The 127435-nt window shown below is 57.4% G+C and overlaps 19 protein-coding genes and 1 pseudogene across 36 annotated transcripts in view; 11 read left to right on the forward strand and 9 right to left on the reverse strand.

Annotated features, from left to right (window-relative positions):
* Positions 1-10633: 10633 nt before the first annotated feature.
* On the forward strand, positions 10634-11833 carry LOC122185953 (proto-oncogene Mas-like). The gene is given in 2 exon segments (XM_042882181.1): positions 10634-10647; positions 10649-11833. Coding segments are annotated over 2 exon segments (1020 nt in total). The 3' UTR covers positions 11655-11833.
* A 5967-nt stretch (positions 11834-17800) lies between these two features.
* Positions 17801-18863, reverse strand: LOC122185899 (annotated as a pseudogene).
* A 2949-nt stretch (positions 18864-21812) lies between these two features.
* Positions 21813-24077, reverse strand: LOC122185900 (mas-related G-protein coupled receptor member B4-like). Its single transcript, XM_042882095.1, has 2 exons — positions 23869-24077; positions 21813-23330 (listed from the first exon to the last, which is right to left on the reverse strand). Exon 2 carries the CDS (start codon positions 23292-23294, stop codon positions 22305-22307), a length of 990 nt encoding a protein of 329 aa, XP_042738029.1. The 5' UTR covers positions 23295-23330; positions 23869-24077; the 3' UTR covers positions 21813-22304.
* A 3426-nt stretch (positions 24078-27503) lies between these two features.
* Positions 27504-28988, forward strand: LOC122185917 (mas-related G-protein coupled receptor member H-like). The gene is made up of 2 exons (XM_042882127.1): positions 27504-27792; positions 27997-28988. The coding sequence occupies exons 1-2, from the start codon at positions 27718-27720 to the stop codon at positions 28966-28968; spliced, it is 1047 nt and encodes a 348-aa protein (XP_042738061.1). The 5' UTR covers positions 27504-27717; the 3' UTR covers positions 28969-28988.
* Positions 28989-30276: 1288 nt separating this feature from the next.
* LOC122185877 (mas-related G-protein coupled receptor member H-like) lies at positions 30277-31218 on the reverse strand. The gene has a single exon (XM_042882057.1). It carries the CDS (start codon positions 31192-31194, stop codon positions 30277-30279), a length of 918 nt encoding a protein of 305 aa, XP_042737991.1. The 5' UTR covers positions 31195-31218.
* Positions 31219-31324: 106 nt separating this feature from the next.
* Positions 31325-33279, forward strand: RHOD (ras homolog family member D). Its single transcript, XM_042882058.1, has 5 exons — positions 31325-32331; positions 32417-32504; positions 32630-32739; positions 32934-33038; positions 33112-33279. Exons 1-5 carry the CDS (start codon positions 32188-32190, stop codon positions 33277-33279), a joined length of 615 nt encoding a protein of 204 aa, XP_042737992.1. The 5' UTR covers positions 31325-32187.
* A 555-nt stretch (positions 33280-33834) lies between these two features.
* On the forward strand, positions 33835-66669 carry KDM2A (lysine demethylase 2A). Of its 2 annotated transcripts, XM_042881900.1 has the most exons (23): positions 33835-33919; positions 34248-34275; positions 34919-35023; positions 44343-44481; positions 45598-45676; positions 46970-47016; positions 47385-47563; positions 48920-49026; positions 49644-49737; positions 52181-52334; positions 53741-53856; positions 54645-54771; positions 56006-56421; positions 60778-60861; positions 61310-61576; positions 61772-61903; positions 61989-62078; positions 62339-62539; positions 62892-63604; positions 64577-64740; positions 65030-65188; positions 65305-65520; positions 65612-66669. In XM_042881900.1, the coding sequence occupies exons 1-23, from the start codon at positions 33900-33902 to the stop codon at positions 65791-65793; spliced, it is 3819 nt and encodes a 1272-aa protein (XP_042737834.1). In that variant the 5' UTR covers positions 33835-33899; the 3' UTR covers positions 65794-66669. The 2 variants fall into 2 exon arrangements, with proteins under 2 accessions (XP_042737834.1, XP_042737835.1); XM_042881901.1 differs by lacking the exon at positions 62339-62539 and having other exon boundaries at positions 33900-33917; positions 34225-34275; positions 65612-66668.
* A 1072-nt stretch (positions 66670-67741) lies between these two features.
* On the forward strand, positions 67742-72576 carry GRK2 (G protein-coupled receptor kinase 2). 3 transcript variants are annotated; one of them, XM_042882028.1, is made up of 21 exons: positions 67742-67902; positions 68069-68145; positions 68412-68485; positions 68683-68784; positions 68883-68957; positions 69134-69195; positions 69439-69490; positions 69639-69730; positions 69968-70067; positions 70152-70230; positions 70328-70458; positions 70703-70797; positions 70873-70980; positions 71056-71122; positions 71204-71304; positions 71390-71456; positions 71528-71623; positions 71697-71859; positions 71969-72105; positions 72171-72284; positions 72387-72576. In XM_042882028.1, the coding sequence occupies exons 1-21, from the start codon at positions 67790-67792 to the stop codon at positions 72546-72548; spliced, it is 2067 nt and encodes a 688-aa protein (XP_042737962.1). In that variant the 5' UTR covers positions 67742-67789; the 3' UTR covers positions 72549-72576. The 3 variants fall into 3 exon arrangements, with proteins under 3 accessions (XP_042737962.1, XP_042737963.1, XP_042737964.1); XM_042882029.1 differs by having other exon boundaries at positions 72174-72284; XM_042882030.1 differs by lacking the exons at positions 71056-71122; positions 71204-71304.
* A 906-nt stretch (positions 72577-73482) lies between these two features.
* ANKRD13D (ankyrin repeat domain 13D) lies at positions 73483-77868 on the forward strand. 4 transcript variants are annotated; one of them, XM_042881951.1, is made up of 15 exons: positions 73483-73638; positions 74048-74183; positions 74238-74377; positions 74757-74802; positions 74903-75046; positions 75169-75391; positions 75468-75548; positions 75837-75918; positions 76002-76063; positions 76138-76260; positions 76337-76494; positions 76561-76692; positions 77031-77194; positions 77361-77440; positions 77536-77868. In XM_042881951.1, exons 1-15 carry the CDS (start codon positions 73549-73551, stop codon positions 77741-77743), a joined length of 1869 nt encoding a protein of 622 aa, XP_042737885.1. In that variant the 5' UTR covers positions 73483-73548; the 3' UTR covers positions 77744-77868. The 4 variants fall into 4 exon arrangements, with proteins under 4 accessions (XP_042737885.1, XP_042737887.1, XP_042737888.1 ...); XM_042881953.1 differs by having other exon boundaries at positions 73488-73638; positions 75468-75534; positions 76138-76268; XM_042881954.1 differs by having other exon boundaries at positions 73490-73638; positions 75202-75391; positions 75468-75534; positions 76138-76268.
* A 255-nt stretch (positions 77869-78123) lies between these two features.
* SSH3 (slingshot protein phosphatase 3) lies at positions 78124-82017 on the forward strand. 6 transcript variants are annotated; one of them, XM_042882177.1, is made up of 13 exons: positions 78124-78177; positions 78460-78497; positions 78571-78724; positions 79190-79308; positions 79373-79444; positions 79534-79599; positions 79821-80088; positions 80163-80291; positions 80359-80405; positions 80482-80628; positions 80924-81124; positions 81288-81531; positions 81637-82017. In XM_042882177.1, the coding sequence occupies exons 1-13, from the start codon at positions 78124-78126 to the stop codon at positions 81829-81831; spliced, it is 1734 nt and encodes a 577-aa protein (XP_042738111.1). In that variant the 3' UTR covers positions 81832-82017. The 6 variants fall into 6 exon arrangements, with proteins under 6 accessions (XP_042738111.1, XP_042738107.1, XP_042738110.1 ...); XM_042882173.1 differs by lacking the exon at positions 78124-78177 and having other exon boundaries at positions 78452-78724; positions 81621-82017; XM_042882176.1 differs by lacking the exon at positions 78124-78177 and having other exon boundaries at positions 78452-78724.
* Positions 82018-82300: 283 nt separating this feature from the next.
* Positions 82301-83112, reverse strand: POLD4 (DNA polymerase delta 4, accessory subunit). The gene is made up of 4 exons (XM_042882172.1): positions 83041-83112; positions 82684-82957; positions 82499-82610; positions 82301-82428 (listed from the first exon to the last, which is right to left on the reverse strand). The coding sequence occupies exons 2-4, from the start codon at positions 82952-82954 to the stop codon at positions 82404-82406; spliced, it is 408 nt and encodes a 135-aa protein (XP_042738106.1). The 5' UTR covers positions 82955-82957; positions 83041-83112; the 3' UTR covers positions 82301-82403.
* Positions 83113-83169: 57 nt separating this feature from the next.
* On the reverse strand, positions 83170-85395 carry GLYATL3 (glycine-N-acyltransferase like 3). Its single transcript, XM_042882170.1, has 6 exons — positions 85318-85395; positions 85169-85250; positions 84855-84962; positions 84663-84783; positions 84387-84507; positions 83170-83894 (listed from the first exon to the last, which is right to left on the reverse strand). Exons 2-6 carry the CDS (start codon positions 85244-85246, stop codon positions 83474-83476), a joined length of 849 nt encoding a protein of 282 aa, XP_042738104.1. The 5' UTR covers positions 85247-85250; positions 85318-85395; the 3' UTR covers positions 83170-83473.
* An 827-nt stretch (positions 85396-86222) lies between these two features.
* CLCF1 (cardiotrophin like cytokine factor 1) lies at positions 86223-94050 on the reverse strand. Its single transcript, XM_042882171.1, has 3 exons — positions 93755-94050; positions 88967-89133; positions 86223-87816 (listed from the first exon to the last, which is right to left on the reverse strand). The coding sequence occupies exons 1-3, from the start codon at positions 93780-93782 to the stop codon at positions 87325-87327; spliced, it is 687 nt and encodes a 228-aa protein (XP_042738105.1). The 5' UTR covers positions 93783-94050; the 3' UTR covers positions 86223-87324.
* A 2597-nt stretch (positions 94051-96647) lies between these two features.
* On the forward strand, positions 96648-98848 carry RAD9A (RAD9 checkpoint clamp component A). Of its 3 annotated transcripts, none has more exons than XM_042881946.1 (11): positions 96648-96750; positions 96823-96893; positions 96970-97089; positions 97166-97280; positions 97350-97449; positions 97517-97626; positions 97695-97801; positions 97875-97939; positions 98019-98123; positions 98234-98438; positions 98521-98848. In XM_042881946.1, exons 1-11 carry the CDS (start codon positions 96717-96719, stop codon positions 98617-98619), a joined length of 1131 nt encoding a protein of 376 aa, XP_042737880.1. In that variant the 5' UTR covers positions 96648-96716; the 3' UTR covers positions 98620-98848. The 3 variants fall into 3 exon arrangements, with proteins under 3 accessions (XP_042737880.1, XP_042737881.1, XP_042737882.1); XM_042881947.1 differs by having other exon boundaries at positions 98237-98438; XM_042881948.1 differs by having other exon boundaries at positions 96970-97077.
* Positions 98693-101028, reverse strand: PPP1CA (protein phosphatase 1 catalytic subunit alpha). Its single transcript, XM_042881949.1, has 7 exons — positions 100935-101028; positions 100389-100520; positions 100076-100306; positions 99681-99785; positions 99380-99603; positions 99073-99207; positions 98693-98993 (listed from the first exon to the last, which is right to left on the reverse strand). Exons 1-7 carry the CDS (start codon positions 100987-100989, stop codon positions 98883-98885), a joined length of 993 nt encoding a protein of 330 aa, XP_042737883.1. The 5' UTR covers positions 100990-101028; the 3' UTR covers positions 98693-98882.
* Positions 101029-101981: 953 nt separating this feature from the next.
* On the forward strand, positions 101982-108802 carry CARNS1 (carnosine synthase 1). Its single transcript, XM_042881932.1, has 10 exons — positions 101982-102063; positions 102428-102448; positions 102729-102960; positions 103669-103758; positions 103849-104327; positions 104573-104753; positions 105019-105104; positions 105365-105596; positions 105678-105949; positions 106480-108802. The coding sequence occupies exons 2-10, from the start codon at positions 102446-102448 to the stop codon at positions 107695-107697; spliced, it is 2793 nt and encodes a 930-aa protein (XP_042737866.1). The 5' UTR covers positions 101982-102063; positions 102428-102445; the 3' UTR covers positions 107698-108802.
* Positions 108803-109055: 253 nt separating this feature from the next.
* RPS6KB2 (ribosomal protein S6 kinase B2) lies at positions 109056-112168 on the forward strand. 5 transcript variants are annotated; one of them, XM_042881936.1, is made up of 15 exons: positions 109056-109214; positions 109734-109768; positions 109848-109968; positions 110053-110121; positions 110214-110361; positions 110429-110486; positions 110598-110698; positions 110769-110859; positions 110934-111024; positions 111102-111209; positions 111293-111355; positions 111431-111508; positions 111589-111693; positions 111767-111882; positions 111955-112168. In XM_042881936.1, exons 1-15 carry the CDS (start codon positions 109143-109145, stop codon positions 112103-112105), a joined length of 1407 nt encoding a protein of 468 aa, XP_042737870.1. In that variant the 5' UTR covers positions 109056-109142; the 3' UTR covers positions 112106-112168. The 5 variants fall into 5 exon arrangements, with proteins under 5 accessions (XP_042737870.1, XP_042737868.1, XP_042737871.1 ...); XM_042881934.1 differs by having other exon boundaries at positions 109057-109214; positions 111586-111693; XM_042881937.1 differs by having other exon boundaries at positions 109057-109214; positions 111586-111693; positions 111767-111832.
* Positions 112169-113535: 1367 nt separating this feature from the next.
* CORO1B (coronin 1B) lies at positions 113536-118930 on the reverse strand. The gene is made up of 11 exons (XM_042881933.1): positions 118890-118930; positions 117690-117892; positions 117205-117327; positions 117002-117131; positions 116744-116925; positions 115721-115840; positions 115546-115650; positions 115334-115479; positions 115186-115243; positions 114341-114628; positions 113536-114136 (listed from the first exon to the last, which is right to left on the reverse strand). The coding sequence occupies exons 2-11, from the start codon at positions 117888-117890 to the stop codon at positions 114011-114013; spliced, it is 1479 nt and encodes a 492-aa protein (XP_042737867.1). The 5' UTR covers positions 117891-117892; positions 118890-118930; the 3' UTR covers positions 113536-114010.
* A 1870-nt stretch (positions 118931-120800) lies between these two features.
* On the forward strand, positions 120801-123205 carry CABP4 (calcium binding protein 4). Its single transcript, XM_042882138.1, has 6 exons — positions 120801-121043; positions 121566-121596; positions 122229-122372; positions 122468-122577; positions 122918-123065; positions 123156-123205. The coding sequence occupies exons 1-6, from the start codon at positions 120801-120803 to the stop codon at positions 123182-123184; spliced, it is 705 nt and encodes a 234-aa protein (XP_042738072.1). The 3' UTR covers positions 123185-123205.
* A 600-nt stretch (positions 123206-123805) lies between these two features.
* The window catches only part of LOC122185770 (oxysterol binding protein), a 6221-nt gene continuing 2591 nt past the window's right edge, over positions 123806-127435 (reverse strand). Inside the window, exons 3-14 of the mRNA XM_042881848.1 lie at positions 127067-127314; positions 126794-126992; positions 126469-126571; positions 126342-126396; positions 126120-126251; positions 125794-126039; positions 125599-125719; positions 125422-125525; positions 125231-125326; positions 124976-125157; positions 124677-124897; positions 123806-124608 (exon numbers count right to left, since the gene is read on the reverse strand). Of these exons, the coding sequence (XP_042737782.1) occupies positions 124466-124608; positions 124677-124897; positions 124976-125157; positions 125231-125326; positions 125422-125525; positions 125599-125719; positions 125794-126039; positions 126120-126251; positions 126342-126396; positions 126469-126571; positions 126794-126992; positions 127067-127314 (1850 nt within the window). The 3' untranslated portion in view covers positions 123806-124465. The remainder of the gene's footprint in view (positions 124609-124676; positions 124898-124975; positions 125158-125230; positions 125327-125421; positions 125526-125598; positions 125720-125793; positions 126040-126119; positions 126252-126341; positions 126397-126468; positions 126572-126793; positions 126993-127066; positions 127315-127435) is intronic.

Below are 127435 nucleotides of genomic sequence, written 5' to 3' on the forward strand. Positions count from 1 at the left end.
ACTTATGAGCCTGGTCCTCCTGCCTTCTTTTTGGGGGTGCAAAGAAGAATGCTCTAAATGGCATCAGAAGCCACAACTATAATTGGAAAGCTCTGTGAATAGCAACACGCTTAAAAATACCTCATCTGTCTTGCAGACTAAGGGGACCTAAAGCACATGATGCAGACAGGGGTACCAATGAAACCAATGAAGAAATGAAGGTTAGGTAAACTAGTGAACTGGATCTAAACATCATCTGCATTTTAGGTATTGCCCATGTTGGATTTCAGCTCTGTTTCCATGCCTTGGCCTGCCAGCAGTCTGTAGGAAGGCAACCCCATGCATCCTGCAAACCCAGCTTATCTCAGGAGAATCTGCAGCCCTGCCACAGCTTCCACATGGATTCCTTCTCCTCTTTGTTACTCAGGGTGTAGGTGAGTGAATTCACGACTGGGCAGATGACAGTGAAGGCAATGCAGATCACACCAACATGCTGGTTGGAGGAGAAGCAAGAGAAGGAGAAGGTTGGGAAGCTGGACATGAGCTGGCACTGTCCCCACAGTCTTGTGAATAGCTGGAAATATACAGCCATGCTTTCCATTCTGTTGGAGTAATTTGAGAAGGGGTTTCAAGATTGTTTAAAAAATAAATAAATAAATAAATAAAATCATTTTGGGGGGTATATTTGTGATTCTGTTTTCAGTGGACATAAATAAATTACCTGTGAACTCTCAAATGTAGTACTGAGCTGCAATCAGGTTATTCAACTCAGAAAAAAAATCTGCTCATGTCTTTTTGCTTGCTTGTTTCTGGAGACCAAATTGTAGATGTCAGCACAGTGGATGGTGCATTTCAGCAGTGGATGTGGTGATAGATTTTGGTGCAGATTTTAAGGAGTGTGGCCTGAAGCAAAAGAAAATTTGCTGGCAAAAATGCATACATAATGATGGTGAGTACAACGAAAAACAGTGTTTTGTAGCTGAGAACATGCTTTATTAAACAGGGCTATTGTGCTCCTTGTACCTGTTGTAGTTTCCATGGAAATAAACAGAAGGCATTATTTTTACTGCAACAAATGTATATGCAGCCCAAAAAACAATTCTTATTCACTCAGTGTGGCTCAGGCAAGCCTAAAGATTGGCAAGACCTGCATCAGTGAATGCACAAAGCCTCCCATCCAAGAAGCTGTCAGTAGCCAGCCACAGCCATGTTTATTCATAACACTGGTGTAGTGAAGAGAATTGTCTGTAGCAATGCAACTGTCACAAGCCATCACTGTGACAAGGAAGAACTTGGTGGAGCCAAAGAAATGGCCAGTAAACAACTGAGCAATGCAACCCATAAGGTATGGTCTTCTTATCAAGAACATGGCATATATGAATTGAGAGCTATTATAGTAGAATAATTTACGTCTCTAAAAGACAAGTAGTTTCAGAAGTACATGGGAGAATGCAGCTGGTCTTTCTGGTGATGATAGGCATGTTTCCAGAATGGTAGTGGAATAGAAGGCTAGGAAGAACAAGAAGTACACTTCTGTTAGTGTCTTATTTTGTGTGAGTCACCACTCCGTTGTGTTGTTTTTGTTCTCCACAGATACCAAGCAGACAGGACCTGAAGCAATGAAAAGAGCTGCCAGCTGTGGCACTGGGTATGGAATGTTATCTGTACCCATTAATACTCATCACTAGTATTCTAAATATTAATCATATTTCCTTTCAGGGGGGAGGAGGCGAGCATTTTCCCTTTTAAATCAGTCCTTCACTTCAGGAGCAGCAGCAGCTATCCAACTCAAAATGTGTTATTGAAGTGTATCATAAAAAGCTCCAATTCTTGGCAATGCCAGGCCAAACATTCCCAGGTAAGCCAATAGTCACATACAGAAAGAGGAATGGAACTCACTCACCTGGTGAAGGGGCTCTCTGGCTGTGCAGCACTCCTTCACGGGAAGCAGCACAGGTCCAAGAGATGCCCTCCCTTCGGTAGCTGGCCTCATGTGAGCACAGGATGGCTCTGCGTGGGGCCAGCCCTTCTGGTCACTTGGGGACCACAGATGCAAACAGTGTGGCCCTGGGCCATCCACGGCCCTTCACCAGGTGCTCCATCACCACTTCCAGCTGTGACCAAACAGTTCTCCTACTTAAAGGCCTTTTTCCAGTTAATAAAATGGGCCTCACAAATGTCAAGTGACACAATACCTGTTTTTGAAGGTGGCACAGAACAAAATAACAACATTAGGAAACTTAACACGATTTATCAGTCTTCAAGAGTTCACCTGCTGCTGCTCCTCCAATGACCTCCTCTGACCACTTGAGGTGTTTTCATCTAAATAGCCCAGCTGCAAGTTACTGCTCAGATGTCAAGGGAGCAGTCCACCTCTCTGCCAATTTTAAAGACTGTGGTGGCTAAAATGAACAACCTGACTCTATCTGTATTTCTCCTTCTGCAAGAACCAACTTGAAGGAGCATCTGCAAGAACAACTTTCTATCACAAATGGGGAAATTGTAGCAGAAATAAGTAAATCACAAAGGAGAAGAACAAGGCTAGCAGGAATAATGAGGTCCTAGAGGCATATGAAGATTTTCAGAAGTCATCAGTGGACAAGGAGCTAAAAATCGTCCAGTGGATTGCTATTAGAGCAGTCTGTGGTGGGTGATATTGGAGTGATCATCCAGACTATGTTGCACTGTGCATGCGTTGGACTCCTGGCTTTTTTTGGGGGTGGGCTTTTAGTGCTGTTCAGGTAGAAAGATTTTATTTAGTGAATGTCTTCTGGAAGCATTTCTGATTCAAAGTTGATTTCTGATTCACAGTTGGCCATTTACAAGAATTTTATTCACCCTAACTTTTCCATCAAATGCTCCTGAAGTAAAGTGGTGTCTTCTTCATGACATGAGTTAAAATTTCTTATTTCTTACTAACTTACCATTGCATATTGACAGTACAAATAAGTGTCACAACTGTGCTGTGGACTGTTATCCCTTAGGCATCTGGTCTGTACAAATTTGTAAGGACAAAAAAAAAAGAAGCAAAGCGGGAAATCATTTCAGAATTTTAGAAAGGCTTGTGGTAAGTCCTCTCTTCTTAGCAAGTGTTTTTGCTCAGACAGTGCAAAACACACACAGGAGCTGCTGTTTAGCCCCTTAGATTCTTATAAGAGTCTTATCAGTGTGTAGAGGAGTCTAGTTCCATTTTCAGTGACACTTCCTGCAAGGTACAAACTTTTGTCCAAAAGGACCCGAAAGTGAAATATCCAGAGAAATCCTGGTGTCCGTCCCAAAGCATACGAAAAGAAATGTTTATTATAAGCCCTAGTTTGGGCTAGGAATACTTTGTAACCTTAAATCTTACTTATGTCATGTTAAGATGCTACGTTGTTATAGCTCATCACTTTGTGACAGCCTTGACTGGTCCTGTGCTGGTTTGGTCTTTCATCCTGACATTTCTTCTCTCCCCTCCTGTAGTAGTAGATTTGCCAGCTGTTCCTCTGCACAATATGCTTCTTCCCTTGCAGAGGTGTGCAAACGTGGCCCTGCTGGGGTAACAAGTATCTTGTCTATGGGAATAGCTTCCAAACTCCATTTTCCACTGCCATATTACGTTGTGTCTCCAATGCCTTCCTCGGTGGCTACTTCATTTGTAGTTCGTACTGCTGACGTGTCTTCCACTGGATCTGTGGCTCTGTATCTGTCTATACATTAAGATAAAGAATCTGACCTAGAGCTGAAGGGCAGAAGTGATGGTTGGAAGGATGGCATCAGAGGTACACGAGGTACAGCAGAAAAGACTTGTTGCACTGCAGAGGAAGAGAAAAAGCCTTCCTTCTGATTATCTGCCTCAGTAAATGACCCAGCTGGCACCCAGTATAAGGGTATTCATTGATAACCCATGGATTCAAGATCCCACAGTGTGATTCTTATAAAAAGATTGTGGGCAGTGGGATTGCTGTGAGCAGAAAGGGGCCTCCTTCAGTGTGACTCCTCCTAGCGGCAGATCACGGAGTTGCAGAATTGTAGGGATTGGAAGGGAGCTCTGTTGGTCACAGAGTCCAACTGCCCTGCTAAAGCATGTTCCTGAGTAGGTCACACAGGCCATATGGATCTGGGCTATGTCCAGAGGAAGAGACTCCACAGCCCCTGTGGGCAGCGTGTTCCAGCGCTGTCAGTGACCTCCATTCTCTATTCCCCAGCTGAATGACTGACAGAGGAGGTGGGATGTCTGCCTGGGAGAGCTCTAACAGATGGGATGTTCAACCTGGACGGCATTTTCAGTATTTTTGATAGTGTTTATTTATTTGCTGGTGTTTCAGTTGGTGCTCGGGAGCCCTAGGCTGGGGCCTCTGCTCATTGACAAGAGAACAGGAAGGAAATGTCAACTTGTCAGGAATTTACAATGTCCTTCAAATCAAAAGATGAACCTTCAGTGTGAGCTAACAACAAGCTTTTACATGAAAGTCATTTTGGGGGGTAATTCTTAGAAAATAAATTACGGTGAGAGTTGCTTGATTTTCTCTGATCCTTTGGAAACCACAGTTCTATACCCTTCCCTTTTCACTTCCCACTTTTCCACTCCACAGCTTTCTCATGGCACTTTTTACTCATTGCTTCTCATTAGGAATGAATTCCTTTGCACTGCTTGCATTCCCCACGCTCATCAGTTGGGTAGCCATATGAAAAGCACCGCCTGTGTGCATGGCATAATAAAGATGCATGATTCATCACTGATGTCATTAATGATAATGAATTCTATACCAGAAGTGCACGCAGGCTATGAAATATATGGGATTGCTATTAAGCTACAAAGTGATTGCTTTCCAATATATATTTTTTTTCCCTAGGTATTTAATCCTCCTTGAAGGAAACTTCATTTAGAGTAACTGTAAGTGTATTGAGACAGGAGTGCTCTGTGCTCCCTTTCTCCATCCTGGCCCTCCAGGATTTTGAAGGACTATGATTGTTGTGCTGAAGCAAGGCCAGTGTGCTCATCTCAGTCACAACCAGGACACAGAATGGATCATGCATTCTCTCATACCTTCTCTCACTTTAGACCAAGTGAATACAGTACGTGCCAAAATAGCATCTTCAAGAGTACTTGGAAATATTACTTGGAATGCTGATTTATTTTATAGTTACAAATAATCTTTGAATTGATGTTTAGAGGGGAAATTAAACTGCTCCAGGGAAAAAAAAAGTCTCTCTTATGTGTATACATCTTGAAAAAAATTGCAGTGTCATGGGCTAAATAATGGTGTCAGGGAAGCTGTTTGCCATGGAGAAAACAGCAAACAATTTGTTTAGTCATGTATGAGTTCAGTATTTATCTTGTGTTAAATCTCAGCAGTGCTACCTGGTGAGGAAGGAAGAATGAAGGGATCATTTCAAGGAGTCTGTTCCAGCACGGTGTGAAGTGTTTCACGGTGTGAAATGCTTTCTTATGCACTCTGGAGGATATTACCACATGTTCACACCTGCTGGATGAAACTTATCTGGATGGTTGTCAGTATAGAACTCCCTATGAGCAGGAAGGCTAAATTGGAGGCCTTCACAGCACCCTTTCTTTTTCCACTGCCCAGAAAGCAGTACATCTTCACAGTATTTAACCAAAAGTAGGCACTCTTAAAAGTAAATTATCAGTTATGTAGGATGCATTTTAGTTTGATGACGTTCTCAGGTCAACTGTTGTTAATATTCACCATTGCAAGTCTTGGCCAATGAATCCAACATCAGTTCTCCCTGATGTTGTGCAGGTGATCTCTGAGCAGAGAATGATGTGAAATTATACAGCTTATTCAAATTCTGTAGCACGTACTTAAAGTTACAGCATAACCAGAAACTCCTGTGTGGGCCAAAAACAACCACCATCAGAGATCAAGCATCCCCAGGAAACACTGAAATGGAGAAAACCCAAGATTACTCTCAAACCCACAAACAAGAGAGGAAGTGGGGAAAGTAAGGGACTTTTCTTGTGCCTACAGTTGTACTAACAGTAGGAGAAAAATATTCAAGAGGAGTAAAATTTGCATGGATACTTCTTTTTCTAGTGTATATCTAGGGGAAAAAAAAAGATCACTAAGAACAACATGAAATTGATTTCTAATCAAATTGTTATATCTCCCTTCCTGCTTCTCTCCTTCTCTCTTCTTTTAACTTCTCACTCACATGGGTTTTCTACAGAAAACAGGACAAAAACAGTGCAACAGGCTGCCCTGTATGCAGTGGAAAAGAAACAAATGGACTTCATCCAAGCCAGAGCAGAACTGGAAACAAACACCACCAGTCCCACTGGCAAAGCAATGAATGATTCAGAAGAGAGCGAGCAAAAGGAAAACTAACGAGGAAAACACTGTGTGTTCTGTTGAAATGTCTTGAGCGCTAAGAAGCATGAGATGAGGAAGAGATCGTGATGGTGAGCAGGGGGAAACTGTGAAACAAGAAACAGAAGGCATGAGGTTGGAGTCTGTGCAATCAGAAGTGCCTGAGGGGCGGTGAAGGACTGAGCCAAAAGACAGAGGTGGCAGGTAATACCGTGGAGTTTGAAGCTGCATGTGAGGAGTTGGTGACATCGGGAGCAGGTTTTGAGTGCTAAGGGCATCACTCCAGAGAGTCTGCCACTGTGGTTCTGAAGGTGTGGTGAGGCTATGGAGGTCGGATGGACCCTCCTCCAGGAGAGGCTGTGTGAAGCAGCAGGGACCAAACTAGAGGCTGGGGGTCAGAAGAGTGATGGGTGTGTTAATGAAAATGTGATGTTTGACAGTGTGCCCTTGGAGAATGACAAGCTGTGCAGGGGGAAGTTGTGAAATGAGCAGCAGGCGTTATAGAAGGTGACTGACAATTTCTCAACCTGTGTTCCCCAGAGCAGTAGTAAGGCGTTTGCTGCACGGACTGAAAGTGCAGTATTTTGAGGATTCAAATGGGAAATGAAGCACTGGTGCATAAGGCTAAGTATGATTTTGGACAGACAGTTCTTGCTTTCATAGTTTGTCAGACTCGATGGAGAAGGGAGAAGTGGTAAAAAAAAAATCATTTCCAAAGCCATGACAGTGACAGGTTCCGTGCAGAGGGAAAGGGGAAGAAGTTCATATCTAAGTGACCACACACAACTAACAAGATGTTTCCCCAAGAGAATGATTGGCTGGTTCTCAGCATGTTGAACAGACACGGCTTTTTAGGCAGTGTTCAAATAGCCCAGTGCTGCAGTGCAGACATGAGCAGTAACACGAGTGTTGTATCTGGACCACACGGCATAGAATTCAGGTTGTAATTTTCCCTGGCACCAGGGAATTTTCCCACCCCAGGTGGCTGCTGCAAACCAGTCACCGAAGTTCCAAAGAATCCACAAAAAGGTGAGAAATTCCTAAATTTCTCCTGTGCCCTTGTCTAAATTTGTCTTTGTCCTTGCGCTCTGTCTGATGCTTTTTATCATGCTTCTGGAGAAGTGGTAATGAGAAGGGAGGGGAAAAAAATGGCAGAGAGGAAATCAAATGTTTCCCCTCTTCTGCTGGTTAGAAACTGACTGTAGGTGTGTGATTGTCTTCGTTATTTTCACAATGGAATAAGCCTCATTCTGGGAACACCTTTCCATGAACAAGTGCTATCATATTGCTATAAATGCATCTCTGTAAAAGAAGAGGCTCTATTCAAAGACATTAGCAGCTTTCATCTTAGATGATCACTTGAGATTAGCAGAGAAAACACAAGTGCATAACTTTGTGTTCTTGGTCTTTGCGGTATCCTTCCTGACTGACATCTGCCACAAGACCTGCGTGCTGCTCAGCACGTAAACCACAGGCAGGATGCTTAATCCCAAGAAAGAAAAAGGTCACCTAGACTCTGCTAGCTGTTGTTTGATTCAGGCTTCCATTAACAAATTACACAGAATAGAATAGAGATGTGAGAACTGTAAGTGACTTTTTGGATGTTCTTTCCCACAGTCAAAGAAGGATGTCTTAATTGTCTTAAGGCTGCCCAGGGAGGTGGTGGAGTCTCCTTCTCTGGAGATGTTCAAGACCTGCCTGGATGCCGACCTGTGCGACCTGCTGTAGGGAACCTGCTTTGGCAGGGGGGTTGGACTCGAAGATCTCTGGAGGTCCCTTCCAACCCCTACGATTCTGTGATTCTGTGAATTTCCATAACAGCAGAGTGCAAAATTACTGATGTTTTTTCATCTGGAGATAGAAAGGAAATCCACGATGTTAGGAGGCCACATCTTTTCCATTTGCATGCTATGGATGACCGGGGAGGGGGCAGCTTTGGTAGTGCTGCTGGTCAGGCAGTTTGTGCCCTCTCCAGGTAAGGAAAGCAGATTTCTTTCTCAGGGGTGTTCCACACGGGGCTGACAGACCTGCTGCAAAACGCACTGTGCTAAAACAGAGGTTCTGTGCTTTAGATTGTGCTTTTTGTTTTCCACAACCCCTTTCAGTACATACTTAAACTCTTTCTTCAGAGACCATGGATCTCTGAAGTCCTCCCACTGGAAGCACAGGATGTCGTACACATAGATGAGGATGGCAATATCCAGCGTCCTGCAGAAGAATACTGTGCAGTGCCTGCTTCCCTGCTTCCAGAAAGCACTAAAGGTTTAAAATCCTGCAAGCTGTGGCAAAGATCAGCCCCCTTTGGCTGTCTTGTGCACACACTGAGCCCCTCATTGAAGGTGGCACTCTGCGTTTGCTGTCAGCAAAGATAGGCAGCTGACTGCATGACTCCCCAAGACACCTATCTTGAGACTACATACATGACTCCTGGAGGTGTTTATCAACCTCAATTAATTCAAATGGAAAATTTAGGGGTTGTTTTAAATGAGATATTTGTATTTCTAATAGAGAATGCTAGTGTAATGGCCCCAGCAGAAATCCCAACCAAGCATTGCTGGTGTTTGTGCCTGCTACAGAATAATGCAGCGAGATTGTGTCCACTACCCAGGCCATCAGCTGGGTGAAGAATCCTTCTGCAGCATGCATTTATCTCACCTCTGTCCTCCACACAGTACTGAAGGCAATGTGTCTGGAGTGGTAAGATGAAACGAAAATGATTTTGTTCATCAATCACACTTTGCCTGTGTAGGTAGTGTGCAAGGTGGCATTTTACAAAGAGGGAAGAGGCCATTTGTGACAGTCCAATGATTCACTTTTTCCCGAACCTCGCCACTTTGACTTGTTCCTCTCTTGCTGCTGTCTTTCAATGCACTTCTCCACCTTCCTGTGTCTGATTTAAGAGCTGGTGGAGATAAAGAAAAAAAGCTGCAATATTTGGGTTGGGGGTTGGTTGGTTTGGTTTGTTGGTTTTGGTGCTTTTGGTGTTTTGCAAGATTTTCATTCAGATCCCAGTATCATGGGGGAAGGAGTAGGGTGAACAGCCCCAAGGAATGGGGTGAAATAAATTGTTAAGCCATAATCTCAATTTGAGCTGGCACAGAAAACCTACGACCTCCTGGGATGCATCAAAATCAGCATGCCCTGCAGGGGGAGGGATTCTCCCTCTCTGCTCTGCTGCCAGGGCACTGTGTTCAGCACTGGGCCCTCAGCTGGACCAAGGTCTTGGGCCAAGTCCAGAGGAGGGCCACGAGGATGCTCAGAGTGCTGGAGCACCTATCCTATGGAGACAGGCTGAGGAAGAGCAGGGCTTGTTCAACCTGAAGAGAAGACTCCGGGGAGACCTTGCTGCTGCCTTCCAGTACTTCAGAGTAGCTTATAAGCAGGAGAAGGACTGACTTTTCACATGGGCAGATGGTGACAGAACAAAGGGGAATTGTTCTAAACTAAAAGATAGGAAATTTATGTTAGATGTGAGAAATCCTTAGCACAGAGGGTGGTGAGGCCCTGGCACAGAATGCACAGAGAGATTGTGTATGCCCCATCCCTGGAGGTGCCCAAGGCCAGGCTGGATGGTGCCCTGCACAGCCTAAGCTGGTGGGGTGCAGCCAGCCCATGGGCAGGGGTTGCGGCTGGGGGGGCTTTGAGGTCCCTTCCAACCCAACCATTCTGTGGTTCTGTGATTCTACGAATTCCTGTGAGTGTCACAGTGTCCTGTGAGGGTCAGGTGCTTTGTCCCATGTATGGTTCTTACCATTTCTCTAAGAAAATTAAAGGCTGACTCTGTCAGGCCGAACTGCTGATTGTTGATACCCACAGCCCAAGGGATCAAACCTGTTACAATGAACTACACCTTGTTAAAATCAAAATCAGTCATCTACAATATAGTAGTCTCTACCATGTTTTCTGTGCATTATGCATAGGGCAAACCTCAATGAGCTGTAACACTGCTTAAAGTTGTATATAGACTGCCTGCAACTTTTACACGCTTCTGACAAAACTTATCTCACCTAATCCTACCAGCATGATGCTAAGACACTTGTGCCATATTTGTGAACACTGGGTTCTTCTTTTACTCAGGCAACAAAAAGAGGTACTTTTCAGGCACGATTAACCTGAGATGCTCTTGCTCTTTTTAAAAATGCATGTTTTCCACTGTAAAAAGGCCTCAGAAGTGAATTAAAACAAAGGAGTGACAAACATGTGGTTTAAATTTTCCTACGTGCTGTATAGAATTTGGCCAGAAATACAACATTTTGAGAAGTAAAACTCTGCCCTCTCTCCCTCTGCCATCTAGCTCTGGCTACAGAGAACTGGGATGAATCCAGAAACACCATTGGGTTATCATGAGGGAAACTCACGAGTTACCACCTCTTTCCTCTCTGCCCGCAGGTGTGTGCAAAGTCACCCAACATGAGTACTTTGACTCCACCATTCTTCCTCCCAGACACAGACAACCAGGTCCAAGGAGCTAATCACAGCAGCGCTGCAGGAAAGCCAGAGCCATCATATGCCGTTCTCAAGTTCATGGAGAGCTTCTGCCTCATCAGTGCCACCTGTGGGATGGTGGGAAATGGCGTGGTTCTATGGTACCTTGGCTTCTGCATCCGCAGAAACCACTTCACTGTCTACATCCTAAACCTGGCTGCCGCTGACTTTGGCTATCTCCTCTGCATCGCCATCGAGAGCATCCAGTATCTGATGCAGTTCAACGTAGGAGTGCAGTTTGGGATATTCCTCTTCCTGGATCTTTTCATGTACGGGACCGGCTTGTATCTCCTGACAGCCATCAGCATCGAAAGGTGCCTCTCCGTCCTCTGCCCAATCTGGTGCCGAAGCCACCGCCCAAAGCACTTGTCTGCCATCATCTCCGGCTCGCTCTGGGGCCTTTCTCTTCTACTGAACACGGCTGGCTATATTCTGTGCTCCATCCGCCCCTCCGGCAGCTGCTGGATGCTGCTCATTGCCATTGGCGTCTTGGATTTCCTGGTCTGCACACCCCTCATGGTGTTCTTCAGCCTGACCCTCTTCCTCAGAGTCAAGTGCAGCTCCCAGAACTTCCGAACAGGACGGCTCTTCACCGTCATCATGCTCACCGTGCTCTTCTTCCTCATTTTTGCCGTGCCTCTCAGCGTCCTCATCCTCTTTGACTTCTTGGGCTACAAATTCCTCTATTCCCCCGAGATCGGCTTTGTGCTGTCCTGTGTGAACAGCACTCTCAACCCTGTCATTTACTTCCTTGTGGGGAGCTACAGGGACCGGAGGATCAAGTTCACCCTCAGGCTGGCGTTCCAGAGGGCCTTTGAAGATTCGGCAGATGACAAAGAGGAACGGGATACCCGAGACACAATAACTATGTCCTCCTAACACCCTTCTGTGCCCACTCAGCACTAGTGCTCTGGAGATGAGAGGTGATTGCTCACAGGGCTGAAGAACTCTGAGGTACTGCTGGAGGTCCGTCCCACCCAACCTTAGCAGTCCCCGTTCTGAACACCTGCCCTCTCACTAGTTACTTGAGGCTCTGCCCACATTAGGACTGCATTTCTTCTCAGCAGCTATTAAATGATAAGGCAAAATGCCTTGGTGGCTGCGTCTCATCACAGGAATCCTGCTCAGTTTACCACTCAATATTAAGTTCTGTTTTTCAGAGCATTAATATTCAGTCACTTTTTTTTACACAGATCTCTGAAGATGAGGGCGGATCTATGACCTTCCTGTTGAAATCAGATAAGAGATTCCCAGAAGAGAGTCCAGCTCCATTAATTTTAACTATTTGCACATCAGCAACATATGCAATCTTTGTGGCTTGTACAGTGAATTATTCTTTGCTTTCTAATGTGAGCATTTCAAATAGTGAAATGCTTCATGTTCTGGAAGTCTCTGTTAATTAGTTAATAGTTATTAGTTAATAGGAGCGTTTCACACTGTGGGTGTAATGTAGTAGAAAAGAGCTCCATCCCCTTCCAATTTGCCTTGCAACTCCATGCACTGTGTTGCATGCACTGTTTTCTTGCATTTCAAGTAAATACAGAGTCAGAGTTGTGTATCATTTTAGCTTTCTCCAACACAGCACAAAAGTACCTGCATTTAACTGCAGCAAGAATTTGTTATTTCTTCCCTTCCCAGACGATAAGAACATGGCATCCAACACATCTTGACTTACTGGAAGAAATAAGTTCAAAGAAAAGAAAAAGAATAATAAAACAGAAAAGGGAAGATAAGTACATATCAGAAATTTGCAAGAAATTCTTTTCAGCCCCAATGACTGGACACATAAGATGTGATTGTTTGAAATGTTAGACTATTACTCCACACAAGATTTGCTCTTTTAACCTAACTCAATAGAATAAGATAATACAAGACATTTTCTATGAGAAAGCTTGCTGATTTCCTCTTCGTACTCTCATCTGCAATTAGTTTCTTAAGGGAAGCTGCATTCTTCTACTGTCTATTCCCTTTTCTCTGTTCATTTGCCTTTTTTTTAAATACTGAAAAAATACCACTTAAAAACAGTGGTCACCCCAGCATCTGTGGTTGCTTTTTACTTCCTCTTTACAGTTTTTGAAAGCCGAAAAATTGAGTCTCATTTCTATTATTATTTAATTTTTAATGAGATTTTTCTGCATCATACACACGGTTGATTCAGACCAGGCCTATGTCATCAGTTGTTTTTTAGTGAGATTTTCTTTGCTTCTGGCTTCTACTGATGGGGGGAAGAGACCGTCCATTTATCTGAAAGCATGTTAAAATGTATTCTTTTTAATATCTGTAATGATTTTATCACTGGGAGAGAAGAGGCTCAGCTCATTTCCTTTATTATTAAAAATGTTTCAAGGCTTTTTTTTTTTTTTTTTTTAATGGAAAACAAGCTCTATTAAAAACTAAATGTTTATCTTCTCAGAAGAAGCCATCAACTGATGAAAACCTATGGAACGTACGCTGTGAAAAACTTTCCATCCTGGTTGTCCCTACATGTACCCATCATGAAGACAAGCGCCGTTCAGAGCAAACACACCTTCTGGCTTTTCCCTTGGATGTTTAAAAGGTGACACTTGTATGTAAATGACAACTGCAGGCACCCATGCGTGGTGTGAGACAGGCATTCTCAGAGGTGGCATCTGCAGATATTTGCAGTGCTTTCTTGTGGTCCAGAAGTCAGCAATGAAATGGACATCCTTGGCAGGATTTTCCACCCTGAACTAGCACAGTGGAAAGCATAACAGTGCCACAGGAAGGAAGGGGAAGCAGGCAGGGAGAAGGCTGTGTTGTCCTGTTGGAAGGAGGAGAGTCAGAATCAGCTAACTGGGAGTGGGAGGAGAGGCAATACCTCTAGACAGTTTTCTTTTGCACTATTTAGGGGTTTCATAAGCTCACAGCTAAGTGATGTCTCACAACCCACAGAGCAACTTGGGATCAGATGAAGAGGAGAGCAGGGGAGGTAAAACAGCGCAAACAGGCTTGCTGGTGAGAACATTTCAAAAACCCCACCTCAGGCCCTATAAGTTGAATGCTTTAAAAGCTTGACATGGTCACTCAGCCCTACCCAGACTGGAGACAGCATTTCAAAGTGTCTGCAGGCAAGAAGTCATGTATAAAAGAATTGTCAGCTTGACACCAAACTCTGCTTGATTTTAACTAATAGAGATGACAAAGTCAAGTAATGACATCACAAAATGTGGGTCAGATCTGCTCAAAGGCAATTCTGGAATGTGAAAGAGGAGGAAGACCATTGCTTCCTCGTAGTATGGCACCTGGAGGGTGACCTGTCCCTCTGGGGCCAACACCTATCCATCCCACAACTTGCACAGACACGTTGTTAGAACTCTCTCTTCTTCACCCCATCGGGATGAGCCATTGGTTTTTGTGGGGTGCAGTGGAATTACTGGGTCAAACCCTGAACCAGTGGTTGAGCACCAGGTGAAAAGGCCTGGCTAAGCCAGGGAGCTCAGGTGCAAACAATGCACCTGAGTGACTGGGGGACTGAGAGCCTGGATCCACCCCTCCTCACCTTCATTTAAGGGCTGGCAGTGGAGGGAGTAGCATCTCTCTGCACAGAGATTGTATTTCTCTTGAGCTATCACTGGTTGTTGGAAGGGGACCTGTTATTGCTCTGTGGTGCCTGTGTCTCATTTGAAGGCACTGTCATCACCTTCTTTTGCTGTACATAGTGTCAGTGACAGTATGTGGGGTGGGACGCTGCACTGGAAGTGCATTTTGGAGGAGAAGTTGGGAAAATGTATACTTTCTCTTAGATAATCTAATCCCTGTCAAATCTGATTTCAGAAGAAAGACAAAATGAAACAAATTCCATTCCTCTGAGAATTTCTTCTATCTCTTCTTGGCTGCTTGTTTATACATCCCTAGCTTAAGAGCATTTGGCCCTAGTACAAGTGCATAAAAAGCCTTCCAAAGATTCAAGATGTATACCAGCACAGCGCTAGTGATGGAATTTCTGGGAGGTGATTTGCTCCCCGCCTGATCTAAGAGCAACCAGAGCAGAAATGTGGCTTTGCCTCATGACATAGAAGAACCCCTTTCTCAGTTGCTGCTGACTTCACCCCATCCTATTCCACGCAGTAAACACATTCCTTCCTGTCAGAACCTGCTCTGCTGTGCTGGTACTAAAGAACACACATTGAAACCTGAAGATAGGAACATCTTCACCTTCCCAAAAATCCAATGGGATAAATTAGAAACTAAGTGAAAGACAGCCTGAAGCAAATTACAGATGCCAGATTCTTTGAGAGCTCAATTCAGCTGCGCAGGTGAGCACTTGAGGGCTAAGTTGACCAATTCCTCACCATCTACATGGCACCATCTACATCACCATCTGGTGCTCTGTCTCCCTGTTGTACCATTTTCTGTCCCCTCTCATAGGCATACATGCACGCAGTCACTGTGCAGCCACGCCTGCCCATCTCCTATCATTCTAAGTAGCAACATTCCACTTACTTTTCTTTTTCTGTTAGGTTGTTTTATTCATTTTCCTCTGCACTTATTCCACACTTGGCTGATTCACATCTCTCCAAATTCTTGCATGATTTTGTCCTCTCCTCAGCATCTTATGTCATGCTAGCTGTTAAGTATATGCCCCTCAAACGCCAGCTGTCCAAGGCCATGAAGCCTGGGAATGACCAACATGCCCAGCTTCTTCATGCCCTCTTCTTAGATGAGTCTGCTGCCTTCCTGAGGGTCAGATGAGGAACATCACCAGGAAACTACCTAGCCTGGTAAAGCCAGCAGACCACGTCCCCTTACTGCTTTTCCATATAGGGAGAGATGTGGATCAAGGGCTATCAAAAGGGACTTCATGGCCTTGGAATGACAGCTGAAGGAGTTTAATGCGTAGATCATCCATTCTTCTCTGCCTCCTGTGTTGGGTAAGGAAATGGAAACCAATTGAAGGATCTTATCTTTAAATTCCTGGTTTCATGGCTGGTGCCATCATAAGAACTCTGGTATTATTGATAACCAAATGGCCTATGTGGCACCAGGAATGCTCAACATTGCACAACATGTGGGAGAGGAAATAACATGTAAATGACTGTCAAAGGCAGCACTAAGGATAAGGCAAATCGTAATGAGAAGACACAAAGGGAAGAATGAAAACAAGAGATGGAGACTGAGCCAGGTGAATTATTTTTTTATATTAGATACAGGAAAAACCTTCAAGTCACTGTGGGGTGAAAAATGTCAGAAAAGTGAATTTTCTTCTATAGCAGCTGATTCCAGCTGTGTTAGTCTAGTATTTAATAGCTGTTCTTGCTCTCTGGAGTGAATAATACAAGGTCCAGAGATACTTTCTCTTTATACCTAGATCCAATTAGGCAGATATAGATGCTCCCAGAGAACCACAAACACTTATTTATTGACCAAAGGGAACAAGAATTTATTATACTGGGATGAGGGGATGGGGATCCTCCATCTGCTTGCAAGGGTTCAACATCTCCAGGCCCTGCTGCTCCTATCCGACCCCTGCCTGGGCATTTCTGCTCTCCAGTACATGGCATCTGCATCACTGGAAGTCTTTGTAGGAGCCTGAGATGGTGGCCACAAAGCTGTGTGTGTCACCATAGACAGATGTTGGGTAAAAATTACTGCAAATAGAAGTTAAGTAGGTGGAAAAGCCCTGAGCACCCACCACATGATGCCTGACAAGTTATTGTGGTGGTGGCATCGGTATAGACTTAGAAGAGCACAGAAAAACATCACTCCACACTGCTTTCAGGAGATACACGCTGCTAAAGGGACAAAAGAGAAGCGTGAGATGAACTGTAGTGAAAATCAAATCTGGGAAGTTCAAACAAACAAAAAATCTCGCACTACAAATGGAAAGCAAAACAAAAGAGCATCGGATCAAAGGCAGCGATGGCCAGAGTCAGGATACAGACAGTGAAGGTGCTGTTCTTTGCATGAAAGATCAGGAGCCACACAGCCATCAAATGCATCACCAAGCCACAGAGCCAAGCACCCCACCTGAACAGAGACAAGTCAACCAGCAAAGCTTGTCATTCATCAGAAGAGCTGCTCCCTACCCCTGTCCCTCACAGCATCCAAGGAATCAGTGAAAAGAGAGGAGTCTGTTGAGGTGGTCTCTGCCATGGGGAAGCTGCTGCTCTCGTTGGCTGTTCCATCCCATTCCCACTGCCTCCTATGAGAAACAAGGAAGAAAAGACAGATGAGGGGTATTGGTGGTCCCAACACTTGCCATCTCTGCCCACAGCTCCTCAGTATCACTCCTTCCGTTTTCTTTCCCCTACCCACAGCTTTGCCTTGCTGGGTTCTACTGCCTGTACCTGGTGCTGGACCAGGAGATCCCCCACACTGAGAACAGCAGCACGTGGATGTATGACAGCATCAGGGTTTCACCCACTGCCTCTTATCAAATGGCCCAGGCAGGTCACTTCACAGATTGCATCTGAAGGTTGGAAAGGGCTGAAAATGGGGTTTTACCTATTAGAGATTCTTGTCTCACCAAATCTTATTCATCTGTACCATGGGTACAATTCACTGGGGTTTTTTTCTCCTTTCACATGCTCTCTTTCTCCCTCTCTTCTTCCTCATCTCTCTCTCTCCTTCTCTCTCCCTCCCTTCCATCCCCTAAATTGTTATCCCATGTCTTCTTCTCTACCCCGCTTCTCTACCCTTGTTTCCCACTCTGATCCATTGATTTGCCCATTTGTGCAATCCTTTTCGAAGAACCCTTCCTTGCTTGAATAGCAGAGATGTCCTGCGATCCCCCAGGGATTACATGCCATACTCTCCCTCAGCGGATTATCGCAAAGACCATGAAACTCACTTGCTGACCACAAGGAATCAGAGTTTATTCACAGGACCAGGGCAAGAAGAGTCATTCCCTCGGGGAACACAGCCCATACACAGCAGAGCCTGGCTGGGCAGCACTGGCAGCACCGTGCCACACACCCTCCCATCAAGCTCCAGCTGTGTCACCCCAGCAGCCCACAGACTGCCAGTGAGGCTCTGCATCTCCAGGCCTCCTCACCAGCAGTGTTTCACACCATGGTCTCAGCCACTCTGTCCTCAGGTGCAGGGCTCCCCTCCTCGCTGGTCGCTTTCTCTTCAAACACTCTGCACAGGGCAGCGGTCACTGAGCACGGGGAGCAACGCTGCCAGCAGCGCCCCACCAGGAAGTAAATGACAGGATTGATGCTGCTGTTCAGCATCGCCAGCAGCAGAGAGGTGCCTTTGGGAAACAATTGCAGTCTATCTGCAAGGTTCCACACTGAAAGGAATAATGAAAACGAAGAAAAAGATCACGTTGGTCAGGACAGCAGTATAGAGTTTCCCTGGGTGCCGTCTCCGAAAATTGCACTGGAGTTTGATGAACAGGGACAGGTTGGAAATCAACATCATCAATGAAAAAGCCACACATATTGCAACAGATACAGCTCCAAACGTTTTCACATGTTCTTCACCAAAGTTAAAGCCAAGATACGTGAAGGAAACCAAAGACCCAGTGAAAGACCACAGCAGCCCACTCACGATGCCTGCCAAGTGCTTTGGCTGATGGCATTGATACCAAATGGGGAAGAGGTCAGAGACACACCGCTCCACACTGATGGCAGTAAGGAGACCCAGGCTGCCGAGATCAAAGTGGCATGAAAATCCAACTGCAATGTAAATTTTCATATAGGAAAAAAATGTTGTAAAAGAGAGAACAGATGGTTAAGCTCAAAGGTAACAACACGAAGAGAGCAAAGAGGAGGAGCAGAGAGAAGTCAGCAATGGCCAGGTTTAGGGTGTAAACAGTGGGTTCTTCTTCACGTGAAAGAACAGGAGTCGCATGACTATCGTGTTATCCACAAGTCCACAGAAAGAGATCTCCATACAGACACCTAAATTGACCTTATATTCATAATTCAGCGTGAAGCATTCTGACATGGTGTTTTCACAAGAGTCTGTGTACCCAGAAATGGTGTAGTTCAGCACAAAGTGTGCTGAGGTGGTCTCTGCCGTGGTGAAGCTCCTGCTCTGGGGCATGCCTCATCCCTCTCCCGCCACCTCCTATGGAAGACGAGAAAGGGGAGGCAAGTGAGGGGCATCAGAGCTCCCAACACTTGCCATCTCTGCCCACGTTCCTTCATCAGCCCCAGGCCAGGCTGGGCAGGACCCCAACCCCCGCCATGCCTTGGACAGCCTCCAACTCCATCCCTGGCCAGGCAGCATCTCCCACCTGCCCGAGCCCAGCCTCCAACTCACGGCTCATCACAGGGCCAGGCCTGCCAGGCGATAAGAGCTGCCAGAACACCCCACTTTACTTCATCCTGCAGAGCAGACCTGTGCCGAGAGGCTATGTCAGGAGGCTCACCCACCTCACAAACTTGTCACACTGCTGTCACCCCCTTCCTTTTCCTCTTCCCATCCACAGCTTTGCCTTGTCATGTGGGGATTGCTGGTTGTTGGTGTGTGCACCCACTGGTGGAAGACTTTCTCCTGCTTTCTTGGGGGCAGAGTTTTGGCATACTTTCTGGTGTGTACTGCAGTTAGATATAGTCACAAAACAACAGAAGAAAAGTCCTGCTGAGCCAAGGGCAAGCAGAGTCTTCTGATTGGAGGTTAAGGAAGAGGAGCATAGTGCCAAGGACAGACAATGCAGGCTGGGCTGTCCGAGCAGAGAGTGAGAGGTCTGTGAAAGACACGTCCCAGCCCAGGAAGATCTAGGGCCAGATGCCAGAACAGTGGACTATGTGAACATCACAGCACATTAACTTGTCCAATTTGAGGCCCTCTGATTCCCCCTTCCATGGTCCTGAAGGCAGCAGCTGGCCTTTATCCTGACCCCTTCCATTCACCCCGACTACAGGGCCATGAGCTTCAGATAGTGTTAGGTCAGAGTACCCAGGCTTTGGCTGAGCTGTGAAAGAGCTGTACCTGCCTGAATCCCCACCTCCACCTCCATTCACTGTCTTGCTCTAGCCTCGTTTCAAGTCTACCTGTGGTCTCAGGACCGGCTCTCCTCGGAGAGACTCTGGACCAGGTTCCTTATTGTGTGTTCAGTATGTGAAATCAGAAGATCCCCTTGGAGGATCTCACTACTGGGGATGACAAACAGGCAATAACTCAAAAAAAAAAGGATTCAGAAGATGGAAAATGCATGAGAGAGAATATAAGCCATGAGGACGACAATGCGAAAGGATGAAACTGTGAGAGAGGAACCATTTAAATGAATAAAAGCACAGTTGCAGCACGGTGTACCCAACAAAACGTAATCTCATGCATGTTAAGAGCGCAACTAGATGCATGGGCAAAGCCCCGGTGCTGTTATGTATTTGAACACTGGTGATTTCTCAAAGCAAGCTGAGACAAGAGCAGGCCTCTGCCTGCTTGGCTGCTGCTGAGAAGGTTCTGCTGGCATCCCAGGTGCAGGGTGTGGGTGTGATGGAGCCTGGGGGCCAGGAAAAGGGCTGGCATGGCTGGGAGTGGTTCCACACCTGTGGAACGATGAGTAGAAGGAGCATTATGGCCACAGGATGCTAGAGACTTCTGAGGGCTTTCTGCTATTTTGCCCCTGCTGTTAATGATTCCTTGCTCAGCTCACTTTCACCGTTCCACCTTCCTCTTGCCAGGCCTCACCCCCACCATCCCCTTGGCGAAACAGGCTGTAAAGCTATAGCAAAGTAGCAGATGAGAGCTGGGGATTTCTTCCATCACCACCTGTGCACAGCAGAACACTGAATGCCACAGGAAGATGAAGGTGGAGGACATAATGGGATTGCTGGAGGTGCCCAAGGCTAGGCTGGACGGGGCCCTGGGCAGCCTGAGCTGGTGGGGGGCAACCAGTGCATGGCAGGAGTTGGGGTTGGAGGGCAGCTTGTCGCAGTTTTCTCTGTTGACAACCAGGTTTCATAAGAAGCAACCTAAATCATTATCTGACTTGAAATGAACTTCTATCAGAACTCTGGCTATCTGCTTTCTTTATGGCATCCTTAACAGCCTTTGTTTTGTAGCATTAAAGTAATGTTCTTTCAGTACACCTTATAATTCCCATGGTTTTGTTCCTAAAGTAAGGCAAAGGGAATACACAAGTAACTCAGCCATGATTTCAGTGCCACATTGAAAGATCCCATGGAGAAGTCACTTTAGCAGCCTTCATGCCCCAGGCTGGGCAGAGTTGTGTCCCTCTTAGGCATTAGGAAGGGTGCTGCTGGATGCCATTCCCAGAGGGAAGAGATATGTCAGCGTTCCTGCTGTGACACAGTGCCTGCTTCTCCTCCCCTGCCTCTGTCATTACAAATAAACCTCCATCAACTGTAGGCACAGCTCCTTGCCCTGACAGCAAAAAAAGCTGTGTACCTTTACCAGAACATAGAACAAGGTGACAGTAATCAGTCAGAAGTGTGTATATATACTTATATATATATATGTATATATACAGATATATATCTATATATATGTAGCTTTTTGCCTAAGGTGCCTACTAGTGGGAAAAAGAATAAATAAAAATGGGAGACATCGTTCAGAAAGTTTTGAATGCAGCTAAACAGGTTTGATTTGCAAATCAAAAATCCTGCTGGCCTTTCCCAGAGTCGTTTTGCATGGATAACATTTTTTAAATCATGATTTCTGTATGAGTTGCTCAAAAAAGCCCTGGTGTTTCCAGATATTTTCAGGCAGTCAGGTGTGGAGATAAGGCATTGTGCTCCAGGAGTGGTTACCTGCCTGGCAGGGTTCCTCGGGGCTGGCAGCAGAGATTGTGTCCCTGTGATGGGAAGAGGGCTCTGCTGCAGAGGGGCACCTGTTTCACTTGGCCTGTCTTTGGATGAGACAAGCCACGTCCTCAAACACTCATATCTGCATAGCTTGGGGTCTACAGGTCTTATTCACATGCACAGAGCTTCACAGCTGGTGGCTGCATAAAGAAAGCTTTACTTTGCTCCTGAGCCTCTGCCTGGAGAAGACACAGGATCTGCTCTGATGGACCGGGCTTCCCCAGGCATGTGCAACGCACCCCAGCAAACCAATGACATTTTACAAACAGCAAATGCTGTGCAAGTATGTCCCATAAGTAATTTAATGTAATTCAGTAGTGTGGAGTAGGTAATGTAAGTATGTTACATTCTTTTCATGCTCTTGGCTGCGAGGAGAGTGTCTTTGCAGGAAAGCAGCTCCAAGGATTTTAAGACATGTTTCTCTTTTCAGCATGTCCACAAAAGCTTTGTCCAAAGAGCTGGAAACATCCCAAAGGAGCCTTCATACTGCTGGTGTAGAGGTTCTTTTGCCTCACTTGTCTGTTCAAGAGCTGAATGGGAGGTCTCCACACCGTCTTTGCACACACGATGGAGATGCAAGCAGAAGAGTTTTGACCCTCATACCCAGCAGCACTCAAGCCTTCAGCAGAAGCCCCAAGGCAAAGCACCATGAGGAACTGAGAGCCTCTGTGGCTCTGCTTTAGTAGCCCACAGAGTAGCGCAAGCTCCTTTTGAAACAGAGACAGCTCAGCCCTGCTGGATAGGCCAGATTCAAAGCAAAAGATTCCAAGCAAAAGGTTCAAATGGATTAAACATCCATTTCCACTGTGCTTTCTTGGGAAGCTTCACCTACGTTTTCTGGCTCCATTACCTCTTCAAAAGCTCTCTGGCAAGCAACCCTCATGGAGACTGTGAACTTCTTCATACAGCACCCAGCAAGAAAGTAAAGGACAGGTTTAATACTGCTGTTCATACATGCGAATAGGAGAGAGGTGCCAAAAGCAAGAGCCGAAAAATCAAACAGCCTTAGCAACAGCCAGTAAGCAAAGTCAGCAGTGAAGAAGGGGAAGGAGATGACAGCAAGCAAGACTGCAATGCAGAGCTTCCTCGGCGGATATTGACATGAGCAGCAGAAGAGCTTAGCAAAGAGGGCTAAACCAGAAAGAATTAGGATAAGCACCGACAAGAGGTAGCTGAAGACAAAGGCAATTAGCATCAGTGGGGAGAAATAGAGGGTCACAGTGAGCAAGAGGGCAAGGGCCCAGAGCAGGGCACACAGGAGTGCTGGCAAGCACCAGGAGCTCTGGCAAGGGCAGAGGGGCTGTGGGAGGGCAGGCAGGCAGGTCCTGGCACCCAGGGCTGCCGTGAGGTAGACACCGGAGATGAAAGCAAAGGTGATGGCCATGTTCAACACTGTCATCACGTCCTGTGAGCCCAGACTGTGACAAAAGCTCTGTGGGCCATAAAATATTATGAGGGCAATGATGATGGAGAACAGGAAGGTGAAGTCGGCCACGGCCAGGTTGAAGATGTAGATGGTGATGAAGTTCCTGCGGACGCGGGTTCTGAGTAGCCAGAGGATGGCCCCATTGCCCACCAGCCCAGAGAGGCAGATGAGCACTGTGACAGGGACTGTGCTCAAAGCACTGGCTTCACAGTGGGTCCAGTCATAGTCGTCCTCATAGGAGCCAGCTTGCCTCAGCAGCCCGTGGTGCCAAGCTCTGCTGTAAGCTATCGTGCTGGGCTGGCTCCAGCAAGCAGGGCTGGCTCTTCCTGCGGTGGGGAGCGGCATGCTCATTGTGAAACCGTGCTGCTCCAGCTTCCTCTCACACAGCTGGAGGGATGAGAGACAGAGGTGTGTTAGAAAATCTGATGACCCCCTGTAGAAGGATTTTCAGCTCGTTGTAACTGTGCCCTACCTTTCACATGGAGGAGCACAAAGAGAAATGAGAGACAGAAGGGGCGGAAGGGGGTTGAGAGGAGCTGATATGACATTCCTTGCACAGGAGTGCATATGAGGCGAGGAGTGAAAGCAAGGGAGATGCCTTCTTCCTAGCTCTGGATGAGACAGGTCTGAAGGAGGGCAATAACAAGATGATGGGATTGTCCCTGGAGATGTCAAAGAGAGAGGGGGTTTGGGGGTGGATCTGATATGGACTCTCAGGTGCATGATGTTACAATTGATAATACTCAGTTGCTGGGTTCCTTCAGTAAGTCAACCATGTCTGTATTCCCCTACCACCTTTTACCACCAGATTTGTAGCTCCCAATATCCTTCTCCATTCACAAATGATGCAAATTGATCAACCTATTCAAAACCAACGAAGGGAGACACTGATTAGGCTGAAAAAAGTAATCCAGAGAAGTCTGACCTTTCCTGTCGCAGCCTGGAGATCTTCACAGGAGCAGATGTGCTGCAGACTCAGATCATCTTGCCAGCTGTTACACCCACAATGGGATCTTCACACGAGGTTTCCCCAAACTCTCATTTGGAAACTGGACACAAGCACGTCCTGGAGAGCCTGTGCAGCACCCATCAGCATTTTTCTTAGGTCCTTCCACAAAGCATATTTGTCACATTCTCAGGGATTCTCAAAAAAAAGGATAAAAAAGAAAACTATTTCATTGTATTTAATGGCATCAGGGTTCTGGTAATAATCGTCATACAGGAAATGACTAATAGATCTCAGAAGCCAGACCTATGGGAAAAGCGGATTGTCTCTCCATCAGGTTCCTCTTTCATTTCACTTTAAAGCAACCCTGTTCCTAAAATGGCCATATCTTTGAACTGGAGGAGCCTGTTCAGGAGGTGATCTTTAGGATCCTGTGCTACAATCTTGGCATTGCTGCAGAACTTCTGTCTGATTCCAAACTAGGTGTGCCACAACTTCACAGTGACATTTGGCACTTCCCAACAGCATTCTGCTGTGTGCACAGGAGCTAACCAAAGCTTCCCAGGACAGCAAAGTTCAGTGAGATGAGCCCTGCTCAGGATGGCTGCAATGCCTGTGAAATTCAGAGAGTTCCTGCTGCACTGGAGAGCGTGCATGGCTTTCTGCTGACATCTCTCCCTCTCTCCCTCCTGGGTGCTGCCTTTGCCTCCCCAGCTACAGAACTCCCTTGCCAAGTAGATCCTTTCAAGTGCAAGCAGATGATCAGAAGGCAGGCTCCAAGGAAAGCCTGCATAATGCTGTGCACATCCTGCTCACTGCCCTATATACACACGTGTTCTGCCAAAGAGCAGACTGTCAGCCTTTCTGTCTGTCTGTCCTCCGTCCAGCTGACACAGTGCTGATCACAGGCACTTGTTTCTTTGCCTGTCCCCTCTTGCCTCCCCAGATAAACCCTGTGACAGTATAAAGATTTGGTTGCTGAATGATGCTGCCAGCTCTGGTCAGGCTGAGGGAGATGGGCATCCTCTGCCAGTGGTGCAGGCAGACACCAAGCCAGATGGAGCTGAAAATGTCCCTTATGTCCCTCTCCGTCCTTTCCTCTGGAATTGTGGGGATGAAGGCAGCGGATGCTCTGCTTCTGTAGTTCCTAACCAGCACGTAAAGAGCTGAATTGATGCTGCTGTTGATGGAGGCCAGCAGCAGGCAGATGTCAAATATGAAATCAGTGTAGACAAAGAAGTTGAGGAAGAAGTGTACACGAAGTGGGATGGCAAAGAGTAGGAGGAAGAAAACAGTGAGGAAGATCACAGAATAGAATCATAGAATAGCTTGGGTTAGAAGGGACCTCAAAGATCATCTTGTTCTAACTTCCATGATAGGTCAGGGTGAAAGCTGAGAAGCCAAAGGATGGCCCACACAGGCTGAAGAGCAGTGTGATGCTAGCGGTGACATTTGGGGAAAATGGGCTGGAATGCATCTGATTCCATTGGATCCCAATGTATCCATCCCCACAGTCCCTGTAAGTGGTGAGGCCGTGGTGTTAGGATGTGGGTCCCTCCTACTCTTGCAGTCTCCTCATCTGGGGAAAGGGAAGAGATGAAAGGGAAAGCAGTGACTCCCAGTGCTGTGCTCCTCTGGTTATTCAGTCTGTGGGGTTGTGGGGTCTTCAAAAGCCACCAAAACCTGGGCCTGAGCCCCTGCCCTGGCTGGCCCTGCTGGGACAGGAGCTGGGGCAGGTGACCTAGAGGTGTCTCTAGCCTCAGCTGGAGATTCTGTGATCCTTCTCCTCACTGCTCCACATCCCCAAGGTTCACTGAGGGTCCCCTCCCTATGAACATCCCAAGAGAAGGACCAAGAATGAGGTGCCTGCGCCCCTGCAGGGCTGGTGGGAAAGGCTTGGTGGAGTCACTGTCCCTGGAGGTATTCAAGAAGTGTGGAAATGTGGCACAGAGGGACATGGTGTAGTGGCTATGGCAGGGATGGGTTGGGGTTGGACCTGGGGATGGCAGTGGTCTTTTCTGGCCATAGTAATTCTATGATTCTATGAGTTGTGGGGATGGGTTAACAATTGGATATGATGACCTTAGAGGTCTTTTCCAGCATTAATGGTTCTATGATTCCATGATTATATGTCTACCCTGTAGGACTCCAGGTTTGCTTTGCTTCCTTGTTTATAGCAACATGTCCCTGCATCAGAAAGCTCCCAGCCCAGCAGTACCATCGGGCACCTTTCCTTGGACAACCCCACCTTCACGCCTCTGCTAAGAGGCTGACAGCAAGCCCAGGGAGAAACAAAGAGCAGAAAGCAAAGCTGGAGTCTGATGTTTACCGTCTCTTCTACATCCAGAGCCAGCTGGACAAAACTCCAAATCACAGGAACTTATGAATGAACTGAATTTAATTAATCCAAATTCCTCTTGCTGCAATATCCGGTGCACTCTGGGGGTGGTTTCTGCAGGACCTCCGTCACTCGCACTCCTCCACCTGCAGCAACACCTGGTTGAGAACATCTCACTGTGAGAATCCGGGACGAAGCTCTGAAGGATTCCAGCAGAGCCATAGCAAGCAGAGACCCTTTCCCCTCGGGCTGCTTAGGTAGCCCAAGTGAAGTTCAAGGATCTTCATGCAGAGCTCTGCTTTGGCTATGTGAGCAGCTGTGCTGCCAAATCTCGCAACAGTCTCTGTTGCTGTCTCTGAATCTCTCATATCCCTACCCAGATGTTCCTCCCCTGACCACAAGCCCCTCCACCCCGCCCGCTCCCAATTCCCCTCAGCACATTCCCAGACCCATCTTGGCCGTGGAGGAGCACACAGAGCACAGCGGTGCCAGCAAGAGGCTGGAGGCTTTTCCATGTGCCTGATTCTGGTTTGCTTTATGAGGGCAAAAATGGACATCTGGAGGAAAGCTCCATGTTGGCTGCAAAACCTTACCAATTCCCCTGAGAATTCCCCTTTTCCAAAAGGGAAAAGTTAAATGCCTACAAGATAAAATGCGCTTCCTCCAGCCTACAGCAAAACTTCTTGTGCCTCCAGCTGTCTGAAATTAAGCTCCAGAAATCCTGTCCCTTTTTGTTTTCTTTCAAGAAAAGTCTATGCAGAGAATTCCAACAGAGCACAGCACCAGAGAAGGCATTCTTCTGAGTACCTGTGTCATTAAGGGGCACTATCAACAACCAATGGGATCTGTGAAGTGCTGCTTGGTTGCTGTCAATTGTTAGTGTCTGAATTAGACCAACAACAAACGGTCATTCTTGGTTCCCCTCTGGTGGTGTATTTCTGCAGAGATATTTTCCAACAATCCTCCTGCTCTTCCCAGAAGACCTTCTAAGAAGTGCTCCACCACCCTGCCAGACTCACAGGCGTCACCATCACTGCCAGCATCACCAACATTGCCAGCATCACAGCAGTAACAGCCCTATGAGGAATAGTGAAATGTGAAGCAGAAGGAAGGGTCTCATAGCTGTCAGTCACAGTGCAGAAAGAAGTGCCTTGAATCAGAAATTCCTGAGGAGCAATTAACAAATGCCTGCTTTCATGGTTTCTGGCAAAAGCCACTTCCTTTGTGGGAAGACAAAAAGGAAAAAAAAAAAAAGGCCAAGATAAATAAAAACAAGGAAGCAGAGCTCTGACACAGTGGTGATTACAAAACGTTTCTTGACACTGTCGGGACTCCACTGTGGCTGGGGGAGCTGGTGTGCATGGCACAGGGGAGCCAAGGTGAACAGCCAAGGAGAAACCAGAGACATTCAAGGGACTGGGGAACGTTCTTCATTGTACGAGTGGCCTGAGGGGATCTGCTTCAGGATACGGCTCCAAAGGGCGCATGAGATGCTGAGACTGACACCAGTCTGCCCAAGCATGGATGGAAAGGCAGCCCTACGCAGCAGCTTCATAAAACTTACAGTTAAGTGCAATGTTTTCCCTCATCCTTTCCCATTCTCCTTTGCTCGCTCCCCCCCTGCTCTCTCAGGGACCACAAGAACTTCAGGGCTCTTCCTCTGCATTGCAGCAGCCCCTGGCAGTGCCCTGCCCTCTCTCTTCTCTGTGCCTCTGCTCTTCTCCCCACCCATCTCTCAGGGTCCCACTGTTGCCCTGCTCTGCCCACAGCCGGGACCACCTCATGCCATGGAACCCAGCCACGCCACCCCATCCCCTGCATTGCCGACGGCTGCTGGAGAGAACACGTGTGAGATGGATGTCTTTGATGCAGCTGTGGATGGGGCCACGCTGCTCATCAGCCTGTGTGGCCTGGTGGGTAACGGGGCCGTCTTCTGGTTGCTCAGCTGCCGCATCCGCAGGAACCCCGTCACCGTCTATGTCCTCAACCTGGCCATGGCCGACTTCACCTTCCTGCTCTTCATGCTCACCTACACCCTCCTCAACCTCCTGAAAGACCTCTCCTGCTCCACGCTGCCCATCTTAGTGAAGCACCTCGTATCACTCCTCCTGCTCTCGCTACTTGCCCACAACATGGGCATGTATCTGCTGGCGGCCATCAGCATCGAGAGGTGTGTGTCTGCCTTCTGCTCCGGCAGGACCCACTGCCACCGTCCCCAGCACCTGTCAGCCGTGGCGTGTGCCCTGCTCTGGGTCCTCTCCATCACTGTCATTGCTGTGGTGACATCCCTGTGCCTGTCCCACCAGCAAGAGCAGTGCCGCCTGGCACTCATCGCCATGTACATCCTCAACTTCCTCCTTTTTGCCCCATCCATGGTCATTTCCAACATGATCCTGCTCATTAAGGTGCTGTGCAGCACCAGGCAGCGCCAGCACAGGAGGCTCTGCATCGTCATATTTCTCACAGTCCTCTTCTTCCTCCTCTTTGGAGTTCCCCTCAGCGTGTGGAATTTCATGCAGCATTTCAGCTCAGACCCACTTGGGCATCACCAGGTGGTTTTCCTGCTCGCCTGCATCAACAGCAGCATCAACCCCTTCATCTATGTGTTGGTGGGTAGCGGCAGGAGGCACTGCTCTTTGGCATCCCTCCAGATTGCCTTCCAGAGGGTCTTTGAGGAGCTGGGTGATGATGGTGTGGGCAGCAACAACTCCATGATGCGCACGCTGAGCTCAGCCCCTTGAAGCCTTTCCACTGCTTTACATTAGGAGAATTCTGGGGGGTGAGGGGGTGGGGTTGGTGTTCCTGGGGAGCACGGTCAATAAATGTCTGCATTGTATCCTGGTATATCACTCTCTCGCTGCACCCTCGGGTGCGTGATAGTGCAGCCGCGATGTCCCTGAGGCGCTACTCCCAGCCTCTCTGCTTTTTGGGAAGGACTGACCCACATGCAAGAGGATGAAACACATTCAGTGTTCTAAGCCCCCGTCCCCCAACCCCTGGGCAGCCCTTCCCCAGCCGTGCCTCCTCCTGCTGACAGCAGACACCATGTGCACACCCCAGCCCATTTGTGGTGCCAGCCACCCGCGTGCCTGTCCCCACTCCACTGACCAGAGAACCCCAACCCGCCCTCCACCCCCAGCCATGCAGAAGAATGAGAGTCAGTGGCAGAGCAGCAGCTTTATTGGGGGGGGAAGACCCGGAGATGCCCGCAGCGGAGTGGAGCCCGGAGGCGGCAGATACTCCGCAAAGAGCTGCGAAGCGGTCGGTATTCCTCGGGACTGCAGCAGCAACTGGAGGGCAGCAGCGTTCTACACTTTCCACGCTGGAGGGCAGCAGAGCCCCGCGCTCCTCATCGGTCGGGGCTGGAGAACGCGGGGACGGAACGGGACCGGAGTGGGGATGTGGAAGGGGTGGGGTGGACTGCGGTGGGAGTGAGGGTGGGGATGGGATGGGAATTAGACCGGGATGGGGAAGGGGAAGAGGATGAGGATGGGATGGGATGGAACGTGGATCAGGATGGGGCAGAGTAGGACAGGAATTGGGATGGGTACTAGTAGGGCTGCGGGGTGGGATGTGGATGAGGATGGAAATTGGATGAGGATGGCAATGGATGAGGATGGAATGAGATGAGGGTGAAGATAGGAACAGGATAGGGAATGGGGTGGGGAAGGGTGGGATAGCAGGGAAGGAACGGGTATTGGGATGGAGATGGGAACTGGGAGAGGAGGGAATGGGACAGTACAAGACAGCATGGGGAACAAGAATGGGGTGGAGATGGGGATGAAGATGAGGACAGACATGGGGGCAGGTCAAGGACAGGGACTGAGACAGGGATAGGAATGGGATGAGACAGGGATGGGAAGGGGGAACATTTGGGGATGGAATGCAGACAAACAGGAGTGGAATGGGAAAGGGATAGGGGTAAAATAATGACCATGCAAAGACACATCCTGATATGCAGCCACGGGAGGGTGACCGCAGGCCTGCCCATGTGAGTGTGGGCATGCAGCTAGGATGGGGGCTGTGGCCAGCACAATCACAGTGGGCTCTCAGGCGGAGATCACAGTGACCCCGGTCTCCTCGAAGACCCTCTGGAAGGCAACCTGGAGGGATGCCAAAGAGCAGTGCCTCCTACTGCCACCCACCAGCAAATAGATGAAGGGGTTGATGCCGCTGTTGATGCAGGCGAGCAGGAAAACCACCTGGTGATGCCCAAGTGGGTCTGAGCTGAAATGCTGCATGAAATTCCACACGCTGAGGGGGACTCCAAAGAGGAGGAAGAAGAGGACTGTGAGAAATATGACGATGCAGAGCCTCCTGTGCTGGCGCTGCCTGGTGCTGCACAGCACCTTAATGAGCAGGATCATGTTGGAAATGACCATGGATGGGGCAAAAAGGAGGAAGTTGAGGATGTACATGGCGATGAGTGCCAGGCGGCACTGCTCTTGCTGGTGGGACAGGCACAGGGATGTCACCACAGCAATGACAGTGATGGAGAGGACCCAGAGCAGGGCACACACCACGGCTGACAGGTGCTGGGGACGGTGGCAGTGGGTCCTGCCGGAGCAGAAGGCAGACACACACCTCTCGATGCTGATGGCCGCCAGCAGATACATGCCCATGTTGTGGGCAAGTAGCGAGAGCAGGAGGAGTGATACGAGGTGCTTCACTAAGATGGGCAGCGTGGAGCAGGAGAGGTCTTTCAGGAGGTTGAGGAGGGTGTAGGTGAGCATGAAGAGCAGGAAGGTGAAGTCGGCCATGGCCAGGTTGAGGACATAGACGGTGACGGGGTTCCTGCGGATGCGGCAGCTGAGCAACCAGAAGACGGCCCCGTTACCCACCAGGCCACACAGGCTGATGAGCAGCGTGGCCCCATCCACAGCTGCATCAAAGACGTCCATCTCACACGTGTTCTCTCCAGCAGCCATCGGCAATGCAGGGGACGGGGTGGCGTGGCTGGGTTCCATGGCATGAGGTGGTCCCGGCTGTGGGCAGAGCAGGGCAACAGTGGGAAGGGGCAGCAAGCAGGGTGGGAGCACTGTGGAGGGCAGTGGGGAGCGGGGGGAGCTGCAGGCAGTCTGTGGGCACAAGGCAAGGTGTGGGTTTGCCCCATCCCTACCTTTCCAGGCAGCAGCCTGGGGCCGGTCCTGGCAGGGCTTTTTCGTCTCGATGAGGAGATCTTGGGTCTCCGGGTCCCCACAAGGCTCCCTCTGGATGATAGCTGCTCTCTGGGTACCGCTGCAGGACCGAGTCAGCTTCCAAGGAGTGCTGGGCAACCCAGCAACAGCAGCTGCAGCACCAAGCCTCTGCACTCAACAAATTTCTGTTGGTCTTGACAGAAATGTTTTGTCTGGGAGAATACCCCTGAGGACAAATACTGCAGCAGCTTCATCTTGCTGTGAAAGAATCTCCATGCTTTTAGAATTCAACCTGATATCTCTTTAAAGTGGCAATTACCACCTTCCTAATTGTTTTATTGCACTGCCATCTCCTCCCCTACTCTTCCCAATGTGTTGGCATCCTTCTGAGATTGTTCATTACTGTCTGCATTTGCCTGCAGCTCACAGGCATGGCACCCCATTGTCACAGGGACGGGGGAACTTTGTTTTGGGTCCAGAACAGGGACAAGGGGACACCATGGGAAGCATCTCCTTCCCCAGGGGGTGCCCAGGTGCTGAGCACCTCCTGACCCCAAACCCCTCAGCAGTAGGACAGAGCCATGGGTGGCACTGGGGAGCACTGGGGCAGAGACATAGCTCCCCAGTGCATCACTGGCTGTGACACAGGGTGGCACTGGCAGGGCCGTGAGTCACTCCCTCCCTCCGCCCTGGACTTTGCCTCTTGCGGATGCTCTGGGCAATAAATCTGGGAGCAGGGAGGGAGTGGGAGAGGGGTGAGGGCCGGGCGCAGTGTTCTGGGCAGCCCTGTGCCTGTCCTCACATCCCAGCCCACAGCGTCCCATGCAGCCGCTGCCTGAGAGTCAGAGCTCGGCCCTGGGGCCCCCTGAGCCCACGGTCGCTGAGATCAAAGCCGTTGTGGTCGGGGATGGGGGCTGTGGGAAGACATCTCTGCTGATGGTCTTTGCTAGAGGGGACTTCCCCAAGGTGAGGGGCCTAAAGCCCGCCAGCGGCACCAGGATGGGGACTCCAGCCCCGAGGACCTGCCCGTGCCATCTCCTGTCCCCGCCAGGTCTACGTCCCCACAGTGTTCGAGAAGTACACAGCCTCCTTCCGGATCAGAGGCAAGCCTGCCAAGATCCACCTGTGGGACACAGCAGGTGGGACCAGAGGGACTGCCCCACGCTCAGGGTGTCCCCAGCTGGCACCCCCTGGGCTGGGGACAGGTGGGGCTCCTCTGCAAGGAACCTGTGTGTGACGGGTGGCGTCTGCTGGGGCACCGCAGGGCAGGAAGACTACGACAGGCTGCGCCCGCTGTCCTACTCAGACACCAACGTTGTCCTCATATGCTTCGATGTCACCAGCCGCAGCAGCTATGACAACATCCTAACGAAGGTAACGCAGCCCCGCAGCTGCTCCAACCCCACAAAGTGGACACGGAGCCAGGGCTGCTGCCCACCCCGCTGTCTGTCCCAACGTCTGTCCTTCTTCCTGTCACCTGCCTGTCCCATCCCACTGCCAGTCTGTCTCTCTCTCTTTCTGTCCTGCACGTCCCTCTGCCTGTCCCACTCCCCATCTCCTTCCCGCAGTGGTACCCGGAGGTCAACCACTTCTGTAAAGGTGTGCCAGTGCTGCTGGTGGGCTGCAAGATCGACCTGCGGCAGGGCCACCACGAGTCTGTCACCTTCCAGGAGGTCAGTGCCACTGCCTGCCGCGGGAGGGACGCATTCCACGTCCTCCCCCAAGGCTCAGCACCGCTGCCTGCAGGGGGAGGCCATGGCCCGGCAGGTGCAGGCTGCAGCCTACTTGGAGTGCTCAGCGCTGCACCGGGACAATGTCAGGGATGTCTTCATTGAGGCCTGCACCATCGCGCTCCGTGGCGCCCGTCGGCCCCGCCGCAAGAGGTGGCCCCGCAACGGCTGTGCGCTCTGCTGAGTCCCAGCACCATGAGGCTGGCAGGAGGGCAGCCCCGGTACACAGACCACTGGCACCCCCCCGGGGCTGGGAACTGACTTGGGGACCCCTGAGCCCTGCTGGACAGGAACGGATGTATCCCCACGCAGCACCGTTGTGGTGTGGTATTAAAATTCAGTGATCAGCGTGATGTGGTGTTTGTGGGCAGCGCCGGTGCACGGACGGGACGGGATGGGGATAGGCTGCGAATGGCAGCTCCACCCGAGCATGGATTACACTATACGTGTGTGCGCTCCAGCACGCACGCAAACAGAGGCGCAAACGGACGCGCGCACGGCCGGCCCCGGGGGCGCGCCCACCCGTAGAAACGTTCCCCGCGCGCATGCGCAGAGCCGTGCCCACGAGGAGGCGTGGCCAGCGCGCCGCCCCGGAGATACGGCCAGTAAGGCGCCCGCGGACGCGCGCATGCGCGCTCTCACCCCTTCTCTCCGGCGAGGCGGGGCTGGAGGAACCGGGCACGGGGCTGCGCACGCGCACGGCGTCGGCCGATGGAGGGGGCGGGGTGGGAGGGGGGCGCGGGGCGGCGCAGGCGCAGTGCGGCGGCCGAGGCAGTGTGTATGTGAGGCTCTGACGGGTTCAAAATGGCGGCGGCGGCTCCTGTGTGAGGAGGGGAAGCGCGTCCCGGGCGGGGAGCGGGCTGGCGGCTGACGGGAGGGAGCGGGCGGCGGGGAGCGGGAAGAGAGCTCGGCGGGCGGCGCGGGGGACGAGGAGGGGGCGAAGGAGGACGAGGAGGCGCCGGGCCGGAGCGGGCCGGGCGCGGGGCCCGCGGAGCGGTTGCGGGCCGGCGGCTGGCGGGGCTGTCAGCGGGGGCGCGGGGGGCGACGGGGCTGTGGGGCGGCGGCGGCGGCAGCGGCGGGGGGCCCGCGGCGCTCGGAGCCTGACTCGGGGCTTCTCCTCCGTCTGCTGTGTTCGTGCTGTGCCGGCGGCAGGAGAGGACAAAGGCGCAGGAGGGACCTGGTGAGCCACCGGCGGCGGGGCGGGGGGGTCCGGGGGCCGAAAGTTTGGGGGGCGGCGGGCGGCGGTGACAGCTCCGGGGGGTGACAGCCGCGGGCTGTGGGGAGCGGGGACGGAGCGAGGAGCGAGGACGGCTCGGCGGTCCGCTCGTCCCTTCCCGGGGAGCTCCAGGGGGCTGTGGGCTTTGCCGCTTTAGAAGCGGAGGTGGAGGCGCTGCCTGACACCGCTGCGTCACACGGGTCGGGGGCTGAATGTGGGAGTCCTCCGGGCTGGAGCTGCGCTGTGGGGGCTGTGCAAGGGGCTCGGTGCTCTGCTGCTGGCCTGGGATGCCCCCCGGGCCGGTGGCCGTGTCTTGGGGAGGAGCTGTTTCTGTAACACGCAGCCCTGTTCTGGGTGCACCCAGCTGCTCCCTCGGTGCCTATAGGTGATTAGCAGCAGGCACCCGGTCTGGTCCGTGGTGCCAGTGCCAGGAGGAGACCCACTGTGTCACACATCTGCTGCCTTACACAGCAGCCTGCGAAGTCACTCTTAAAGTTTGAGCGTTTGGGTTGGGGTGGGCTCGTCGCTGTGCTCATGTTCAGGAGGGAGAGAGGTGGGTGCTGCATGGCCCCATGCCCTGCCTCACTGCTTGCCTCTGATTTCCAAGGAGGAAGAGGACGACGACAGCAGCCCTGGAGTGTCCTTCTCACTTTCTTCGGAAGAGTCAGAGATGGAGCCCGAGGAAGAAAGGATCCGTTACAGCCAAAGATTAGTCAGTATTGGTCCTTACCAATCAAATTCTTGGTTCTACTCAGCTGAAGGATGAAACGGCTCTTACTGGCAATATATTTAAACAACCAAACAAGCATTGCGATGGATGGCTCCGGGTACTAGAGGCCCACTTTGTGGGTTTTGCCCTGGTGGAAGGCACTTCTCTGCTGAGAGGGCAGCTGGGGGATGGCACTGGGGTGTGATGCTCCTGGAAGGGGCTAGAAGAAGATACAGCATGAGTGTCTGTGTAGCTTCTGGCGCAGCAGGTTTCTTCCATGTGTTCATAACAACCAGGGAATCTGCAGTGATGTATGTGTCGGCCTGGACTTGATTTGAGTGTTTTGCAAAACTGGGGAAAACCAGCTTTGGCTTCAAGCTCTGATTTGCTTGTGCTCGTGTTTGTGCATGCATCTTGTGGTGCTTGTGTTCATACAGAGTTGTTCTAAGACTTCGGTTCTGGTTGCAGTGCAAGGGGCTGTTGCTCCATCACCAGCAAGTTGATCTCCTGTTGTTTTGAGGCAGTTTTAAGTCCTATGGGAAGCTCAAGCACCAGTTGTCTGTGATAGCTGAGGCTGTGATAGGGTTTGTCTGTGAGTCAGCACAGCACATGCATCCTCTCCTTCAAGGTGCTGTCTGTGAAGTTAAATCCTTATCCTTTAATGCTCTGACACTACTGAGTATGAGGCAGTGCAGCACTCCGCGTTAAGCTCTGCCCTCAGACACAAGTCACTGTTGCTCCTCTGCTGCTGTGTGCCTGACCACAGGTGCTGAGACAGAAGTCTTTAGAGGACAGAAGCAATTGTTTCAGCCCGTGTGGTGGGAGAGTGGTGCACAGGCACCTGTGGCTTCTCTGCAGCCCTGCTTTGCTTGAGGTCTGCTCCTTTTGGAGTTGGTTCTTTCCAGTCCCTTGGGTGGCTTTAATTTGGTAATGCTGCCAAAAGCTGTGGTCCTGCCTTATCCTGATGCACTTCTTTCTTTCCGTGACGGTGGCAAGCAGCTCAAGGTGCTGAAGGCAACCACTTGTAGCCAGCATCATAGCTTCCTTTGGGGAAGGGCTTTGGGTTCTGTTAAACTATGATCGTAGCTGTGCACTGGCCCTGCTGAAGTAACTCAAAACAGCAGGACAAAAACAAGGCTATTGAATGGTACTAGCAGCCAGGAGTTCACTTCAAAAAAAAATGCTTTGAGCTCACAAAAACTGCAGGAAGAGTTGCTGTCTGAATGTACCCAGCCCAAACTCTAGCAAACGCACTAAGCTGGATCAGTGGCTGCACGCTGATGAGCTGCATGTTTAAGGGGCTTGGGAAAGCACATGGGCAGCAAGCAGAGGATGAGGGTCACCTCAGCTCCTATGGCTTCGTGCTGTCCCTCCTGGCCTGCAGCCCAGAGGAAGTATGGCCCCAGTGAGGTGCAGTTTATGCTTTGCTCTTTGTGGAAGCCTCCTGCTCGCTGTGCTTCAGTGGAGCTTCCATGTTGGAGGACCTTGCAGATGTCCTTGGTTTTCTTTTCCTAGATGCATTCTCTCAACTTTTTATCCAACTCTGGTTATGGATTATTTGAATATCGTATTCTTGACATACATGTTGATCTTGGGAGTTGGTTTCCATGTGTCTGCATTAAAACTCTTAGATGGGGAAACAGGTAGTTGGTAGTACAGTTACATCTGTGCTGCTGTGAATGGCATTTGTCTTGTTTGTGACTGGCAGCAACAGAGGAATAAATATACTTTTAAAGCTACATCCAAGTGTGGCAGCAGTCCTGCTGGGCAAGCATCCTGGATCAGAATAGTTGATAGTGGTGAAGAGGCTGGGTTAATTGCATTGGCACAATGCTGCGTGTGGTCTGTCAATGGGAGATTGCTGCCCAGTGTGCCATGAGCTGCACTGACTGCACCTCTCAGTGCATCACCCCAGTCTTGAAACTTGACTGGTTTCCTTTGGGGTGTAGAGAGTTTCAAGCATCTTGTTTTTAGTGAACCATGCTCTATGTTTTTAGTTACTGTACTCTTATTCAACCGAAATCTGATGTATGTTGATTCTTTTTTTTGAACAGATCTGTTGGTGGAAGATGTGAAATTTGTCTGTTTGTCTCTGCTCCACAGTGCTGTAATGAGGCAGTATGGCGGGACAGGCTTGAGGTGCTGGCTCTGTAAGCTGGAGACGGATGTTTATAACGCTTCATGAAGGGGCTGAAACACCGTGTTGTGTCCTGAGGCAGGGATGGTAGAACAGCCTTGGCACTGATAATGCCGCAGTCCCTCTGTGAGACCTGAGAGTGCAGCCTGTGCATGGCGAAGCTGGGCACATGCTGGAGCCAGAGCTTGTTGGAGGCAGGAGTGAGAGATGGCCACCACCTCAAGGACCAGTCCTGCCTGCTGGGGTCTGTAACGCTGCCAGGTCAGCAGTTGTTATCTCAGGCATGGTTCCAGGTAGGACAGCGGCCTGACAAAGCCTCCATCTGCATTTGCCTCAGAGGCTGGTGTCCCAGAGCTGAATGCTGCTTCAGGGGACGCAGGATCGCACCCTAGGTAAAAGCCATCAGGAGGGCATCACATCCACATGGCTGGCTCGCCTCCACCTCCAGCAAACCCGGTGAGACTGGAGAGGTGGCAGGCCACAGCGGGGAGACTGGGTGGGGTGGGAACCTCCTCAACCAGCTCTGCTGCTGGAGAGAGCCTGCAGTGCAGCCACACCCTCCACCAGTGTTCACTGGGCTCTGGAGTGAAGCTGTGTGCTGTCTGGGCCCTGGTGCCTGTCCGTGGCTGCTTGGTGGCACTTCATGACAGCTACTGAAGACTGGTGACAGATGATTGGGCTGCTGGAGGATGAGAGCCAAGCTACTTGCTGTAGGTGCTGGAGCATGCCAGGGTTGTGTGGAACACTCTGCCCATTGCTTGGTGCAGCCTGTGTCCTGCCTTAGCATTGCTGTGCCCTGTGATTGGAGCTTTTTGTGAGATTAGAGACAAGGCCTGTCCCTAGCAGCCAGAACCTGAGGCTTCTCCTGTAAGCAGCAGTCACAGGCCTGTCCTTAACTGTCAGTGTCTGTGCTGCCCTGGATGGTAGTTCACATGAACAATATGTGGAATCATCAGCTGATGATGGTAGAGGTGGGGCTTGGGTGTGCTGTGAGCATGCCGGGGTGCACAGTGTCTGTGTGTGGTGGCAACGAGGCTGGCTCTCAGCCTGTGGTTTACAAGTTGTCTGTATTGGTGCTGCCAATGGGGGGAGGGAGGGGTGAAGCCAAGCGCAGGACAGAGCCATGGATTGGAAAGGCTCATTTGTCAGACAGGTCTGTGGTGAACCTCTTGCCCTTCTTGTGTGGCCAAGGGGACAGATGGCCCCAGGGCAGTGAGAAGAAGGTGGGGAGGGCACAGGACATGGGCTCGCTGCTTGTGCTGGGTGAGGTGGCAAGGAAGAGTATGTATCTTGGGTGAGTGTGAGAGCTGCGGGTGCTGAAGCATGGCAGCCTTCCCATTGCCTGAAGGGTTGGTCAGCTAGAGTCTGGTGCAAAAGCTTGTCTTGGCCAAACATTGCTCACTGCTGGGCCCGCCTCTGTTTCCCAGTCTGGACTGAGCCTAGGCTGATCAGATGATTAATCTCCAGCATGCCTCTGCCTCAAGCTGAAGACACTACAGATGAGTCTTTCCCAATGACCCAGGTAGAATAATTGAGCCCTGAATAATTTAGGAATTCTGTTCAGTTTTGTTCTGGACCAGATGTAGGGACTGAGAAGGGGGAGTTTTGCTCTTTGGCAGAAGCAGGCAGCAAGCAAAGACTGTTGCTGAGAAGCTTTGGAAATTCCAGTGAGTGTTTAGGTACTGGAAGAGCCTCACAGTCCCAGGGAGAACATGGCCCTGAAACGAAAGGGGTGTTGCTCTCTGTTGACGGGAGGGATGCAGAAGGTGAACAGCTCTGCTGACTTCTTGCTGTCCCAAGTCTGAGCACGCCTTGTGAGCATCCTGGAAGCTGCAGTTACCAGGTAGAACTTGCAAATTGCACTGATGACTCCTGTTGACAAGCAGCAGGCTTTCTCAAGGTTATCCTAACTGGAAATGGTGCTAACAAGATAGAGCCATCCCCATGCCCCCAGAGTATCTTTATTACTGGTGAATTACATCCTGAGCCACCTAGACTGGGGGCTGTGGGGTGCTGGTTGATTTCTGGGGAGCGCCGATTCACTTGGAGCCTTGCTGGGTGGTCTGCTCAGAAGGTGGAGTAACAAGGGAGCTGTAGCTGAGGTGTCTTGCTGCCCTTCTGCCAGCACTTGAGAAGGTTCCCATAGGTCTGGGAAACAGGCATAGTTAAGGGAGAGAGGAGCTGGCTTTCACTCTGCTCTGTTCAGCAGGTCTGTGTTTATGCGTCTCTGTTGCTGTAGAAACAGTGCTGGTGGTGAGCAGTGAGCTCTGGGGACGGCACTATGCGGCTGCGCTGAAGGTCCTGAGGGCTTTGGGAGAGGAGGAGCTGTGCCGTAGGAGAGATCAGCAGAAGGATCAGGTCGTTGCTTGCTGGGGCTGTTATCTGGAGAAGGAGATCCCAACTGACGAGGTGTGTTCTCCCTTTGAGAGAATACCCAGCAGGGATGGTCCATTCTGATGTTGCTTCCTTCTTTGCCTTGTCTCCTCATTGATGATAAAAGCCTGCAGAGCGAGGAAGGAACGGGACAGCACTGCGGAACTCAGAGAGGATGATAAGAGAGTGCTGGAGAAGGATGGGAAGGCAGGGATGCCTGTTCTTGTGTTTTGCTTTTTTTTTTTTTTTTTAAGAAACATTGAAAAGTCCGACCTGTGCTGTTGCAATCTAAGGGAGTCTTGCTTCCCCCTTGCTCTCTTGCGTGCTGCAGCTGTGGTTTTGGAATATAGCTGGGGCAGCCAGAAGGGAAGGGAGGAGACTGGCAGTGCACTATCCTGTAGGGTTAAGCTATCTGTGTGTCTCTAACTTGCTGTAGAATGCTGTTTCCATGTGTCACTGAGCCACGTTTGGAATAAGGAAGGGGTGAGCACTAGACTTCTTGTGGGGCAGAGGGAGGGAGCACATGATGCTGTTATGACCATGTGGAGGAAGGAGGACGTATCCTTTCTGGTAGATGGTCACGCTGGTTGTGTTCATCCCAGTGGCCGTGGGTTGTTTTTCTTCTTTGCAGGCATCTTTGGCCCTTGGCTTGTCTGTTCAGAAGACCACATTGGAGTAGCAGGAGCTACAAACCCTGTGCCCAAGCGTGCCTGCAGTCCAGCCTTGTTTTATGGGTGTGTTGGTCAGAACTGGCAGTGGGCTGCTGCAGAGCTGGGCCAGGGCCATGGGAATCCCGCAGGGTCAGCTCTTCCCTGCTGGGAAACCTGAGCTGCCTGATACAGAGCTCAGTAGCCTGGTGCTGTGTGGGTCTGGAGGATATAGGTGAAGTATGTGTCACTTTCAAGCCTGCCTTTTTGGAGAAGTTTGTCCGGTTTTGTTTTGTTTTTTTTGCCTTCCCGGACAAAGCAGAATGGGGTCATGAGACTGTAATGCTCACCTACCTGACTGTGTGGCAGGTGTGCTGAGGAAGTCCAGGCAGGGATACAATGTATACAATGTTTTTTTCTTGAATTTTGTCTGATGTGGAAAGGTGAGAGGTAACCAAAATAGATTTGCTCCGTTTATTTGAGAAATAACAAAGCTTAACTTTTCTTTTTAAGTGGTTTTTCAGAGTTTGCAATGCTCGAAAGATTGGTTTTCAGTCCTGGAAGGTGGCACGGAGGATGATTTGATGGTCTTTTCTGAGCTTATGGCATGGAGGCAGGGTCTGCGTGGGTACTGGGGTGTTGTGGTCATACCATAAAAGCCACTTGGGAAGTTGGTGCACATGAAGTGGTGGCAGGTGACTGGAGAAGCGGCATCCCTTACAAAAGCAACGGTAGCTCCTTGGGACTGTTGCCAGACATGCCCATCTGTGATCCGATCTAGCATATTCTGCCCTGTGGCTGGCAAGTGTGTGGTGGCCTGAGTTCTCTGTTCCCTGTGCCCCTCATCTGTCTCTAAGCCTTGCTCTGGTTCCTCAGTTACTCCTTGTGTACATCCAATTTTGTAACGCAAAAGTGCAAACCAAAGCTCTCTCCCTGCTCATACTGAAAGGCTGCCAGCCCTGCTTGTGGTGGGAATCCCTCCTGGAGCTGCAGAAGTCTGCAAGGGCTCCAGCTCTGCCTGGACTTCTGTCCGATCCTGAGCCTGCTGCTGGGAGCAGGAACGTGCAGCCTGGGCTGCCCCAGGTCACCTGTGCAGGTCTTGAGAAATAATGGGGAGGGGGCAGGGGGAGAACATGAAGCCTGCTGGTTTAGTCCCTGTTCCTCTGGTGAAAGCAGGAAGCAATCGAGTGAATTCAGTATGGCTCTTAGCCACCAAAACGATGAACTGGACAAGGCATGCAGTGCCCTTTTCCCTGATGTGAAAGATTCCCAGCGTGGCTTTGGGGTGGCTCTCCATGGATAGTGGAGCTCGGTGGAGTGTCCAAGCAGTGTTTGGGAGGAGGGGCTCAGACACAAGTGTGAAACCTGCCCATTTTCTTGTCTACATGCCTACTCCAAAGGTGTGAGGGAGGCTCCCAGGAGGCAAGCTGCCCTGGAAATACAGCAACAGAGGGAGAGCAAGGGGTGTCAGGTCTGAAGCAGGAGGCTTGTCCTGGAGATGGGAGATGCTGGGGCATCAAGGAGGGGATGGCAGCACGTGGGACAGGAAGTTACTAAAGTGCTGTTGGTTTCACTTTGTAAGTACAGGAGGCTCTTTCAGCTTAAGAATGGCTTGTTCTGTTTTCAAATGTGACCTTGTACTCGTTTTTCTCTCTCTCTCTCAAAAAAATCAAACTCATGGGAGAGCAGTCCTCTGGTTCCCTCACCAGCTGCTGTGGTGGAAGGAGATGTCTGAGGAGCATCCTGAGGAGCAGTGCTGTGGAGGCAGTTCTCAGTGTCCCTTGGAGCAGGAGGGTCAGAACAGGAGGGGTGGCACTGCAGGAGTCATATTCGTGCTTCCCATTTCCTACATTAAGCAAATGGTACCCAGGAGGGCCAGAAAGCAGTGGTGAAAGACAGCTAGCGTGGTGAGAATTACTGGCTGGCTGCTTTTGGAGGGTGAACAAAAACTGCCTTTCTCTTGACCCTGTCTGCATTCTGCTCTGGACTGCTTGTCAGTTCTTCCTTAGGAAAACTCGGGATGAGAAATGGCAGCATCCTAGCACGGATCACAGAGCTAAAAAAGCAGAATTTGAGTATTGCTGCTTGGTGCTGAGCGCTGTGGTTGTCCCATAGGGATGCCTAACATGCCCGACTCGCGTTGCTCTGCCTCAGCTAAGCTTCCTCTGGGACACCAGAGATTCTCATAGAGGCAGTTTTCAGGTGCCTGTTGTGGAAGTGCCACATCGCTGACAGAGCTGCTGGTTGGCATTGGCCATAAGGGAGAGCTGTGAGAAGCTGCAGGCTCCAGCAGGGCAATACTCAACTGCAGAGATCTGCCCACAGCCCTGGTAGATACTGTCCCAAAATGTGTGCTTGGGAGCGCAGAAGCTTTTTCTCCCCGTCCTCTGCATGCACTGAAATGTTGTTTTTCCCCACCCTGCCAAGACAACAATGGCATGAAAGCACTGAAGCATCTTGCACTTGAGTGGCATTGTATAACTGATGGGAGCCATTTGTATTGTGGTGCTTCTGGGTCTTCCGCAGTGCCTGGGATCCTGTTCTGTAGGCTGCTCATCAGGGAAACTGGGCTCTTTCCTGCCCACAGGAACAACCCAAGCTGAGTGGATCATACAGCTGATGCTGCGCTGGTATCAGCTTGAGAGTCAGACTTTGGAAACAGTGAGGCTGGAGGAGACAGTCCCCTTTCTTGCATGTTATGCTTCCTGCATGGGAGCATGTACACAGGTTAAAGGACAAGGTTGGGTGTATCTAGTGCTGTTTTCCCCGAAAGCAGCCTGCAATAAGTGTGGGTGGCACAGCCTAGTCCTCTGCTCACCTGATCCTGAACAGCTGGGAGCCAGGGACCTTAGGACACAGTCACTCCACTTCATTCTGCACATCCTGTAATGAGCCTTGTGGCCCTGGAGCCTGAAGCTTGTCCCATAGGCTTGGGTCTATGGGAGGGATTTGGGGAATATGGCAAAATTAATGGGAAGAGGTGAGCTGCTCTGCCTTGGTGAGAGTGAGCAGCTTGGAATGGATTGGTTCTGGAAATAGTAGGGTGGGACCCAGGTACTGCAGGGGGGAGAGAAGGTTCCCATCAGGTCCTCACTCAGGTTCTGTGGCATATGAGGCAGCCATGGGATGGTAGAAGGACAGAGCCAGAGAGGTGCTCTGCTCTTCTCCAGGAGACTGTAGAAGAAAGAGATGGAACTGTGACAGGAAGCGCACAGGGATTGGGACACCAGAGGTGCACTGCTGTCCCTCAGCATCAGAGAGGTCCTCAGCTGGGACAGTGAGCTGCTGGGTCTGTGGACCCTTGGCTTACCCCAAGGTGAGGGCTGCTGCTCTGTCACCTCCTGTCCCTGGCTAGCTGCTGCTAAGTGCATCTCCAACTGGGGGAAGCCAGCCTGGCAAATGCAGAGCAGGCTGGCTGTTATCTGAGGGGAACTGGGGAGCATTCCCACGATGACTGCCAGAACATGGCCAGTCTCTGGAGGAGTGGCTAGCAGCTGGGAACAGTAATTTCTTCCAGATCCAGCCATGCTAGAAGAGGATGTCTGTCAGGAATACAGCACAGATGTACTTATGAGACCCTCTAAGAAGAGGGTTGCTCCTCACGAATGAGTGAGTAAATCAAACTTATGCAGCCAGGCGTAACCAAAGATGAAAACTTGAGAACATTCTGTAGCATGAACCCCTTTCTTTATCACTTTGACGTTCTAGCAGAATTTAAGTTCACAAATGCTGTGCGGAAAAATACTGATGTACCTGTTTAAAAAAAACAAACTGATTTTTCTTCCTTTGTCCCAGTTACGCCAAGCTGTCTCTCCTTATTCCTTGCTGGTGCTAGTGCTCACTGGGAGCAGGTAGCCTGTCTGCCGTACAGCCCAACGTACACAGATGTGTCACTTGTAGGAGGAGCAAATCTGATGGTGTGTTTGGGATCCAAGACCCAGGTTGCCTGATTAGATTTCAGCGTATCTGCTGAAAACTGATACCAGCAGTGTTTGCTGGGCAGGAGGCCTGAGGGATAGTGTAAAGCACAGTGGCATGCAGTCTCCAGTCTGGGAGCAAACTGCGGGCTCACAGAGTGCTTGCTGCTGGGTGGAGGGGGGACAGCTGGGCGCTGGGCATTCCTCCTGGGATGCAGCTCTCACCTCCCGGCCTGTTCTCTCTGCAGCGTGGCACAATGCGGCGGCGTTATGAGGACGACGGCATCTCTGATGACGAAATTGAAGGGAAGAGGACATTTGACCTTGAGGAAAAGCTCTCCACCAACAAGTTTAATTCTACTTTCGTCATCTTCATGGAAGGCAAAGGTTTGTGCTGCAGCTGTGGCTTGAGCTGTTGCTGTCTGTAACCAGACAGCTGCTGTGGTTTTCCTCTTCACTGCAATGTGATGTGTGAGGTGACCTTTTCCCCAAGCTTTTAGGAGAAAGCTGACAGTGATCACAGTTGGATGTGTTCTCTGCATCTGACTACACACTGAGCCTTCCTGACTGCCAGCATGAAGGGCAGTTGTAGTGATAATCAAATCCCTTTCCAGTGTCCTACACTTTGCTGATTTTTGTTTTCCACTAGAGCTGAAGAAACTGACTGCTGTTCACACTAGCTCTGTGCTTTCCTTTCTTGTAAACTGCTTTTGTAACCCATGTGGACAGGTGAGGCAGGAATGTTATGCCTGCTCCCCTGCAAGCCCCACTTTGCTGGCAAGGTGCTTATCAGTAGAAGTTTGGTTCAAGTTTCCCAAGTCCATAAGCCAGGAAACTAGTAACAGGGAGCATGTGTGGGAAATGGCGTGAAGTGAGCTCGCTCTGGAGAGGGATGTTCTGGCCTGCAGCTCTGCAAGCTCTCTAATACACATGGCAGCCAGGAGCAAGAGGGTTTGCCTGGGACAGCACCTGAAATTGCAGCCACATGTCTGCTAGATGTTCAGTTAAGAGTACATGAGGTCTCCCTGCTGTCTTCTACCATGTGTGCAGCTCAGTGGGATGTCCTTTCATCACACAGCCAGTGCAAGCCCTCATGAGGATTTACCGTGAGGAAGGAGGTCCTGCTTGGCTGTGAGTTCCTTAGGAAAGCGAGGAGCAGAAGCCCAAGCTGTTTCTCTGTCTAGCCCAGCCTCTGGAGCAACTCCCCCTCCCTCCCTCCCTCCCAAGCAGTTGTCTTAAGAGCTGTCACCAGCACACACCATGCTGCTTGCAGAGCTGCCATAAAGGAGTTCCAGGATTTCTGCAGGAGTGTGGGAAGGGCAAGACTCCCTCAATAGACAGCTGTGCCACAGAGATTTGAGGAGGTTTTGAGCCGCCTGAGTAGAGTCTGAAGCTAGTTTGCAGGCACCAAGGTTGAGGTAGAGATCTTGTCTAACCTCTGTTTTTATACAATCCTCTGTAGGAGTCTTGCCTTACGCCTTCTTCCTTTTCTCCCCACACCAGATTTCACAGTTGAATACATCCAGCGAGGTGGCCTGAGAGACCCCCTCATCTTCAGGAGCTCTGATGGCCTGGGTATAAAGTAAGTGTTGGAGCACAGAGTGGAGGGTGGCTCTGCTCTGATTTCTTGCCTGACTTCATGTCATGGGCAATCTGATGCTGGTCACTGAATCTGTACTCTGCCAACCTGATAAGACTGTGCCCTGTTCACACTGTTGAGAAAACAGAGAAAAGCATCTTCCATCTCACATATCCTATTGTTACTAGTCTGTTTGGGCTTAAAATGAGAGGATTGAATTTGCTGTATGTGATCACAGTTCAAGCAAATACCTGGCAAATGTTACTGCTGCTTTCAGGCAACGTCTGTCTTGTTTGGTGGTGTTTTTTTGTTGTTGGTTTTGTGTTTTTTTTTGCCTAATAATACAGGCAAATGTTGCCAGATATTCTACAAAATGGTTGACTATCTGGCATTTTCCAGAATACAAAACTGGTCTGCCTAACATGTTTACTGCTAAGCTGCCATCCCTCTCTTGCTACAGTAAGTCAGTTCAGGTTTACTATTTTGAGTATAAAGCTGTACTGATGGAAGACTTTGTACTGTTTGGTGGTGTACCTACTGTTGGTATGTGTATACAGCACAGGTAGGATATGTAGTTTTAGGGCAAGTAACACTACCTCCAAACCTTACTGTTGGCAAGTTGGAAGCATGAATTAGATTTAGCAAACTTTGTCAGAACCACCATCAGCAGCACTGTTCTTAAATTCCTCAACTAGCTATATAAGGAATGGACAGTAGATAACGGAGTGCACGGTACACTGTGCTGTGATGAATATGTGAACAAATGGTGTCAGGCTTAGTTTTAATAGCTGGCTGACTTGGGAGGGCACATATTTGGTACTGAGGGTTACAGTGTGGGTGAAACAGGATTCCCTTGAGCTTTTGGTTATTTCTCTGGGTCTGGAGCTGCTTGAATGACTGTCTGCCCATTGTGCTTGTGACAGCAGCATTTGTGTAGATACAGTCAGAGGAGTTATGTTGTGTTACTGAGTATACTGCTTCTACTAGTCCAATGGTCTCCCTTGTACTGGGACAACCCATGCAGAGAGTCTTTAAAACGAGAGCTGGGATTGCTTAGTTCCATTCCTTTGCCGGAAGTCACTGTGCTCTGTAGGTGTCGTATCCTGTTCACAAGCCACTCTTGCTTACCCAGCCTTGTGCCACTAGAGACCTATGTGCACAGTCCTTGTCTGTATCTTCACCTACACCCATCAGACAAAAAAGAAGCACAGCGGGGCTGAGAAGAGGTTACGGGTGGGAAGAGAATGCAAACAGAAGTGCTTCATGAGGTTTTTTAGCAAGGTGTTTGTCTTGCAGGATGCCAGATCCGGACTTCAGCGTGAACGATGTGCGGCTGTGTGTTGGTGAGTGTCTCTCATTGTCCAGGAGCTGCAATGAACATCAGGTGCACACTGGGATGATAGGGAGAAACAGAGAGGCACTAGGTGTATCAAAGCTAGAAGCCTGGTTTTGTGGCACCCCTAGTGCGCAGCTGGTTGAACCTGAGCCGTACTTTGCCAGTGGGTCACAGCTTTTACCTGCTTGAGCAGTCTAGTTTGTCCTGAAAACATCTGTTTTGATGTGGGTGTGGAGGAAGATAAAGTTATGGGAGAGGCAGAGACATTGCAAGCATGTGTGGGTGGGTTCTTTGAGGAAGTGCATCCAGAGCATCTCTTCTGGGAGGCCTGTTGTGCACAGGAACAGCTCCAGTAACATTTGTCCACTCTGGCAGGGAGCCGGCGGATGGTGGATGTAATGGATGTAAACACACAGAGGGACATAGAGATGTCCATGGCACAGTGGGCACGCTACTATGAAACACCTGAAGCTGAACGGGAGAAACTTTACAATGTCATCAGCCTGGAGTTCAGCCACACCAAACTGGAGAACCTGGTGCAGAGACCTGCTACGGTCAGTGCAGTTGTTTCTGCAGGGATGTCCCTTCCCTTGTGCTTGCAGTCGCTCTCAGAGCGCAGTCCAGTGCGTGAGTACAACAGGAGAGGAGCTGTTCAGAGCGTGCATGGGCTCAGCCAGGGCTGTGCTCTGGAAGCTGTTGGAGCTGGTTCTGTGCTTGACTTGGATCCAGCAACTGATCTCACAGTAACGCTGGGGCTGTTAGGCCTCGGCTGCAGTGACCATGGTGCGTGATTCTACCTTGTTCGCTAGCTGCCAGTAATTAGAGAAATGGAAGTGATTTGCAAAGGAATAATTGGAGTAAAGTAAATTGTTCCTGCTGGCTGGATTTCAAGAACAGACACGGAGGTCAAACAAGCATCTGAATTTGGTAGAGAGGTGCAGTGTATTGAGGCAGAACGGGGATGCTATCTCCAAGCCTATCCCAGTTAGCTGATCCAATTGTCTCTTTGATACTGGGTGCAGAGCCTTCAATGCCAATGAGGTTTAGAATCAAGCAACAGCTCAGCAATGTTTGCTGCTTTTGTGAAAGAACAGCAAAATCTGGGGTGAAGCTTCATGGCTTGCCTGGAAACAACAATTCTGTTAGGATAACACCCTGGTGTCTGACTGCACGAGGTGGCAGGAAGTGTAGCTGATGTGAAGTGCTGAAGTCCCTGAGGGCAGGGAGTGCCCTGGGATAGGGCACAGCATTCTGTCTGTCTGCCAAGTAAAGAACCAGCTGACCCTACTGAAGTGTTAAAAGTACCTGCGTATCTGAGGTGAATGTCCTGAACTCTACACTCAGCAAAGAGAAACAGGCAGCTCTGAGGGCCACTTGTTTCTCTCTGCTAACTGCAAAGGGAGTCTGGATATCTATGCTTGCTCTGGCTTTGCTGAATCTGAGCAAGTTGTAGCCCATCCCTGCAGATGCTGCCCAGCAGATATTTTATGTGAGCCCAGTGTATATGTATATGTGTATATGTATGTGAGCAGTTTCTGATTGACCTCCTAAGTGGAAGAGCAGCATCCCCATGCTGTTCTTGTGATCTTGCTGGGGTGTTTGCTGTTAAAATTCATTCAGAGGCTCACTAGCATGAGAACAGCTGATCTCAAATGCTTTACATGTACGATTGCAGCGGGGGCACAAGAGAAGTTGCTGAGGTGAGCGGGAGCCAACATGGGAGCATTGTGGCCATTCAGCTAAACCCAGAGGCCCTCCTTTCCTTCCTAGGTCCCAGAGTTTGTTGTGGTTATGCTCTGAACTGAGCTTGCTGGCAGCCTGTGTGCAGCACCATAGTAATTTTGGTAGTCCAGTGCGGGAGTGTTGTGCCACTTTCATTTATACTCATGTCTCTCACTTTTCTGCTGCAGGTGGATTTGATTGACTGGGTTGATAACATGTGGCCCAGGCACCTGAAGGAGAGTCAGACAGAGTCCACAAATGCTATTCTAGAGATGCAGTATCCAAAAGTGCAGAAGTAAGTGACTTGTTTTGCTGCCTACCACCATTGGCATAGCTCAGGATCTCTTGCAAGAAATCTGCCCAAGGGAGAAGCAGTTTGTTCCAAGGGGGGAGGGGGAGGAACAGCTGTGCCACCTTGTGCCCCCTTACCCCATTTATATTAGCAGGTAACAACTCTGTTAATAACTCTGCAATTAGTTTCTGAAGCCTGTGCCACGTGCTGTGTGGAAGGGTGGGCATGTCATCTTGAGGCGCTTGCTGCACTTTGAGGAAGCTCTTGGTGCTTGCTGCTTTGAGGCATCTGGAGTCCCCTGAGCTGTGGAGTGCTGCCCATCCTTCCCTGTAGGACAGACCTGTGGCTTGAGGGTTTCTAGAGCTGCTAAGTGAGTGAGGATGAAAGATCTCCTCTTGCCTGGGCTAGATCTTCTTGCAGGGATGTGACAAATGTGAAGTGAGCTCTCCCACAAATCGCCTTCATGCAGCTGAAGTGCTTAACACTGCAGCGATTGGTTTCAGGCAATGCACTGAGCTGTTGGTTGGGGTTTGGGCAGCGTGTTCACTTTGAATGCACTGTATTTATTTAAAAATGTGGATCGCCACCTGTTTTCACCTTCTCTTCTTGGTTCCCACCAGGTACTGTCTGATGAGTGTCAAGGGCTGCTACACTGATTTCCATGTGGACTTTGGTGGTACTTCTGTGTGGTATCACATCCACAGAGGAGGCAAGGTAGGAGGAGAGTCCCTGTTGGGAAAGGTGAAGGCGCTATAGGAGAGTGACTCTTAGTGTTGTCTTCTATTGATCCTTGAGGATGCAGGTCCCAGACAGTGAATTCAAGTCTTTTCACCCTAAGCTTGTTCATGTATGGCTCTTAGGAGTAGCTGAGGTACCCAGAAGTCCACCAGGCACAAGCTGAAAACCCATGCTGTAGAGGTGATGCTGAGAAACTTTACAAAAGGCTGGATGGCATAGAGTATAATGACCCCATTCATCCAGTGCCTTGGGTTTCTGAAGGATCATTTGGCTACATGACTGATTACCTCTTGGTGTGGTGCAAACATTAACTCTGGAAGGAGCAACAACCAAAAGAAAAATACCTAAAGGTGAATGAGAGCCTCCTAAAGCTTAACTGTGCACGGATTTTTGAATAGCCAGCAGATGTGTGAGGGTGTCACCTTAAAACACCAAGTGATTTCAGAAGTAGAAGCTTTCAAACTGAAGGTGAGGGACAGGCTTTCCGTACAAAACCTATTGTAATGTTTCTTTTTTTTTGTGAGAAGTAGTTCTGAACTGGGACTGTTCAGTCTGGGGAAGAGGAGGCTGAGGGAAAACCTTGTTACTCTTTCAAATACCTGAAAGGTGATTGCAGCAAGAGCGAGGCTGGTCTCTTCTCACTGGTGACAGGATGAGGGGAAATGGCCTCAAATTGCATCAAGGAAGTTTTAAACTGGATATCAGGAAGGGTTGTTAAGCACTCAAATAGGCTTCCTAGGGAGGTGGTTGAGTCACCATCCCTGGATGTGTTTAAAAACCAATTGGATGTGGTGCTCAGGGACATGATGTAGCAGAGGGCTGTTAGAGTTAGGGCAGTATGGTTAGGTTGTGTCTGGACTTGATGATCTTGAAAGTCTTTTTCATCTGGAGTGATTCTATGATTCTGTGGTTCTAACAGTGTCAGATGTGAGCTTCTTGTCTGTAATCACTTCCTGTAGCTGAATCAGTCCAAGACTTGAAAACTGAACCCCAGTTCTGTTGAGATAAAGTTCACTAGGTTACAAATTTTGTGCACAGTTTGCTTCCCAGTTGGTTGTTTCCAGTCAGTCAAGCAGGGGTTCCTGTATGCCAGGTATCCCTTACTCCAGCTTGATGTTGTATGTGGGCCTGGTTGGAAGGAAGCCCATCTGGAGGGGGAACTGGAAGGTGCCAGTTCTCTCTCCTGCCCTCAGCAAGGTGAATTGTACCTTAAGCTCTGCTTGTAGTTGGATATGTTGCGTCTCTTCTTTTCACTTTCAGAGAAGAGATCTGTAGCAATTCAGATGCTGTAACACTGAAGGAGCTAGCTAATGCAAAGTCAGATGCCCTAGCTGGCTCTTCATCTACCCTGGAGAGCACAGTTATGTTCAGCAAGTGAAACTTAAATGACACCAAGTCCTTGCTGGGAGCAAACCCCCTTCAATAGCCATCGGCTGGATGTGCCCAGTGTCACAGATACAGTCTGTGCTTCAGCAGTACTGCTCAGGGGAGCAACACAGCAGACTCAACGTTGCATGAGTGAATTGGTGCAGTCAGAGCAGGGAAACGTGATGGTAGCTCAGCATGCCGTATAAGCAAAACAAATATCATATAGTGCAGAATTTGCTAAAGGCTTCACCTCTGTTGCCCAGTGAAATGCCCCCAGCTGCTAAACTTTGCCTTTGAGAGCAACTGGATATTCCTGGAGCTTCTGGTTAAAGCCACTGATCATCCAGGGCTGAATTCAATAAGGATCTTCTGCAGTGGGTGAGAACAGATCTGGGAGGAAACTGGCTAAATGGACAGTTACTGGGAAATTATACTATCCCATCTTTCTCCACTGACTTGAGCTGTGTTAAGGGATAACAGCAAACTGTCCCTCTTGAAGAATCTGGGCTTTCAACCTACTTCTCCTTGCAAAGGAATTGTAGCTGCCAGACTCTCCCATAATTCTGATTTGTGGCTCCACTGATTGCTCATAAGACAAGCTAACAGTGTCTGAGGAGCCTAGTAGAGGGGTTGATATTTACTGGCCAACCTGTACTGTGCAGAGGCTGAGAAATGCAAATCTCTAGTTCATCTGTGGCTCTGAATAACATATCAGCATTCAGAAAGAGACAAGTAAATATCTCCTTTGTTTCAGTGCTCTCATCTTTAGTTGGCTTTATGTCTGTTCACATTGACTTTGTAAGTAATGCCTTACAGAGCATCCCAGACTCAGTCTAGGAATGATGCTTGGTGCATGGGGGATGAGGACCCTTGTTCAGTGGCTTGCTCTCCCAGATGGGACAGCTGCTTTGGTCACTTGACTGGGGATTTCTGCACGTCTGCATCCTCTGTGGGTAGGGAGAGGAAGATGTCTGGATATTTGGGGGAGGGAGCAGGACAGGTTTAGAAGAAGCTAACAGTACAGTGACTTATGTGTTTTCTTTACTTGCAGATCTTCTGGTTGATCCCTCCTACACCCCAGAACCTGGAGCTCTATGAAAACTGGCTTCTCTCAGGGAAGCAGGGAGACATATTTCTTGGGGATAGAGTGTCAGAGTGCCAGCGCATCGAGCTGAAGCAGGGCTATACATTTGTCATCCCCTCAGGTACTGCAGGTTGGGCAGTTGCATCTTGTCTTCTGCCAGGTTTGTGGCAAAGGAACACCTGAGACGCAAGCAGAATCAGGGCAGGCAAAATTTAGCTTTCATGAGTAGAAGAGAGAGGGCAATGTTATGTGGCTCTGTTCTCTTGCTTGTGGCTCTCAAAACATGACTTTCATGATACTGCAGATTCAACACAGGTGTCCAAAAGGCTCTGTCTGTCTTTCATCACAAAAGGAGGCTTTCCCAAAACCCACCACAATGTCATTCTAAGCCTGACTTGTTTAAGCAAGCAGAACGAACGGGAGTGCATCAGCAGTGTCTTGCATGCGCAGTCAGTGCTGTGCTAGAAAACAGCAAAGGCGGAAAAAGATGGGGTGCAGAGTTGGGTCACACAGCAGCCTGAGTTAATTGTTGGCAGGAGCTGTCTAACAGCCTTTTAGGGCTGTGATTCAGACCTGGGATGTCTGTAAAATGCCCTAGCAGTAAGGAATACTTTCTTGTAAGGAGAAAGATGATTGGACCCCTTGCAAGGAATCACTTTCAAGGCTTCTAATAGAACTGCCACATAAAAGTTAGGTCCATCAGGCTGTCTCAGATGGCAGAAGCTGTTTCCTGTTAACAGTAGTGCAGAAATTAGGTGTGTTGTATACACATGTTCCTGTAGCTTACAGCAGAAGCAGGAACAGAAGACAGCAGGGGTTGTACAAGTGACTTGAGTCATGGGGTCTTGACTTTTTGCCCTAAGGGAATGCTGGGATCTACAAAATGTTGGACTTGTCTGGATTAACCTCTGAGACAATGGAACTGAGACTTGATTTACTTTGAGGTTTTTTTCCATTGTTAAATAAACTGTGAAAGACTGTTCTTGGTTCTGCTGATGTTTTTAAGTATAATGCAACTAGGAAGCAACTGACAGACACTGGAATGACAAAAAGTTGTGGAGGGGAGGTAAATACTGGCACACTCACTACCTTGGGAAGGTGAATTTAGGTGTGTAAGTATAAATCTGCCTCTAGCTCTTAGATGGGTAAAATGAGCTGAGCATTGAGTGATTCGGTAGTGATGCTTTGTGAGGATTAGACATTGCTGTGCTAATGCAAGTGTCAGCCTTCATCAAAGAGTTGGGATGCAGATGGTCCACTCCTCTCCTTCCTCTGCTGCTAGACCTGGCTGATGTGATGGGTCATGGCTAATCTGTTAACAGCTGACCTAGGTATGGTTTAAAGCCTAACTATCAGAGTAAGCCTAGGTGAGCAGCATGGAAGTTATGCAGTTTTGAGAGCCCTTCTCCAAAAACTGCAGTTGGTAAGTGGTTTCAAAGGAATTGACGTAGTAGGGATTTAACTGGTTGTGTGACCTTGACCTCCCCTATTCACTCAGCAGAACTCTTCAAACTCTTTCTCCCAAAGGTTGGATCCATGCTGTGTACACTCCCATGGACACACTGGTTTTTGGAGGCAACTTCTTGCACAGCTTCAACATCCCTATGCAGCTCCGGATCTACAGCATTGAAGACCGCACGCGGGTGAGGAGAGCTGGGAGGAAGCAGCCTCCTAGGGTGGCAGGGAGGGCACAGGAGCAGTGGTGTGCAGGCAGGCGATCTGCATCTCACCCTGTGACATTGCTGGAACTCCCCTGCTAGATGTGCAGGAAGGGGCTTGGGTGAAGGACGGCCGGTAGCACGTTAGGGCTTGCTGTGTTCCTTCATCCTACCTCCAGTCTGATGTCAGGCATCCAAGGGGTTGGAAGCATTGCAGAGAGTGTGGTGGGGATCTCCCCTGGCAAAGCAGCCAGGGAGGAGGAAGGCTCCAGCAGGTCTTCGGGAGTGCATCCAAGCACAATGCCTTTGCCCTTAGCCATTCTGCTCTTTTTTGATGTTGATTGTGGGCTTTAATGTGATAAAGATGGCTGAAACAAAAGGCTCCCAGAGAACTCAAGCCAAGAATGCTGTTGACAAGTGGGTGCTCTCCCTTGTTTCTTGTGGAGATGTGGCTCCTGCGGAGAAGCCTGGGCTGTGGCGTCTGCTGCTCTCCTGTACTAAGGAGAGGGAAACCAGTGGAGAGCTGCAATCCTGACAAAGACAAAGGAAGTGTTAATGTTAGTGATTTGCAAGTGAGAAGTACCTGGTGTCTGCTCCACCTGGCCTTTGCTTTCCTTCCACGTGGAGAATGACATCTGGCACAGATGCTGTTATTACACATGTACATGCATTTCCTGCCTCTCTGGAGGGGATTGGGCTCGCTACAGGCAGCACAGCAGTCTGCAGCCCTGTGCAGAAGGCAGTCTGAACTGATCCTCTTCCCTCTTCTGCAGGTCCCAAACAAGTTTCGCTATCCCTTCTATTATGAGATGTGTTGGTACGTGCTGGAGCGCTATGTCTACTGCATCACCAGCCGCTCACATCTCACCAAGGACTTCCAGAAGGAATCACTCAGCATGGGTGAGCTCCTCTCCAGCCCCTGTTCCTCCTCACATGCTGCTGCAGGTCTGTGTGGCAGGCAGGGAGGGCTGTGTGGGATAGAACTCAGGACCCTCACTTCCTCCATTTACAGAGTGGTTTCTCTGTGTGTTTCCTCTCATTTCCCTGTCTGCTGCACTGAGCAGTCAGAGGGTAGACTACTTCCTCCTCTGCTCTTGTGTCAGGCCAGGCTCCTTGCAGCTGCAAAACCAGCAGACCTGCTCCTGGCCTTGCTCATACATGCAAAGTGTGTAACAGAAGAGGGGAGGAATGCTGCCTTGCTGCATCATGGCGCCTTGCTGTGGGGCTGTGATGCTTTCTTGCTGATCAGGGCCATCCTGCATGCAGAGTTTGAGGAGCTTTGTCAGATGATCTTCAAGAGGGTCTCACAAAAGAGATGATTGGCCTCGTTAAAGCCTCTGCAGCAGTTTAAGAGGTTATTTGTTATGGATATACCCTTCTTGAGACTGGGAGAGAGCTGGATAGCCTGAGCCTGAGGGCCCTGAAAAAATCTGTACTCACTCCTCAGAGGGGATCTAAATGCCCATGACTGGGTGCTTTTCTGATGGCCAAAGCCTTCTGGGGACATTGGAGAATTGCTCCCAGCTATTTTTAGGGTCAGAGGAGGGTGCTTTGTTATGCACAGTCAGGCTCAGAGACCTTGTGGTCATCTGGAAAGCCCACATCTCCTGCCTCCCATCAGGAGGGCAGGTCCCACCCAAGACCAGATGGCAGGAGATGCCAAGCCCTCTCAAAATAAATCTGGACCTCAGCTTTGCTATCATCTGCTGGAGGAGGCTTCCCACATCCCGTGCCTGGCCATCCACAGAGTGACTGGGAGTAGGAAGGGGTTTTGCTATTCCTCTCTGGCAGCCATGTGCACCATCCTTTTTGTGATCTTGCCCCATGTATATCTGTTGTGCCAGTAACGTGCTTCACTGGTGATCTGTCTCACCATACTAAAGACACAGGAATTATGAACGTCCATCTTAAGCTTGTTAAAAACAATTACTTTTCAGTTATTTTCATAACAGGTAAGGACAGTTTGTGTAGATCCCCCAAAGCTTGCAATTCATTTACAGAACTCCTGAACAAGATTTTAAGAAATAGCTAATTAAATCTGGATAAATCCTGAGAGGGTTCCTTTAAAGACCGAATGTTTCCTGCGACCAGTTGGCCACTGGGATCTTGTCTCATGCTTTCTCTTTCATGGCAGATATGGAGCTGAGCTCCTCAGACTCGGTAAACATGGAGGAAGAGGAGGAGGAAGAGGAGGATGCAGCAGGAAAGGAACCAAGGAGACCGATCACAAGACGGTCTGTTCTTACCAGCCCTGTAGCCAATGGTGCCAACGTGGACTATGACGAACTGGGCAGGAGCTGCCGGAGCAGCCTGCCGGCTCTGAAGAAGAGCCCATCTGTAGACTCCTGTGACTCTAGCCGGGGCTCCCAGAATGGCCAGGCCTGGGAGCTACATGGTGGCAGTCCACGCAAGAGCAGGAGGGTGCACCTGACACAGTTTGAGCTGGAGGGGCTGCGCTGCCTGGTAGACAAGCTAGAGTCACTCCCTCTGCACAAGAAGTGCGTTCCCACCGGCATCGAGGACGAGGACGCTCTCATCGCCGATGTCAAGGTACGTAGGCTTGGGAGCACCACTTGTGACGCTGCTCCCTGGATGAGTTTGTTTGCTGGTGTATCAGAGATGAAAACTCCACGCCCTCCCCTCCTCTCCCACCCCCAAATGAGGAATCTGTGTGCATTCATGGTCTTAAACCAGTCATGGGGTGTTGCGTCTGCAGGTTTCTTTTTTCCGTTATGTAAGGCTAATGTGCTGGGTAATGTTGCACCAGCTGATGCTTCAGGACAGCCCTGACTTGGATTTTGGCTGGGTGCTGTGTGGGTCCCTTATAGGTGCCAGAGCTCATTTGCAGTGTGGTTTGTCCTGTTCTGGCTCTGGCCACCTTGGGCTGCTGGATGCTGTGATAGTTGGAGCGCCCTGTCTTGGGTAGAATTGTCTGTGTTTCTTTGGGTTGTTCACACAAGATGTTGATCCTGGTTTATGTGGGAGTCTTTGTCCAGCTTTACACCCTGCGCTATATCTGATCTGTTTTGCTGCCTCTGTGCATCATAAAATCATAGAATATTCAAAATTGGAGGTGAATCACAGAGGTTGTGGAGTCCACCTCCTTGGTGTTTTAGCCTTTTCAGTGTTGAAGTGAGAATTTCAGCCTGTATTCTGTGCAAAGTCCATCTTAGTTCCTTAATCCACAGTTACTTCCTGCTCCTTCTTACTGGCAGTGACCTGCTCAGCTGCCTGTACCAAAGCTGACAGCCAAATGCAGTCATAGGAGCAACTGCTCCTTGCTGTTCCTTTTCCAGGGGCAGTCTCCAGACTTTGTGGGGCATTTGGTAATCTATTCTGTGCTGGGGGCAGCTGTGTGCAGCCTGTGGTCCTAACTGACCCCATGGCTTGTAGATGTCAGAGACACTTGGCCACAGGAGCCTGTCAGGCCTCCCTATTAGGGGCTGCAGGTCTTCTTTCTCCTGGGTTTTTCAAGTTTGCAGCATGCGTGTCTGAGCCACCATGGCCCTGCCTGGACTGTACAGTGCTCTAGAGAAACATCAGCTGTGAGCAGGTTTCTCCCTTGGGATTCTTGGTGGTCCTGACCAGATGGAATGCTGCAACACACTTCCAGCTGTACTCTAATAACCTGTGTCCCTAGGCACAGACCTGGCAAACTGCCTTTCCACACTGTCTCTTGTGTGGTGATGGTGAGTTTCAGGGTGCCCGTGTGCTGGGTCATATGGAAAAATGCGTTTTTGCATCCTGTCATGAGTTGAGCCCAGAGTTGTCACATGGTGGCACCTGGCACTTTGGATGTGACAAAGACCTGCTTCCTGCTCTGTGCTAAGAGGTGCAGAGTCTCAGCAGACAGACAGCAAAGCCATTCCTGAAAGGGCTGCACCAACACTGAGCAGGAAGAGCTGCCTCTGTCTCCACCTTGACCTCTTAGCTTTGCCTGCATCCTTTGTACAGTTCCTGGCAACACTGCATCGCTGCTATTTGCTCTGCCGTAGCTTAAATGAGAGGGCTGTAGGAATCCAAGAGACTGCTAGCATGAGAAGTGAGGTTGACACATCTGGCACTGCTGTCTTGCTGAAAAATGTCCATGAATTCGGTCATACTGTAGAATGGTTGGGTTGGAAGGTACATAAAAGCCCCACCAGCCTCACCCCTACTGTGGGCTGTTTGCCTGCCACCAATCTGATCAGGCTGTCCGTGGCCTGTCCAGCCTGGCCTTGAGCACCTCCAGGTGTATCACTGTGCATGGTCTGGTGAGTCACTGAAGGATCACTGGCGAAGATGGGTGCGTGGGAGGTCCTATCACCTGTGGACTGCTTCTGCCCATCACTTTGGATCCCCATTCCTCTAAACCAGTAGAGGAACAGTCACAAACTAGTTGTTGCGTTTTGGCTCTGCCTGGAGCTGCTGGAGCACCAGGCATGTACCTGGTGCAACGTCTGCCCACATCAGAGCCATCACCTTGCTCTTCTGCCAGCATTGTACTCTCCCCTGCCTGCTCTGTTTATTCCGTGGGTTACATCTGCCCGGAATGTTCCCCATCCCTGTCTCTGGAGATCTGCCAGGTGGAATCTATGTTCCCAAGGCAGTTGGTTTCTCTAGGTGCTCATGTTGAAGAGAAGCAGCAATTGTGGCATCCTGCTGAAGCCCTTAGAGGAGTGATCGTCCCCTTAGAGGAGTCAGTGATCTCAGGACACTCCATGGGTAGTCTGATGCAGGGGTGAGGAATGGGCTGCTCCCACCAGAGCTGGACAGTGAAGGTCAGGCTGTGAGGCTCCCTGTGCTGGTATGACAGCTTTCACAGTGCATCTGATGCTTCTCACACAGTAGGCTGAGCTGAGGACCCCTTTGCTGCCCTTCCTGAGCAGAGGTGACCTCCATGTATGTCCAACAGGCATAGCATAGATGAAGTGCTGGAAAAGCCCCCAAGCTGTGCTACTGGTCTGAGTGTCTCCACTGCGCTGCAGCTGACCCTAGAGGGCCTGGGGTGGTGGTGGAGCTGGTGATGGAGGTGGTGGTAGTCCTAGCACTGAGTCAGACAACAGAGCTGGGCAGGGCAGATAAAAGCTGCAGCTGCCTGCAGGAAGCCATATGTCAGGTACGGGAGCGGCAGCTTTCCCCTACTGCTGCTTTTGGGGACTTTAAGTGCCCCTCCATGTTAACAGAGGGGGCACGATGGTCTTGGAGAACTGGGGTGACCTTGCTGTGGGTCTGTCCTCCTCTAGTGCTGAGGTCACTGGTGCCTTTGGGGCCAGAGCTGCTCCTAAACTTGACGGTGATATGTTCGTGCCTCCAAGCTGGGAGGGCACGGGTGCATTCCCCGCATTCTGGGGCACTCCTCCCCTCACCTTGATTGGAGCCCTTTCTCCCTACTCACGTCCAGCAAGAACCCGGAATCTGCTGTGCAGGAGGCAAAAGGAAGCTTCGGGGTGGCTCTCCCTTGACCTGGGGACATGGCCGCGTTCCTCCGTTTGCGGTGCGGCGGCGGGCGGGCGGTGGGCCACGTCGCCGGGCCCCTCTGCACCAATTGGCGCAGCGTAACCGCCGTGCCGCCCCTCCCGGCTCTGCAGCAGAATGGCTCTGCCCTCTGCTCGCTCGCTCTCTTTTTCTCTTCTGCCATCTTCCCGTTGCAAAGCATTGCTGGGAACCGCATGTGGGTGACGCAGCAGCATTGTTTCAGGCTCAGGAAACTGCCGCTACTGCCCAAGGGCTCGAGAGGAGCACGCGGCTGCCGGCGTGGCTGCTGGATGGAGCTGGGGAGGAGCCGGGGACGCTCGGGGCGGGGGGCGCGGGCGCGCTTCTGGCCATGTCCCTGAGAGCTGTGGATCCGGCGCGGGGCCGCATAAGCTGAGCCAGCCCAGGCAAAAAGGGGAGGGGGGGCAGCCCTTGCCGTGTGGGCACCGAAACAAAGAGGGCTCATCAAACTTCGCCTCGGAGTAGCAGCCGCTCAAGAAGCGCAAGGTCAGGCGATTGGCGGTGCATGCGGGACAGGGAGGGGACACAGGGATGCTCGGGGACTGCGGGGGGACCGGGGGCTCCGGAAGCTGGGGGTCCCTGCTTTCCTTCAGCAGGCGCTCGGGCTCGCCTCTCCGCTTCCTGTCCTTGGGACGTGCAGCCAGGGGTCCCGTCCTCGCTGCACCCTTGAGGCACCTGGGTTGGACCCACCGCCACCCCCAGCCGCAGCTTCCTGCGCGTACCCACGTGTGCGTGCATGCACCCTTGGTCCCTGACCTTCTCTTTCGGCCCGTGTCCAGGGACGGTGGGCTGGGAGGCGGAAGAGCTGCAGGCAGTGCGCCGGTGAGGTAGTGGCTTCCTGTCTGAATCAGTGCGGGGTTGCGGTGTTGGAGCCAGTCCCTAGGGATAGGGATGGGGTCGCTATCCCTGCCTGGCCGCGGGGATGCTGGCTAGAGGCTCCTGCTGGCGTGGCCATGGCAACACCACGTAAATAAAGCACCTTTGCAGCAGGCGTGTCTGGTAGGCAGGAGGCTCAACCTCTCCGGATAACGCAGGGTGCTCGGGGGGGGTAACTCACAGCGGGGCACAGGGGTGCCATGTCCCGAGGCTGTGGGGTGGGGGTGGGCGTGTATGTGTCCACACCCCTGCAAATCCCACAGCATCTCTGTAGCTTGCTGCTCTCTCCCTGCCCCTGTGCAGGGCCTTGGGGCTGAAACGCAGTCAATGAAAGTGCTCGTGCAGTCAGCTCAGCGGAGCTTGTCTGGAACATGGGGAGGGCTCGCTGCTCGTGGGCAGGGGGAGAGTTCCTTGAGATCCTTGCTAGTCCTTCCTGAGGCACGCTGGCCCTGGCATCTGTTCAGAGCCCACCTGGCTGGCAGGGGCATCGTTCTGCTCTCCTCACACTTGTCTTTTTTTGTCTTTTGTGCTTCTCTTCCTCTCCCTTTCCATCAGCTGCTGCTAGAAGAATACGCAAACAGTGACCCCAAACTGGCACTTACAGGCATCCCCATTGTCCAGTGGCCCAAAAGAGACAAGGTAGGAGCTGCAAAGAGGACTGTGGGTAGCTGTTCCTGGGGGGAATGGTGTGTGGTTTGTCCAGTTCTCCGCCTGCTTCTGGGGCTTGGCAGCACTACCTCCATACTGACCAGGGAGTGCTGCAGGGGCACAGCGCAGGGCTCCGTGGGCAGCCCCCAATGTGCTAGTGTATGCCTTGTCTGGGGGGATCTGCTGTGACTCCACAGGATACTTGTATTGGGCAAGGGCACGGGCCGCTCTTCTGGGGTAGAAGAGCAGGAGGTATTTGCATGCTGCAGGTGTGGCATTCAGGTGCTTGGTGCATCCACAGCTCGGTTCTCCTGCTGGCTTTCTTAGCACATGCAGCATCGTGGCTGCTCCCAGGAGGATGCAGTGGGGGAGATGTCTGCTGTCCCATGGGGGGTACTGCCACCCACCCACCTCAACTCCTTCCCTCTTCTATCCCCAGCTAAAGCTGCAGGCCCGGCTGAGAGTGCGCCTGCCCACCATACCCATTACCAAGCCTCACACAATGAAGCCAACCCCTCGCCCAACGCCCATCAGGCCCACGATGTCCCCCATCGTGTCAGGTGCCCGGCGGAGGCGCGTGCGCTGCCGGAAATGCAAGGCCTGCATGCAGGGCGAGTGTGGCATGTGCCACTACTGCAGGGACATGAAGAAGTTTGGTGGACCTGGTCGTATGAAGCAGTCCTGCGTCCTCCGGCAGTGCTTAGCGGTGAGTTTGTGGTACAATCCCATTCACCAAAGACTGCTGCAGCCCGGCAACAGTTCTGTGTGGCTGACCATGCTCAAGATTGGTTTCTGCAGGAAGGTTTGGGGTCTTTCCCATTGTTTGGGTGGTGGAGGGAGGAGGAGGAGATGGAAAAGCTGTCCTGCTCTGCCCTGGTTTCACCCCTACTTTCCTTTGTAGCCCAGGCTGCCTCACTCGGTCACGTGTGCGCTTTGCGGGGAGGTGGATCAGAATGAGGACTCGCAGGACTTTGAGAAGAAGCTCATGGAGTGCTGCATCTGCAATGAGATTGTTCACCCTGGCTGCCTGCAGGTGAGCAGCAGTACTAGTGAGAACTAGGGCCAGCAGGGCTGGACTGTGGGGAAGGGTGCTGCTGACTGCCCTTTGCTCTTTGCAGATGGATGGGGAAGGGCTGCTCAATGACGAGCTCCCCAACTGCTGGGAATGTCCCAAATGCTACCAGGGTGATGACACAGAGAAAGGCCAGGTAGGAGGCAAGCCACACTGAGGCAGGGGAGGGCATTTGTCCTGTGTGTCCTGCTTTGGGTAAAGCAGGATTTGGGCCAGCCAGGGCATGAAAGTGACTCTGGAAGTGCATGGGCAGGGTTGTGGGGTGGGCTGGAGACTGGGGGACCCCAGCAGGTGGCAACCAGGGTGCAATGCTGGGGTGAAGGAGCCAGCAGACACTGCTGCAGCCTGACCTCAGGGCTGACAGCTGACATTCCCTGCTCTATCTCTGGCTCCTAGGGAGCCCACTGGCATGCCAGAGCCAGGCCCCTGCAGAAGCGGCGAGCGCTACCAGGTCCTTCCGGCAGGCAGCGAGCAGAGCGCACATGGCAGTGTTCAGCCCACTGGCAGCTGCTGACACTACCCAGTATGCTGCCCTATCGCTACAACGCTGCCTGTAGGATTGTGCCCACTACTGTGGATGGAAGCAGGGCAGCCAAGGCAAGCTGGGCCCCAGACAGCGTCTGGCAGCGTCCTCACTTCCTCCTGGGTGATGTGCATGCTTGGGGTGCACGTATGGCTGGCTCTTGGGTCCCCCAGCACTGCAAGCAGCCAGAATGAGCACCCTTTCGCCCCCTCAGTGCCTCGTGCTGAGCTGTGATCTTGGGAGTTGTGAGAGGCAGGGGGCCTTTGTGCACAGAGTGGACACCAGCCCCAGCCTCAGGGGACACTATTTCTGCAAGAGGAGAAGGAAATGCCAATTTTTTTGCTGTGGGTATGGTGCATGACAACCATGAGGGATAAGAGGAGCACGTTCCCCTACCCCTGCTAACCTGCCATTCTGCCTCTGCAGAAGCGCAAGGTAGAAGAGAGCGATGATGACATGGCACAAGCCAAGGTGCTGCGGCCCTTGCGGAGCTGTGAGGAGCCCCTGACCCCGCCACCCAACTCGCCCACCCCCATGCTACAGCTGATCCACGACCCGGTGTCACCGCGAGGTGTGGTAACGCGCTCGTCCCCAGGCGCTGGTCCCAGCGAGCACCACAGCGCCAGCAGGGACGAGCGGTTCAAGCGGCGCCAGCTTCTGCGGCTCCAGGCCACTGAGCGAACCATTGTGCGGGAGAAGGAGAACAACCCCAGTGGCAAGAAGGAGCTGTCAGAAGTGGAGAAGGCTAAGCTGCATGGCTCCTACCTCACCGTGACGCTCCAGCGCCCCACCAAAGATGTTCATGGCACTTCCATTGTCCCCAAGCTGCAAGCCATCACCGCCTCCTCTGCCAACTTGCAGCACTCTCCCCGTGTGGTGATGCGCCACACACCTGCCCGGATGTACCCCCGGGGTGGGGGGGAGGACGAGGCGGCTGCTGAGGAGGACGAGGAGGAGGAGGATGAAGATGATGAGAACATGGAGGAGGGAGGGGCTGCCCGCCTCAACGGCAGAGGGGGCCGGGTGCAGGAGGGTGAGGAGAGCTGGATGCAGCGCGAGGTGTGGATGTCTGTCTTCCGCTACCTCACCCGCAGGGAGCTCTGCGAGTGCATGCGGGTGTGCAAGACCTGGTACAAGTGGTGAGTATGGGAACAGGCAGTGCTGCCAGGACCACTTGTAACTCCGCAGAGCCTGGGGCCTGATGGGCAGCTAAGAGGGGAAGGGGCAAAGGATCATTCACCCCCTAACCTATCCGTGCCTTCCTCCTCTCCCCAGCACTGGCATTTTTCAGGCAGCATCATCCCACTGCCTCTTCTGTCTGTGCTTGACTGTCCCCTCGGTGGGAGATGGTCACACGGTGTAACTCAAATCCCACACCGTGTTCCTGTGAGGTGCTGGTTCTCTTACCTCACCCGATGCCCCATGCAGCCCTTGCCCTTCCTGGCCCCACAGCACGAGTTGAGTGAGGATGGGTTTGCTGCCTGGGAATGCCTTAAGGGGCGCTGGCTGAAGACAATGCTGGCAGCAGGACAGCTGTGGATGGAGAGCTGGGAACAGACAAGGATGGGGAACTGGGTTTCTTGATGCCAAGAAGTGGGAATGGCACGGCAGGGAAGGGCTGGCACGCTTTGATCAGCAGGCATTGGGCTTGGCAGGCTGTAGGGGACGTGGCATGGCTGCTCTGGGAGTAGGGCAGCATCAGGTCCCCGGCTCTTGTGACAGAGGAGGGATTCATTCCACCTTCAGGCTCCATAACAGCTCCTGGTGATGCAGAGAGCACTGCTATGGCTGTGGGATGGGACTAGGTGGAGCATTTTGCCCCCTGGAAGCAAGGATACTGAAAATCTTTGCCGTATCTGGGGAGCAAGCAGGCTGGCAGTTGCTGTGCAGTTCTGTTACATGGCAGCAAAATTCTGCTGGAGCTCTTCTGGGTATCCTAGGTGGCCAGGCACCTTCAGCATCCTCGCATGTCTGGGAAGGCCCAACCAACTTGAAGGAGTGGCTTTGTTCTATGGCTGGAGCTATGCCAGGGCTAGGGTCCTCCCAGAATGACTGCCTCTTGTCCCTGACACCCTCAGTGCTCAGCTTTCACCCTTGTCCTCGTCCCCCAGGTGCTGTGACAAGAGACTGTGGACAAAGATAGATTTGAGCAGGTGCAAGTCCATCACCCCCCAGGCACTGAGTGGTATCATCAAAAGACAGCCTGTCAGCCTTGACCTCAGCTGGACCAACATCTCCAAAAAGCAGCTCACGTGGCTTGTCAACAGACTGCCAGGTGAGTGTGAGCTGGGCACTGGTCTGCTGCCAGCCTGCTCCACAGCTCCCCAGTGGCTGAAGCATAGCAAGAGGGGTACCTGCCTGCAGTAAGACTCCCGAGTGCCTGTGTCCCTTTGCCTGGGGAGCTGCCGTCATGGTTTTCTGCAGCTCTTCTCAGCGTGGAACCTTGCTCTATGTCCCACCTCAGGCAGGGAGAGAAGCTGTTTCCTCCTGCACCTGAGACCTGAGATGCCTCAGAACTGGCCAAGCCCAGCTGGCATCTTACATCTTTCTTTTTTTCCCGGCAGGCCTGAAAGACCTCATCTTAGCAGGCTGTTCCTGGTCTGCAGTCTGCGCTCTCAGTACCTCCAGCTGCCCCCTTCTCAGGACCCTTGATCTTCGGTGGGCAGTAGGAATCAAGGACCCTCAGATCCGGGACTTGCTCACACCTCCAACAGATAAACCCAGTAAGCCGCTGCCACGTGGCCAAGATGACTGAGCCAGGCACAGGGCAGGAGGTGTCACTGGATCTGCACGGCGCAGCACCGTGTGTCTGATCCCGGCTTTTCCCCTTCCTCTGCAGGTCAGGACAATCGCAGCAAACTCCGCAACATGATTGATTTCCGGCTTGCTGGCCTGGACATCACTGACGCCACGCTGCGGCTGATCATCCGCCACATGCCCCTGCTCTCCCGCCTTGACCTCAGCCACTGCAACCACCTTACAGACCAGTCTGCCAACCTCCTCACGGCTGTGGGCTCTTCCACACGCAACTCCCTCACTGAGCTCAACATGGCAGGTGGGTGCTGCTGGCCTTACTGGCACGGAGCGATTTGCTCCTCTGCTCGGTGCTGACACTGCAGCTCAACCTTTCTCTCCTGTCCCTGCAGGCTGCAATAAGCTGACAGACCAGGCCTTGCTGTACCTGCGCCGCATCTCCAACGTCACTCTCATTGACCTGCGAGGTTGCAAGCAGATCACTCGCAAAGCCTGTGAGCACTTCATCTCAGATCTGTCCATCAACAGCCTGTATTGCCTGTCCGATGAGAAGCTGATCCAAAAGATCAGCTAGAGACCCTCCCCCGGGCAGGCTGAGGAGAAGGAAAAAAAGCCCACCCCTCTCAGAGAGCCACTCCTCCGCCTTCCCACCTTGCCCTCCATGTCCTGCCCCTGCCTCCTCGTGGGCAGGGCCGGTACTGGCCTTGCTCAGCTGTCTTTTCTCCTCCTACCGCTGGGACTTGTGCCGATGTGGGCATTCCCCCGGCTGGCCAGTACGAGAGGAGGACCGTGCCCGCAGCAGGGAGCTCCCAAGGCGGAGGTTGTCGCAGACATCCCTGGGTGGAGAAATGGGGCGCACCCTCTTCCCCCCGCTTTTCCCCAGCTCCTTGCCTTGAAACACTTGTCACTTCCCCATTAGCACAAAGCTTGAGGCCTCTCCAAGGAGGAGGGAGCAGAGCTGGGACGGACCCTCTCTCTCGGTGCCACCACCAGCTTGAGCCCTGCTCTGAGCCCCCTCACCTGGCCCTCGGATCCCGTTCTTCCCCTGCGGTGAGGGTGAGGGCAGGAGCCCTACAGCCTGGGCGTGGTGGCAAGGCTGGGGATGGAGCTTCCACCCTGGGGCTTCCTCAGAGCCCTGTGCAAGGCTAGGCTAGGGGAGCAGCCCCCAGAGCTCAGGGAGGACTCGAATAATCAGTCAAGGGTGAGTGAGTACAGGGGGAGCAGGAACTGCTGCTTCTCCCTCCCCAGCTGCCTGCCACGGCCCAGCACTGCCAAGTGCTGAGATTTGTGTGGCAGGACTGTCCTGCTGCCTTGTCCTCTCCTCTCCCCCCGCCCCATTTTAGCTGCCGTTTTTTCCTTTGCAATGAGCGGTTGGTCCAAAGAACCTCTCTCTAGGGCAGCAGAGAGCTTTTTGCACTTTAAGAAAAAAAAAAAAAAAAAAGGAAAAAAAAAAAAAAAAAAAAAAAGGAAAAAAAAAAAATCAAGATGTGAGGAAAAAAGAAGGAGAGAAAAAAAAAAAAAAAAAAAAAAAAAAGTTGGTATCTTTTGGGTCACTCTTTTGTTTCCCTCCCTGCCCGCGCCCGGCTGCTGCTCCTCTCCCCGGTGCATGGCACAGCGCAGCCCCGTGTGCCCCTGGGGCCCCAGAAGCAATAAGGGAGGAGAGGAGGCTGCGGGGGTGCTGTTAGTGGGGGGAGCAGAGCCCCCCACCTCTGTCCTGGTGGTGGTCGCTGTGTAAGGCAGCGGAAGAATCAGCGTTTTTTCTTTTTTCCTTGGGTTCATTTGTTTTTTGAGTTTCGCCACCAGAAGGACAGAGGCACGGGGAGCGGTGCGGGACCTCCCTCCTTTCCCCCTCCCCGCCCCCCCTCCCCCACAGCCCCGCAGGGACAGGCGATCTACCAGTAAGCGAAGAGAGAGTTCTATATGTGAAATCACTCAGTGATTTAAAGCACCCGGACTGCTCCCGGCCAGCTCCCGCAAGAACAGTTCCTATTGTTTAAGGGTTTGGTTGTGTTTTTGTTCTGTTTCGACCTCCCCTCCCTTCTCCCCCTCGGAGAAATATTGTAAATATATATTTTTTGTTGGCAATTAGAGTCCATCTCTGATGTTTGTGCTTTAAAATTAAATGTAAGCATTAAGGGTTAAAGCAAACCATAGCGTGCGCTCTCTGCGTTGGGGCTTGGGGGGGGCGCACGGCGGGGCTGCTTGTTTCTTTTTGTTCGGTTGTTTTTCGTTTGTTATTTCACTGTTGCTCTCCAGAGGTGGTTTTGGAGATATCACTGCGGTGATAGGCGAGAGGGGCTGGGAGGGCCTCCCAGAACTGTTCTGTTCCTCAGGGTGGATTTTTGGAATTAAAAAAGTTGAGGAAAACGAAAACACACAACGCAGCGTCTGAGCTCTGCCCCACGGCTGGGGGGAGGGGGGGGGGCACATCCCCCTCTGGGCCGCGCGGGCCCTCACCCCCTCCCTTCCCGCACGCCTCGGGCCCAGCCCAACGCACTTCCGGATGCGGCTACTTCCGCTTCCGGGTCGCTGCTGGGGTCGGGCCGGTGCCGGCCTCGGCCCCGCGCAAGATGGCGGACCTAGAGGCTGTGCTGGCCGATGTGAGCTACCTGATGGCCATGGAGAAGAGCCGGGCCGCGCCCGCCGCCCGCGCCAGCAAACGGATCCTGCTGCCAGAGCCCAGGTGAGTGGCGTCGGGCCGGGGCCGCCGGGCCGGGCCCTGGCGTCCCTGCCGCCCTCAGCCCCACCGTGCCCCTATCTCGGACCCTCTGGCGCCCCAGATACTGTCGGGGCGCACAGGGATACGGAGGGGAACAATGAGCCGACACTGACCCCCGGCTGCCCCCCAGCATCCGCAGCGTCATGCAGAAGTATCTGGAGGACCGGGGCGAGGTGACGTTCGACAAGATCTTTGCACAGAAGATCGGTGAGTGGGGGCTGTGGGGCTGCAGAGGTGCTGGGTGCTGTCCTCCCCCAGTCTTCCCCGCCCTGTTGCTTCCCCTAGCGCTAACTGTCCTGGGCAGGAAGCGCCTCTTGCTTCCTTCCCGCGGCTCTGGTGGTTTCCGGCACCTCCGCCTCATGGCAGCCCCAGAGCCCTTGGTCTGCCGCGCCCTTGCCGTGTGGCACTGCGTCCCTCGGCCTGGGTGCCACACCGTGGCGCAGACACTGTTCGCAGCGCTGCCTCTACCCCAGGGTACCTGCTGTTCCGGGACTTCGCCCTCAACCAGGCTGAGGAGGCCAAGCCCCTGATGGAGTTCTACGAAGAGGTGCGATGGGGTGCTGGGGCTGGGGTGTCCTGTGATGTGCCTGGGGGAGATGATGCCCCACATGCCTGGAGGTGATGCCCTCAGTGCCCAGGGTCCTGATATCCACAAGTGCCCACGAGATGTGGTCCCCCCCTGTGCACCGTATGCGCCCTTTGTGGAGCTGTGCCCCTTCACCACGCAATCTATGCCCTTGGCAGATCAAAAAATACGAGAAGCTGGACTCGGAGGAGGAGCGAGCCACTCGGAGCCACTACATCTTTGACCATTACATCATGAAGGAGCTGCTGGCCTGCTCCCACGTGAGTGCTGTGCCTCATCATGCCACACCACAGGGGATTCTACCACCATGTCCCCATCCCACCTTCTCATGGTGATGTGGTGGTGTTCTGCCCCGCAGCCGTTCTCCAAGAGTGCCACAGAGCATGTGCAGAGCCGCTTGAGCAAGAGGCAGGTGCCCCCAGACCTCTTCCAGGTAAGCTCTGTCCATGACATGGAGGGGATGGTGGCACTGGGGTCACCAGAGACAGCTGGCCTCGGATGGTGGAAGGTGGCAGTGGAGATGTGAGAAATGCCACCTAACTTCTGCAGGGAAGGGGGCAGACCTGGGTGGTAGTGGGGATGTAATGCTAACCCCCATGTTACCCCTAGCCCTACATTGAGGAGATCTGCCAGAACCTGCGTGGGAGCATCTTCCAGAAATTCATCGAGAGGTGAGACAGGAGCACAGCCCGGGGAGAGCTGTCTCTCAGGGTGCTGCAGGGCTCCTGCTGAGAATCTCCAGTGCTGTCTGTCTCCAGACTGGGACTTGGGCTGATGTCATGCCCAGCTCTGGCCTGGGGTCTCTGTTCTCACGTGAGGGTCCTGTCTACATCTGGATCCCTTCTGCCCCGCCATGCATCTTAGAGGTCTCCCCAGGGGTCCCTCACTCTCACCCTCTCTGTGCTTCCTTGCAGTGACAAGTTCACACGGTTCTGCCAGTGGAAGAACGTGGAGCTGAACATCCATGTGAGACCTTCCTCCTTGGGATACAGGGAGGGAATATGGGTCCTGGTCCTAAGGGAGTTCCAGGGGACTGAGGCTGGGCATGGGACCCCCGCAGGACACACAGGGGGTAGCTGCGACGGGGTGATCCCCTCTTTCTGATCCGCTTTAGCTCACCATGAATGACTTCAGTGTGCATCGCATCATCGGCCGCGGTGGCTTTGGGGAGGTCTACGGCTGCCGGAAAGCGGACACAGGCAAAATGTAATGGGGCCAGGGAGGTCTGCTTGTGATGTGAGACTGTGGTTCTGTGGGCAGGGGGATGAGCGGTGTTGCTTTGATGATAAGCACGCAGGAAGGCCAAAGTGTCGCCATGGCTCCACCTTCCTGGGGGATACATTGCGATGGCTGGGGGAAGGAGCTGTCTGGCCACAGGCACTGCGGCACAGGCGTGGTGGATACAGGCAGCAGCAGAACCCCACAGGGACTCTCTGCCCCCAGGTATGCCATGAAGTGCTTGGACAAGAAGCGCATCAAGATGAAGCAGGGTGAGACGCTGGCCCTCAACGAGCGCATCATGTTGTCCCTTGTCAGCACTGGGGTGAGGGGATAAGGGCACAGGGCAGGGGGTGACGCGGGCTGCTGAGGCACCGCTGGCTCAGCATGACATCTTCTCCCTGGCCAGGATTGCCCATTCATCGTGTGCATGTCGTATGCTTTCCACACACCTGACAAGCTCAGCTTCATCCTTGACCTAATGAATGGTGAGAGCCCTCTAGCTGCCCCCCAGCCTCAGCACTGCAGCCCCCTGGGACCTTGCTATGGCATTCCCAGGGTGACTGCTGGTGCCTGTTGCTGCAGGGGGGGACCTGCACTATCACCTGTCCCAGCATGGCGTCTTCTCGGAAGCAGAGATGCGCTTCTACGCATCAGAGATCATCCTGGGCCTGGAGCACATGCACAGTCGTTTTGTGGTGTACCGTGACCTTAAGGTGACCGTCCCCCTGAGCACCCACCCTCTGTGTGGGCATGTAGAGGCCCCGCAGTCCTCCAGGTCCTGTGGGCACCCCACATCCACCAGGAAGCCCCCAGGCACCGTGGGCACCTCTGGGACCCTGCAGGCGCCCCTGCATCCTATGTTGCACCCATCCCACCATGCACAGGCACCCCCAGCCCAGGTGCCACCCATGCCCATGGGCCGGGCTGGGGCTCAGGGGTTGCTCCATGTCCCGGCAGCCAGCAAACATCCTTCTGGATGAATTTGGACACGTCCGTATCTCGGACCTGGGCCTGGCCTGTGACTTCTCCAAGAAGAAACCCCACGCCAGCGTGTGAGTGTGCCTGCCCCCCCCCCAGTGCCCTCTGTGACTCCTGGGCACAGCCCTGACCCAGCTCTGTGCCCCCAGGGGCACCCACGGCTACATGGCCCCAGAGGTGCTGCAGAAGGGGGTGGCGTACGACAGCAGCGCCGACTGGTTTTCACTGGGCTGCATGCTCTTCAAGCTGCTCCGCGGGTGAGTGCACACACGGAGGGCACTGGGGGGGCTGGGCACCAGGGGCACGGCTGAGCCCCACTCCTGTGGCTGCAGGCACAGCCCTTTCCGGCAGCACAAGACAAAGGACAAGCATGAGATCGATCGCATGACCCTCACCATGGTGAGCCGGGGGTCCTTGGGACACTGCACTGCAGCACTTGCATGCCTGCGCGGCTGTGAGCAGCTGAACCTTTGCCTGCAGGCTGTCGAGCTGCCCGACTCCTTCTCCCCTGAGTTGCGCTCGTTGCTTGAGGGGCTGCTTCAGCGTGACGTCAACCAGCGGCTGGGCTGCATGGGGCGTGGGTGAGTCCCAGCAGATGTGGGGAAGGGGCCACGGGCGGCATCACCGTGGGCAGCGCTGCCGCATTCACCCTGCATTGCCCCGCAGCGCTCAGGAGGTGAAGGAGGAGCCCTTCTTCAAAGGCCTGGACTGGCAGATGGTGTTCCTGCAGAAGGTGAGAGGGGCACGGGGCACAGCCGCAGGGCTCGGCCAGGCACCCGCTCACTGCCTCTCTCCTGCCCGCAGTACTCCCCGCCTCTCATCCCGCCCCGAGGTGAGGTGAATGCAGCTGATGCCTTTGACATCGGCTCCTTTGATGAGGAGGACACAAAGGGCATCAAGGTATCGGGCTGGGGGGCTGGCACACAGCAGGGGATTGGCACAGGGCAGGCCCTGACCCCTGCCTCCTCGCCAGCTGCTGGAGAGCGATCAGGAGCTGTACCGCAACTTCCCGCTCACCATCTCGGAGCGCTGGCAGCAGGAGGTGACCGAGACAGTCTTTGACACGGTCAACGCGGACACGGACAAGCAGGAGGCACGCAAGAAAGCCAAAAACAAGCAGCTGGGCCACGAGGAGGGTGAGTGGGGCTGGGTGCCCCCTGTGCTGTCCCCGGTGTCTCTGCTGGCACCGCACAGTGGTGGCAGTGCTCGGCACTGAGCCTTTCCCCTGCGTTGCTGCGGCCCCAGACTACGCCATGGGCAAGGACTGCATCGTACACGGGTACATGTCCAAGCTGGGCAACCCCTTTCTGACACAGTGGCAGCGCCGCTACTTCTACCTCTTCCCCAACCGGCTGGAGTGGCGTGGGGAGGGCGAGTCGCCGGTAAGGCGGGTGGGGGGGGTGTGGGGTTCAGCCGTTGGGGCTTGGGCTGAGTCTGTCCCCCCCAGCAGTCCCTGCTCACCATGGAGGAGATTGACTCGGTGGAGGAGACTCAAGTGAAGGAGCGCAAGTGCATCCTGCTCCGCATCCGTGGCGGCAAGCAGTTCGTGCTGCAGTGCGATGTGAGTGTGCCGTGGGCCCTCCTGGGAGGGCTGCCCCCAGCCACCGTGTGGCACGAGGGTGACTCGGGGGAGCTCTGCTCTGAGCCGTGTGCTTCCGCACAGAGCGATCCCGAGCTGGTGCAGTGGCAGAAGGAATTGCAGGATGCCCAGCGCCAGGCCCAGCAGCTGCTGCAGCGGGTGCCACGCATGCAGAATAAGCCGCGCTCACCTGTGGTGGAGCTCAGCAAAGTGCCCTTCCTGCAGCGCTCTGCCAATGGGCTCTGACCCTGCGCCCTGCCCCCCCTTCCCACCCTACTTCTAATTTATTGGGTTGGGTCCCGCTCCTTCGCTGTGTCCCTGAGCAGAGCTCTAGGAGGACACCTGGTGCCAGTGCCATCCCCGTGCCCACGGTAGGGCACAGCCATGGCGTCGCTGTCCTGAAGTGGAGCTGGCACTGGACATGCAGCACTGCTCCCTGCTCCCTGATCCGGCTGAGATGAAGGCAGTCCCGTGCCCCCCTCCCGTCTGCTGTCCTGCTCCCGGTCCAGTGCCCCCTTCGCCACCAGTGTGTGCCAAATGGGGCACCGCCCTGTGCCCCGTGTGCCCCAGCCCGGCTGTGCCCGTCTGTGGGTGCCAAGTCCTCGGTGTGAATGACGGTGTGCATGCGTGCCCAGGGGGCGCCCTGTAAATACTGTGCCATGGGCCCCCTGCACCCCCTGAGCCGGCGGGTGAGCAGGGAGGAGGCAGCTGGGGGGGAGAAGCGGGGACGCAGAGTCTGTGCCCGTGACCCCAGCGCATGGCACCAAGCGCTGTGCCCCCCGGCTCTCCCTGCTGTGCCCGCTAGCATCTGTAAATATGAGCGTGGGGAGGAGCAGCGGGCAGGGCACGGCTGCGAGTGAGGGTTGAATGAGGAGAAACGAGAATGCATTAAAAAAAAAGAAAAGAAAAGAAAAAATAAGGGGAAAAAAGAAGGGGAAAAAAAGTTGGTTTTTTTTTTTTTTTTTTTATAATAAAAATGTGGAAAACCACAGCCAGGCTCCGAAGTCAGCAGGGGGGCACAGGGACCCGCCAGGGGAGCAGGGAGGGCATCGCCTTGCTGTCGGGGGGGACGGGGGGGACGGGTTACCCGGTGCCGGCTCCGCCCCGCGCCGCCGCGCTGCGCTGCGCCGCGCCACCGCCGCCCCCGCGCGCAGCCATTGCGGGCAGGCGCGGAGCTGCCAGTCGGCTCCTGTGCGCTGTCCGGCCCGGCCCGGTCCGGCCCGGGCCCCGGGGACATGGTGCGGGAATGGCCCGCGCCGCAGACACCTTCCTGCTGCACCGCCTCGTGTGGCACAACCGGCACCAGGCGCTGGACAGTGCGCTGCGCTCCGGCACGGTGCGCGCCGGGTGCGGGGGGGGTGCGGGCTCGGCACCGGGCACGGCGCGGCGGGGGGGATGCGGGCGGCAGCGGTACAGGGACCGGGAGGAACGGGGGGCGCCGGCAGTACGGGTGATACTGGGAAGAGAGGGGAAATAGGGTCTCTGGAGCGCCGAGGCGGCAGCGCGGCGGGTGCAGGGAAAGGGGAGAGCGAGGGGGAGAACGGGACGTGGAGACCGGAGGGAGGAACTGGGGGCACTGGGACGCGGTGCCGGGGGGGGTGAGGGGACGGGGAGATGTAGGGGCGCTGAGGGACGGGAGGTCTTGGGGTCGGGGTCTGCGAGGCTGGGGATGAGGGCGTGGGAGAGCGGGGGCACGCGGCAGGCACCGGACTGCGGGCGGCCGGGTGACGGTGCGCGTGCCCCAGCACGACGTGGAGTTGACGGACCCCCGAGGGCGGACCCCGCTGGAGCTGGCCGTGTCCCTGGGCCACCTGGAGTCGGTGCGGGTGCTGCTGCGGCACAACGCCAACGTGGGCCGGGAGAATGCCAATGGCTGGACAGGTGTGTGGGGGAGTTTGGGGTGCAGGGATGGCGGCGGCACCTGGCTGATGGCAGCTCCCTGCCCCACAGTGCTGCAAGAGGCAGTGAGCACGGGGGACCCCGAGATAGTGCAGCTGGTGCTCCAGTACCGTGACTACCAGCGGGCAACGCGGCGACTTGCTGGCATCCCCGAGCTGCTCAGCAAGCTGCGCCGGGTATGGCCGGGTGTTGGGGCGGTGGGTGGGCACACCAGGCACCTGTGGCACCGGATACGCCAGAATGGGTGCTCCAGGCACCTCCGTCACCGAGCTCCTGTGGCACCGGGTATCCCTAGTACCAGGCGTGCACCCAGCATGAGCGCCCCCATCGCTGGAGCACCCCCAGATCTGGACACGTCCAGAACTGGAGGCCCTGCGTGGGAATTAGAGGGTGCAGAGGCAGCTGGAAAGACCCTGGGTCCCCCATCTCCCCCAGGACTCCCTGTTTTTTCCCCTCAGTCCCCTTCCCAAGCTCCCCAAGGGGCCCCGCGGGCCTCCCCGACACCCAGCAGGGATCTCCGAACCATAGCCCTCGTGACCCCTTCGTCTCCTTCAGGCCTCTGACTTCTACGTGGAGATGAAGTGGGAATTTACCAGCTGGGGTGAGCAGGAACAAGGATTGGGGCGAGGATGGGGGATGGGGATGAGGTCTGGGTGGGGGTCACCCCCTGTCACGCCACTGATGGGTGCTGCTGCCCGCAGTGCCTCTGGTGTCCAAGGTGTGCCCCAGTGACGTGTACCGCGTCTGGAAGCGGGGTGAGAGCCTGCGGGTCGACACCACACTGCTGGGCTTTGAGCACATGACGTGGCAGCGGGGCCGCCGCAGCTACATCTTCAAGGGAGAAGGTTCGGCTCCAGCACCCCAGAAAAACCCAGGGACCCACACAAATCCCAGATCGCCCATAAAGGCCTCGGGTACCCCTGGAATGTGGCATTCCCCAAGGCCAGGGGTTGCCTGTGTGCTGCAGAGTGCCGAGTGCTGACTCCATCCCCTCGTGCAGAGGAGGGAGCGGTGGTGATGGAGGTGGACCACGACAAGCAGGTGGTGTACACTGAGACGCTGGCCCTGGCCCTGCACGAGCCTGACCTGCTGCTGGCAGCCATGCAGCCCTCGGAGGAGCACGTGGCTGGGCGGCTGACGTCGCCCATCGTCTCCACGCACCTGGACACCAGGAACATTGCCTTTGAGCGGTGTGTGCCATGGGGCAGGTGGGGCTGGAGGGCTGCTGGATGCAGGGCTGATGCCACCCTCTGGCTGCGCACCCAGGAACAAATCAGGGATCTGGGGATGGCGCTCGGAGAAGATGGAGGTGGTCAGCGGCTATGAGGCCAAGGTGCCACTGGCAGGGTGGGGTTGACCCCATTCCTTCCAAATCCCATCTCCATTCCATCCTCTTCCCTATCCCCATCCCCGTCTCAATCCGATTCCCACCTCCATCCCCCTCCATTCTCATCCCCATCCCAACTCATCCCATCCCATTCCTTCCCCAACCTCATCCCCATCCCACACCCATCCTGTATCCATCCCAATCCCCATCCATATTCCACTCCCATCCTATTGCTATTCCGTCCCCAATCCATCCAATCCCTATCTCCATCCCATTCCCTTTCCAGACCGTCTCGTCCTCTCCTGCAGGTGTACAGCGCCAGCAATGTGGAGCTGGTCACCAAGACGAGGACGGAGCACCTCTCAGACCAGGACAAGTCCCGCACTAAAGGTGTCGCTGCGCCACCCACCTGGGGCAGGTACCAGGCTGGCACTGTTGCCCCGTGCCCACCCACACCGGGTCTTTCCCCACAGGCTCCCGCACCCCCTTCCACTCCTTCCTGGGCCTGGCACAGCAGCACGGCACCCACAATGGGGTGAGTGGTGGGCAGGAGGGCTGGGGGACGGCGTGGGGCCGTGCTGAGCTGCGCGGGGCCATACCTCCCCCCAGGCACCCGCACCCCCAGCTGCCAGCCCCACCAATCCCACGGCCATCACCCTCGAGGAGTACTTTGACCCACACTTCGACCTGGAGGCACGCAACATCGGGCGCCCCATTGAGGTGTCCAGCAAGGTGCAGAGGTGGGCGCTGCACTGGAGGGATGCAGGGGAGCGGAACCGTGCCCGTGCCCATACCACTGCCCGTGCAGATTCAAGGCAACGCTGTGGCTCTGCGAGCAGCACCCGCTGTCGCTGGCCGAGCAGGTGACGCCCATAATCGACCTGATGGCCATCTCCAACGCGCACTTTGCCAAGCTGCGTGATTTCATCACCCTCAAGCTGCCCCCTGGCTTCCCCGTCAAGATTGGTGAGGGCAGGGGTGGGGGGGATGGGGCTGTAGCGAGTGGGGCTGCTGACCCACCGTTCCCCCCAGAGATCCCCCTGTTCCATGTCCTCAATGCCCGCATCACCTTCAGCAACCTCTGTGGCTGTGACCAACCGCTAGGCTCCGTACGGGTCTGCAACCCCACTCAGCCCCCCGGTGCCAGGGCGGCTGGGCCTGGAGGTGGGGGGGAGGGGGGGGGGGGATGGGATGGGGTTGGGTTGGGGGGATAATGATGTGGGGCCACAGTGCGGATAGGATGAGGATGGAGATGAGATGAACTGAGGGTAGGATGGGGATGGGGGTGGGGGTGGGGGTGGGGTGGGACGAAATGAGGATGGGATGGGGATGGGACAGGATGGGACGGGGTGTTGTGGGGTGGGGGTTTAGATGGTATGAACGGGGATGGAGGTGGGAATGGGGTGAGCCCACCAGAGGGGCAGTGACGGGTTGTAGGCGGGAACAGAGACGGGGATCCCCTCGGGTCGGTGCCGGGGGTGCCCAGCGGTGTGCCGCTGTAGGATGGCCGGTCCCGTGCGAGGTGGAGCCGGCGGTGTTCGAGGTGCCGCCGGGATACACGGTGCTGGGCGCGGGGCGCAGCGAGCCGCCGCGGGACGAAGACGACGACCTCCTGCAGTTCGCCATCCAGCAGAGCCTGCTGGACGCCGGCACCGAGAGCGAGCAGGTGGGAGCGCCCACCGCGAGGCCGCGCCCACCGCGAGGCCGCGCCCACCGCGAGGCCGCGCCCACCGCGAGGCCGCGCCCACCGCGAGGCCGCGCCCACCGCGAGGCCGCGCCCACCGCGAGGCCGCGCCCACCGCGAGGCCGCGTCCCAGCCCCACTCCTCGCAGGTGACCGTGTGGGAGGCGCTGACCAACGCCCGCCCGGGGCCGCGCCCGCCGCCCTACGACGAGGAGCTGCAGCTGGAGCGGTGCGTGAGGCTCCGCTCCCGGGGCTCGGGGGGGCGGAGCGGCGGCAGGAGCGGCGCGGGGTCCGAGGGGGCGCGGCCACAGCGCTGTCCCGCAGGGCGCTCCAGGAGAGTCTGCTGCTGCAAGCGGGGCCCGGCCCGGCCGACGGCGAGACCGCCCCCAACCCTGGCTACGGCGGCTTCGCGGAGCAGCTGCGCTTGGCCATGGCTCTGTCGGAGCGCGAGCAGGAGGAGCGCGAGCGGCGGCGGCGGGAGGAGGACGAGGAGCTGCAGCGCATCCTGCGCCTCTCGCTCACCGACAAGTAGCGGCCCGGAACGGGGGAGCGGCGCCCGGCGCTCCCGGAGCTGAGCTGCCGCCCCGTCCCCCGCCTCGCCCCAGGGGAGGCGGCTCCCGTCGGATGTACATGGACATATACAGAGCTTTATCGACAGCCGCGTGTGGCCTCTGCCTGGGCCGGGGCGGGGCGGGGCCTGCGGGGGGGGCGGGGTCGGTGGGCCGGAGGCGTGCCTTGCAGCAGGGGGCGGCCCGGGGTCCCTCCCTCCCATTCCCCAAAGTTCTGCCCCGTGCCCCCGCCGCCCGCAGGGAAGTCCCGACACCGGGCGGGGCGGGGCCGTGCCCGCTGCCCCTCCCGGGCCGTTCCGTGCCTGCTGCGGGCGGGGCCGTGACGGCGCTTCCTGGACGGGGCATGGCGTTGGTCACCGTGAGGCGGGCGCCGGGCTCCGCCGGGGTTCCCCCCGTGGTGAGTGCGGCCGGGAGCGGGCTGGGAGCGCCGTCGAACGGGGAGGGTCGGAAGGTGCCGCCAGATCGGGCTGGGGAAGTCCCCGTTGTCGTCGTCGTCCCCCCACTCGCGAGCGCTTCACCCGGGGGAACGGGGTCGAGACCCCCCCCCGAGCTGCCTGGAGCTCTCGGCCGGCAGCGGAACCCCCCTTGCCGTGCCCGTGCCGCAAACGGCGGAGGGTTCGCGTCGTGCCCGAGCCGCCGCCAGGTTGGCCGTGCTCACTCTCCCCGTCGTGCTTTGCAGGAGGACGATGCGCCCAGGCGCGGCCACCTGCAGCGGCGGTGAGATGGGGGCACCGGGGGCTAAGGGGTACTGGGCGGTGATCCCGTCCCGCTCACGTCCCTCCTGCCCCAGGCAGAGCTTCGCGCTGGTCCGGGGGGCCGCACTGCTGCTGCCTGCCGAGGAGCCGCCAGCCTCCGGACCGTCCCCCGCCGTGCCCCCCGGGCGGCAGGAGAGGCACCTGCAGCTCATGATGCAGCTGCTGAGATCGCAGGACGCCATCCAGCTGGTGGGGTCTCCACCGCGATGGTGTGGGGTTGGGGACGGTGGTGAGACGGGATGGGGAATGGGTTGGGGATGGGATGGGGACGGTGGCAGGGACAGGGGCAGTGTGGAAGGAGGATGCAGATGGGAATACAAATGGGATGGGGATGGCAAAAGGGACAGGATGGGATGAGGATATGTGTGCTGATGGTGATGGGAATGGGGACCGAATGAGGATGGAAATGAAACAGGATGGGAATGGGACGGGAGTGGAAGTGGGGGACAGGATATAGATAGTGATGGCAGTGGGGTTGGAATGTGTTGGGAAAGGGATGCAGATGATGATGGGGTGCGGATGAATTGGGGACAGGGACAAGACTGGGATGGGGTATATGGAAATGGGATGGCAATAGCGATGGGGGTGTGCTGGGATCCAGCCTGGCCCAGCCCCTTGTCCGCCTGGGGACACCCACTCAGGCCCCAACCTCAGGCAGTGCGGCTGGAGTCAGCGCAGCCACAGCGGGTGCGGTACCTGCTGGTGGTGCGGCCAGAGGAGGAGGGCGCCGAGGGACAGACAGCACTGCTGGGAGTGGACTTCCCACACGAAGGGTGAGCGGGGCTGTGGGGTCAGGGGGACAGGTGATGATCACACTCTGACCCCTGCCTGCCCCAGGGCCGACTGCTGCACCCTGGGCATGGTGCTGCCCCTCTGGAGCAACACCCAGGTCTTCCTCGATGGTGATGGGTAAGGAGCGGGTGGGGTGGATGGGGTCTGCTGGAAGGGGCGCAGCAAGAGTGCCCACCCTGAGCCACGTGTGTCCCTGTGGTGTCCAGGGGGTTTAGTGTGACATCCGGGGGGCAGACGCGCATCTTCAAGCCCATCTCCATCCAGACCATGTGGTGAGTTGGCTGTGGGCATGGGGACGTGGGCACTGCCATGGGGATGGGGATGTGTGCATTACTGTTTTGGACAAGGGCTCAGGATGCAAGGGTGTGGGGCAGCGTCATGGGCACCATGACCAGAGACGAGTCGTGCTGGGCTCGAGGGGACGTGGTGCTGGGGAGGGGCTGGCATGGCTGCAGCCATGGAGCGGAATCAATGTACCAGTGCTTGTGTCCAGGGCCGTGCTGCAGGAGCTGCACCGTGCCTGCGAGCTGGCAGCCCAGGGTGGGCACATCCCAGGGGGCCCAGCGCTGGCCTGGGTGCAGGAGTACGCAGCAGCACTGGACTCGGAGCAGAGCTGCCTCAATGAATGGCTGGCCATGGCCGACTTGGAGTCCGTGCGGCCTGGCTTGCTGCTGCCCACAGAGCCAACAGAGCGCGCAGTGCGGGCACTGCTGCGGGACGTGCTGACATCTGCTGACCTGGAGAGCATCACCTCCAAGGAGGTGAGTGCCGGGGGGGGACGAGGGGGGGGACACAGGGGTCCCATCACCATCCCTCACCCCTTGGTGGGTGCCAGGTGAGGACAGAGCTGGAGCGGCGCATGGGGCACAGCTTGGAGCAGCACAAGGACTTCATTGACAACGAGATGCTGCTGGTGCTGGCGCAAATGGACCGGCCTTCACATATCTTCCCACACATCTACCTGGTGGGCATGGGATGGGCTGTGGGGTACCGCTATTCCCGCCCATCCCACAGCATCACCGCCATCTTAGGGCTCTGAGTGGAATGCAGCCAACCTGGAGGAGCTGCAGCAGAACTGGTGAGCATGGGTATGAGATGGCAGTGGTGGTGGGCAATGGGACATGCGTATGGCCTCAATGCTCGCTGCCCCACAGTGTGACCCACATCCTGAACGTGGCACGGGAGATTGACAACTTCTTCCCAGCACTGTTCAACTACATGAATGTGCGGGTATACGACGAAGAGACGGCCCAGCTGCTGCCCCACTGGAATGACACCTTCCTTTTCCTCTCTGACATCAAGTTAGTGGGAGCAGAGGGTGCTGTGGGGTGCCAGGGGGCATCTTGGTGGCTGGGAGCTTTGGGGACAGTGGGGGGGAAGAGGGGTCCTGGGGCACTGAGAATGACATGGCTGTGGGGCAGGGGGACGCTGGTGGCTTTGAGAGCACTGTGAGAACTGGAAGCAGGGGGAGACACTGGGAGAACCGGAGGCCTTAGGAGCAGTGCGGGGCAGTGTCCTCGGAGCGCTGGGGACACAGGTGGCACTGGGAAGCCGCTGGGTCCCCAGGAGCTGCATCGCAGTGAGGTTACACGGCAGGGCTCGCGGGGGCCGGGCGTTGGTGCACTGCCGCATGGGGCTGAGCCGCTCGGCAGCCACAGTGCTGGCCTACGCCATGAAGGAGTTCGGGTGGTCCCTGGAGCGGGCGTTGCGCCACGTCCGGCGCTGCCGGCCCGGCGTGCAGCCCAACCCCGGCTTCATGCGCCAGCTCGACTTCTACCAGGGCATCCTGAACGCCAGGTGGGTACAGCGGGCCGAGCACGCTGCGGCCGCGCCCCTCTCGGGGGCGGTGGGCTGTAGGACGGCGTACCTGGGGGGGCAGGCGGGGTCCCACCCGCTCCGACGGCAGTAGCCGGGGCTCCGTGCGGACGGGGCTGAGGGTGACCGCGGTGCTCGTGTGCAGCCGGCACAGCAGCTTCTGGGAGCCGCAGGCGGCGGAACGGGCGCCGGAGCCGGAGGAAGCCGTGCCGTGGGACGACGGAGCCCTGCCCCCGTCCCCATCCGCGTCCTCACCGCCCCCCGAGGAGGACGGCAGGCCGGGGCTGGTGGGGGCCGCCCGGCGTCCCCGCATCTCCCTGTGTGCCGTCATGCGGAGCATCAGCCAGATGGAAACCCCCGAGAACCTCGCGGAGCCCCTGGGCGGGGAGGTGAGCGCTAGGGGGCGGGGGACAGCGGGGCTGCAGGTGGGTGACGGTGGGTGTGGGGGGAACAGTGGAACGCACGGCTCCTTCTGGAGACTCCCGCTTCCACAGGTGTCCGAAGGCGGCCAGGGCCTGGGGAACACGGAGGGCTTGAAGGCGGCCCCCCTGGGACCGCGGCCCAGGTCCCGGCCGTGCCGCGTGGTTCGCCAGGCCAGCGTGGATGGAGACGGCGTACCTGCGGAGGAGCACAGCCCTACGGAAGGCTCCGCCCCCACCCGGGAGCCCGGCCCCCCCGGCGCTCCGTAGCCCACGGGGGCACCGGGCAGAGCTCCCACGCGACAGCACTGCGAGGCGCGGCCTGGCTCTGATGGGGGCGGGGCCCGGGGAAACCACGCCGCTCTGTACGCACTTCGTGTCACCGCAGGGCCGCATCGCGCGGCACTGCCGCTATCACCAGCACTCACCGGCCAGAGAATAAACCTCGAAGAGGGATGGCGGCGATGTGCAGAGCTGTGCTGTCTGGGGGCGGTGGGACGGCAATGTCAGGAGGGCTCAGCGTGAGCACGTGACTGCGCCCCAGCCCCGCCGCCGCACACTACAATTCCCAGCAGGCCGTGCGCGCCGCCACCGGGCCCGCCCCACTCTGTCGTTTGCGGGGCACGACGGGAAATGTAGTCGCGGCGCCGCGGCGCCATCTTACGAGCGACGCAGGCGGGCGCCTTCCCCGGTTGCCGTGGGAACCAGGCGCCGGCCTCGGCTCGAGCAATTAACGCAATTAGCGCACTCACTGCTTTATTCACCCAGCAGCGGCCGCCCGGGCTGCGGCGCTGCGTACCGGGACCTCGGCGTCGTACCGGAGCCGCCGTCTTGCCGTCCGCTCACAGACCGTACTCGTGCCACAGGCTGCGGGCACAGCGCACGGTCAGCCCGCCGCCCCGCTCCGCCCCGCTCCCGCCCCGCTCCCGTCCCGCACCTGTACGTGACGGCAGGGTCGTCGCGGTGCTCCAGGAGGGCGTCGCGGATCGTGGCCGGCGGGTTGAGTCCCAGAGCCCGCGCCCGCTCCCAGCGCTGCAGCCGGGTGATGCCTGCGGGGGGAACGGCCGTGAGCGGCGGGGATGGGGTGAGGGGTGGGTTGGGGGTCGGTGTGCGACGGCTCACCGGTGCACGGCCCGTACTCCCAGGCCAGATCGAAGCGGCGCAACATCTCCAGCAGCTCACGCGGGGCCTCTCGCGGCGGGGCAGAGGGGTCCCGGGCGTCGTCCTGCGCGGGGTGGGGGGGTGTCGGCGGGGCCGGGGCCGGCGGGACCACCCGGTGGCGCCCCTCTCCGCCGCGCCGCCGCCGCGCTCCGCTCCGCTCTTTGCCGCCGGCGCGTGTCTGCGCGCGGTGCCGCCGCGGGAAGCTGTCGGTGATCCGTCCGGCGCGCTCCATAGCCTGCAGGACGGCGGCGGCGGCGGCTTCAGCCACGCACGTCTCCCCCCGGCCCCGCGTTCACCTCCCGCCGCCCCCCCGCTCACCCCCCGTCGATTTCCCGTCCCCGTCCGGCAGCGCCGCCCGGCCGCCCTCCCGCCGCTGTCGTCCCGTGGGCAGCGGACGAGGCGGTTCGGTTTCGGTTTTGGTTCGGGTGTTTTTCTCTTTGCTTTGGGGGGTGTGGTTTCTCTTTAATCGTTTTTCTTGGTCTTTTTTTTGTTTTGTATTTTTTTGGCCGGTCGGGCCGTTCTGTCTCGGTTATTCTGTCGGGTCATTCATTGGCGCTTCGCTTTTTGCACCTTTTCGGTTGTTTACGTCGTTCACCATTGGTCGGTTGGTTCGTTGGTGTTTTTTTTTCTCAGTGTTTCTTTGCGAGTTGCTGTTTTTCGCTCGTTCCTTTTTTATTTTGCAGTCGGTTCATTCGCGGCGGCTCTTTTCGGTTCGTTTGCTTTTATTCACACATTTCTCCCCGGGGGGCACTCAGGGCGCAGTCCGCGCCAGCGCAGGGTTGTGCAGCACGAAGCGGCACAGCCCCGGCAGCCGGAGGTACCCCAAATTCTCTTGCAGCCGCTGCATCCCCCGGTTCCCTAAGGCCGTGTGGCCATACGACGGGAAGCCGCGGCCGTGCGCCCGCCGGGCAGCTATGATCGTCAGCGCCCGCATCAGTCCGCGGCCCCGCTGGGAGGGCACCGTGTAGCCGTGCGCTCCGGATGCAAAGCCGTCGCTCAGCACCCAGCTCACGAGATCCCCGGCCGGGTCCTGAAGGCATAGATAGGGGAACCGGCGCAGCAGCTCCCCCAGGTAGCGCCGGCTCCACGCGTTCCCCCCGTATGCCCACGTTGAGTCCAGCAGCTCCACATGCGCCGGGCTCAGTGTGCCCAGCTGCAGGTCAGGGTCCAGCCTGCAAGATGATGTTGGGTGTCGTGGGGAGGGGATGGGACAGGAGCCAGGGGGTGAGTGGGGGTGGGGTTGGGGACATGGATGGGACGGGTTAGCGTTAAGGTTATGGTTACAGTTAGGGTTAAGGTTAGGATGGGGACATAGCCATGGATTGGAATGGGACTGAGGCCTGACCATGGCTGGGGATGGGATGGGGCTGGGGACATGCGTGAGATGGAGCAGGGATGGGCTAGAGTTACCATTAGTTACATTTAGGATTGGCATTAGAATGATGACATGACCACGGATGGGTGTGAGATGGGGACAGGGCTTGAATGGCTGCTGGATGAGTTCTGGGACGTATATGGGATGGAGCAAGAATGAGCTCGGGAGAGGGTTGTGGACAGGAATGGGATGGGGTATAGGACAGGGACTGGAATGGAAACAGGACAAGGACACAGAAGGGAATGGGAACAGGGATGGAGATACAGAAGGAGATGGGGCTGAGGCTCACTGTGGCTCTGGTAGAGTGCTGGTGTCAGTGTGCAGGTAGGTGTAGTACTCAGTCACCTCCAGGTCTATGCCCTTGGCCGATGCAATGTCCTGGGACACCGTCAGCACGCCATCCTGCAGCCCTGGCGACGGCAGCGGCAAGGGCTCTGCTCCCCTGTGTTCCCACACTGCCCTCCATGCCCCACACATTCCCAGCACCACCCGTTCCTGACACAACCACCCCCGCTCCCATCACTGCTCGTTCCTCCCATGTCCCCGTGGTTGTCCCCACAGCCACCGAAGATGTGGAAAGCGGAGTCCCAACGCAGGCAGCCCGGGCTCTCCAGCAGGGCGCGGTAGGCACCCACATCCCAGTAGAAGGCGCTGCACAGGCTCCTGTAGCTGTCATTCAGCGGCGCCTGTGGGGCGGGATGCTGAGCCCCTCCAACACGGGCACGGGCCCCTCCCTCCCCACAGCCCCTCCGGCCACCTCTCCTCTCTGCCGCGCCAGCACAGCACCAAAGTTGGGCCAGGCATCCACTGCCACCTCGAAGTCCCCGGGGTTGCCACGGTTGATGTTCAGCACAGCCCCGTACACCTGCAAAGCCCGGCACCCGTGCAGCCCAGCTGTGGCAAAGATGGGCTGCCCTTGAGCAGGTGGCAGAGCTCAGGCAGTTTGGGGTTGGCTGGGGCAGGCTCATGGTGCTCGAGAACGGCCCAGCAGATGTGTGCCCCGGGGGTGTCAGGGAGGGAACGGGGTGGCCCACGACCCCCATGGTGGAGGGGCAGCTGTGGGTGACTCACCGGCAGGGCACGAGGCAGGCTGCTGCGCAGGGCGGCCTCCAGGCGCTGCAAATGGGCCGGGCACGTCAGGATCTGCATGGCCCTGCCAAGGAGTCAACGGTGAGGGGACCCCCGAGCACCCCATCCCTGTCCCCATTGCTGTTACTCACCTTGTGGCTGCGGGTCCCTGTGGGCTGTGGGCAAGCAGTGATGGTGGTGTGTCCCAAGGCTGCCAGTGGCCGTCACGGGTGGGCGACTGCCCTTTGGACAGAGTGTTCCTGGGGGTGGTGATGGGCAGGGTCCATCCTGCCGGGCGCAGTGCACGTGGCACCCTGCTGCCTCACATATCCTCAATCAGGATAGGGACCTGGGGGTCCCCATGCCCTCACTATGATGTAGACGGGGACACCCATAGCCCTGCTGTGATGGTGACAGGGTTGGCCGTGAACTGAGCCCTGGTTGCCATGGGGGTCACTGGTCCCATCACCACCAGGTGGTACAGGGGTCCAAGTCCCATACCCTGGTGGCACGTTGGTCGGCCCCCAATCTCATCCGTGTCTACACGGCACATTGACGCCCAGTCCTACTCCGGGTGTCTCTGCCCCTACTCAGGGCATTAAGAACCCCCCACCTCCACCCTGGCACGTGGCAGGCTTCTATGGGGTGCTGCCGCCAAACCCCATCCTCAGTGGGGCTGTGGGGGCACAGAGGAAGCGGTGCTGACGGGCCCCTCCAGGCACGGCAGGGCCCACACAGCCGTGTCCCTATGGGCAGCTCTTCAGGGCCCCTCTGCGGGGGGACACGGGCCAGGGGGCAGAGGCACTGGAGAAAGGCTTTTATTTGTTAATACAAGAATAGATCTTCTGCAATAAATACCCTAATAAATAACATCTCCAATAAATAAACACGCATAGACGCACCGAGACGGCGGCCCTGGGGCTCTGCCCCGGCCCCGCCCCCAGAACAAGCCACGCCCCCAGGGCCAGTGGGCGGGACCCGCGGGTTGCTAGGCAACGGTGGTGACGGGGGCGGAGCTTCGGGCACCCAGCTGTGCTCCTGGCGGGTGGGCGGGGCTTACTGCGCTGGGGGCGGGGCCTATTCCTATGCAGGGGAGGGTTTGGTCCGTTCGTGGCGAAGCGGGGCTTACTGCTGCCGGGGGGCGGGCCAGGAGAGCGTGGCTCCCAGCCCTACAGGGTAATGGGTGGCACAGCGCGGCCACGGGGACGCCACGGTGTCACCACCCCTTGCGTCAGTGCACTGCAAGGTGACAGCAGGGCGGCACTGGCTGCAGTTGGGGGCAGGAGGCCGTCCCCCGAGGCATGGCAGGGTGATGAGACACCATGGGAACCCTCTGGGGCTGAGTGCCTGTCCCTTAAGGTACTGCGGGGCGATGTGGGGAGGTCTGTGGGTCTGGGAGCCCTGTCCCTTAGGATTTTGTGGTCAGGAGCCCCATCCATTAAGGCACGGTGGTGACGGGGGGATGCTGGGTAGCTTTAGTGGCACTTTGGGATCAAGATCACCATCCCTTGAGACCTAGAGGTGATGGTGGGGACATGGACTGGCTTCAGTGGCACTTTGGTGAAGTGGGAATCCCATCTGTCAAGGCACGGCAATATGATGGTACGTATTTGGGGTGGTTCTGATGGCCCTTTGGGACAGACAGACCATCTGTTAAGGCACAGTGGTGACATGGGAAAGCTACGATGCCACTTTGGGATCGGAAGACCGGTCCCTTAATGAACAGTGGTGATGCTGGGGATGTGGGGTGGCTTTGATGACACTCCGGGAATAGAAAAGGCATGGCATGGCTTTGGTGGCACTTCAGAGTCTGGAGCCCCACCTGTTAAATCAGTGGCGACAGTGGGGATATGGAGTGGGTTTGGTGTCACTTTACGATGAGAAGACCTGTCCCTTAACACACAGTGGTGACGGAAGGGACTTGGAGTGGTTTTGGTGGCATTTTGGGATCGGGAACTCCATCTCTCTCAAGGCACAGTGAGGTGGTGAGGAATATGTGGGGTGACTTTGGTAGCACTCTGGGGTCAGGATCCCCATCTGTTAAGGCCAAGTGGTGATAGTGGCTTCGGTGGCACTAAAGCGATCCCCATCCATGAAGGCCAAGTGGTGACATGTGTGCGGCCACTGCTGTGGGGATGCCCTCAGCAGGGCGGGGGCCCTCAGAAGCCCCTGGCCTCGATGCGCAGTGTGACCACGGCTGGCGGCACCTTCTTCTTGAGGCGATTGAAGTCCTTGGCCGAGCGCCACAGCCACGTCTGCAGCTCCTTCAGCAGCCAGAAGTCATCCATCTTCTTCAGAAAGTCGTTGGGGGCTGCAGGGGTGCCAGAGGAGGGCGGGGGTCCGGCAGGGCCGGCGGGCAGCGGGTAGCCCAGGGAAGACATGACGCCGGCGATGCTGAGCACCAGGCCCTGCAGGCTGGAGCAGAAGTGGCCGAGGCGATGGCGCAGCTCCACTGTGCCCACCTGGCCGTCCAGGCCACGCAGATATTTCAGCAGGCGGCTGTAGGCCCGGTAGTTGGCTGCCAGGCGCGCATTGTCCGTCAGGCCCCGCCACAGGTCCAAGTCCACCGTGGCGCTGGGCACCCGCTCAGCCCGCGCCAGCCGCGGGGGGTTGAAGTCGGGCTCATTGAAGGGCGGGCCCAGGTAGTTCAGCTGCAAGGAGGGGAGGAGTTGACAGGGGGCCGACGTGTCCCCGGCACCCATGTCCCACACACCACCAGTCTCTGCGCCCAATGCCCAAGACACCCCAGGTCTCTGCGTCCCCCTGCACACCACGTCTCAAGTCTCCATGCCACCGTGTCTCCAGTCTCAGATCCCACTGCCCGTCACGTCCCAGGTCTCCATGCCCTCCATGTCCCTAGTTCCCCGTGTGCGCAACCACAGGTGTCCACAACCCAGGTCTCCATGTTCCCCAGGTATGGGTGCCCGATACCTCTCCTGTCTCCGTATTTCCCTGCACACCACATTCTCCTTTACAGAATTTTCCAGATCTCCACAACCTTCATGCCCCCAGTCCCCAAGTCTCCCTGTATACAATATACCCCACGTCCCAGACCTTTGTGTCCTCTACCTGGACGTGCCCACCGTGTCTCCCTGTCCCCATCTTACCCCTGGTTTCCACATTCCCCTGCCCACCATGTCCCTCAGTGCCATGCCCCCATGTCCCCACGTTCACCATGCTCCCCCACATCCCAGGTGTCCATATCCACATCCCCTACCTGGACATGTCACCTTGTCCCCACTGTGCCCCTGGTTTCCATGTCCCCAAGTTCATCATGTCCCTGAGCACCATGGAGGTCCCCAGTCTTCCATGCACCCATATTCCAGGTGTCTGCATCCACATCTCCCACCTGCCCACCGCCTCTATGCAGATGAGGCAACGAGGAGAGCTTAGCCAGAGCTCACCAGCAATGTCGAGACAGCAATTCCACCCTCACCATTCCCACAGCATGATCATCAGCAGCAAGGGGAGGCAGATCAGGGCAGAGACAGCAAAACCTCCACCTGGGCCGGTGCCACTGGCAGGCAAGGAGAGGTGGGGGGGAGGAGCCAGGGGTGTGAAGATGTTCACACCCTGTGCCAGGACCAGAGTCCAGGGCCTCCGGCACAGGGAGGCTCCCCTGGCCACTGCCCTTGTCTGATGAGGCATTTCCTTGGCCTCCAGCATGGGTGGAAACACGCAGTCTCATGTATACAGGTGTACTCCCACTTACATCCCAGTGCCGTGCCCTGGGGATGCTGGAGTCTCCCCAAGCTGGGGGGATGAGCAGTTTAAGGGAAGGGGCAGTGGTGAGCTACTCACATAAGTGCCGGCAAGGGTGCGGAGCTGGTGTTCCAGGTAGCGGGTCAGGTCGTAGGTCTTCTGGATGGACTGGCCAGCACCCAGCTCCTCCGTGCCGTTCAGCGCGGGCACCGCTGGCAGATTGCAGAGTGCGGCACACAAAAAGGCAAAGATCCCCCAAGAGTCTCCTGTGGGGACAAGGCACCTCAGAGAGGACCCTCCTGACAAGGGGACCGGGGGCACCCCAGTGTGGTGCGATGGCACCAAGGGCGCTGAGGATGCAGCAGTGCTCCAGTAACACTCCACTGCCCACCCCACATCCCCTGGCTCCCCAGGGGGTGGAGACCCAGGGTTTGCCTACGGCACCTCCTCCATCCATGTGGTGACTGGGGCCACCCTGCCCTTGGGTGCTGGCACAGCACTCCTGGGACCTCAGGACTCTGTGCTGCCAGTGTGCTCATCACCACCCTGCATATGGGGAAACTGAGGCAGGGAAGGGCTGGGCATGGAGTGGCAGCGCTCAGCACCCAGCACAGGGAACAAGGAGCAGTGCAGCAGGAGCCTCAGGGACACCATGTCGTCCCCACCAGTGCCACCATGCCCATCCGGCATGGCCTCTACTCTGTGCACTGCCGACCATGGGCTGCAGAAACAATCCTTTATATGGTCTCAAGTGAGTGCTGCTTGCTGTGCTCCCGCCGGGACGCCCGGGTTATATTTGGGAACGCCGAGTCACCTACCACCAATGCCGAAGCAGGCTTGGTTGCCTTCCTAAGCACAGCACGCTGGGCGCCCTGCAGGGCTGCAGCAGCACATCTCATCCTCGTCCCCATCCCTGCCCTGCTGGGAGCCAGGGGCCAGGCAGGGCTGAAGGCAGCTGGGCACGGAGCAACCTTTACTGAGGCCTCTGCTGGGAAGACCTCAGCTCAGCATGGCACAGCCTGCAGTGGGCTCCCCAGGGAGGCAGGGGCGGCTGGGAGCCCTGCAGTGCCCTCGTGCGTCACCACTCCCCGTCAATTGCTGCTGGGAGGCTTGGGAAGTGAGGAGCAGCCAAGTCCTGGTGACGCACGTGGGCCCACGGGGACATCCCGGCTGCGGCAGCACCAGCTCCAGTGCGTGGCACGCGTCCCGGCTTTGCCCACCCAGCACCGGGCTCACAGTGGCGCATGATGCCCTGCGGGCATGCAGTGCACACAGCGGGATGTGCGTCACGCACACGCGGCACAGCGTGTATGGAAACACCATGGAGCAGCGCGCACCATGCAGGACATCCCAGCCACGACGTGCCGCGCCGTGCGCACGGCAGCACGCACACTGGTGACCACACGGGTGCCACTCCATGCCTGCGGCTGTGCCACATGAAGCTGCCTGTGCACGACCGGTCTGCTGGTCCCGGGATGGTGAGCGTGGTGTGCGACGCTGTGTGCGTGCGAGTGAGCGTGTGAGCGTGGGCTACGGGCGGCAGGGGGGCCGCGTGGCGCTGACTCACCCGCCCCCGGGTGTTTGCTTTGGCTCGGCCCTGGTGCGTCCAAGCCCGGCACAGGCACTCACAGCCCCGCGCGGCGCAGCAGGGCTGGCCGGACCCTCACCCACCACCAGCTCAGGTTTCCAGAGTGGGATTTACACTCGGCCCCAGGCACCGCGTGGCCAAGGCAAACAGAGCTGGGGGGGCTGGGAAAGGGAAGGAGACGGAGCTGGTAGCTCCCGGGCATTGATGAGGATGTGGGCACTGGGGCGTGGATAACCAGAGCTGGGCGACGGAAGGAATCTGCAACCGCGGTGGTGGCAATGACCCGACCGTGGTGCAGCCCTGCTCACTCAGCGGTGGCCTCACGGCCCCGGATGGTTCCCACAGTGGCACAGTCACACTCCCCTGCCCGTCTCTCGGGTGGAAAATGACTCAGCACCAGCGCAAGGCAGCGGCCGCGTTGCCCCTGTGCCAGAGGGAAGGAGGAGACCAGCAAAGCTGGATCCCAGTGATGTCAAGAGAAAGAGCCCAAGGGTTTCAAAACCGTCCCTGGAGCGGGGCCAGGATGCTCCCAGCCCACGTAAGCAAAGCACAGGGCAGCTCCAGGGCAGGTGGAGAGCTGAGGTGGCCCCCCTGGCAGCGCACGTCACCCCACGCACACGTGCCGGACACTGAGGGGGCCAACAACAAGCGTCAGCAGGACAGCTCATCCGACAGTATCCCTGTGCGTCACAGCAGGGAACGTCACCCGTGGGTGGCCTTGGAGGCGCGGAACAGTGCAGAGCTGTGAGCCCCCCCCCGCCAAGCAGACCCCACATGAGCGACTGCTGCCATTGTGCAAGCTGAGCTGTTCCCCGGGCACGCAGTGGGCAGCGAGCTGCTGGGGTCAGGCGTGACCGCAAGCCGCAGGCGCCGCTTTCCCAAAAGCACTGAGCAAAGCAGAGTGTGGGCTGGGGAAAGGGGACCCCTGCCCCCTGAACCCAGGGAGCAGCTCTATCTGATGGGCTAGCGGCCAAGGGACAACAGAGCCCTGCACTGTGAGGTGGAACGGAGCTGGGATGTCCCAGCGTGAGCACGGCGCTGAGGAGAGGGGACCAAGCAGACAATGGCAGTGGCCTTGGCTGCCCCCAGCGTGGTTCTCCCCACACACCTTCGTGAGGATGGCGCTGACAGCAACACCTGCACCCTGCATCCCTGCAGTCCCCAAGTGCTGGCAGGAGAGAGGCACGCATCCTGCCCTCACTGCGCTTCGACAGTCCTTGAAGCAAGTGGGGAGCAGGGGGGGCCCCCAGACCAATCGCAGCCCCAGCCACAGGGCTCTGTGCCATGCCCCCGCCCCGCTGCCTTACTGAGAGCAAAGCCGCATCCCTGATGGTGGCCAAGAATTGTGCAGGAGCACAGGGGTGCAGGGGGAGACCGGCTCCACACCCCCCTGGCCACGCATGTACTCACAGCTCACACTGAATGTTTACATCCTGTCTCCTCCGAGTGTTTATAAATGCATCCGTGCATGGGAGACTCCAGCGAGGCCGTAATTAGCGGGGCCTGGATTTCCCATCTGGCCCCAGCCCGCGGCACTGTGTCACCCCCCTCCTGCCGGAGATGGGGGCTCAGCCCCTAATCCTGACCAGATCCCACACCTCGGCTGGCGCCCACCTGGATCCCAGCAGCACCAATGGTGGCAGAGCCCTGTGCGGCCCACCGGCACCCAGAGCCACCGGCACCCCATACCCGCACAGGCACTCAGTGTCCCTGCTGGCACCGCAGACGCCCAAACCCCTCCCGTGTCCCCAGCAGCGCCGAGGGCTGCGGAGCTGTGCTGGGAGCGGCAGCAGAGCCAGGGACAGCGCAGCGCCAGAGGCAGCCTGGCCCCTCTCCGGCCTGCAGCGGAAACGGCTTGCGGGGCCAAGAGCGGGGGGACCGGGGGCTCCCCTGCGGGCAGCACGAGGTGCATGGGGTCACCGTTAAGGAGGCAGGCGGATAGTCCCGGTGCCAGCCCGTGTGGCAACACAGAGCCCCGTGCCACCCCCCACCCCCTGCTGCCTCTGGACGCGCTGCCATCGCTGCCAGCTTCCTCCGGCACCCTGTGCCGAGGGCACACCGGCAGAGGCAGGGCCGGCGGCTCCGGCAGGATCCCCGTGATCTGTGCCAGCCACACGTTCCCCAGCAGTGCCAGGTATGGGTGCACACCCGTCACCAGGGATGCCCGGAGCCGGCAGGGCTGGCATGCCGGACATCCCAGATGTGCCAGCACAGGCACACCTCCACATCCCTGCTGGGATGGGTCCATTGGCACTCTGTGGGTGCCCAAGGGGCTGTGGAGTTGGGCTCACTCTTACGGCTCGAGGCAGGTGGGCACAGGGCAGGGGGTGATTTATGGTGCACCGTGCCACTTAGCAGGGCATAAATCTTCCTCGGCGCAACCCTGTAAGCAGAGCCCTCTGCATTTCCCTTCGGAGGCTGCTGGCGGGCTGGGGCTAATGCAGCCCAGATGTGTGCAGGACCGTGCCCTCACGCCGCCTGCTAACGAGGCGCAGGGACACCGCTTCCCGGCAGCAGCACGGCAGCCCTGAGCCGTGTCTCCGGGCTGTCACTGGGCTGCTCTCGGCCTCGACCGTGGCAGCAGCTCTTGGTGCCACTGGCCGTGCTGTGAGCGCAGGCCACGGCCGGCAGCCTCCCAGTGCCACTGGTTTGCCACCACCTCCACCATGTCGGGCCGGGATCAGGGAGCAGCAGGAGACCCCTGGCTACCAGCCCCGCTTTTCCAGCTCCCCCCAAATGGCTCCGGCTCCACGGGAGCCAGAACAAAACGTGGCCTCGGCCTCGTGTGCCCAGCCCCGGGGCCACCAGCGCCCACAGTCTGACCTTTTAAGGGTTGTTTCCCAACTTTTTCCCCGTCCTTTCCGTGCCCGACAGCCCCGCTGCCCTCGGCTCCCCATGGCCCCAGGGTAACAAAGCCTTCTGGTGGCCGGAGGGAGCTCCGCAGAGGGGGGGGATTTCCTGGCACCCTGAAAGCGGCCACCACGTCCCACTGGGTATTGCCCTCTGTGGTGCCCGCCTGCCCCACGAGTAAAACCCAAGCTTGGGGACTTTCCTTTTTCCTCCCCTCTGTCAGTCTCAGGTTTTAATTCTCCATGCTAAGCAGCGTTTCCCTGCCCGGTAATCACAAACATGCATGGAAAAGAGGCAACAAGAGAAAGGAGAAAAAAAAAAAAGCCCCGAGAGCAGAGGGGGGAAAAGCCTTAAATCAATCCCGAAGCCAGACGGACGTTTGAATCAAACGGAGTTACAGTCGGCAGCAGTCGGCGCGGCGGACCCCCACCCCATGGCCCCGCTCTTACCTGGGGGCTCCCCAGCCACATTTAGCATAGTAGAGTCAGGGCGCGGGTCTGCAGGCGTGGGGAGCCCAGCAATGTGCTGCTGCAGCGCTCAGCCCCGCACCGATGGACACACGGCCGAGGTTGCTGCTCCGCTCTGCCCCGGCTCTCCTTTGGTTTTTTTTTTTCCTCTCTCCCTATTTGTTTTGGTTTGTGTTTGCTTGAGTGTTAGGTGGCAGAAGCAGTCTGGGCAGCGTGTTTTTGGTGTGTGAGTGTGTGCACGGTTCGCACCACGCTCCGGCTCCCTTGCTTGCTGCCTTTCCCCCTTCCACCTCCCTTGATTTGCTCTTTTGATTGGTGTCCAGGAATGCAAGAATAAAAAAAACGCGAGCTTGCATACACCCTCTCTCCAAGCTGCTGCCTCTCTTTTTTTTCTTTTTTTTTTCTTCCCTCTTTTTTTTTTTTTTTTCTCCTCTCTCTCTCGAAATTCAAGTGTTAAGCAGAACCAGGTTGCTTTCAAGAATGTATTTGATGCAATTGGACACAAGAACGGGCTCCATTCATTCCCCTCCTTCTCCCCGAGACTCCCCCAGGGCTCCCCAGGCATGCTGGGGAGGCTGTGGCCACAGCAGGCTCCCCCAAGGCAGGGAGCAAAGCCCAAGTACTGGGGGTCTGCGGTAGACGGGGTGAGGGGGGGGGAGTGACTCCCTCTCCACATCACCCCCCCAGGTGCTGGCTGCCTCTTGCCTTTTGTTAGTGGCCGCGATAGGGAGCAGGACAGGGTGGCGGGTGGGGGGCTGCTTCCTACCTGCTCGGAAATCCATGGGGGCAACCCAGGGGGTGGCAGCAGCACGGGATCGGGGGGGGATCCCGCCCTCCGTACTGGGGGTGCCGTGGGGCTGCTCGCGCCGGGTCCGAGCTCCACACTCCCATTTGTCGGCCCTGCTCCCCACGGGGGCCCGGGGCCGGCAGGCCAGGGGCTGCGGGCTGCCTGAGTGCTCTCACCGCCTCGGAGAGGGGATGGCTCACGAGGGGGGGCGGGGGGTGCCAGGCAAGGGAGGGGGGGAGGCGGAGAGAGGCGGCGGAGGGGTGGAAAGGCGGCAGGGAGGGCGGGAAATAGGGGGACGGGGCAGCGCGGCTGGACAGGCACGGCTACGCGGACCACCGGCATAACTCTGCTTTCTTCTGCTGGCAGCTCAGGGGCAGAGGCAGGTGAGTGAGCCCCGGGGCGGAGCCCCTCGGGAAGCACTAAGCAGCGGGGCCAGCAGGTGACTGCAGCCAAGGGCAGCACACACAGCCCGGTAATTGCCCCGTGCACCAGGTGCCTTCCCGCTGCTCTCACCCCCGCCCAGCATCTCCCCGTGGGGCTGCCGGCTGCCAGCAGCCAGCGTGGAGGAGCAGCCCCAGGAAGGTGCAGCGCCGCTCTGGTTGCCATCGGCACGCAGCAAACAAGGGGGAATTTCATACTGGGGATGCGGGGCCGGCACCCCGGTGTGTACACGAAGCACTGGGTGCCAGGTGGAGACGCACGGCCAGGATGGACAGACAGAAGACAAGACCCTTGTGAACCACACACAGCAGCGCTGCTACACGTCCCCTCTGCAGCAGGGCAAAGCTTCGGCAGCCCCAGTGCTGAGGGGAATGTTCCCACCTCTGCCAGCTGCCCCAAAGCGTTGGGGAGTGCCCGGCAGGGCTGCAGCTGCAGGCACAAGCATGATACCGCTGCCCCTGCCCACGTGCCAGGGGATCCCAGGGACTCGCCCCACAGCATCGGGGAGCTGCTCACCTCCCCCTGGCCACCAGGACAGAGCTGCCTGCTGACACACTGTGCTCTGGCTGCGTGTTTTCCCCCTCAGCCTTCAGACCCCTGGAATGAAGGTTCAGGAGAGCCGTGCCCCTGCCCACGGCCACGGCACCGGCAGCCACTTCGCCCTCGCCTCCCACCGACGACCTTTTGCAGTACCAGGAAGGGTTCTGACCCCAAACACCCACAGCCCCGGATGCTGGGAGGCTCTCCATTGTGCACTGAGGAAGGCAGCCGGCTCCAACTGGTGCACAGGGGAGCCCCGGCCCCCCCTGCATTGCGGACAACTGGTGGGGAGCTGCTGAGGGCCCAAAGGCCTCAGGGCCCAGTGGGTAGAGCAGGAGGAAGAAGAGCAGCTGCGGCCCACGGCACAGCACGGCTGAAGGCACAGCGTGACCCACGGCGGCAGAGCCAGCCCACGGCACTCACCTACAGGCACTGCAGACAACTGAGGAGCCCTTCCGCGCCGGGTAGTAGGAAAGGCGCAGCACCGAAATTGGGCTGCGGGAAACCAGAGAGGCCCGGAGAAAGCCCCGCCTGAGGCGGAGGGCCTGAGGGGTAAACCGCGCCCGGGCCGGCGCTGTGCGGCACCCCACCCGGCCCACGAGTCCCCATCGCCTGAGGGGAGCGCACTCGGCCTCTCCCCGCCTCTGCTCCTCGAGGCCCCATTGGCTACGCGGCACGTCGCTCCGGCCACTCTCCAATTCGCGGTGGCGCCTGTGTTCCACCACCCAATAGTGAGCGGGCCGGCCGAAGAGGGCCCGCCCCCGAGCGCTCCGAGGGGCGGAGGGGGCAGGGCTGGGAGTGAGGCCCTGCCCCCGGTATCACGTGAGGCGATGCCCGCGGCTTGGACGCCGTCACGAGGCTGGGGCCACCAATGGGCCGCCGGCGGGGGCGGGAAGAAGGCGAGCTTCCGCCCAATGGGAGTGCGGCGGGCGCGGGAGTGGGGAAGGTGGCGGCGCAGCGCGGCAGTGAGGCGGGCCGGGGCTCCGCGGGGCCGGTGGGGGCGCAGGGGCGGGCGGGGCCGCGCAGGGCGCTGCCGGGGGGGCGCTGCGGGAGGCGGACGCGACCACCGGGCGTGGGGAGGGGGAGAGGCGGGGCCACCAGCCGGCCCCCCGAGGGGGTGGGGGGCGCGGCCTGGCGGGCCGGCCCTCCACGTGCTTTCCCCGCATCCCCGTCGCCATGAAGTGCGTCATCGAAGGCGGCAACGTGAAAGGTGGGATGGAGAGGCGGAGGGGGTCCGCGGGGTGCCGTCTGCCCCCATCTGACCTCCCCCCTCCACCCACAGCCCTCGGCCATGCCGTGCACGCGCTGTCCCGTGTCGGCGACCACCTCTACCTGGAGCCCTCTGACACTGGGGTATGGGCACAGGGGGATGCCGGGACGTGGCTGTGGCGCCCCCCGGTGCCCGGTGCCACCCCCTGTCCGTCCTCAGCTGTCCCTGCGTGCCGCCAGTGCCTCCCGCTCCGCCTTTGCCTCCTTTTTCTTCATGCCGCTATTCTTCCAGCGTTACGAGCCAGGCCCCCCCAGCACCCGCTGCAAGGTGCTGATGAAGGTGCAGACTTCCCCCAGGTCCTCCCTACGTCTGTGCCTCCAGGAGGGACAGGCAGTGATGCTGTCCTTATCCCCAGTCCTTCCTGGGTGTGTTCCGCTCGCTGCCAACTCTGGACAAGTCGGTGGAGCGCTGCCTGGTGGTGCTGCGGCCCTGTGCTGGGCACCTGGTGTTACAGCTACACTGCAAGCACGGTGAGGGGGAGGTGACAGCACTGGGGGGGTCACGGGGCTACAGCACGGCTTAATGAGGCTGTCCTGCAGGTGTCACCCGCACCCACCAGCTGGCCTTCCAGGAGTGTGAGCGGCTGCAGGCCATCTTCGACACGCAGAGCTGCGCCAGCCGGCTGCGTGCTCCTGCACAGTGAGTGCTGGGGGATGTGGGGTGGGGGCCGCTGGGGGGGTCATGGTGCTGAGTGCCCTCACTGCAGGGTGCTGGCGGAGGCGGTGGTGCACTTCCCGCAGACGCTGGCAGAGGTGACGCTGGGAGCTGCTGCTGGGGGCCGAATCGGGCTGCGCAGCCATCTGGAGGAGGGCAGTGGTGAGTGGGGATGAGGCACAGGGACAGGGAGGGGTCTGCTGGAGCTGGCGCTGACTGCTGCACTGCAGAGCCTGGCAAGGCCATGGTGACAGAGCTGTGGTTGGCGCCGGATGAATTCCAGGAGGTGGCAGTGGTGCCCGGCTCCTGCATCACTTTCTGTCTCAAGGAGTTCAGGGTGAGTGTGACCGTGACCCTATGCCCCACATTCCGGTGGCCCCTCAGACCCACTAAGCCCCATCTCCCCCCAGGGGCTCCTGAGCTTCGCCGAGGCCTCCAGCCTGCCCCTCACCATCCACTATGATGAGCCCGGCAGGTAGGAGCCAACGCCACAGTGTCCCTCATTCACCCAGACCCATCCTTCAGGACTTCCCACAGTCCATGTGTGCCCCCAGGCCAGCCATCTTCAGCCTGGATGACTCCCTGATGGAGGCACACCTTGTCCTGGCCACCCTCCTGGACCCAGAGAGCGACTCGCAGCCACCCCCTGCCGCCAATGGGTAACGGCCATCAGACAGGATCAGAGTGAATGGCCCCATGCTGCCAGCAGTAGGGACTGGTGTACAGTCCTAATGCTGCCTGACATTTACTCACTCACTGTCCCCTCCAGCAGCGTCTCCCACCCACCTGCCCCCTCGGATGACTTTGCTGATGACCTTGAGACCTACATGGTGGCCTTGGAAAGTAGTGCCTGTGAAGGGGAGGCAGGGGCACCCCCCAGCCCCACCTTCTCCCTGCACACACCTCACCCTGCAAAAAGCGACACTGAGGAGGAGGAGGATGGAGCTGTGCCAGGGACACCCCCTCACAAGAAGGTGTGGCATGGGCACTGACGGGGGGGGGAGGGGGTAGAGGACTGGCATGGACCTCTGACCCTGTGTCTTTTCACTCCCCAAGTTCCGCTCGCTGTTTTTTGGTTCTGTGCTGACACCAAGGGGGCCTGGCCCAGCCCCCAGCCAGGAGGTATTGGCAGAAGACAGCGATGCTGAGTGCTGAGAGCCCCCATTCCGATGCCACAGCGCAGCAGCTGGCACTGTCTGGCCATGCAGGATAATCCCAAACCCACATCTTAAGACCCATTACAAGTTTATTCCCCAAAAAAGCCTCCTGCCCTGCCTCCACTGCCATCCAAAGGGCAGGTCCTGCCCCAGAGGGCGCATTTGGTACAGTAGAAAGTGGCAGAGGGGACAGGATCTTACAAATAAAAAAACAAATGGAGAGAGGAGCAACCTGGTGCTGGGGCTGCTGGTGACGGGCACTCACTTCTTGGCTTTCGCAGAGTTGCGTGGCGGGGTGACAGGGCGGCCAGCGGGGTTCAGCCCACTGAACTGCCCATACTTGCCCTTGTTCTTGTCTGCCGGTTTCAGAATCTGCAGGGAAGAGGGTGAGCGGGGGGGCTGCGGGCAGAACCCTGCATGCTGCCGCCTCCCCAGCAAAGCCCTGACTCACCTGGAAGGAACACATGAGAGTCTCATCCACGCTCATCATGGCGCCTGCGTTGTCGAACTCCCCGCAGTAGTTGGGTGCAGAGAAGAGGGTGACGAGCTGGCGCTTGGCAAAGAACTCGTAGCCATCCTCCACCACCTGCGGGGCGGCAGCACTCAGATCTCCCTGTGCCCTGTGCACGGGGCCCACAAACCCCCCCCAGGGGACAGCATCCCCCTCAAAAGAGCCCGACCACATCCTCAAGTGTAAATGTCCGCTCCTGGGAAAAACTCCACTGGTGTGGAGCCTGGGTGGGGCCTGAGCCCAGTACCTGGTGTGCCCGGCAGATGAGATCCAGGTCGTGCTTGTGCAGGAACTTGGCCACCACCTCAGCCCCAAAGGTGAAGGAGACACCGCGGTCGTTCTCGCCCCAGCCCTGCACATCCTTGTCAGGGTCAGACCAGAGCAGATCACACAGCAGGCCCTGGTCGGGCACGTCTGTGGGTCGCATGATGCGCCGGATCTGCTCCATCGACTGCAGGTCAGGGGACAGCCCTGCATGGGACAGGAGCATCAGGTTATGCTGTAGGGCAGCCTCTGGACCCAGGCAGCAGCCCCAGCCCCGTGCCCACCTCCGTGGCAGCAGAAGATCTTCTCATCCACAATGGCAGCAATGGGCAAGCAGTTAAAGCAGTCGGTGAAGGTCTTCCACAGCTTGATGTTGTATCGCCGCTTGCCTGTAAGGCAGCAGGGTGGGTGCTCACAGGAGCCCTTCCTGCAGGCTGTGCTCCACCCTCTCCACCCCCCCATGTCCCACACTGCACACAGGGTGGCATTGAACCCTCCAGGGGGGTGGGAGGGGTTGCTGGGTGGCTGGGATGGGGGCATGAGGTCTGCAGGAGATGGAAGAGCTGCAGACAGGGACGGCAGTGGGGACTTTAGGCTGACTGCATGTATGGGGTTGGTACTGGGGTGAGAAGGCGGGGGCAGTCCTGTTTGTCAGCAGTGGGGTCGGTGTGGCACTCACACTCATCATAGAAGCCATAGATGCGGTTGATGCTGGCACATTCATGGTTGCCACGCAGCAGGAAGAAGTTCTCAGGGTACTTGATCTTGTAGGCCAGCAGCAGGCAGATGGTCTCCAGCGACTGTTTGCCCCGGTCCACGTAGTCACCCAGAAACAGGTAGTTGCTCTCGGGGGGAAAGCCCCCGTACTCAAAGAGCCGCAGCAAGTCGTAGTACTGCCCGTGGATGTCACCTGTCAGAGGATCACAGGGGACACACAGTGACGCTGGCACCCAGCCCACCCCCCTCCCGTCCCCCCCCGGCCTGCTGCTCACCACAGATCTTGAGGGGGGCTTCCAGCTCCAGCAGGATGGGCTGGCTGAGGAATATCTCCCGTGACTTCAGGCACAGCCCCCGGATCTCGTTCTCTGTCAGCTGTACGTTCTTCCCCGGCCGTGAGCCTTGCACTGTGCAGGGGTGGCCTTCAGCGAAACCCACTCCAGCCCCGGAGCTCCCAGAGACGGCTGTGTCCCAGCAGTCCCGCGTAGCCCCCAGGGCCCCCGGCTCTCTACAGCCCCCCGCTCACCCGCAGCCCTTCTCTTTCCCACAGCCTCCCGGATCCCTCAACAGCCCCCCCACGGCCCCCACCCCCCGGCTCCCCACAGTCCCCCGAGGCCCCACGGCCACCCCGGTCCCCCGCAGCTCCCCGGTGCCCCGCAGCCCCCATACTGCCATTGCTCCCCACGGCCCACGTTTCCCCGCAGGCCCCGGCTCTCACCCCCGCCCTCCAGCTCAGCGGCTGGAGGCAGAGCTCTCGCGGCACACCCCGGCCCTTCCCGCCCCTAGCCGCGCCCAAGGTCGTCTCGAAGCCCACCGCTCACCCTCCAGGAGGCGGCCGATGATGGAGTCGAGGTTGAGCTTCTCGGTGTCCGCCATGGCCGCCGGACGCTGCTTCCCCCCCCGGCCCCGGCCCGCCCCGGCCCCGGCCCCGCAGCCATAGAGAGCGGCCGGGGCGAGCGGCGGGTGGGGAGGGCGCCCCCTGCCGGATCGGAGGCCGCGGAGGCGCGTCGCGGCTCCGCGCTCCCACGGGGCGCTGCCGGGACGGCCGTGCCGTGCCGTTCGTTGCCCGGAGGCCGTTGCTACCCTCGCGGCGCGGGGACGCGCGTGGGGAGCTCCGCGGGGACGCGTACCAGCGGTGCCACTCGCGCCACGGGCTCCACCTGCGTCACTTGTGCCATTTGTGCATCAGTGCCACTTGTGCCGCCATGCCGCTGCTGCAACCCCCCACGTGCCATGCGAGCCGTGCGGTGCCGCCAGACCCTGGCCCGGCGCCCGTGGTGACATTTCAGCCCCGCGGTGTCAGCTGCGCTGCTGTCCCCGACCGACCCCAGCAACTGTCCCTGGCTCCGGTGCCGGCTGCGTGCCCCGCTGCTCGTGTCCTGTGTCCCCAAATCCGTGCAGCCTCACATCCCGCTGTTGTCATATCCCCATGTCTCCGTGTCCCGTGTCCTCGAATCCAGCCGTCCCCATTCCGACATTCCTCAGCCGCCATGTCCCCTATTCTCAAATCCCCTGTTTCCCATATCCTTGCGTTCCCTTACCTCCATATCCTCCTATCCACCTGTTGCCACATCCCCATACCCTTGTCTCCACGTATCCTCATATTCCCAAATCCTCGCGTCCCCAAATTCCTGTAACCCCATAAACCTTTCTCCCCAGGCCTCCATGTGCCCCATCTCCACTTCCCCATACTTCTATGCCCCATATACTCGTGCCCCCGCATCCTCACTTCCACGCCTCCATAGTTCCCTCACACCCCACACCCCTGAACCCAGGTGCCCGCACACCCCGCACATCCTCCGACCCCTCTCCCCCGCCTCCCCGCCCCGCCCTGCTCCCTCCCCCGGGGACGCCCCTCTGCCGCTGGAGGCGCCTTCGCCGCCGGTGCAGAACGGGCGAAGCTCCGCGGGCACAGCCGCCACAGCCGCCCGACAGCGACAGCGACCGCCGGTGGGTGCGGGCGGCGGCGGCACCACGCGTGTCAGTGGGTGTTCGCGTGCGCTGTGCCACGCGTGTCCGGCGGCGAAATCGCGGGCAGCCGTCGCGCTAAGCCGAGGGACGTGCGGGGCGGCACCGCGCGGCGCCGGGGACGGGCGGGTGGAAGCCGGGGACAATAGCTCTCTGTGCCGCTAAGCCGGGGCACGGGGCTACCCCACTGCCAGCGACCACGCGTGACTGCGGGCACGGCTCGTCCCCGCGGGGCCGCGTGGCCGCGCGTGCCTCGGTTTCCCTCCGAGCGCACCGTGGCACCGCGGGGCGGCTGACCGCGCCGGCCGCGTCCTGCTCACTGTAGCCCCCCTCCCGTCTCTTGCAGCCCTCCGACGCCCGCGGCATGGTGAGTGGTGGCACGGGGCGTGAGGGCAGGGGGCCCCTTCCCCTTCTCGGCGGGGCTGGGTGGTGCCGGCGCTCCGTGTGGCAGCGCCGTGCCCACCGCCTCCGCGTGACCCTGCGGGGACAAGGGGACGCTTTGTCCGGGGGCTGGCACCGCTCCCGGGCACCCCGACACCACCGCCCCAGCGACGTCCCTTGGCTGCCCGATGCCCCCCCTGAACCTACGGCCCTCGTGCCCGTTCCGGTGCCCGTTGCGGTGCCAGCTCGGCCGTGCCCTGTGACAGCTCTCAGTGGACCAGCTGAGCGCGGAGCAGGCTCTGGGCATGAAGGAGCAGGAGTGGACCGGCCCCGAGGCTCTGTGCCCGGGCTGGCAGGAGGAGGAAGTGTCCGACGGCGAGGGACCCAAGGACAGCGAGCACCCTGACCCCACTGCCCATGCCTATGAGGTGCTGCAGCGCACCCTGCGCCTGGAGGGGATGCCCCTCACCGTAGACCGCACCGGCCAGCCACGCTCTGGTATGGGTACAGGAGGCACTGGTATGGGTACAGGAGGCACTGGTATGGGTATGGGAGGCACTGGTATGGGTATGGGAGGCACTGGTATGGGTGGCACAGGGTGGTGGGGTGCTGGGATAGGGCAGTACAGAGTCTTGGTGTGGCCTGGGGATGCAGTGCCAGGCTGGGGTTGTGGTACAGCACCATGGTGCCAAGCTGGGGACACCAGGCTGCTAAGAGGTGGGTTGGCAGCAGGGCACAGTGCTGGTGTCTTGCCAGAAGAAAGTTTATAGGACTTTCTTCTTTTCGCTCTGTTAGTGTGGCCCACCTGGCCCAGAAGTTAAGCCAGCAGGAGGTGGTGCCTTCATTGCCACGCAAAGCATTATCACCTATGGCAGTGGCAGGTCCTTCAAGCTGCACCCTGAAAAAGACTGCTTGTCCCCTATCTGCTTATGTTTACAATCGTGAGCAGCAGTCCTGGAGCACGGTGGCACCCACCACTTGCCCCTCTAGATAATTAGCAGTTGTCAGTCTTATCACCGAAAAGGCCTCACGAAGCGAGCTTTGCGACAAAAAAAAACAGTTTTGTGTTTCACAGCTGGGCTGGGGACTGTGGTGCCAGCTTGGGGTTGTGGTGCTGGGCTGGGGTCACAGTGCTGGGCTGAGGACACGGGCTGCTCACATGAGGTGGCAGCAGGTCCCATGCACCCTACCACTGCCTTGCTGCAGGATTTGGCCAGCTGGATATGACTGTGTGCATCCTGGGCTCCCCCACTGCCTTCCTGCACATCTTGCTGGAGGGTGGCTCCCGCTGCCCAGGTGAGTATGGCCCTGTCCCCCAGGCCTGGCTGCCAACAGCCCCCCTGGTGTATGGGGACACAGCCACTGCTCATCCCGTGCCACCCACAGGTGCCATGGTGCTGTGCCTGGCACCTGCCTGGGCCAGCCGCGTACCCTCAGAGACATCACCAGGCGCGTGGTCCCTGCTGCTCTCCAGGGGGGTCTCCTTCGAGGCAGGGGGCTGCACTGCCCTGGAAGAATTTGTGCCTCCCCGGCGTGCTACCTATGTCACTGGCACCTTTGGGTCGGAGGGCAGTTGGGAGGGTGAGCTGGCCCGTGACCTTGATTGCCCTACTGGAGGCTCAGCACCACTGGCACGCTGGCTGGAGGACCCCCTGCTCTCTCGCTGGTTGCTGTCTGCCCGCGCCGGCCTGCCTGTGCCCCCCACCCTGGCCTTCACCACGGGGCTGTGGGAGACCCTGCCTGAGGAGCCCAAACCCCCCGGGGTGCGCCTGGTGAGGCTGCAGGACCCCCGTGGCCAGGAGAGCCTGGTGCAGGATGAGGTGGTCGCCTTCCTGGAGGGCAGCACCATGCAGCCCTACGATCAGGTGGGGACAGCAGGGGGGACATGGCACAATGTGGGGGAGGGGGGTGGCAGAGGGGGGGACAGGGTGGCACGATGCTCGGGTGGAGTGGGATGGGATGACATGGGACAGGGTGACATGGTTCTGCATGGGACAGGGGCAGCAGGGTGGTGCAGTCTGGTGGCATGGGGTAACATGGCATTGCAGGGAACATGGTGGCATGCAGTGCTGTGAAAGGGTGGCATGGTGTGACACTGCCCTGCACACAGGTGGCAGTACGGCTGTCAGGGTGGCGGTGGCGTGGAACGGACCCCCGCAGCACCCACAGGAAGGTGGAGGGCAAGGCAGTGGCACAGGCAGTGGCAGCCCTGCTGAAGGGCCTACGTGAGGAGGAGAGCGTCCTGCTGGAAGCCCTGGTGCCCACCGGCCGCCTGCCCACGCTGCCCCCACGTAAGACCCCCCTCGGGTACCCACCACTCAGGAAGGGCTTCTGGGGGTTCCCTCGTGTCCGCTTGTGGGTGGGGGGTGGCCACCTCGGACTCAGCCCCTAAGGGTGGGGGGAAGGTAACCTGCCCCTCCTGTCCCCTGGGCGGGGGGTGGGGGGGGCACGGGGGGGGGACCGTCCTTGGCCAGTCCCTGGGGCTGGGGCACCGCAGGGTGAGCTGGGTGCTGCGGGTGGGATGCTGCTGTCCCTGCCCTGTCCCTCACCCCTCAGGCAGCGCAGCCCCGCGGCTGCCCATGGCCCTGCGCATCTGCACCGTCGTCTGCCGGTCCTGGGGAGACCGGCCCCAGCTCTGCCAGGTACGGTCTGGGGACGGGGCTGGCGGGTACACACCCGTGCGTGGCGTCCGAAGCCTCCACCCCCTTTCCTGCAGCCCCTCTCCTTGGGCCAGGTGTGGCTGGGGGTGGCTGCGAGCATCCCCTGCCCCGGGCTCTGGGTGCCAGCACAAGGCCCCATGAGTCCCCGTGCCCCGGGGGCTGGCAGCCCACATCCCTGCCTCGGGGACACCCACCTGCATCCCAGTGTCACCCTGTGTCCTCTTGGTGGCGTGTCCCCACAGGTGGCCTGTACTGTGGGGCGGGCAGAGGTGCCGGTGCGGCACGGTTCGCTGCTGCCCTTGGGCCTGGACTCCAGCCTGCGGCAGTGGGGCCTGGCAGATGCAGCACAGCGGCAGGCACTGGCAAGGCGGCTGCGGGAGGCCGCCGAAGCCAGCATGGCTGCTGTCCTAGCTGCGGAGGGCGAGCTGAGCCCCGCTCAGCGTGGCGGTGCCCGTGCCCACACCGACGTCCTTGGTGAGCTCTGACCTCGGCCTGCTCCCTTGGTGTCAAGTGGGGCTGGTGGCCTTGTGGCACTGAGTGCTCTGTGTCCCCAAGGTGTGGATTTCCTGTTGGCGTGCGTGGATGACACCCTGGAATTGGTGGCCCTCTCTACCAACTGCCTGCGCTGCCTGGAGACGTGCCTGCTGGTTGAGGGCATGGGGCATGATGTGGGGCAGCCTGCCGGAGACGTGCCGCGACTGCTGGCCGAGTGCTTGCTGCACCGGGCGCAGTGCCGCCTAGTTGAAGGCAAGGACATCCTGCTGATCGGGGCTGGAGGAGCCAGCAAGAGCTTCGTCTGGGAGGCAGCACGCGAGTACGGCCTGCGGGTGAGCAGATTGGGCCAACAGTAGGCTTCAGAGTGAACGCTGGGTGCTGTGGCTTTCAGTAGGCTTCAGAGTGAAAGCGAAGCTAGGGAATGACACCGGGAATGAACAAAGAGGACCTGTAATGGCTGGGGTCAGGGAAGCTAGGATAGAGACTGTGGGGACCTGGTTGTGGTGGGAATGGGAACAGAGATGGGTAGGGCTGAGGACAGCCTATGTATGTGGGAACTGCACTGGGGACAGGGGTCTTAGGGCCAGAGATGAGGGCGCGGACGATCAGGAGCTGGAAGGACGGGAACAGGCTGAGTACAGGGGCACTGGTACTGGCTGGAGACTGGGAATTAAAGATGGGGATGGGCAGACCAGGACTTGGTGGGGATGAGGACAGACTGGGGATGTGGGCAGGGCACCAGGACCAGGGACAGAGATGATGGAGCCGTCTGTAGGCTTCACAGTGAACGCTGGGTAGCGTTGCCATGGGGTGGGCACATTGTGTCCCACCACTCCATGGTGCCACCAACTTGGTGCTGCAGATCCACCTGGTAGAGTCGGACCCCGAGCACTTTGCGGCTGGGCTGGTGGAGACCTTCCTGCCTTATGACAGCCGGGAGCACCGTCGGGACGAGGAGCACGCTGAGCACGTGCTGGAGATGCTGCGCGCTCGCGGGCTGCGGCCCGATGCCTGCCTCTCCTACTGGGATGACTGCGTGGTGCTGACAGCGCTGCTGTGCCAGCGGCTGGGCTTGCCTGGCTGCTCTCCCGCCGCCATACGCCTGGCCAAGCAGAAGAGCCGTACCCACCAGCACCTGCAGCGCTGCCGCCACGGCCGCCCGCCTCCGGCCGCCTTCGCCGTGCCTTGCCGCCGGCTGCGCAGCCACGGCGACGTGGAGCAGGCGGCGGGCACCATGCCCTTCCCCGCTGTGGCCAAGCTGGAATTCGGGGCGGGGGCGGTGGGCGTGCGGCTGGTGGAGAGCGCCGGGCAGTGCCACGCGCACGCGGCCCAGCTGTGGCATGACCTGCGGGCTGACGCCGACCACCCGGGCATCGGGCTGGGCTGGGGCAACACCATGCTGCTGATGGAGTACGTGCCAGGCACTGAGCACGATGTCGACCTGGTGCTGTTCGAGGGCCGGCTACTGGGCGCCTGGGTGTCGGACAACGGCCCCACGCGCCTCCCCACCTTCCTGGAGACGGCGGCCATACTGCCCTCCTGCCTGCCCGCTGACCGGCAGGCCCAGCTGGTGCGGGCAGCCCTGCGCTGCTGCCGGGCCTGCGGGCTACGGCACGGCGTCTTCAACGTGGAGCTGAAGCTGGGCCCTGCCGGGCCGCGCCTGCTGGAGATCAACCCTCGCATGGGCGGCTTCTACCTGCGCGACTGGATCCGTGCCGTCTATGGGCCTGACCTGCTGCTGGCTGCCGTGCTGCTGGCGCTGGGCCTGCCGCCCGTGCTGCCCTCCCGGCCTTCGCCCCGCCAGCAGCTGGCGGGCATCATGTGCCTGGCGTCGGAGCACGGCCAGGCCCTGCGCGGCGGCGTCATGGAGGCCCTGCAGGGCCTGCAGCGGCAAGGCCTGGTGCGCCTCAACCCGCTCTTTGAGGAGGCAGGCGGGCGCTATGAGGAGCCCTGCCTGAGCGTGGCCTGCACCGGGGACGGCCCCGCCGAGGCCTGCGGGCGGCTGCTGGGGCTGTGCCAGGCACTGGGCATCGACTCGCCCCAGTACCCCGTCAGTCATTTCCTCTCCCACTTCAAATAGCCACGGCGGGGCTGGGGATGCGGGGCCGGGGCCGGGCTTCGCATCCCCCAGATCCCCCCCAGAGGCCCGCACCCCAATCTCAACCCCCCGCTCTCTCGGGGTTGGGCTGTGGGCTGTGGGCCTGTAGCAACACGGCGGCCCCACGACACCCAGCGTGGCCCTCGATGCAGTATGGGAGCTGCAGCAATGGGGAGAGCCTGCAGAGCAGGCTGTAACAGAGCAGCCCATAGTAACAGGCAAACATGAGGAGCCCCTCCTAAAACCACTGAGTGTGGGGAGATCCCGTTGTAACAGGCAAACATGAGGAAACGATGCAGTATGAGGGGAGCACACAGTAAGAGATGACCATCGTGAGACCCTGTGACAGAGGATAAATACTGGGAGATCCTACAAGAACACCTGTGTGAGAGGAGACCCCACAGCGATAGAACAGCACGGGGAGATCCCGCAGTAACAGGCGTATAGCAGAGATCCACTGCAGAAGCGGGAGACCCTACAATAACAGGAGCGGGAGGCACCTGCACTGAGAACTGCGCATGGGGATATCCCGTGAGAACACCCCATTGCTGGGGAGACCCTACAGTAACAAACCTGACAGTGGCAAAGCAGCGTGGGGAGAATCTCCCCGTGTCTCACAATCCCAGGATGATGCCACGTGATAACAGCGTGTCACAGCCACTGCCACCATCAATGGGGAAACGGCACCTGCAAGTGGCAGCAAGAGACCCTACAATAACAGCAACCCTGCAGTGACACACGGCCCACGTGGCTGAAACCATACAGTAATAGCAGTGTTCGCAGCAGCCTGTGTAGTGCCTGAAGCCTTATAACAATAGACCACGTACTGCCTGAGACCCTGCAGTAACAGCAGCGACCCTGCAGTAACACAGCCCACATAGTGCCTGAGACCCTGGAATAACAACACAGACCCCACAGTAACACAGGAGTGCAGTAGCAGCCCGAGGCCCAGTTGGAGGTTCTTCTGGTGGTCGCCTCCAGTCTGACCCCCAAGCACCTCACGACCCGTGGAAGCGGCACCATCCCAACCCAGGCCGGGGGAGCACCCCCAGAGCCACGTGCACCAATAAAGGCTGCAGAGCGCCAACTCAGTGCGTCAAGGCCCGTGTTTATTTCGGGGAGGTTCCCCTCCCAGCAATCCCCCCGCGGGGCTCCGTGCGCCAGCGCTGACATTTGGGGCCGACCCCTGCCCTTTGGGAGACACCCGAGACGGAGGGCCGCAGCCTGGCCTACGGGGCGTAGCAAAGACTGGAGTTGCTAGTGCTGGTGGGAGTGGCTAAGCCTGGGGGGCGTGGCGAAGTCTGGGGGCGGGGCCACGTGCTCGGACTCCACGTCCCGGAGTGCCCCGCGGCGGGGATCCCGAATCCCTCTGGTGATGCGACGCGGCCGTGACCGGGCGGGGCCCGCGGATTCGCTGCGGCTCCGCAATGGCGGGGGTGTTCGACATCGACCTGGAGACCGAGGAGGGAAGCGACGGGGAAGAGCCCGAGCTGGGCGCCGTGAGTCCACATGGGACGTGGGGACGTCGGGACCTGGCGGGGAGACGGCGCGGGGACGGCGTGGGGAGCTGATCGAGAGTGGGGATAAGGGGCTGGGACGTGGTGGGACTGGGGACAGGGGCACGAGGAAGGCAGTCGGGGATCCTGACAGAGGTGACTACGACCTGCTGGGGGTGGGGGATAGGTGAGGAATACAGCTAGGAATACCAGGACTGGCTGGGGATGGGGGCACGGGAGAGGGGACGTGGGGAACTGAGCCTGGTGGGAAGAGGGATGTGGGATAAGGACAGGATAGGGATGGAGCAGAGTGGGGCTGTCTGGGCGTGGGATGGGGGCTCAGGAGTGGTGAGGAGCTCTGGGTCCTGGTGGGGATCAGAGGTGATGGGAGGGCTGGGATGCGATGTGGATGGGGACCAGGGACCTGGGCTAGGGATGGGAGGAAAGGCAGGACCTGTTCCAAGGATGAAGGACAGGGCTAAAGCCACCGTGCCGTGTGGCACTGATGCCATGTCCCCACAGGAGATGGAGTTGGAGCCCCGGGGGAACGGCCTGGAGTGAGTGTAGGGTGGCACTGAGGGGCGGCTCTGAGGGGGCCCCATCCCTACTCACCATCCCCACACCGCCACCCCACAGGCCTGTGGGGCACTACGAGGAGATAGAGATCTCAGAGAGCAGCGTCAACAACGGCCCCGAGCACATTGGGCCCCACTGCTTCGAGCTGCTGCGCGTCCTGGGCAAGGGCAGCTATGGCAAGGTGGGAGGGCTTTGGGAAGGGGGGCTGCTCACGTGGTGAGGGTGTCAGGAAGTTTGCTCTCCCTCCCCCCCCCCCATCCTGCAGGTCTTCCAGGTGCGCAAGGTACAGGGCACTAACACAGGGAAGATCTTTGCCATGAAGGTGCTGAAGAAGGTAGGAAGGTGCCATGGAGCGCTGCATCACTGTGGGACCCCCCCCATCATTCTGTGATGCCCTCCCTTCACCATGTAACCCCCCTGTCCCAGGCCAAGATCGCCTGCAATGCCAAGGACACGGCGCACACACGAGCTGAGAGAAACATCCTGGAGACCATAAAACACCCCTTCATTGTTGACCTCATCTACGCCTTCCAGACGGGCGGCAAGCTCTACCTCATCCTGGAGTGCCTCAGTGGTATGGGGGAACGGGGGGGCAAGCATGAAGGGGGCACAGCTCACGGCCTCCTGGCTGTTTGTTGCAGGTGGGGAGCTCTTCATGCAGCTGGAGCGTGAGGGTATCTTCCTGGAAGACACCGCCTGGTAAGGCCAGCACACGTCCCTGCGTATCCCCATGTGTCCCCATGTATCCTCAGCCTGGAGGAGGGCACTGGAGGCCCTAACTGCTGCTCACCCCCTTCCACCATGGCACAGCTTTTATCTCAGTGAGATCACACTGGCGCTGGGCCACCTGCACTCCAACGGCATCATCTACCGCGATCTCAAGCCAGAAAACATCATGCTCAACAGCCAGGGTGGGTACAGTGCTGGGGGGCCACCGTGAAGTGCCATTCTAGGGGCTGACCCCCTCCGGAACCCCCCCAGGTCACATCAAGTTGACGGACTTTGGTCTGTGCAAGGAGTCCATCCATGACGGAGCAGTCACCCACACCTTCTGCGGCACCATTGAGTACATGTAAGCAGGGGGAGAGGTGCCAGGGGGAGCCTGGGGGGACTACGCACTCAGGGCATCCCTCCCATTGCCCAAAGGGCCCCGGAGATCCTGGTGCACAGCGGGCACAACTGCGCAGTGGACTGGTGGAGCCTGGGTGCCGTGATGCACGACATGCTCACTGGATCGGCAAGTCACCCAGGGGGGGTTGAGGGAGGCATGTGGACAGCATGGAGGGCTCATTGTGGCCAACCCCCGCCTGGCAGCCCCCGTTCACAGCAGAGAACCGCAAGAAAACCATTGACAAGATCCTGAAGGGGAAGCTGGTGCTGCCACCCTACCTGACGCCCGATGCACGTGACCTGCTCAAGAAGGTGCCTCCACCTGCCCCTGATTCCATCACTCCGTGTGTGTGTGGAGGGGGACAGCTGGGACCCCTATTTCCTTTCTCTTGCAGTTCCTCAAGCGCAACCCCAGCCAGCGCGTTGGTGGGGGGCCGGGAGATGCAGCCGATGTGCAGGTAGGGGTTGGGGAGGGGTATAATAATGTTTCTCCACTCCCCCCACTTCTCAATATAACATTACTTCCCCTCCAGAAGCATCCCTTCTTCCGGCACATCAACTGGGAGGAGCTGCTGGCACGCCGCCTGGACCCTCCCTTCAAACCCTGCCTGGTACAGGGGGGGCTCTGGGGGGCAATGGTTGAAGGGGGGGCTCAGAGGACAGCAGCCACGTTCCTTCCCCCACACAGCAGTCGGAGGAGGATGTCAGCCAGTTCGATGCCCGCTTCACACGCCAGACCCCCGTGGACAGCCCCGATGATGCCATCATCAGTGAGAGTGCCAACCAGGCCTTCCTGGTACGGGGTGGATGCACAGGGAGAGGTGTCCCGCTGCTCCCCCGCCCCACCCTTTGCCACTGCCTTCCTCCAGGGCTTCACCTACGTGGCCCCCTCAGTGCTGGAAAGTATCAAGGAGGGCTTCTCCTTTCAGCCTAAGGTGCGGAGCGCACCCCGCCGCCTCAACAGCAGCCCCCACACCCCAGTGAGGTACCCGTGCCAGGTTTGGGGGGCACTACGGCAAAGCTGCTCCCCCCTCACCTCCCCGTCCGCCCTTTGCAGCCCGGTCAAGTTCTCCCCGTTCGAGCCCTTCAGATCTGCAGAGACCATGGAGCTGGGGCTGGAGGGCGGCACCCCGCCCGAGGCCACGGCCCCGCTGCCTATCGCCTCCGCCAAGAAGATGCGGTGGGGTCGGGGGCGGCCGCCCAGGTAGGGGTGTAGGAGGGAGAGGATTCCGTGAAACGGTGCGCGTACCATTAAAGCATGGATCAGTGCGGCTGCAGCGTACTGAGCTGGGGGGGGGATGCGGCCCGCCCTGCCCACCGCGCCGTGTCCGCCCGGAGGAGCGCTGAGCGCTTTATTGGGGCGGCGGCGTCACAGCGCGGTGCTGTCCGACGGCCGCGCGTCGCCCCACGCCGCCGTCCCCGCGAGGCTGTGCGCGTCGCCGAGCAGTGCGTGGGGCTGCTCCGCCGGGCGCTGCTCCTCTTCCTCCTCCTGCGGGGCTTCTTCCTCTCCGTCCTCCTCCTCCTCCTCGCGGCGCTGCCGCTCCGCGCCCCACGGCATCAGCTCCTCCGCTTCCGGGGCTTCGTCCCCTTCCCCGCTGGGTTCGGCGGTGCTCTCCCGGCCCCGCAGCCGCCGCCATCGGCTCTGCAGCACGGCCAGGGCGCGACGCCCCGCCGGCCGGGGGTGGTAGCGGCCGTCCGAGAGACGGCAGAGGTGCCGCCAGGCCAAGGCCAGCCCCACGGCCAGACACAGCAGCAGCCCCAGCAGGGCTCCCACCGCCCGGTCGCTGCGGCTCACTGCGGGCTCCCCCGCTGCCGCCAGACCCGCCAGCAGCAGCGTGGCTGCGGGGCGCCAGGCGGTGTCCTGTGAGACGGGATGGGTCCTCGTCAATACCCGCAGTGCTCGACCCCGTGACCCCCCAGGCCCTGACCCCCAGCCCATTGTGCTGCCCCGAAGACCCGTGGGTTTTTCCCCTTCCCCCCAGCGCAGCGTCTGCAGATGGGGAGTCGCATGGGAACAAAGTGCAGCCCTCTGCTTCGCTCCCCACCCCCAAATCTATAACGGGGTAACCGTGGCAGAGAGGATGCATGGGTCTGTGGGCACTTCAGAATCCCCCCTCCCTGGTACTCTCTGGGATGTTCCCATTCTCAGGGATGCCCCCACCCTGCTCTCTGACCCCTTCTTCCCCCCCACTCTGTTTTTGGGGTGCTCACCATCACCGAGCGCTGCTAGAGCAGGTCCTGTTGCTGCAGTGTGAGTGGTGCAGGGGGGCCCCCAGCACTTCCTGCCCCCCCGGCAGCGGATGTATCAATGCGGGGGGGGGGGGGGGGGGGGGAGGGTAACAGCGTCTGCACCTGCCATCCCTACCACCCGAAATGCACCCAGCAGCTGAGAAACTTACAGCAACGCATCAGCCTGGGTGAAGAGTGAGAGGGAGCGTGGCCCTGCGAACACTGACTGGTATTATTGCTGTGAAAGTTTGTGCCTGAGCCCCCAGCTATAGCTGCCGCCTCTTTCCTATCCCCTACATCCCCACCGTGGGCTGGGGACATGCACAGACCCCCGGCCCCCCGCACACACACCTCATGACACTACAGCAAAGCCCCCATTGCCCTTACGCCCCCAGCCTGACCCAGCACCTTTATTATAAAGAGCTTTATTCGAAGTGAAAATATAGATTTGGACCCTGCCCTGGAGGGAGGGCAAAGGAGAAGGGGATCCCGTGGCTGTGCCACATTGTAAAGGGAGATGACCCTACCCAACCCCGCGGGCACGGGGGGTGCAAGGGGCTTTAGTGTTTGATCCCAAGGACCTCCCCACTAACACTTGCGGGCCACTGCGGGGCGACAGGGGGCAAAGTGGTCCACGATCCACAGGTGGGCAGCACCCAGTAAGGCAGTAAGGGTGATGGGGGAGCTGCCGGAGGAACGGCTGGGTAGAGGGGCACCAAGCGGGGTGGGGACAGGACCCTGAGTGGGGGGGGAGACGAGATCCCCGAGGGACAGAATATAACCCCAGGGGAGGACACGAGGAGGGCTCAGAGGATAGAGGCTTGGTCCCCGGCTGCGGGGGGGCAGCCCCCACGCAGTCACTGGGTGGGTGGGCCGGGCTGCCCCTAGACGTGTCCGTTCTCCAGGCGGCTGAGCTGCTCCTCCAGGCGGGCGATGCGCTGGCCCTGCTCCGTCACGAGCGCCCGCAGCGCCGCCATCTCCTGCAGCACCTCGTCCAGCCGCCCGCCCACCTGCGAACCGGGCACGCCATCAGCGAGACAACCGGGCCCCGCCCGCCCCACTCAAGACCGCGCCCCCTTCGTAAGTCACGTGGCTCAAAGCCACGCCCACCACACCCAAGTCCACGCCCCCTTCAGCAAACACGTCTTACGAAAACAGGCCCGCGCTACCAAAAGGCCACGCCCCCTTCCAAAGACCACGCCCCCTGCACTCACCGCCGGGGCGGCGGTCCCGGTGCCCAGGGCCGGGGGCGCGCTGAGACGGGAGCTGGGGGCGACGGGCGCCGGCGTAGCGCTGGCGGTGGCGGCGGCGGCGGCGGAGCGGCCGTCGTGCAGCAGGGAGTGGCGGTTCACCTTCAGCTCCCGCTGCTTGCTGGGGACATAGGCCTGGCGCAGGGACACCAGCAACGGCCCCGCTGTCTGCCCCGCCACCCACTCCTCGGCCTCCAGCGCCGGGTCGGGGCCCGCCGTGTCGGGGTACAGGTCGTCCTGGAATAGGTCCGACTGCGCCCCACAAACAGCGTCACTCAGGGGACCCCTGCATGGGTACCTGTCCTACCCAGGGAGCTCCGCCCAGCTAGGAACCCCATCCAGCCCCTGTGCAGGGGCTTCTACCCAGGGACCTCCCCATCTGCTGCAACATGAGTGGAGACCCCACCCAGCCTGAACAGGGGCCCCCAACAGACCCCTGCCTGCTTTGCCCAGGGAGCCCGCAGCCCACCAAGAGACCCCTCCCAAGTTACTGTGCCCTGCTCTGGATCCCACCCACCTGATCTGGGTCCCCCACCAAGCCACAATGCAGAAAACCCTGCACACAGATCCCCCTCCCCCACTTCCCCTAAGGATCCCCAAGAGCCCCCCGCTGCTCTGCCCTGCCCTGGGACCCCCATAGAGACCCCTCCTCAATCACTGCATACTACCCAAGGACCCCCACCCAGCTACTAAGCATTACCCAAGCCCCCCTCCCCCCACTTACCCAGGGGTTCCCACCTATCACTCCTTGGCATCACCATTCCCAGAGTCTCCCTCAAACCAACCTCCCCCCACCAGTCCCCACTTACCTTCCTTGGCACCGTCATGATGATGGGCTCACACTTACGCTCATGCAGCTTGTAGAACCTGATGAGGCAGGGGGGAAAGGGTCATTAGAAGAGGAAATATAGGGATACTGGGGAGGACATCGGAACACCCTGGCACCCTCTGCCTCACCTGGCAATCTCACACTTGCTGACGTCCAACCCACGCTTAGGCATCCAGCCCATGCCGCGCTGCGGCTCCTTGCTGGTGAATGTATTGAGGAAGTGGATGTAGGGTGGCTCCTCTGTGATCTCGAAGTAGCGGATGCTCGAGTCGCCCTACAGGCAGCTGGTGAGTATGGGGTGGGTGAGGAGGGGGCAAGGGAGGGAGGTGTGGGGTCATACTTTGCCACAGACGTAGACCACATTGGTGTCAGGGTCGTAGAAGGGCAGCAGGGCCCCGTTGCTAGAGTCCAGCTCCTGCAGACCCATGGGCTCCTCCAGGTTCTCCTGGGGGGTAGAGCGTCAGCCCCATGCTGCACCCCATACGGTCCCCCAAGGGACCCCTGCAGCCCCTCACCGTGTCCCACAGCGCTAGCTGCCGCTCGCTCATGCGGCTGAAGCCAGTGGTGAAGATCTTGCCATCAGCCAGGAAGATGGCACGCATGGGGCGTGCACCCTCGTGTGCCCGCTCTTTCTCCTGCAGGGTGGGAGCACAGCATGAGGGCAGCGGCATGAGACAGGTGGGGTGCAGCATGGGGGCACACAGGGGTCAGCAAAAGTGCCCCGCAAACAAGGGATGATGGGGAGACCCCATGGATGTGGGATACTGGGGAGGGATGGAAAAGTGTCCCAGGGACAAAGGGATGTGGGGGACACCCAAGAGGTGAAGGGAGCACGTGGGGACAAAGAGACACAGGGTATCAGGGAAGGATCCAATGTGCCCTGGTGACAAGGGGCAGGGATACTCAAGGAATCCAGGATAGCAAGGAGGAATGGGAAGCATCCTGGGGACAAGGGATGGGGGCACCTGAGGAATGCAAGGCAATGGGGGGCACCAGGCAGCAACTGAGGACAAGGAATTGGGGGCACACGAAGGATACAGGGAAGGACGTGGTGTGCCTGAGGGGCAAGGGGTAGGGACATCCCAGGGGATGCAGGGCATGGGGGAAACAGGGAAAGCACTCTGGGACCAAGGCATGGGGACATCTAAGAGATGAAGAGTGTCAGGGAGATAGGAGAAGTACATCAGGGATGAGGGATGGGGACATTCAAAGGATGATGACAAACTGGAACAGGTTGCCCAAGGAGGCTGTGGATGCCCCATCCCTGGAGGCATTCAAGGCCAGGCTGGATGTGGCTCTGGGCAGCCTGGTCTGCTGGTTGGTGACCCTGCACATAGCAGGGGGTGGGAACTAGATGATCATTGTGGCCCTTTTCAACCCAGGCCATTCTGTGATTCTGATTCTATGATGGGGAGTATCAGTGAACATCTGGGGACAAGGAATTGCAAGCATTCAAGGACAGCAGGGAGCACCAGGGGACAAGGGATGGGAAGCACCCTAGGGACACGGGGACACTGCCACTCTGCTGTCTCACTTACCAGCAGCACGGTGCCGCGGCGGGGGTCGATGACACGCACACTCTTGTCCTTACAGGCAGTGCAGAAACGGCTCCCATCGCGGCTCCAGCTCACGCTGTAGATGAGGTCAGGGTGCAGGCCCTCCAGGCGGTACAGCTCCTCTCCCGTACCCACGTTCCAGATCAGCACCACGTTGTCACAGCCTGCACGGTATGGATGCAGCTCAACCACCTGTCCCAGTGTCACCCAGCACCCTGTGACCCCGCACTGTCCCCATACCTGCACTGAGCAGCACGTTGCGGGTGCTGGGGTGCCAGGCGATGATGCCCACACGCTTCGAGTGCCCCTCCAGCACCACCACTGGCTCTGTGAGTGGCTGCACGAGGCCCCCCTCAGGCACCTGCCACACCTATGGGGAGTGAACAGTGAGGTGTCCTCTGTGCCACAACATCCCAGTAACCCCTTTCCCATCCACCCCTCACCATGACAGTGCAGTCCTCGGAGCCACTGGCAATGACGTGATCGTTGTGGGGGCACCACTCGATGTCTAGCACAGGGCCTGTGTGCCCACACACAGTGGGATACGACTTATCAATGCGGCCAGTCTGGGGATGTAGGGACAGTGTGAGAGGTGGTTAATCCTTGTTCCATCTGAGCTCCACACCCCCATCTCCATCAATCTCAACACAGCCACAGCCCCATTTCAACGCAGCCCCATCTCCATCTCAACCCAGCCCATTCCCCATCCCGTCCCCACTCCATCCCTGTCCCCATCCAAGCTCCATCCCAAGCCTTCCCCATCCCATCCCCATCCCCATCCCCATCCCCATCCCAGGCCATCTCCATTCTATCCTGTCCCATCCCATCCCTCTCCCCAACACATCCCCATCCTGATCCCAAGCCACTTCAGTTTCCATCATGTCCCCATCCCAAGCCATCCCCAGCGCCATCCCCATCCCCAGCCCACCTTGTGCAGGGGCAGCACCAAGAAGGCTCCGCCGCCGCTGGCCTCCACAATGATGGCTACAAAGGAGGGGTTGACAGCGCAGAAGGTGCTGTCCCAGGTGACGCGGGACACACGGATGTCATCGTAGCACTGCTCTGTCTTCACCGGCTGCCCGAAGACGTGCCGGAATTTGCTCTGCCGCACCACCTTACGGAACGACATGGCTGGGGGCGCACCCCGGCTCCGTGTCACCGGGGGGACCCCAAAACAGCTCTCCAAAGCAGCAGCCCTAGGATGGTGGCACTGAGCGGGGGGCTCAGCCCCATCACCCGCCCTGGGTAAAGGGCAACGGTGCTCCTCCCTGCACAAGCGGGAAACCGGCACTGGGCAAACAAACCCTGCCCTGTGGGTGTGGGGCGTGGATGGGGGCAGGGATTGCCTCCGTGGGGACAGGGAGGAATGGGGACAGGGACTGGGATGGGAAGTACTCTTTCGGGGTCAGGTGGGTGTCACCCCTATGGAGATAGAGATGTGGGCAAGGATAGCCTCTATGGGGACAGGATCATTCCTCCCTGGAGAGGAATGGGAAAGGCAGTTTTCCTATGGGGACAGGGCTATTTTTCCCAGGATGGGGATAGGGACAAGGATGGAGATGAGGACAGAAATGGCTACTTTGGGGACAAGGATGGGAAAAAAGGGATTGCTTTATAGGGACAGGATTGTCCTTTGTGTATTAGGACAGGGATGGGAATAAGGATCAGCTCTGTGGGAACAGGGATGGGGACAGGGATTGCTCCTGTAGCACCAGGACGGTTCTTCCATAATAGGGATGGGGACAGGGATGGAGATGGGGAGAGGGATTGTCCCTATAGGGACAGCATTGTCCTTTGTGGATGAGGACAGGGATGGCTGCTGTGGGGATAGAAACGGTTACTGAGACAGGGAGAGCCTCACTGCGGACAGGGATGGGGACAGGACCGTCCTTCCCAGGACGGGGACAGGGACTGCTCCGGTGGGGACAGGGACGGGGACGCGGATGGTCCTCACAGGGACGGGGGTCGCCCCGATGGGGACACGGATGGGGCCGGGATCGCCTTTCTGTTATGGGGATGCGGACAGAGACCGGCCCAACAGGGACACCGACGGGAGAAGGGCCGGGGGAGCGGCGTGGGGATGGGTACAGCGCGGGAGAGCCCCGGGAGCCGCCCGCCCCGCACTCACCGGCGGCCGGGCCGGATCCGGTGCCGGTACCGGGACCGGGGCCGGGGCCGGGGCGGGCGGGCAGGAGGCGGGGCGGCGGTACGGAGCGGTGCCGAGCCGGGAGCGGGCGGGGGCACAGGAAGTGAGCGGGGCGCCGCGCCTGCGCACTGCGGCACGGAGAGCTCGGGGGCAGGGCCACGAGGAGGGGGCGGGGCCCGCCGATTGGGGCGTGGTTACAAGAGGGGCGTGGTCGGTGAGGGGGCGCGGTGAGGGGCGCGGCGGCGGTGGCGCTGGGCGGCCCGGTGTCGGCCGCTTTCCCGTCCCCGCACGGCGCTGGCGGCGCGGTGCCCCACGCTGGTGTCCAGCAGCAGGTAGAGGTAGGAGCTGACACAGCTGCCCAGGTGGAAGGCCAGCCCCAGGGCGTACAGCCAGCGGGTGCTCAGCAGCCGGGCCAGCTGGAAGGGCGCGATGGCAGTCGTGTAGGCTCCCAGCGTGGCTGCCACCAGCTGGAACCCCGCAGACGGCCCGCTGCCCATAGCTCCCCCTCCCATGACGTCTCCTCCATAGCTCCCCGTCTCGCTGCATTCTCCCCCATTGCTTCCCATCCCATAGGTCCTCATTCCTCCAGATCCGTCCCATTGCACCCATCAGTCCCCATCAGTCCCCACCCGCCTCGTTTTATCCTCTTCGCTGTATTTATCCCTTTGGATATAACTCCCCATAGTGTTATCTCTGCCACGTTGCTTTCCATTCCGTAGACTGCCATCCCATTGAACCCCTCATTGCTCCCCATCATCTGGATGGCTCCCATAGATTCTCATCCCTTTGGATCCCCTCACATCACCCCTTCTCTCATTGTCCCCTCTCCCTGTTGTTCACCATCCCATTGCATCCCTGCCATTGCTCCCCATTATTTGAATCCCAAACGTAGCTCCTTTGCATGTCCTCCATAGTTCCCTACCCCATAGCTCCCATCCCTTTGGAGCCCGCCCCGTTGCTCACCATCCCCATCTCACTGTCCCACTCTCCCCATCCATCACACCTGGCCCCCCTCTTGCCTCTCCTTCCCCACTTTACCCCACAGCATTCCCTCTCATTTGTGCCATGCAGCATCCCGCTCGTGTGCCCCATTTCATCCCTGCCCCATAGTCCAGGCCAATAAATAGCATCTGACCTACTGTAACAGCCGTGTGGGCGTAGGCTTGCACTGGGGACCTCCTGGGCTGCCCTATATGTGGGGATGGGTGGGAGGGGCTCCTCCCTGGCAGTGACACCCCCAGTCTAATTTCCTGGAGGGGGGACAGGAAGTTGCTGCCATGGAGGGAGGAAGCGGCTCCATTATCTCTTTTGGGGATGGTTGCCCATCGCCCCACCAGGATTGTCATTCCCTGTGTGCTGGTACTATAGGATGGCCCCTGTGGGCTCCCAGAACCAAGGTTGAACGTCTCTGGACAGATGGACCCTTCTGGGGTGGCCATGTTGGGAACAGTGCCATGGTGTCCCCAAGATGGCATCTCCCTGCCAGGCACTGCCCACATATGCTGAGCTGGGGCGATGCTATCGTGGGGACACAGGGACTGGGGAGGGGACAGGTGCTGCTGCTTGCAGTCACACTGTCCCTGCTGCAGCCAGGAGATGCCTGGGGGGCTGGATGTGGGGACGTAAGAATGGGGACCAACAGGTGTCTGGGATGGAGACACGGGTGGTAGCGTTGGGGTGCTGGAGTTGGCTCAGTGTGAGTGTGGGGAGGTGGGCAGCCCATGTATGAGGCCACAGTGGGTGGCTCATTTCCTGCTATGGTAATCACTGCTAATTGGCTTTGCCTTCCCGGGACTGGGGGGAGGGGGCAGGTAAGAGGATTTCCTGGCCTCCTTCTTAAGGGCTGGCTGACCCCCGGCCCTGCTCCTGCTGCCACCACCAGCCCTCAGCCCCATGCCACGCTCGAGGGGGGACAAGGGGGCTCCCAAGAACACCGAAGCCTCAGGCAATGGGAAGCAGGGGGAGGTGGACGAGAGGCCCCCCAAAGCCCCTGAGGCGGGTGGCCCCCCAGGCAGCCCCAACACTGAAACCCAGCACGGATGCCACGGGCGGAAGAACAGCAAGAAAGGGGCCGGGGACCTCCACGCTGCCAGCACCAAGGCGTATTCACCATTCCTCAACATGGTGTTTGGCAAGGTGGGGGCATGGGGGGACAATGGATGGAGGGGATATGGGAAGCTGGAAATGGGGCTGGGTTCAACAGGGATGGAGGGGACATGGTGCCAAATGGGTACCATTGGGCAGAGTGGGGAGGTCTGGGGGCTCACCGACATCCTCCCCTCCCTCTGTGTGTGACTGGGGAGGGATTGGGGTTCACTGGGAAGGGGGAACAGGGGGGCTGGGCTTGGGGATCTCTGCCCTGTCACTTCAGGAAACACCTAACCTCCAGCAATGGGGCAGAACTCAGTTGGAGCTCAGAGGTCCTGGGCTGGGGGCATCAGGGTGTGTGCAGGGAGAGGGGCTGATAGGGAGAGGGTCCGATGGGGTCGGCGGGCAGAGGGGCCAGGCAGGGCTTTGTCTTCAATCCCTCTAATCCCTCCTGTGGGAGTTAATTTTGTTCCACGCTTAACAAAGGTGACACCGTGGATTGCTTGGGTGGGGTGGGGGGCTGAGCCAGGTCTGATTCTACCACCACTACCCCTCTGTGCCCTGTCCCAGGAGCGGGAGCTGTCACCGGAGGAGCTGGATGGTGAGCAGTGGGATCGGGGCATGGGGGGACATGGGTGTGTGGTGCCATGGGATAAATGCCATGGAAGGACCTGCCGTAGAATAGAGTGCTGTGGGACACGGGCCATGGGTCAGTGCGCCATGGGGACATGTGCCGTGGCGGGACCTTCCATGGGACATGGTGCCAAATGTTGTGATGGAACATGTAGATGTGAAGGTAGCCACCATGGGACATGATGCTGTGGGACATGGTGCTGTTGTGGTGCTATGAGACACGGTGCCATGGAGATGTGTGCCATGGAGGGATCTGCCATGGGACGTGGTGCCGTGGGATGTAGTGCCATGGAGGCTCGTGCCATGGAATGTTGCACGATGGGGACATATGCCATGGAGGGACTTGCCATTGGGCACGGTGCTATAGGACAGAGTATCATGGGTTGCAGTGCCATGGATTATGTTGGGATGCATCATGGAAGGACCTGTCATGGGACAAGGTGCCATGTTGCTGTGGGTCACGGTGCCGTGAAAGGTTGTGCCATATGGGGACTCATGCCACAGAAGAATCTGCTATGGGAAGGGGTCCTGTGGGGCAAAGTGCCTTGGGGTGGGGTGCCATGGTCCCATTCCCGATGGGTCCCTGTGCCCACGGAACAGAGCTGCTGGATGCCTTCAAGGAGTTTGACACCGACCAGGATGGTTTCATCAGCTACAAGGACTTGGGTGCCTGCATGCGCACGTTGGGATATATGCCCACTGAGATGGAGCTCATCGAGATCTCCCAGCACATCAAGATGAGGAGTGAGTGCGGGGATGGCCTCTGCAGGGCCAGGGCAGTGGCATGGGGATATGGGGACAGGGCTGGGGCACTGAGGCTGTTCCTTCCCTTGGTACAGTGGGTGGCCGTGTGGACTTTGAGGACTTTGTGCAGATGATGGGGCCAAAGCTGCGGGAGGAGACGGCTCATATGGTGGGTGTGAGGGAGCTGAAGATCGCCTTCCGTGAGGTATGGCTACGGGGATACTACAGCCACGGGGACACTGCGGGCATGGGGACACCAGGGCCACAGGGACAGGCATTGGGACACTGTGGGCATGGAGACACAAGTGGCACTGACACAGGGACACCACAGCCATGGGGATGAGCACAGGTGTGGGAGGGACAGCAACCATGGAAAGACTGGGAGGGGACTGGGGAATGGTGACCACAGGGACACCACAGACATGGGAAGACCATGAGGGGACGATGGCCACGAGAGGCACCACCGGTGTGCCACGGACGACGAACACAGGAAAAGCAGGGGTTGAGGGACGAGGTGGGGAAGAGGCATGACGTGTATGCTGCAGTTCGATGTGAACGGGGACGGGGAGATCAGCAGTGCAGAGATGCGGCAGGCCATCGCGGCGCTGCTGGGCGAGCAGCTGAAGGCACAGGAGGTTGATGAGATCCTGCAGGATGTGGACCTCAATGGGGACGGCCGTGTGGACTTCGATGGTGAGGTCCAGCCCTATTTCCCCTCATCCCCATTGGGCACGGCCTGGGACACGTGTCCCTGTGCCCGACGCCTGCCACATCGCCCCACAGAGTTCGTCATGATGCTGTCCTCCCGGTAATGAAGCTGTGGGGCAGCAGGGGGCCCAGGGCTGCCTCCTCTTCCTAGCGCTGCTCCAGCCATCAGTAGGGCTCAGAGCAAATGATGGGAAACAGAGTGGGGCAGGGGCCCCCCCAATAAAGCTACTTACTCAGACTGGCAGGATGGTGGTGGTCCTTGGGGGAGGGGAGAGGCGGGATATGGGGTGGGGGTAGCTACTATAAGGGGGCCCAAGGGACTGCCACCCCAAAAAGGGACAAGGAGATCCCAGGTGCCTTGGGGACTGCACTGGGGGAGGACACATAGCGCTTGCAAGGGTCAGATGGTGGGCAGAGGAGGAGATGGGACCCTGCAGCAGGTGACGAGGAGGAAGAAAAAGAGGGGACCTTCTCCATGGTGATACTTTCATCCAGAAACTGAACCGGGTGGCTCAGCCAATAGAGAATTAGACCTCTTAATCTGATGGTCCAGAGTTCAAGTATCTGCTCAGAGGCTGCCCCCTCTTTTGGGACTGGAGGAGTCCTGTGTCCCAGCAGTGACAGATCTCAGAGGGCCTCCAGAGTGCAATGCCTGCTCTCCCAAACCCTGCAGAGGGAACCCTTCAAAACCAGCACACACACACACACACACACACACACAGTGGTTGGGGCATTCACAGATTTTAATTTAGCTGTTTTCCTAGAGATAAAGAGGGGGAGGGGGGAAAAAAAAAATGAAAAAATGAAAAAAAAAAAAAAAAAAACGGGCACATCATATGCCCCCACTCACTGCCTCCACCCCCTCCCCCCCTTCAGAGGGTCAGCTCAGCCCCCCGCAGAGTCCCCCCCACCATCCTCAGGCTGCTGTAGTGTTTTGGCATGGGGAAAGGGAGGAGGGGTCCCTGCCCCACTGCGGTGCCCCCATTGCCCCAAATGCCCCAGGAGGAAGGCACCGTGCTGGGGGCACCGGGGCAAGCATGGAGAGAGTGCCTCCCCCCCACACCTCTCTACATCATAACCATTGTGGGGCGAGTGAGCCTAGCCCCCTGCCCCCGACAGAACCCGAATGCCCAGCAGAGGGCTAAAATAACGGGGTGGGGGGAGAGAGACCAAGGCCAGCCTCGGGCTCACCCCGATGCGCTCCCTGGGAGCCGCTCCTGCTCCAGGGCACCGGGGCTGAGTGCACGTATGAGGGCAGAGGGGGGGAGCTCCCAGGGTCAGGGGGGGCCTGCTTGGCTCCCACTCCCCACCCCGGCATCAAGGTCAGTGTGGCTATGGGCTAAGGCAACCCCGGTGGGTGGGTGGGTGCCGACAGCACGGCGTGCTCAGAAAATGTCCGGGCACCCGCTCCAGTCCTGCTTCTCCTTGCTCTCCCAGTAACCCCCCCGGTAGACGTGCGCCAGCTCCTGGGTGACCGGGTCCTTCTTGCGCTCGAACCACAGCGGCTTGTAGGGGTCATACGGGGTGCCTGCGGGCACAGCCAGGGCTCAGCGCCGCGGCGACAGGGGGGCTTGCGGTCCCCCAGTCCCTCCTTACCATCCTCAGTTGCACGGGCAGCTTCGGCCTCGCGACGCTTGCGGGCCAGGCGCTGCTTCTCCTCCAGGCGCTGCTTCTCGGCGTTGGCCTCATCCCAGCGGCCGTTCTCCATGAGGCGCTGGTCGGGGCGCCGGCGGCTGTCGGTGGGTGCCGTGCCACTTTCGGGTGCGTTGAGCGTCAGCGCCAGCTCCGAGAAGTAGTACATGTTCTCTGCGTACTTCCTACACGCACACAGAGCTCAGCCCCTCTCCGGGGGGACTCACAGCCCCTGTCCTGGCCCCTCCATGCCCCCAACTCACGGCAATTGGTTCCTCTTCCACAGCGGCACGCGGCTCTCCTCTGCTTCGTGCAGCCGCTGCCGGCCCTCAGCCCCGTTGTCCCCGCTGCCCGCTGCCACCTTGTAGCAGTCCATCTTCTCGTCCCAGGTGCCCAGCAGGAGGAAGTGCACCTTCCCCGCAGGGTCCATCACCTCCCCCGTGACCTGATGGGACGGAGACCCCCCAGTGACCCATGCGCTCCCCTGCTGCCACCCCACAGGGCACACCAGTCCCTACCTTCCTAGCCACATCCCGGGAGAAGTAGCTGTAGGGGACAAACTTGAGGTTGCACTTATCACCCGTCTTGTGGTTGACAATTTCAATTTCACCCGACTACAAGAGACCACAGAGATGCGCTCAGCTCCACCCTGCACCTCTTCCCTGCACTGCAGGGAAACTGAGGCACGAGGGACAGCCCAGCGCCCCACCTGGTCGATCCACAGCTTTCCCACGATGATGTTGTGCACGGTGGTGGTGACCTTTTTCCACGTGTAGTGGTTGCCGGAGGCGTGGAAGACGCAGTGGATGGTGCCTGAAAGGGGAGAGGGGCGTCACCTTCTGGACAGGGTGCAGCCCCCAGCTGCACCTCAGCCCCCACAGCTCACCCAGAGGCATGATGGAGAGGTACTTCCCCCGGAACTTGCTGGTGATCTTGATCTCCTGGCGCAGCGTCCAGCCATGCTTGGAGTCAGCGTGGTGTGCGGCAGCTGGCGGGTGGTGGCTCACCTGTGAGGACAGAGAGGACGCTCAGCCCGGTTGCAGCACTTGGCTCCGGTGCTGGCGGTGCGGGGCAGCGGTACCTGCTCACAGAGGGAACGGTAACCGTTCTCCTCCAGGCGGTCCAGCTCAAAGGTCTCCCCCAGGAGTGGGTTGAAGGGTTTGCTGGTGCGGAAGACGGTGGTGGAGTAGGAGGAGACGGTGAAGGCAGCCACGTAGCAGAGCTGCTCCAGCGAGCTCTCACATTTGGCTGCGTGGTCGAGCAGCTCGTGGTACTCCAGGTCCTCCGTCAGACGCTGCAGCATGGACAGAGGCTCGTTGAAGTTCACCTGGAGGGGAGTGAAAGGTCAAAGGAGGGAACAGGGCCCACAGCCCCCACCAGCCAGGCCCTGGCTGCGCCCCTGCTCACCGGCATGGGGATCTTGGACAGCTCCTTCCCAATGCAGTTCTTCATGATGCTCCAGAGGTTGAGGCTATAGTTGGGCTTGTAGGGAATGCGAGTTCTCTTCTCCTTCTTGGTGTCTTCCACCTGGTGCTTATACTGAGGGGGTAAGACGAGCATCGCTGTGACTCCCCCACACTCACCTCCGCATCCTCAGAGCTAGCTCAGCTCTGGAGCATCACCTGTTACCTGCTCCTCCAGGCTGATGTCACTGCTGGTGCCGCTGATGTTGCTGCCAGTGCGCCTGGGGTGGGCAGGGGTTGGCATTAGGCCCAGCTCTGCCTCTGTCCACCCTGGGGGCAGCCCCTGTACTCACTTGTGGCCCATGCTCTCCGGCACAGTGATGATCTCCGGGGCATCAAAGAACTCATTGTCATCGTCCTCATCACTCAGGTCTCCTTTTGCAGAGCAGCAGGGATCTGGAGGTGACAAGGACAGAGGGGGCTGTGTGCCTGCACTCTTAAGGGTGCCTGCTGCCTCCCTGTGTGGTGGTGGACGGGCAGAGTTTGGGCACGGTGTGGAACAGAAGATAGGGGACAGCGGTACTGGGATGCCCAGCAGCACTCTTGGCTTCCCTGCTACTGCTGCCCCACAGCAGCCTCACCTCCACCCCCAGTCGGCCCCAGGCTGTGCTCAGGTACCTTTGGCAGAGCCACCACTGCCAGCAGCACTGGCCGGCAGAACGGTGACACCACGGAATGCCCTTTCCAGGTGGTTGTGCTGCTTGGCCAGCTGCTCCAGCGTCTCCTCCAGGCGGATGCGCTGATCCCGCTCGTGCTGCAGCGACTTCTGCCACTTCTTGCTGTGGGTCTGGGCCAGCAGCAGGAAATCCCGGCACGCCTGCGTGGAGGTGGGATGGGATCAGCTCCGTGGTGGCAAGGAGCAGAGCGGGGCCGCCCCCTGGTGTCACTCACATTGATCATGGCGTTCGAGGTGATGCGGAAGAGCGTGGCGCGTTCGTTGACCTGCTTGATCTTCTCGGTGCTGTCGGCCGGCAGGCGCAGGCTCTCCAGCTCACTGAGCGAGCGCTGCAGGGCCGTGCCGTGCTTGGCAATCAGGTCGTTGCAGGTGCTCAGGTCCTCCACCTTGCTGGACAGTGTGCGCAGAGTGCTCTGCAGCTCCGTCTTGTCAGTCTGGGACACCGACTCGTCGCCGGAGTCATCTGGTGGCAAGACGGGGCGTTAAGGAGGGAGGTAGCAGGCTGTGCCTGCAGCAATGGCCCGGAAGGCCAACTGTGTTTTGGGCTGCATTAAAAAAGGGGTGGCCAGCAGGGAGAGGGAGGT

This window comes from Lagopus leucura, unplaced genomic scaffold, assembly GCF_019238085.1.
Source record: "Lagopus leucura isolate 7727_CA_CO unplaced genomic scaffold, USGS_WTPT01 Super-Scaffold_100033, whole genome shotgun sequence".
Taxonomy (NCBI): Eukaryota; Metazoa; Chordata; class Aves; order Galliformes; family Phasianidae; genus Lagopus; species Lagopus leucura.

What these genes read in the sequence shown, in the direction of transcription:
- LOC122185900 (XM_042882095.1), bottom strand. Translation starts at nt 23,294, where the DNA reads ATGAGCATGCCGCTCCCCACCGCAGGAAGAGCCAGCCCTGCTTGCTGG.
- LOC122185917 (XM_042882127.1), top strand. Translation starts at nt 27,718, where the DNA reads ATGCTGAGACTGACACCAGTCTGCCCAAGCATGGATGGAAAGGCAGCC. An exon ending in GCAGCTTCATAAAACTTACA is followed by an intron (nt 27,793 to 27,996) that starts GTTAAGTGCAAT and finishes CTCTGCCCACAG; the next exon opens with CCGGGACCACCTCATGCCAT.
- LOC122185877 (XM_042882057.1), bottom strand. Translation starts at nt 31,194, where the DNA reads ATGGAACCCAGCCACGCCACCCCGTCCCCTGCATTGCCGATGGCTGCT.
- RHOD (XM_042882058.1), top strand. Translation starts at nt 32,188, where the DNA reads ATGCAGCCGCTGCCTGAGAGTCAGAGCTCGGCCCTGGGGCCCCCTGAG. An exon ending in ATGACAACATCCTAACGAAG is followed by an intron (nt 32,740 to 32,933) that starts GTAACGCAGCCC and finishes TCCTTCCCGCAG; the next exon opens with TGGTACCCGGAGGTCAACCA. An exon ending in AGTCTGTCACCTTCCAGGAG is followed by an intron (nt 33,039 to 33,111) that starts GTCAGTGCCACT and finishes CGCTGCCTGCAG; the next exon opens with GGGGAGGCCATGGCCCGGCA.
- KDM2A (XM_042881900.1), top strand. Translation starts at nt 33,900, where the DNA reads ATGGCGGCGGCGGCTCCTGT. An exon ending in GCTTGTCAACAGACTGCCAG is followed by an intron (nt 64,741 to 65,029) that starts GTGAGTGTGAGC and finishes TTTTCCCGGCAG; the next exon opens with GCCTGAAAGACCTCATCTTA. An exon ending in CACTGAGCTCAACATGGCAG is followed by an intron (nt 65,521 to 65,611) that starts GTGGGTGCTGCT and finishes CTGTCCCTGCAG; the next exon opens with GCTGCAATAAGCTGACAGAC.
- GRK2 (XM_042882028.1), top strand. Translation starts at nt 67,790, where the DNA reads ATGGCGGACCTAGAGGCTGTGCTGGCCGATGTGAGCTACCTGATGGCC. An exon ending in GATCTTTGCACAGAAGATCG is followed by an intron (nt 68,146 to 68,411) that starts GTGAGTGGGGGC and finishes CCTCTACCCCAG; the next exon opens with GGTACCTGCTGTTCCGGGAC. An exon ending in GCAGCTGGGCCACGAGGAGG is followed by an intron (nt 71,860 to 71,968) that starts GTGAGTGGGGCT and finishes CTGCGGCCCCAG; the next exon opens with ACTACGCCATGGGCAAGGAC.
- ANKRD13D (XM_042881951.1), top strand. Translation starts at nt 73,549, where the DNA reads ATGGCCCGCGCCGCAGACACCTTCCTGCTGCACCGCCTCGTGTGGCAC. An exon ending in CCATTGAGGTGTCCAGCAAG is followed by an intron (nt 76,261 to 76,336) that starts GTGCAGAGGTGG and finishes CTGCCCGTGCAG; the next exon opens with ATTCAAGGCAACGCTGTGGC. An exon ending in GAGGAGCTGCAGCTGGAGCG is followed by an intron (nt 77,441 to 77,535) that starts GTGCGTGAGGCT and finishes GCTGTCCCGCAG; the next exon opens with GGCGCTCCAGGAGAGTCTGC.
- SSH3 (XM_042882173.1), top strand. Translation starts at nt 78,467, where the DNA reads ATGCGCCCAGGCGCGGCCACCTGCAGCGGCGGTGAGATGGGGGCACCG. An exon ending in GTCTTCCTCGATGGTGATGG is followed by an intron (nt 79,445 to 79,533) that starts GTAAGGAGCGGG and finishes TGTGGTGTCCAG; the next exon opens with GGGGTTTAGTGTGACATCCG. An exon ending in CAGGGCATCCTGAACGCCAG is followed by an intron (nt 81,125 to 81,287) that starts GTGGGTACAGCG and finishes GCTCGTGTGCAG; the next exon opens with CCGGCACAGCAGCTTCTGGG.
- POLD4 (XM_042882172.1), bottom strand. Translation starts at nt 82,954, where the DNA reads ATGGAGCGCGCCGGACGGATCACCGACAGCTTCCCGCGGCGGCACCGC. An exon ending in GGAGTACGGGCCGTGCACCG is followed by an intron (nt 82,611 to 82,683) that starts GTGAGCCGTCGC and finishes TTCCCCCCGCAG; the next exon opens with GCATCACCCGGCTGCAGCGC. An exon ending in GACCCTGCCGTCACGTACAG is followed by an intron (nt 82,429 to 82,498) that starts GTGCGGGACGGG and finishes CTGTGCCCGCAG; the next exon opens with CCTGTGGCACGAGTACGGTC.
- GLYATL3 (XM_042882170.1), bottom strand. Translation starts at nt 85,246, where the DNA reads ATGCAGATCCTGACGTGCCCGGCCCATTTGCAGCGCCTGGAGGCCGCC. An exon ending in TGGCGCGGCAGAGAGGAGAG is followed by an intron (nt 84,784 to 84,854) that starts GTGGCCGGAGGG and finishes CCCGCCCCACAG; the next exon opens with GCGCCGCTGAATGACAGCTA. An exon ending in AGCACTCTACCAGAGCCACA is followed by an intron (nt 83,895 to 84,386) that starts GTGAGCCTCAGC and finishes ATCATCTTGCAG; the next exon opens with GCTGGACCCTGACCTGCAGC.
- CLCF1 (XM_042882171.1), bottom strand. Translation starts at nt 93,782, where the DNA reads ATGCTAAATGTGGCTGGGGAGCCCCCAG. An exon ending in TGTGGCTGGGGAGCCCCCAG is followed by an intron (nt 89,134 to 93,754) that starts GTAAGAGCGGGG and finishes TTGTCCCCACAG; the next exon opens with GAGACTCTTGGGGGATCTTT. An exon ending in GCACCCTTGCCGGCACTTAT is followed by an intron (nt 87,817 to 88,966) that starts GTGAGTAGCTCA and finishes CCCTCCTTGCAG; the next exon opens with CTGAACTACCTGGGCCCGCC.
- RAD9A (XM_042881946.1), top strand. Translation starts at nt 96,717, where the DNA reads ATGAAGTGCGTCATCGAAGGCGGCAACGTGAAAG. An exon ending in CGAAGGCGGCAACGTGAAAG is followed by an intron (nt 96,751 to 96,822) that starts GTGGGATGGAGA and finishes CTCCACCCACAG; the next exon opens with CCCTCGGCCATGCCGTGCAC. An exon ending in ACAGCTACACTGCAAGCACG is followed by an intron (nt 97,281 to 97,349) that starts GTGAGGGGGAGG and finishes GCTGTCCTGCAG; the next exon opens with GTGTCACCCGCACCCACCAG.
- PPP1CA (XM_042881949.1), bottom strand. Translation starts at nt 100,989, where the DNA reads ATGGCGGACACCGAGAAGCTCAACCTCGACTCCATCATCGGCCGCCTC. An exon ending in AGCCCCCCTCAAGATCTGTG is followed by an intron (nt 100,307 to 100,388) that starts GTGAGCAGCAGG and finishes ATCCTCTGACAG; the next exon opens with GTGACATCCACGGGCAGTAC. An exon ending in CTCTCATGTGTTCCTTCCAG is followed by an intron (nt 98,994 to 99,072) that starts GTGAGTCAGGGC and finishes TCTTCCCTGCAG; the next exon opens with ATTCTGAAACCGGCAGACAA.
- CARNS1 (XM_042881932.1), top strand. An exon ending in CCTGCCCACGCTGCCCCCAC is followed by an intron (nt 104,754 to 105,018) that starts GTAAGACCCCCC and finishes CTCACCCCTCAG; the next exon opens with GCAGCGCAGCCCCGCGGCTG. An exon ending in ACCGGCCCCAGCTCTGCCAG is followed by an intron (nt 105,105 to 105,364) that starts GTACGGTCTGGG and finishes GTGTCCCCACAG; the next exon opens with GTGGCCTGTACTGTGGGGCG.
- RPS6KB2 (XM_042881934.1), top strand. Translation starts at nt 109,143, where the DNA reads ATGGCGGGGGTGTTCGACATCGACCTGGAGACCGAGGAGGGAAGCGAC. An exon ending in TTCCTGGAAGACACCGCCTG is followed by an intron (nt 110,487 to 110,597) that starts GTAAGGCCAGCA and finishes ACCATGGCACAG; the next exon opens with CTTTTATCTCAGTGAGATCA. An exon ending in TGCGGCACCATTGAGTACAT is followed by an intron (nt 110,860 to 110,933) that starts GTAAGCAGGGGG and finishes CATTGCCCAAAG; the next exon opens with GGCCCCGGAGATCCTGGTGC.
- CORO1B (XM_042881933.1), bottom strand. Translation starts at nt 117,890, where the DNA reads ATGTCGTTCCGTAAGGTGGTGCGGCAGAGCAAATTCCGGCACGTCTTC. An exon ending in AGCTAGCGCTGTGGGACACG is followed by an intron (nt 115,651 to 115,720) that starts GTGAGGGGCTGC and finishes TCTACCCCCCAG; the next exon opens with GAGAACCTGGAGGAGCCCAT. An exon ending in TGGTCTACGTCTGTGGCAAA is followed by an intron (nt 115,480 to 115,545) that starts GTATGACCCCAC and finishes AGCTGCCTGTAG; the next exon opens with GGCGACTCGAGCATCCGCTA.
- CABP4 (XM_042882138.1), top strand. Translation starts at nt 120,801, where the DNA reads ATGCCACGCTCGAGGGGGGACAAGGGGGCTCCCAAGAACACCGAAGCC. An exon ending in TGAAGATCGCCTTCCGTGAG is followed by an intron (nt 122,578 to 122,917) that starts GTATGGCTACGG and finishes TGTATGCTGCAG; the next exon opens with TTCGATGTGAACGGGGACGG. An exon ending in CGGCCGTGTGGACTTCGATG is followed by an intron (nt 123,066 to 123,155) that starts GTGAGGTCCAGC and finishes ATCGCCCCACAG; the next exon opens with AGTTCGTCATGATGCTGTCC.